Source organism: Netta rufina (genome assembly GCF_964035555.1).
Source record: "Netta rufina genome assembly, chromosome: 3".
Taxonomy (NCBI): Eukaryota; Metazoa; Chordata; class Aves; order Anseriformes; family Anatidae; genus Netta; species Netta rufina.
The window spans coordinates 71,854,498-71,998,676 of NC_140125.1; the positions used below are offsets into that span (position 1 = coordinate 71,854,498).

The 144,179-nt window shown below is 39.0% G+C and overlaps 1 protein-coding gene across 1 annotated transcript; it reads right to left on the reverse strand.

Moving 5' to 3' along the window:
* Positions 1 to 20,757: 20,757 nt before the first annotated feature.
* On the reverse strand, positions 20,758 to 99,502 carry ATG5 (autophagy related 5). The gene is made up of 8 exons (XM_084284118.1): positions 99,442 to 99,502; positions 98,935 to 99,096; positions 92,933 to 93,060; positions 87,187 to 87,265; positions 80,886 to 81,048; positions 67,976 to 68,070; positions 48,920 to 49,037; positions 20,758 to 23,066 (listed from the first exon to the last, which is right to left on the reverse strand). Exons 2-8 carry the CDS (start codon positions 99,040 to 99,042, stop codon positions 22,930 to 22,932), a joined length of 828 nt encoding a protein of 275 aa, XP_084140244.1. The 5' UTR covers positions 99,043 to 99,096; positions 99,442 to 99,502; the 3' UTR covers positions 20,758 to 22,929.
* Between the last annotated feature and the right edge of the window lie 44,677 nt (positions 99,503 to 144,179).

The following is a 144,179-nucleotide window of genomic DNA, read 5'->3' on the forward strand; positions in this document are numbered from 1 at the left end:
CCCTGAACACAACAAAAACTCTCTCTGCCCCAAGGAGCTTACAAACTAAGCACTATTAAAAACCCGAAAACCACAGTGGCTAGGTGCAGAGCTTAAATTTCCATTTTCTCTCAGCATTTTCCCACGAGGGGATCGCATGTGAGAGCACACAACACAGAGTCAGATCACGCCTGGTTCAGTTGCTCTGGCATGCCATTTGGCAATACAAGAATGACATAAATTAAAGTGAAACCTCTTCACCTCAGCCGAAGTGAAAATGTGAAGAACGAGGGGGGTGAGGAGGAAGGGGGGATATTGATCTGTATCTACTCAACAGTCAGACCAGTGGTGTGGCAGCAACAAAACACATGCATTTGCTTTTTCAGTAACTAATAATCTATAGAGAACCATTTCCTTTTCTGCTGTTAAGATAACACATTTGCCACCTCAGCTGCATGCAAATAATTCATGTCTCTGCTTAACTAATTTACCTCTTCGGTAAGGCAGAAGGGGAGAAACCTCCCGCCAGCCTTGGCTGACATGCACACCGAAAACGAGCCACCTCGCCCAGAACTTTCTAAAATGCTTGCACAGTCAAAGGACAAGTGTCCCAAACTTGCTGCAGGGGGGACAAGGTTTCCTGAGGTTCAGGGGCAATTTTTGTTGGTCCTTGGTCCTGCCTCTGACCCACATGTGGGTTGCAGGCTGGAACTGACATTACCCGCAGAGAAGCATTTGGTATCTCCTCGCACAGCCCACAGCTGGTCAGCAACTTATCCCAGATTTAAGCACAATATATGAGCTCTCATCTGCTGCCAGGAATATTACACATGATTAAAAGCCTGGGCCCCCAGAAGTGTGCTGAAACTGAGTGGGCCTTCTCTTCACATCATCTGGAAATGAATGGGTATTGGGTTGGACATCTGTCTGCATCTGATGGAAACCTTGCTCTAATCAAAGCACTAATGCTACTTTCACTCACTCGCACACGCATACCCCCTCTCCACACATTAAAACAATGTATGGTTGCAGTTGTAGAACCATCCTGGTTGGAAAAGACCTTCAAGATCACAAAGCCCAGCCATCAACCTGACCTACAAAGTTCCATCCCTAAATCACATCCCTTAGTGCCATGTCCACACATCTCTTAAATACCTCCAGCAATTGGCACCCCACCACTGCCATGGGCAGCCCCTTCCAATCTTTGACCACCATTTCCATGAAGAAGTTATTTCTAATATCCAGTCTAAACATCTCCTGGTACAACCTGAGACAGTTGACTTGCACTACCACTTGCCATCTGAGGAAAAAGACCAACACCCACATTGCAACAACCTCCTTTCAGGTAGTTGTAGAGAGCAATGAGGTCTCCCCTCAGCCTCCTCTTCTCCAGACTAAACAACCCCAGTTCCTTCAGTTGCTGCTCATAATCCATTTTCTAGTCCCTTTACCAGCTCTGTTGCTCTTCTCTGCAGATGCTGAAGCAACTCAATATCCTTCTTGTAGTGAGGGGCCCAAAACCGAATACAATATTCAACACACAGTCTCACCAGTGCCTATACAAGGGGGCAACCACTTCCCTAGCCCTGCTAGCCACACTATTTCTGACAGTCAAATATCCTTGGAAGTTCTTCTTCCTGGAAGTCAAATATTTTTTTGGATGCCCAGACTTCTCAGGGTGGTTTTTCCCCCCAAAAAAGAGTTATCTGAGTATAGCAGAGCTCACCCTAACTTCAGGAGTCACTGGGTATGCTCAACACTTTCAAACTGGACACCTAAAATGAGGGACCACCAAATTTAATGGCCTGTGAAAATGTGGGTTTGCCAACTTGCTCTGTGTGATGCACGGCAGCTTTGACCCCGGCCAGTGAAAAATGTGTTTCTGACAGGCAGCGCCCAGCTCCCCGCCTGAGGTGGCCCCTCTGTTCACCCCACCCCTTGCCATAGAGACAACCACAAAGATGTGGTTTTTACAAATTAGAGCCTCCTTTGGTTTCTGACGGCAAAGGTGGCGGGGAATAGGTAGCACTCGTCCTGTGAAGACCACATCATTACACACATCCATGAGGGTCTGACTCAGCCCTAATTCTGGCTTTTCTCAACCTCCGAGTGGCCAAGCCTGAGGCCTCTGTGCTATTCTAACAGCCTCTTTGGGCAGGCCAACAAAACGCTCTGTGGCTGTCCCGGGGGACGTCAGTGAAACGCAGCAGGATTTGAGATTTTCTTTGAATCAAGCAGCCACCGTGTCCCTTTGATGTCCCCAGCCATGGCCTGGCAGAGGGAGGTGGTGAAATGTTACCTTTTCCTTGGAAAAGGTTCTGAGCAAGGGGACCCACGCGACTGAGGGCAAGGGTGAGATGAAACAATACGAGAAAAAAAAAAAAAAAGACAGGTCTCTTCACAGTCTGTAGATGCAAAATGAAACTATTTTGATAGATTCAGCTCTCCCACTTTGAAAGGCCCAGAGTTTCTCATCTCTGATTTTACTCTTAGGCAAGAAATTTCACCCATGACTTGACAAACAATACCATCCACAATGCACTGTGGCTCCTCAGAAGTCTGCTGCCACCCTGCCAAAGCTCACCTGCAGGTTTTTGCTGGGTTGATGTTGCCAAATTACTCCCTTTTTCAGGGCTTTCCTTATTTTGATGTATCGATCTTGCATTTCCAATACTTCCCATGTGGAGCTCATGCTCTTGTTAGCACCTTGACATCCCTATAGCAGGCTGCAGGCAGCCAGGGAAGAAAATGACTGGGCCCACACCAGTAAAGCATCCCCTTTACTGACAAGTGATCAGCACCAGCTGTCCCATGGATGCTGAGAAAAATGTTAAGCTGCTAATGTAGGCAAGGGTGTTATGCCTTCAGCCTCCTCACAGGGATTCACCTAGGCCAGCACAGGGCAGGTCTTGCTTGGCAGCCTGATTTTGGGCAGTCTTCACCTACAACCTGTGTAGTGGACATATAAATCAAGATTATTTTACACAGAAGCATTTTAAATGAAGAAAACTGTGTTTAAGCCTGACCTAATGAAAGTGCCACCATGTGCTAGGCTTACCAAAGTTAGGTCAAAGGGTTAATAATTCTATGTACCGCCTTTGAAGAGATGTAGTGGTTTTGCTCTGCTTTAGCAAGAGAGTGATGTGGCCACAGAGACAAAGGAACTGGTAAATGTTTTAGTCTGGCCTGAGCATCTTTCAAGAGGCAGTAGTCTATCTTGATGAAGTTGCAGAGGGCTTCAAAGGAGTGGATGACACTCAGCAGCGTGTATCATACGAGGAAACAACCAAGGATTAAAAATCTATTATTCTGTGATTACTGAATGAATTTTCTTCCTAGTATTATGAATGGTTTCTGCTTCCCTGTTGACAAATTATCTACTAAAATGTTGTCCAAATATGTAGCACTTGATCCACTCACTGTCACCATCGTCGCACCCTTTGATTCAGTGGAGATAATAAGATAGGTCAAAAAAGAAGCAGCAGGTGACTGTACCACCTGGGAAATATTTACACGTAATGCATTGTTTGCTGGAGTTGCTGCTCAGAGACTTAACTTGTGTTTTCTTCTTACTTCTCCTTCTCCCTTGAAACAATTTCTTCTTTATCATTTTGATAACATCTTTGTCAGCTAGTGCATTTATATGTGTAGGAGCACATACACTGTCTGTCTTGCTTCAGCAATAACTAACATACCTCTCTAGAATTATTAAAAAATAAACAGGAATGGGGAAGAAGAAAAACAAAAAAATAAGTCCAATGGTTTGGAGACCTTTTGTTCTGGTACACAAACAAATTAAATTGTGTTTGTCTCCTCCCCTTGCTCTAAACACAGAGGCTGGTTTAATAATGCAGAGCACTTCTCTTTTCAAGCTCTCTTGCAGCTTTTAAAACATAGAGAGCAAATGGCAAACTTACCTTTCATCTCCTTTTGAAACTGAAGTTAGGCCTTATTGGTAACAAGTGAAATTAAACTGGTTGTTGCTGTTTAACTTCTCTGTGCTATTTCCTCACATGAATTAGTCATGATCAAATCTACTTGGCAGTTGTCCTTACAAAAAACAGAACAGAAAGAAGGGTTAAGCCCTCCCATACAATTTACTCAATAAATTTGTCATACCCCTTATATAGAGTTGTCCCTCCAGTTCTGCCTGTTCCCTAACATATCTGGCAGTTTGAACAATGTTGGCAATATTTGAGCAATTAGGCATTCCAAGTGGAAAGGTTAATAGACGTTACCCTCAAACGCAGGGTGTGTTTTGCCTTGTGCCTTCAACCATCCCTGATGAGTGCTGGTTGCACAACAGCCGTGAGGTAGGAAGGTCTTCCTTCAATTACAAGACGGCCTGGATTGTTTTGGTTTAGCAAAAGGCCAACGCGCCAATGACTAGGAGGGGACCGACGCGCCCTGAGTTGCATGCTATCGAGGCAGTTAAGGAGATCACAAAGAGGGAATTTCATTGCTATTAACACTTTCTGAATGCTAAAGCCTTTGGGCACACTGGCAGTGGTGCAAAACCAGGCAAAATAAGACTCATAAAAGACAGCCCCAATGGTGTTAGGCGTTGTATTGATTGAGATGTGAGGTTTGTTGATCATTGCCCTCTTCTTTAGGTCAAGCAGTGTTGGGATCTCAATTTCTTTTTTGGCCAGTTCTTGGAGGCAGCTCTTTGTCTGCAGGTCTGAAGGCAAGCTTTGGGCAGGGACAGGCAGGGCTGGAGAATTCCCTCAGCCTCCTGACTGGTGGGAATTGCATGACCACAGTCCACCAGAACAGGGATGAAGAGGTCTCCCAGTCCAACCAGCACAGGGGATGACATCCTCAGCCCAAACTGTGGCTGAGGTTGGAGATCAAGTGCGAGCTGCAGATGACATCCCTGCTGAGGAGCACCACAGGTCGTGAGGAGGCCAGCAGCCACGGGACCAGCTGCTACAGGCCTCCTCCACCAGCAGGGCACGCCCCACAGGCAGCCTGCCTGCCCTGCCCAGCAGGGATGCTTGGCTGCATAGTCAGGACCCAGATTAAGCCAGGAAAAAAAAAATCTAAGCAGAAGAGAAGGAGGTTTTGCAGGCCACAGCCACCACCACCCTGGCCTTCACAGGAGGTCAGGAGCACTGTTGGATGAGGGAGATCAGGTCTGAGATGCTCAGCTGCCTCCTCCTGTGGCACCTGAACAGGTCTCCATGTCCCAAATGACCTGGCCTGTGCTCAGGTGTTCCTGCGGGGCCCAGAACATCTCAATGGGGTCTCTCACTTGGCAGCCCCATCTTGGTAAAAACTGCTGCGAATTGGGCACTCGGCCTCTCCACTTGTGGCTGGCGGTATTTCCCTGGCTGGGTGATGTTGACGTTCATAATGAAGCTTTGGCAGAGAAACAGAGACATGCTGTAACCATTAGCAGACTTTGCATTTAGGATTTATCTCCAAAAAGGACAAAGGATATCTCAGCTTGATTGTTGTTTTTGTGCAAGTTCAGGTCTACACTTTCCATTGTAATACCAGTCTTGGTCTTCACCATTGTCTTCCTCTGACCCAGAAAAACTTGATCATGAAAACAATGTTAGTTAGAAAATAATGGAACTGATAAGTCATTGCAGGCACATGTGTGTCTCATTATACATCAGTTCGGTTTCACTATATATTTTACACTATGTAACATAAATTTCACTATGCACCACAAGTATTTCAATATGTGATAGTCAGAAAGTGGCAGTTTACACTAAAAGTTTCAGTATGTGGTAGGATATTTCAAATACTATAAATTCTCATTTTAAACGAAATGCATTGTGTAGATTAGTAAGAAATGCAGTTGTTTTAGTTTACTCAATGTGGTTTTCTTTCAGAACAGTATTTAGTACTGCACCACTCAATTGCCATATTTATTTTTAATGGTTGATTAAGTTAAAATTTATTAAATCTACACTGTATAGTACTCAGGCAATTCGAGTTCCTTTTCATAGATCTTTTATCTCTACTCATTTCATACCATATTAACAAACACACTAAATTTACTAATGAACTAAATTTATTAGTGAATAAAATAAGCTTCCTCTGTGATGCTTGTTATCTTCTTGCATTTTTTTTTTAATGAATTTTCTGATCATGTAAAATTTGAGGGACCTAAAAGTCTTTGTAAGGGTGAATTGTTTTAGCACAACTTTAACAAGTTCACCATTAAACTCCCATTTATTGTAGTTGATCATCATTTCAATAGCAAATGCCTTCCCCACTGGTAAAAAGGGGCATTCACCATGATACCTCTACACCAAAAAGCTCTGTCAAATGTTACAGTTACCAGGTCGTCATGTTTTCACATGTGGTGTCCTTCAGCACCAGAGTACAGACAGCTTCTGAAAAATAGTTGCCATGAACCAAGAGCATATCAAAAACTATCATGTGGCTGAGCAGGCCAAAGCATATCTACAGCAAGGACCTTCTCCTGCAGCCTCCATCAAAGCCATGCTAACACTTTCCAGACTGGTGAAGCAAAGCAACTCCCCACATCCAGAAACTACCATCAGCATGTGCATGAAGAATTTAAACATAGGTCAGTGTTGAATTCTGGCCCATGAGAAACACAGTTACCTCTGCTCTAGCCTCTGCCCCTCAGTTATAACCTCACAGATAATTTTCCAGCAGTTTTCAATGGATAGTTGCAAGATGGTAGTGGTCCATACTGAGCTTCAGTGTTCATCTCCCCCTCCCTGCACTCAGAAGATACAGTGACCCTGAGCAAGACACCTAAATAGCTACAAGGCCCTGGATTAATTAGAAACTAGGTCTTTTAATGTAACTCCTTGCCCCACTCCAGGCCCAGCAGACCTCGTTGGCTCCCTGCCAAATAGTTCAAGCACCTATTAGCCAAGGAAAAGGTAAAGAGCTTGGGAAGTAACGTGTTGGATTTCAGCCCAACAGTTTCAAATCTCCTAACCCACAAGAGCAGCTTATCTATGTTTGGAGGTCAAAGACCTCAGTAAAACCCTTTTAACAGGTGCTCGCTGGCACAAAATCAAACGTCTGGCTCTTCAGATTAGAGTGATTCTCTGGTTTCTTACAAGTGGGGCAAAAAGGGCCATACAAGAGGACAGTGACACATTTCGGCCTGACCTGAGTCTGTTTATGTTATTTTTTTTGGCAAAACACATCACCACGAGTGCTTCCTTAGCTCACAGGAGGTGGAACTGAATGTTTAAAGTATATAACTTGGCTATCCTATGCTGTCTTCCAAAATTTAAAATCAAGACCCCCAGAAATTTCTTATTTATAGCCCATGTCTATCATTAGGAAAAAATTCTGCCCCAGACTCACCACAAAGCAAAGCTCATGAGCTACATCAGATGTTTTTTGGTGACAAGGCTGAAAGAAAATGGTTGGCATGGTTGTATCAGATGTGAGGTACAATGGGAGTCCAGGGAGCAATGATCACCGCTTGTGTCCCAACCAGGGGCTAGGTGCAAGGGGAAAGCCTGAAACCTTGAACCAAGAAGTTTCCCCTGGTGCCTCTTCAGAGGCAGCCCAAAAATGGACCTGCTGCCTGACAGAGGTTGCCAGCAAAAACATGTGTCTATCTCTCCATTCAATAGGATATTTGAGATTAAAAAGGCAGTGTTTTTAAGTGTCTGGTTTGCAGCATGACCAAACCTGAGCTATTTCTGCTGTTGTTTAAGAAAAGAAGAGACAACAGTGCAAGCTTTTCCATATTCTCTTGCTCCCATGTTAGATCTGGGCTGAGATACATACAAAGCAATGTATTTATGCCCCAGATTCTACTGGCGATACTGCCAACAAAAGCTAAATTACAAGGATTTTCCTGTAGCCAGGTTGCTAGTTGGACAAGTTTTGGAATGAAGGAAATATATTACACATATCCTCCAAGTCCCCTCCTAAGCAGTGTCAGGCTGTAATTTTAGCTTACTCTTGTTACCGATCATGTATAATTGCTGTTGAGCCATCCTTTTGCCATCATGAAAGTTACATTATCTAAGCTGTTGCATTACTTTCACTAACTTACTTAATCCAAAGACTTTAGTGTTTCTTGACTGAAAAGGCAGAACAGCAACAAAAGATCATAAGCACATATACCAACTCATTTATCAAATCCAAACCTTCCCACTTGACAAAATTAAGTTTCACTTGTAACCTAAAACGCATGAATTCCGGAAAAGAAATTGCAGCACAGCTTGATTCTCTGTCATGATTTCAGAAGCAGTTGGCATTGGCTTGAGCAGCATAGTTTCATGTGTACTAATAACATTTAACAAAGGACTTTTTCATCTTAGCTGACTGAAGAAGTAGGACCATCTGTAGCGTATAATTAAGCTGTTGAGTTTCCGTTGTTTTGAATTTGACCTACCTTTTTCCTCTTTACTCAGCTATGGCTGAAGCTAATCTCTTTTCATCAAAATCCTTCTGTTTTGAATCAATGTGCCTCCATCTATGCAAATGTGAGAGAAGTGCTCACAACTCCAGCCCTATCCCTGCTACCTCCAGTGGAACATCTCCACCACCTTCACCTCTGTTATTTGAAGTCAACTTCACGCAAACTTTTCACCCAAAAAAACTTAGATCAGCCTCACTTCCTCCAAATTTAGCAGCAAAACATTACCATCAGCATTTAATGGGCAATAACCTTTCAAAGTGACACCTTAAAAAAAAAAAAAAAAAAAAAAAGAGAGAGAGAGAGAGAGAGAGAAATGCTTGATTAAAAGGTTGTCCTGGCATGGGGTTAAAATTTTCCACATCAGCAGCTTCCTGCATTCTTTTCCACTGATTTTCTTCAGATCAGCCTTTCTTTCCTCTTACAAAGAGAAGACATCTTGGTACTTCTTTTAGTTCTGATTCATAACAACTGAAGATTTCAAAAACATACTGTGGCAAATAATATTCTGCTGATCTTATGGAAGGAAAAAGACCAGCTAGACCAAATCTCATTCGTTCATTGCTGCAGGCAAGTCCTTGCTTCTCCCTGATGTTCTCTTCAGGACAGGGGAAGCAGCTTTGCCTCACTGGTGAGATTGCTTAAGAGTTTTGATTGAAAAAAGGCCTCTCCTCAGTGTTTGTGCTGTGACTTTTATGCTGCAAGACACAAAACAACTGCTAAATCCAGCATCTGTTCAATTCAGCTTGTGTGGACAGGGAGACATTTTCCTGTCCTGGAACTGGTATTTGCAATGCCACTTAAAAGCATGGCCAAACCCTCAGCTTTTGTTAGCAAAACACTCCACAAATACAGAGCAAATCCATGGAGGAGACTCCGTGGTCACTCGTATCTTAAGCAAGTTTTCCTAATGAAAATAAGCAGCTTGTTGATTTAAAGGAACAACGTGAAAACTCCTCTGCAGTAACACAGTGCATTTTACGTTCTGGACAACTGCACAAAATTAACAAATCACTTGCTTAATACCAGATTTCTATACCTAGATGTCTGTGAGTTCCCATTTCCCATAAGCATAGGAAAATAGTGAGACAGTCAAATTTCACTGTCCCATCAGCAGAACTCAGCAGTCAACAAGAGGGCAGCACAGAGAGGTGTACTGCAACCAGTAGCATACCTAATCATTTGCATATCTAATCACTTCCTCACATTGACTTTTTTTTTTTTTTTTTTAATTTTAATGTTCCATTATTTCCACAGAGATTGCAGATCCAAAGAGTTGGAGAGGAATAGACCAAAGCCAAATAACTTCTTACAAGCTTCAGAGGATGCTGCAGTCCCAAAACGGGTTCAGGAAACACAAGAGCTGAGGAAGGTTTCTGCTGCATGGTACTTGTGCCTGGGATTAGGCACTGAGGTACAACCTTTGGAAAGGACATTGCTCAAACAGCTTAAACCAACACTGTTCCCAGAGGCAGAAGGGATCCACACTGCTCAAGACATAGCAAACCAAGCACATAAGATTAAAAAGTAACAGTGCCCTGAATTCATTTTCAATGAGTGCCATCACCAAATTGATTCATACCTTCCCTGGAAATTTGCATTCATCCCTCAACTCCTTCTGTAGAAATAGTAATAATAATAATAATAAACAAACAAAAACCTTCAAAATGAAACTCAGGAATCAACTCAGCTCTGCACCCCAGCTAGGCATGCCCTATAACCTGGGGGGCAGGAGAGAGAAGCAGCGCTGTCTCTTCTGTGTTCAGATAGCAGTACCCCAGAGCATATTAAAAGCAATTATTTCCATCTGCCCCACAGCCTAGAAACCTGAAAATTGTTCTGCTGGAGAAAATCTAATACATCAGTGAGTAAACAGAAGCAGCCTACTGCTTTCTTACATGAATGATCACAATATTCTGGAGATGCCACATGTGCACTTCTGCACATTCGCCTACGCCTGGTAGGGTGGATGTTGGTTACTGGGCTCCAGACTGGCTGTGTGTCAAGAAGAAGGTGGAACGGTACAGGAAGACATAAAATGCTGATCCACTGCAGAAATTACTTTTTCTTTTTGGTCTTCATTCAAAAAGTATTAGACTAGTCATTTTTTCCTCTTCTTTTGAGAACAAACGCCTAGCACCAGTTAAGTACTTGCAGGAAGATAACCACTTAGAGATGGTGAAGTTCTCCATGAAAACAGCCCCCATATGTAATAAAAATAATTTCAGTATACATGTGAAGGACTTGACCAAGTTGCAAACCTCAATTTTAGTTCTGCAGATGCCACAGTTCAGTCCATAAAACCCCCAGCTATTTAGCTGGTTGTTGACAGACTGATCATTGGTCACTGTGGATGAGAGCAGAGGTGTGAGCTCCGTGAGTGCACCTCTGCCTCCCCCTCCAACACCTCTGACCTTTAAGCCATCCTCCTTTCCACTAAGAGCACAGCACTGGGTGGGGAGAAGGGAAAGGGAAACCAGCTGCCAGAATCATTTCTGTAGCTGTTTAAGCTCTATTTGTTAAAACAAGGACTAGTCCAATTGCTTAGTGATCACTTTATGCAAAACGCTCCAGAAAAAACAAAGCTTTGTTATCTGAAGGCACAACTTAAAATTTGAACCCTGTGACAACATTCTTCTCAACCATGAGTACAGGATGATGTAGACCAGTTTCTCTGTCTTTCATGGCTTGGTGAATAGCAATGACATGGAAGCCCAGTGCCCGTCTCTCTACATGCAGGCATAGACTCTGGGTGCACCCAGAGCGCCAGTCACACAAGCTAGGTGGTGTGACCAGCTAACCCTCAGCCGGTGAGACAGCCCCATGCACAGAGGATGACCTCAGATCGAGGTATCTAGCAAAGGATGAGTTGCTGGTTTAGCAGGACAAGCAGAATTTTAAATAAAAGATGACATCATGCGCTTATTTTTTAAACAAAAGAATCTCTATGAGTAGCAAATGCATGAAGAGGAGCTCTCATGTTTGCTGGAAAAGAGATCCTAACTGATGAAAAATCTGCAGTTACTGAGCTTGTCACAGTGTTCACCATACATTTCTCAACTAATGAGCAGTGGATTGGCCAGAAGCAGGCAGGCTAGGCAACCACTCTCCCATTGTTAAAATAATTGGGATGTCTCAAGATTTCCAATTAAGATAACAAAGTAACTATTGTGGTCTGATCTTGTTGAAATATTTTGGGTATTATCTGTTTCTGACGGTCCAAGGAATTCTGTTATTTGGTTCAACAAGAGGCAAAAACAGTAGGTCTGCATGATGAATCCTCGCATAGTCACCCTCTCTGAGTGAGATCACGGAGAAGCTCTGTCTCAGACTGCTCATCCTCCCCTTCTGATTTATTTGGAACTGTATTTGCCAGACACAATGTTTTCCAGAAGGGGAAGTACGGTCCAGAATCTAGAAGAGTAGGAATGCCACCTCCCCCTTACTCTGTGTACCCACCTTATCGAAACAGTCAAGAAACTCCGAGGCTGCTGCATTGCATTTGTTCAAATTAAACAAGCCAAGAGATTTTTTTTTAAATTTTATTTATGAGATGTGAAAAACTTGCCTTCAACTCTCCAAACCATAGTGCTAAATACCAAAGACACTGTGAAAGGGGCGCCTCTATTATTCAAGAAATATTTGTGTGCTTTTGGTAGATTAATTGCATTTAGCATTTTGGTTAAACACACAAACAAGCACAGCTTTTTGTTGTTGCTTCAAATGAGGCCAGAAAAAGAACAAAAGGCATTCAACTGAACCAATTTAGGTTTATAAACATATTAATTTTAAGAGCGCTATGTGTACACTTACAATGAATTTAAAGCAGTCAACCTTTGCAGTATGATGCCCAGTTTCCCTGTATCCAAATAATCCATAAATCCAGATGCAAGTTGTCACAGACGCTTCTTTGGAGAGCTCGCAAAGTTAAAAGTCCATGTTTCCTATTAATTAATAATTGTTTTCAGCTGTTTTGGCAAGCGATTAAAACAAAGCGTCTGCCTTTAATGTTACAATATAAAAGTTTTCTTCTTTAGAGGCCTAAGCGCCAAGTGGGAATTACCTCATTTGCAGAAAGGTGTCAAACTTGATTGCTTGGAACATTTGTGAGCAAATAAGATGAACTGATAGTGTACCTGCCATTGCAAGGATTTCCGCACAGCGCCCATTAAAATTACCCATTGAGCACTTTCAGAGGAACATCAGCTGAGGTGATTAAAATGATACTTTTAATGCTAATGGTGGACCATGCTATGGAAGTGTTGTCCCATAAATAAACTGCCCAGGCTGTGCATCCTTTAGCAGACTATGCCATCTTGTGAATTTAGTATCGCATGCCCTTTGCGCTACAGGATTTTTTGATTTCTGCATTAAGCCTGATGAAGTGGGCTGAACCTCCCTTGGCTTCCAGCCCGTCTTTAAAGACCAATTTATGAATTTAATTTCACGTGCCCAAGAAAATATTAGTAATAAGAGCGAAATTTCACACATGTACCACTAGATCTGCCAGGCTTCTCTGGGACAATACGGTCTCAAAAGTTGGGCGGGGGACAAAACAGTCTCCTTTTAACCTCACCATCTTTTATCAATCTTCCAGAAGACAAAACAAAACAAAGCACCTTTTGTTATAAGTATCGGTCCATCTTTAGAAGAGGCAGCAAATGCTTCAAGCTTTGAGAAGGACCTTCTGCCGTAAGTAGTGTTTCAGCATCATCTTTTATTCCCAGACTTTTACCAGTTTATTTCCCCAATGAAACTGGTATCACAGTTCTCCTGGAAGCTGAATTTCCACATCCCTGCAGAGGAAGGACAGCAGATTTCACGGCACAAGCTGACAAATTCTGCTTGCAAAATGGAAGGTACTCACATCACAGACCTTACAGCTGCTTATCTTAGTATCCTCCCAAACACTGGGCAACTTGTTGAGAAATCTGCCTCTTCTGCAGCATCAAGAAGGTTGTGAAAGTGACTGAAAGTGCAGGACTTGATCTCTTCTCTTTTTGATACACTATGGGAGTTACAGCTAGCTCCTGCTAGCACAGGTGTTGAGAACTTTTAAGATGTTCTTTTGTTGAGGTAGGATTTATTTATTTATTTTGACTAAATAGCACACAATATATCTTTCCCTGCAAGGTAATTAATCCAGATAAAGCCGCAGGCTGTGCTGAGCAAGCACCAACACAGCCACGCTCAGGAAGCTAAATGGCTGGGAGCGTGTTAGTGACAGGACTTCAGAGGAAGCAGAACCAGGCTTAGGTCAGCTCCTAGTCTGGGGAAGGAGATCTTTCCACTGGTGCAACACCATTTCTACATGACCTGAATAGCTGAGGGATACTTCAGCACTCCTGGCAAACAGTGAACACCAAAACACCGAGCAAAAGGACAAAACCTGTCACACCGTCTTGTTTCTGTGACCATATTCGCCATCGCAAAGTAAACTCGAATCATTCTCATGAAATATCCAGCCACATCATTTACAATGAATTGTGGCTCGCTGAATGTTGAAATTAAATAAAAATCCCAGCCACCGACTTGCTTCATGTAATTAGCACCAGTGCTAGTCAAGGAAAAGATCCCTGTCCTAAGGTTACTTCAAATCACACCGAGAAGCCTGCTTTGTGTAAATAACTCAGAAGAAATCCTGAAGGCAAAGGCAAAGGCTCAAAGTCATTACTGCAGGGCTACAGAGCACCCAGCAAACCCTCCCTGCCTGGTGCCGGGGGAAGCACCCTGCCCTGGCAGAGCCGCGAGCGACCTGTTAGTCCCGGGAGGGCAGGAGGTAAAAGTGACCCATCTGGGGGCAGCTCTGCAGGGCTGACGCCCTTGTTTATTATGTGGCAACCGTGGCGCACGCCCATCCGTCCATGTGTTAAGGATCTACTCCTCTGATGATGGTACCCACATCCATTCCGGCCTCACAACACGATGGGATCAAAGCTGAACACCCAAATCTGTTACAGTGCATTCTAATCAAGTATTATAATAAAGATTAGGAGCTTGTTTTTGTCCTGCACAGACGATACCTTGCAGCAAAGATGTACCTGCTGATGTTGCAAACTCGATGCCTTTGATTATTTCAGCATCTTCCAGCGATGAATAAACACCTTTTAAAAAATGAACGTATTTTTTTCTTGCACTCTCAAGCCTCCTGATACCATCAAATGGTGTTCTGGAATAGCAGCCGCGTGTGGTTTTGAAGCACTGTTAATTGCCTGCAGTGACACAAGCAGGGACCGACTTGGGCGCGGGCAGGGGGTGGGGAGCTGAGCAATGCTTTTGTTGGCCTCTTCCATACGCCACCACATCAGCTCGATGAGGTTTTCTTTTCTGAACGTTTACAGAGGGCTGATTACACAAAGACAGCAAAACAAGAGTGAATGGAGGCAGGCAAAAAACTCTGTGGATACTTCCATTTACTTTAGAGACAGTTTTTAAAGCAAATTGGATTTATACCTTGCATTATCTTGCTGGAAGCTCATGTGGTTACCCTGACCAAGCCTCTGTTAGAGGCGCGGCTCAAAAACTTGACAGACCTACATTTCAGAAAACCCTGAAAGATAGCTCAAGAATTAATCTCTATGCCCAGTAGCTACAGTTCACCTGCTTTGTTGCTCAAAGCAACAACAAAAAAGGACTGCATTATGAAAAATGTGGCATCTCATTTGTCGAGGGGGCAAGAATGCAAGTAGTAGGCTTTAGGGGACCAAAATATTTTCCCCCACACCCACTTCCAAAAGATGCTGAACCCAGTGTGATTTATAGAGGCCAGAGGGATGAGTCCTGCTGTGCCTCCCAGGGGAAGCGAGTCACAGCAGAGTCCTTGGGGGCATCCAAGCTTCAGTAAGGGATGAAACGAAGACCGAGCAGTTCCTCTTATTGGCATGTCAAGAAACACAGACACTATATTTCAAGGAAATTTTAAGCTGACCCATTATGTTCTCGCCTGTCTTACCACTGAAATAATTGAATGCATGACCAGAAGTGGGGCATTGCTAATTTCACTAAGAACTGACACTACGATTTCTTAGTGAAGGACAGCAGAGCAATAAATTAAGCTGATTCTTTAATTGCCATTATGGCTCTTCTTCCACAGTGATTTCCTCAACAGCTGTCAAATGTGAATTTATACGCATTAAAACAAGACTGGCCCATTTCCATAAGGGACCAGATCCCCCAGATTGGCAGAGAAACTGCCTGGGTGGTTCAGCAAAAACACGCCTCGGCAGAAAGGTAAAAGTCCTTGTGTGTTTTCCTGTTTAGAGGTGTCAAAATGTAGAGAACAGAAGTGCTAACGATTAAAAGCAGCGTGTCCTCTTTCTGCTGCTTGCATAGCCGGATTATGAATATGACATCTTTCTCTACAACTAATCCCAATATAATGGAACCTCACTGACTGGCAAATTAAACAAAAAATGGCTTGTGACCCGAACCGGTTCTGATAATTTATTACACACATTGAAAATTCGTTCTGCTACTATGTGTGAAATATTCATAAAAGTGTGAAGTGAAGCTTCAGAAGCACGAAAATGGGTGCTTTCGTGGCACCGAGCTCCACCAATGACTCCACCATCCATCCCCTGAACCAAGAAGCACCACCAATGTGCTGGGGAACACTGAGCCAATGTCTTAGGGAGCAATGACCAGAAGCATTCATGTGAAACTAGGTCTACCCTTTGGGCACCATCTCCTGCTGCCTGGCAGCTGAACGTGTCCCAGGTCTACGGCCTGCAGCAGAGGAAGCAGCTCTGAAGGACTTTTTGTAAACGAAGGCCTTCTTAAGCAACAGGCCAAAAGAAGGAGGTCAAACACCTCCTCAGCTGCATTGCTCAGCCCCGGGAGCAAGGCGTGAAAGACAATGACACTGCAGGTGCCAGACACCGTGCTTCACACATGAAAGCCAGAAGGCCGCGCTCATGGAAAGGAAGGGGCATGGTGGAAGCTGTAAGGTTATGAGTGAGCGAGAACTCTTGGGCGAGACGAAGAATCCAGCCCTGTCATTTCTCTCCCCACCGATGATTTTTCTCTTGAGCCCCACCTTCACTGGTTTTTAATTCTTGTTTCCCTCTCCCCTCCTCCGCAGGTTTCTTTCGCTGTTTTCCTGCGGGGCTACTCAGTTTGTGGTAACCACCAGCAGAAACCAAGTCATGCCTCAGGTGTAGGAGAAGCCGTGAAAGAATGGTCACAGAGTGCTCCAGAGATCGGGGTTTTAGTCACGCTTGCTTTTACAGTTATCGATAACAAACACCGAAGGGAGAAAAGAAAACCTGAGAGCAAGGGGTAAGCTCGAGCTAACCTCTATTCAGCTGAGGTCATGGATTAACTGGAAAAGAAAAAAATAAAAAAAGAAAAAAAAGAAAGAAAAAAGAAAAAAAAAGAAAAAAGAGAACCTGCAAATTAAGAAAACAGTGCTTGCAAGCAAGGGACAAAACCCGTATAATAAAATTGTCACAGTGGAAAAGATGAACAACCTGCATATAACTTCCTGGGTCACAGCAGCACTTGAGGGCTCAAAGGGCCACTCCCACCGTCTGATCTCGGCCTCTCATTTGCCTTGTACAGGCACGGATAAGCTGCAAAACGAAGGAACACCAGCTTATTTCGCTAATTTTGAAGTGTGGAAAAAATCCAGTGAGGGTGTGTGCACACATGACTGATGGAAATCAAACCTCTGAAGTGCAGATTATTTTAATTAAAGCTAGAAGAACATGTAAGATGCAAGTTTCAGCCAGGCAGTTTCCATTCTGATCTTTAATGCTGTAGTGATGAAAATACGTTTGAGTGCCTCTATTTAGCTCCCACACTGAAAGAATTACAAATTGTCCTTTTTTTTTTTTTTTTTTTTAAATGGCAGTTGGGACACTACTGACCCTAAGCAACAAAACCCCAATTATACACAAAAAGAACATAATGCAAAATAGTACTTGGCTTCTATATACTGTTTTTCACTTGCAAAACCCTCAAGATATCCCCTAAAGACTTAAAAAAAAAAAAAGTGACCAGCAGCTTCATTACTGGGAATCCAGCCCACATCCCTGCTCTCACCCCGGTCTCCTATTCACTGAGCCACACCAGACCCAAAATATCCTACGGCACGCATGCACTAAGCCACCAGCAGCTTTGCATTAGGTACACGAGCACTTTCTCTGCCTGCCTTGTGCTTGCAAGGCACCCACGGAAGGCTTCATTCACATCAAAGCGGGTGCAAAAATCCTGCAGCAGGTTTTGCGTTTTCATAACGAATTGCAAAGCAAACAAGAATGCTATTTCTCTCTCAAAATCACCTCATGTGTATGACAAGGGCAACTAAACAGGGTGTATGGGGGTGGACAGAGAGGTTTAGCAAACAATACTATTGATTTTATTTTTTTTTCCCTCAGCACAGCTCCGTTTTCTTTGAAGATCGAACTTCTAGTAGCGGTTACGACGCACGTGTGAACTTGCAAAACACAGCCCTACAAGCGATCCTCCAAATTCTGGGAGGTACAAAATACATCACGTAGCAGTTTTACCCTTTCCACCTTACAATACTCAAAATTACTATGAAGACTAAGAATATAACGTGTGTTAGTAACTAGATCACACGTTTGTTCCCACGACGTATTCATTTTATTATATCTGTTGACCTATATTAGTGAAATGATGCAAGGATTAAGGCTTTAAACATCTTTGATGGAAAGTGCTATTTTAAAATCTGACGCATTTTGGCAGTTTCAAGAGCAGTAAAGTAGAGCTCCGCCAACCTCCAGCTTTATCACGACTACCTCTCTTCTACCTCAGCATTTTCATCCAGTATTATTAAAACTATGTGGAAAAACTTCATAGAACTGCTGTCTTATACCCATAAACACCTAAACTACACAAAACTTATCTCCATTTATCTGTCTACATACCTGTATTTGAAAAAAAGTTTTGTATTCTCATGTGTTCTTCAATCTACCATTTAGAGAAGCTGTTGTTTCGTTTCACAGTTAAATTCATTACTCAAATCTTGGAGACGTGAACAGTGAGGGAAAGAAAGAAAACATCTCACTTTAAACTCCTCTTCCACAAGCAAATTTGATGGTATGACTTAGAAGTACAGAGATCCGAAATCTGCTTCTGAGCACTTGAAACTTCACATCTTTTTTACCTCTCTAAAGAGATATTAGTCAGGGTTAGCATGACATTTTGAAATGTCACCCTCCCTGCCTCAAAACCAGAAATTTTAGCACACAACAGATGCCTACCTGCTTTAACGCAGAAATGCATTCTGTATGTGACACCATGTTCTAAAAGCCTCTGTGCAGGAATCTCTTTCCCATCCAAATAAGCAGGGACTGCTAAAACAGATCTGAATAACGTTATTTTCTCAGTAACCACCTTACAAAGTAATTTTGGTTTTGCTTGAAGACTCCGCACCTGATCTGTTTGCAACACCAGAACAACAGCGCTCTCAGGAGCCCTCCCAACCACCCTCTCTAGCACCAACTGATTGCATCAATATTAGTATTGGGCTGATGTCGATGTTCAGACTGGTTGCATAATTGCATGGAGTACCCCATGAGTAAATGCATTCTCTAAGCTACTGCTGAATTTGCAGGCAAACAACTAGATAGCTTCAAGAATTTAAAATCATTATCGCATATAACATTCAATCTGGAAAGCACCCACAAAAGGGATTCATCTGTTCTTTTCTTATCAAGCCCCTTGATTTGCCAAACTACCACTGGCAAGCTGTGATATTTGCTTAAAACACTCCCTAAAGTGCAGGGTGGCTTTTTAGCCCTACAAGTCTTCAAGGAGGGTGCTAATGCACTCGTGCAGCTGACGTGCGTTTTCTAAAACATGGAAATCAAAAAAAGAAAACACTAGCACAAGTTACCATCACTGCCACAGACATGGATTTTCACTCGGATGTCACTCACCATGAAAGGAAAAGAAAAAATGCCATAATTGTGCAACATACAAACAATACTGGAAGCGATGATCAAGAGTCTTCATCAGCTGATAGATATCTGGCTGTCACGACACAGAACTGAAAGGATTTTCTCAGTCACCGAGTCTCTTGCCATTTTCGTAATTAACCTCACATTGGCTTGTTCCGCCGCTCCTAAAACCCATGGTGGTGAAGTAACTGGAAGGAGCTCAGTAGTTTTCCTTTCCACAGGTTTGTTAATGGGTGATTCCTAGTGCACGTTCCTTTGTCTTATCTGTCCTCGAGACTTATTATTTCTTCATATTCCTGCAAGATTCCCTAATCACACCACTACATATTCCCAGCAGTATTTGCTTTCTGCCACTAAAGCAGCACTGTCCCTGTTCCAGTCTGAATTTCTCCTTCTTGCACACGGGAGCTCAGAACTGCACACAATATCCCACTAGAGAACTCCTGCAGACAAATAATTTTCCCCCCTTTTCTGATTTTTTTTGTGCTTAATGTGAAGCCAGAATTACATGTGCAGCATAACACACCATTACATGATTACCTAGGTCTTTCTACCCCTTTTCCAGCAGAAATCCTTTATTTGTCCCTAAGCACAGTCTGCATATTCAATTCTCCACCTTTCCTAATTCTTCATTTTTCACAGTTACCCATCCTTCAAACACCAAGTACGATTTCTTCCCAGTAGGGACAAGGTCCTCGGATTTTTCTTTTTTTTCACCTGTACAAATTTATTTTCTGTGCTTCCCCCCCCCCCCAATGAATTCATGAAAAATGACTTAAAAGTAAAATAACCAATTTCTAGCTTTTAATAAAAAGGCATGGCTTTGTGTGCTGATTGACAGCGTGCTGAGTGACAGTCGGTGGTATCAAAGATCAAAGAGCACTGGAAAATTCACTCTTTCTTCATCGAATATTCAAAAACCAAAGTAGCCATTGCCAAACATGAAATACAGTGAAAACTCTGCCTTTTGCTCTAAAATTGTGCTTTAACCGGCTCACTGGATGCGCTTAAATTCTCAAGGTAGAGGAATGTATGCATGTGTGTATATGTATGTGTGTGTACCTGGCACTTTTTATTAGCATTGAAATAAGTTTAGTGAGCAGTATTTTAGTTTCTGAACAATTTAGACCAGATCTATTTTTGTTTTGTTTTTGAAGTTGCAGCATTTCAAAGTAAAGTATTTAATTAGGCCACAATGCCCCTCCTGTTGCTATTGTTATTCACCCACTAAGCAGCAGAAAGTATAGAAATGTGATTAGAATCAGGTAGCAAAGACTCCAGTTCATTTTTGTGATGTAGTCCTTTTGTTTAGACGCATCACCTAACCAGCTCTTTAAGCAGCTTTTGCTTCTTAAGTATTAATTAAATGCTTTGTCACCCCATGACAAGAATCCTTATTTAGCTGGAAATAAGGACAGACTCAAACTTTGTTCTATTTTTTTTTTTTAATAAAGTTTAAATAATTTAATAGGAACGAGTATGTTTTAAAGCCAGGCTATTTGTTTGTTTCACGCTAGGCCTTTAAAGTTGGATTTACTAGCAAATAAGGGCCATGAGAAGAGCACTCTCTACTTAAACTGCTGGTGTAATGTGCATTAAAATAGCCAGCGACTTACCTTCAAATGAAGGAAACAACCTTTACACTTTTTAATGTACTGCCTCTTATAACAACGTCATCCTGATTAATGGAAAAATTAATTCTACAAAAGACTTTTTTTCCCCTCAATATGAAGACTACAAAATATTTGCTTTACCCACTGGCAGGACTTTGAAATTCTCCAGAATATTTAGATGTGTCTGCCTACGAAAGTTTATAAATGCCAATCCAGCACTGTACCAGAAATTCCAAACAGAACTGGAAATTAGAATAATTCAACCAAATCACCCCCCATACGAATATTGTATTACAATTCTGCATAAACACAGATCAGCATGTTTCATTTCTTTTAAAAGATTCTTCATGACCTGCAGAATACAGCTTATGCTTATTTCCCTATTACCTTTTTTTTCCTTCCTTTTCCTTAATGCCATTTCCTCATTTACATTTAAAACACTATCTGATCTGTTCTATTGACATTTTTCTGCCCTTTGGGCTTTTCCAGCCTCGGTTCTATCCTCACCCAGAGAGATCCCTCCCCCATGCCTCTAAAAGAGTTTTTGTTTGTTTGATTGATTTCCATTTTGTTGTTTTTCAGCTGCAGGTAAGCATCCTCCCATAAAGGGAGGACAGAAAGAAAGCAGAATGAGAGTAACAGCGGCAGTTATCGTGACATTTGCAAGCTAAAATTTTAAGTAGGAACTTCAACAGCTACTCTTTTTGATAGAAAAATGTCATGCTTTCTTCATATTTGATAATATTTGACATACTTGATAACATGGCTACTATAAACACAGCCTCGTGCCACAAACAACCAGAAACTGTAGAGAAAGCAACACTGCACAGTTTGATGAATTCAACATAACACAAAAAATGGTAGGGTCCTAGTAGCAGCTGTAATGGTAAGAAACGTTTAGAAAACAAAGCAACCCAGTAACCTAAAAATACATCTGCTAAATAAAGTAAAAATCTGTGCAATGAGATTCTAACCTTTCAAATTTCAGATTGATTGCCCAGGGACCACAGTAGAAAACTAAACTCAGATGCAGGGAAGTATTAGCTTGGAAAAGCCTCAGCTTTCCAAAACTCAAAATTATTAAAAAGCAATACATCTGTTCATCATTCTATGATTTAACTGTTTTCTGCTCTATGGGAATAAACAGCAGGATACAATAGTTTGCAACATCCGTTTACTTTTTTTTTTTTTTTTTTTTTTTTAACTTTTTAAACTAATGTAAGAAAATATTCTCACAGAAAAAAAATAGATGAAAACAAAGAAATGCCATGACAAATCCTGAGACAAATTATCCCACATCATTGCTAGTCTATGAAAACTGGTTGGAATAATAAACATACTGGAGTATTCAGTGACAGCATACAAATCAAAAGTATTTGTAAATTATTAAGTTGTGCATGTTTTTAAATGACAAAACATGCCATGGGTTTACTTTTAAAATCTCTCACTGCTTGTTATCAAAGTTAAAAGATCATTTGCATACGAATACACATACTGTAAACATGAAATTCTCATTAAGGAAAGATGGGTTTACAGTAATTTGATCTTTTACAAAAAGCTATTGGTAACTAAATCTCTCAGTGTCTAACTTTCTAGAAAATTAAACCAATGTTTCCACTCTCAAAGTTGAAACACTACCGCTTTAGGAAATAGCCCTGTTTATTTGTTAATCAGAAATACAATCGAGTGGCATATTTCCATTTGCTCGTCGGCTGACAGTTTCAGCTTCATTATATTTTACAAGAAAACAGCAGACTTGCAGAGGTCCTGTAAATTCTTTCATATCGCAACTGAAGTTTAATTACAGCGGTGAAGAAAAGCAGCGGTGATGCAAAATAAGATCAGCCCAATTGCCCTTATCTGATGATAGGATCTCTCTTCCTGTTTGGCTTGCAGCAGTGAGGACTTCTTGTTTTGTTTCTTTTTCTTTTCTTTTCTGGTCAGGCTGCCTCTCTCAAGACTGACTGAAGCAAGAAGTTAACGTGTCCTTATAATTCCAGCTCGAGAATGATCCTCATACCAATATAGCCAAGGTTCAATCGGTAGGTCGGGGAATGATACTAATGTGAAGAAAATTATCTGGATAGCTCATATGTTCGCTTAGCCACTGTATTGGTGTTTCCAGCATCGGCTCAATTCCATGAATCATGATTTGGGTCTTCTTCTCTCCATCTAATTCAAAGAAAAAGAGAAACCACTAGTATACCACTCAAAATGCACAGAAATATTAAACATTTACCTATACTTAATTTACAGTAGATTGAGTTGGTGTTACAGAGTTCAACCTTAAACAGGACAAAAAGCAGGAAATATTGGTATGGAGAAAGCTGAGATTTGTATGATCTAAAACAGAAACTTTACATTTAAATAATTCCAAGAAAAAGCTGGGTAAAAATGAAACTTAACGAAAGCACCTCTCTTCTTCACTAGTTGCAAGTTTTTTCCAATGGCGATTGCAGCTGGGTGTCAACACAGTTCAGGCATACCCATCTCTCCCAGACAGAAGCCATACAAATTTTATGCAGACCATACTTGAGATATTAGGCTTCTTAAAACTTACCAGGGAAGTTGTATTTTTAATATTGTACATGCTTTCTGCTGAAAAAGCCGGACTACATGTATTATGTCATATACATAATATATGTAATATTGCTGAAGAAATTTTGTTTACTAGGAATAATTTACTAAAGTCTCTAGCAATAGTACAGAGAGTTACTCAGAAGACTGAGTTGGCACCAGCTTTTTCTCACTTAGTTTCATCTCTCGGAAAAGCTATGTTGGTAAATGATTCCCAGTATGACAAGAATATATTCTAAGAATATTTCAATTCTTTTTATTTATATTTGTCCCGGAGGATGCAAGTACTTTGATCCTTTGGTTCAAATGATGGGAACCAGCTAAAGCAGCTGACACAACTGTCACAAAATGTGAACTAAAAAAAAAAATAAATTAAAATTTATTTCAGAGTCATGATATGAGAAGAGCATTTAGAATATGCTCCAAATAATGGCTGGGGGGGGAGAAAAGAAAAGCAGTGACCTTTTTCTGTTTTTATACCATACTCTGGCATTCTCACATGGACCTACCACAGTCAGTGCTCAGAAATATCACTGCCTTCTCTAACTGGCATTTTATCCCCTTGCCATCTACAGGACAGAACAAAGCACTGTGCTGCCCAAGAGTTGCATGGAAAAGCAGAACCTACAAAGTAGAAGTACCATTACTGGCTCTGTCATTCAGCTCCCCCAGTTATAGAGCAATTCCTATTTGGTAACAGAGGTAAAATCTTATTTGTGTTTGGTAGCCAAAATGATTTGACAGCTGCCTGAAAAAGTATTTGTATTTTAGCTGGCTACCGATGCCAGCACAGCCTACATTATTCTAGGAACAACCATCCCTGAATATACTGTTGGCTTTATACCAGTAATAACTTCTACTGCAGAAGCTGACAGTTGTGTGCCTAAAATACAGCATTATACATTAGTTACAGTCTACCTACATATAGTACCATATTCTGTACAAATTCTTGATTAAACATAGAAAGCTTGATTCTCTAGATGGCACAGTTATATATGTTATCATGCTAAATTAAGCATAAACAATTGCTGGCTTCTGGTTTTATTGTGGACGGGACAGAAATCACAGCACATCATGTAAAATAAACATCTGGCATTTCCAACCAAACCAGGTATTTATTGGGCTGAAAAAACTACCAATCAGGAGTTTAAATGCCAAAAGGAAAGATCTCAGTAAGCAAGTTTTTATGCTGAGAAGCTGGCAACATCCAAATAATATCAATATGAAGTAATTGCCAAAAATATATATTTAACACTTTCAAAATAAAATCAAATTTTGGTTTTCCATAAGTTGGCCACAGAGTTGATAACAGGTATTTGCATTTCATAACATCAGTTAATTGCCAGAAAGAACTAATTTGCATACAGAGATGGCAGAAAAAACGGTATTAGTTTCCAGATTTCTTTTACAGCGACTTTGCCATTGTAAAATGGGGGAAAAACCTGCTGAGCTCTGGAGAAAACTTTAACAAGAGTTAAATTATAATCACAGGGCATAGAATTTCGTGTTACATGCCAATATAAGGGATGCATTACTGCAAAATTTGATCATACACCTTATATTAAAACAATTTAAATGTTACTCTGCATATTCTTAAAAACAATTATATTTTCCACTTCCTCCAGATCTGAATCCTGTCCTTAAATACAACTTGTAGTTATTCATACAACTCTTTCATCTGTAAATTTAGTAAGAATGCTCTTATTAATGGGCTGAATGATGGAAACATTAAGAGTATGGTCAAGACAGTCCTCAGTTTTCTTCCTTTTCAACAGTGAATCATTTGCAATCACTCTGCACATAGACATTATCTGGTCAATTTAGTACCTCTAAAGTTTCACCAAAAAATGTCTTCTTTACTACTTTCAAAGATGCACTATGATCTAATGCGAGGCTTTTTACAAATTAAAAGAAGATTAAGAGAAAACAAAAGATTAATTTGAAACTATTCTGCTCATGAAGAATGCATATTGGCTATTACACGTCCTTGTTAACTACTCCACGTGTATGAACAGTTTAACCTTAGTCTAGATTGTGTTAGCCACTTATACGTACCTGACTGTTTTCAGCAAAAACTTGCACCACAATGGATTAAAAACTTTATAATTTGACTATCGTTTTCTTCCTACTGTACAAAAAGCTTATGAACTCTTTCCTTGACTACTTTTACTATGCAACAGAATATTTTTGGATCCTTGTGCATATGTGCGCTAACTTGATGCCTCTTGCTTTAAAATGAAATGCAGATCATCTGGGTGCCCCCGTACACCTTTCCCTACCTAGCTGCCCCTTTCTCATACAAATCTTTTATTCTGTTCCTCAGCAAACTGAGAAAGTCTGAGGTCAATGAAGAATTTATGGTGTAATTAGAGTCTACATCTCTGCATTAGCGTTGTTTGTGCCTTAGTATTGTCTCTGAGAAAGCATCACTTCTTAATTCTTTTTTTCCCCTTGAGGCTTGGCTAAAGAGATCTTATCTACCAATTCTGTATTCATTGTAGCCTTCTTCCACAAAATCTATTGTTTCTACTTCAGCATCTCCCCTCCTTGGACCATAAACTCTCACTTAAGTTGCATTTACCAAACTTTCTTCAACTTCCACGTTGTGAATAACTTCCCCATTTTGAATCACAACCAGAGAGCTTCTCCTATTGATGGCTCCTCCACCTTACATGTATGTAACAGAAAAAAAAATGCTAATGGCAAATACATTTTAAAAATTGCCTCAAATACTCATTTTCTCAACAGCCGCCTGCCTAATTAGCACTGACCATTACCAGTCTGATCTGGGTTCTGGTTGACTTGTTAGCTTCTCATGAAAGCTTCATCCACCTGGTTTGTATCTGCAACAGATCTGCATCATATTTTTATTTCCATTACTGTTTGTAGGCTTTTAGGAGTTGCAGATCGCTTTGTATGCATCTTGACATACAAAGGATTGTCCTCTGCTTCCCTACCCCATATACCAGTTGCTAAACACAAAATATATTTAAATGAGTAGCATAAGATTTAAACAACTTAATTACATAGAAGATTAACGCCATGCCATCGGACCAGGCCTATAAAAATTAGAGCTAATAGCTTCGCTCATCTGTATTGCATGGGATTCAGACCTGGTAGGATCATAACTGTCAGTACTCATTTCACAATATGCTGTAATGTAATAGAAGAAAAAACAGAATATTCTTAAAAGAAGTGAATTAAAATCTTCTAGTCATCCCACTGACTTTTCTCTTTTTATGTCAAGATAGAACTGGGTTACGTGTTAGGTATCAAATGACCTACAGATGGTTTCTTTTATCTTGTTGCAAATTAAGGAAGAAGATGAAGTGAAAATATCAGAAAAATGAAAGCACAGCAATAAATATTTCATAGAAAATTTTACAGTGTATGTACACAGTAACTATTTACTTTTAGATCAGAATGTTTTTTAGATTACTGAACTGATGTACATGGGATAAATGTTTTAGCATTTATAGAAAAGCTTCAAGACAAATTAAGTCACATTCTACCAGAGTGACTGTCAAAGGACTAAGTGATTTTCCTTGGCTTTCCCTGTGAAAATTCATGAATTCAAAAGCCACTACGAGCCCCTGAAAGTCACCAGTGGCCAATGATAAGCAGAGATTGTAAGGCTTGTTGGTAAAACTTCGCCATGTTCCATCTGCAGAAGGCACACAGGCACCTAACTGTGGTTACCTGCTGTGTACCAACATGTGCTTGGGACATTTCAGATCACTTAATTTAGATGCCCTAACTCAAGTGTTGCAACACAAAGTAGGTACCTGACCAAGGCTAATAAAGCATGCCATGTCAGAAGTTTTCCAACTCTGTACAGAACACAGAGAAATTGGCAGCTGAGATACAATGGAGAGAAATAGATGTCTGCCTAAGCACTCCTGATCAGGAAACCACCCTGATCCAGCCAGAGAAAGCACTGGTACAGGACTCTTGCAGATAGGCATCTGCTGGAAGGAAACAGGAGATGGCGGCTGTTGCATTTCAAAAGAGTCCTTGAGAGAGAGGCTCGAAGCACTCCTCCATCCTGAGGAAGCTTTAAGTCCCCTCTCCCTTCTTTAAGGACAAAGCCCTACTGCAATATTTGCTCTCGCTGATCCCAAGCTTCCTCTAAAAACCCTTAGGGTTCAATAATGATGGGGAGAGGGAAGGAGGGAGGAAGGGAGATGAAGAATAGAAAATATGCAATCTTCAGAGAAGGTAGGAAGATGTGTAATGTCACGGTAACAAACAGAGGGTAAGGTTTTCTATTTCCTTTAACCACATAAATTATCACTTGCAAACTAAAACACTCAAAATTAGAACACGAGAATTAGCTTATTCAGCATCAATTCAGATTGTCGTATGTACCCCTGATGCAATCTAAATACACTTTTTCTACTGAATCGTCTTTCTATTTAGAAAGGAAGAAATAAAGACGATGGAGGGAAGGAAAAAAGATTGCTTCCAAGATTCAAGTGCCCAGGAACAGAACGGTGAGAAGGAACTATTTCTGCAAAGGTGCGCATTTCAGCCTTTTTTCCACCCATATTAACACCATAACACCTATCAACGCTGCAGCTAGAAACTCCCTTTCACCTACCCCAAATCCCTTAAAATTCCACTTAAAATTCCTTAATGGCATGAAACGCTTCTGTTCGGACTTGTGGCCTCTTAGCAAGCACCTGTCAGGGCAATTTATCTGGCTTAAATTCTTTCACTGATAGACATTACAAAATATTCTGGATTCAGCAAGAATTTCCCTGGAGTGCTTCAGATAGAACCCTCTGTGTGCAAGGACCTCTGCATAGCAAGTCCCAGAACCTGCCTGCAGTCATCAAAATGGACAATGCAGAACCCCCACCTTCTTATTCAGGCCTGCACCATTTTCTAAATTGGCTTTAGAAGCCCTAAAAGAGAAAACAGTACCCTGTACTAAAAACTAGAAATTCAAATAACATGCTTCTTGCATGATACTTGGCCACAGGAATACATTGGACAGGACTATACTGAAAAGTATAGGGATTAAGAATAAACAAAGAAAATGTCACGTAGTAGCAGCCCTAGAAATAATGTAACAGAATTAGTTCCCAGCATTTTCTGCTGTGAAATGGGCATAAACATTTGCTTGTTTATCTTCAAAACACATCATAGGTTCTGGATTACATGATACTAAAGGTATTCCCACTAATGGGTTATACCACACAGTAGAAAAACTCATCTTGTGTTTGTGTTACAAGAAGCAGAGTTCTCCTTTTGTGGCTGTGCTATGGCACTTTCCTTTTCACCTCTCCTGCTCCTCAGATCACCAAGCAGCAGCACAGACCTTTAGGTGCAGGTACTTTGGGCAGCCAGAACACTCCTTGACCATGTGTGCTCGAAGCTGGTGCCTCAGACACCTCAGAATCTGAAGAGACAGACCGACATCTTCATGGGGAAAGACTTTAACCTCTTTAGCATCTCCTAGGAAAATATTTACAGACAGAGAACCTTCAGTAGTTTTTTTCACACACAGCGGCAACTACTAAATCCATCACTGACAGATATTATTGACTATTTTTAAAACCTAAAGCCGAAACTGAAGGTAAGTCCCTGGCAGGCAAAGGTGAAAATTTCCTTCTGACCACTAGATGTTTGGTTTAGCACAAAGGACTGCATATGAAACTGTGCACAATGATTTCCAAAAGACTACTCTGTTCAGCAAGCAAATAAATCCAAAGCTTCTATGTTTTAATCTGCAATCCCAGGTGGTAAGAAAGAACTAGAGAGTGGTTGGAGTCATCCCTCCCCTCTCCAAGATGGTTACTTTAGGATATGCAGAGAAGAGGCAGCCCCAGACAGGCCTTGTGGTCTAAAGACCTGAAGTACTCCAGTGGCTTGTGCATCAGAAGTAGAATATAAATAAACAAGCATTTGTTTTGTGTTTTACTTTGTGTGGTTTTAAGTAGGTAGCACCTCTTTAAAAACAAACGAAAAAACACCCAAAACTGCAATACTGGCAGCAAGGGTTCAATTCGATACAGGGACCTTTCAACTATTAGCACTGAAACTAATGAACAGCATTTAGCTCCTCAACAATAACCTGTTCAAAACTGAAAATAATTCCAACAGCTGAAATTTGAAGTGCCAACGATTAGATACCATTTACAGGAAAGCAATTGCTTTCATTGCATGTGCTACAAAAATCACATATGCTCATTAAAATATCTGTAAACTTAAAAAATAATCTGAGTATTTATTAACATTTTCACATTACTTTTAATTACAGTTCCTTTAGCCAGATATTGTATCTTTTTTTCCTTTATAGCAGCCTATTTCTTTGCTCAGCCAGCAAACCTAGATATGGAATGAATTCAACCCGTCTATAAATCAACTATTCATGCTTTGCTTTTCCTAAGTACCTTTTAAAAATAAATTAGTAGTTAAAACCTTATTTCAACTTTGTCCAATTATAAACTCAAATCATTTTGGAACACTTCTGCAATCCATTTCTAACAAGTGCATTTGTAAAAGCAACCGAAGTACAGAAATATGGTGAGATGTTCAGACTGTACAGCTGCAATGACCTCAAAATAAACGTCTCAAATACAGAAACTTATGTTTTAAACAAATCTTACCTTCTCAACTAACAGATACTCAATACCTATGCAATTTTATGGGGTGAAGACAAAAAAAAAAAAAAAAAAGTTGAGGTTGGTCTCAGGGCCAAACAATCATTGCTCTTTTGAATGAGCTCAGCACAAGTACTTCAGGCAGGGAACACTAAAGGTTTCTTCAGTGATATGAAATATTTAAGCAGCGATAACTTTAAGGTCTAAAGTCACTATACACATTCTGTTGAGCAGGAGTTTTTACTTTTAAAATTGTTTAACTAGGAATACGTTTTTTTTAATCAATAAAATCTTTTCATCAATTTTCAGGAGCTTCACTCTAGTCTATTTCAACCACCACATCAAAGGCTCTTCTTACTTCCCTGCGAATGACTTTAATGCAGAAAGGACCCTGCTATTCACAGTAGTGGGTACCATTGCCATAACTGACTCACTCCCACAGCAATCTCAACATACTTTCCACTTTGCCTTAATCGTGAATAAGCTAACAAAACCCTTATTCCCTTCCCCTCTCCTAATTTTGTGGTGTCATTATCAGTTTAAATAGAAATACAGATGATATGTTGGGCCACAACTGCCAAGATATGCTTTTCAGTATACTCTGACCAAGAATGAGAAAACGCAAAAAAATCTGAGAAGCCACCTCTAAAATAGCCTAGCCACAACAAAAGGTTCCTTCTGACCTCAAAAATGTAGAGGCTGATGTGTGACACAATGGCACAGCACTTGTCATTCCTGCTAACAAATCCTGCCAGCACTGGGGAAAGCCACTGATGCTGATTCAGGTGAAGAACTCACACACAAAACACACGTTCAACACATTGGTCAGAACAAGTCTTCTTCCTCAAAATTACTACGTATCAGGAATAAATGTTTTTCCAAACACAAGAAGCATTTTGAAGAATTTCAGTTCCTGGATGTAATCCAACTTCCCAGTACGAGTATAGATTAACAGCCGGGTAGATCTTGTTAACCGGCAGCAATCTCTCTCTCATTTTAACCATTGGTAGCAACATGAGTTCAGTTGCTCAAATTGAAGGTCACAGTCTTCCTAAATACATTCACAGCTCTGGGTATTTTACACAAATAAACCAGACTTCTTTTAACTACAGCAAGTTCCTGGCCTCGAGGACAATTAATGGTAAATAAAATCCAATACTGTGTATTATACTTTTTAAAAAATATCTCTTTTTAAAGGAACATTAAATTTTAATGGACTTGAACAACCCCATGCAGATAATTTCTAACTCATTATTTTTATTTTGTTCTGCTCCAATATAAACAGTTCAATATCAATCTCTCTCCACCAAGGATTGTTTTGTCATTCACATCATCTGGCTCAATATCAACCTTCATGCCTTGATCTTACCAGAGCTCCCCATAAGAGCTACAGCGTCTTAGGTCCAGTTCTATCCTTTTGGACTATGTTAACTTCAAAGAAAGCAGTTTTGCTTACTACCTGACTATAAAAGAGTAACTGTGCAAAACATCTTAAGTATTCCTCCATTGTGACACTGCCATGAAGTCCACAATCACTGATCTAGAGCTTTAAATGTTTTGAACAGTGTTATTTCTTTACATAGTTTCAACACAGGCCAGTTGGTTTATCTCTACATGATCTTCTTGGGGCATAAACATCTCCTGTTGGAGTTTAGACGTTTGTAGGTTAAAGGAGAGGAAAGAGTTTCCTTGTCACTGTTATTTAGTATGATCACATTCCCTGGATTATATTCTAGCAGTCCTATCTTTCTCTATCCTCAAAATGAAATTAATCACATATACAACATTATCATCTACATTAAGTATCATCAAATACTCTGAACAAACCAAATATTGGGCATCACCCCTATTCATCATTTTCTTCATGCAATTTTTCCTCTCAATTTCCTGCCATCTTCTACCTCAAGTCAAAACCCAGGTTAGATAGCCACAGTTCTGAAACATAACAATGTGGATTAAGTTAGTCACCCCACACAAATGTTTATCATGCTTTACAGCAGTTATGAAACAACTTTAGAAGCAGTTATAAAGCAATTATTTGAAGCATAACACAAGTTATGCTTCAAATATCATAGCAGCCACATAGTATGCAAACATTTTTCTATTCCATTAAAACAGAATTAGAGAATAAATTATCCTCAAATACCAGTAAGTTCAAGTTGCACGTGCAGACTTTTTTTTTATTATTATTTTTCAAGTATTCTCCATGCAGTCCAAAACAGTAACAATAATACCATCTAATTCAGTCAAGGGGATCTTTCATTCTATAGAAGTCCATGCAGTGGAATGGAAAAGCAGTTAGAGTATGGAATTGAAAGCTTAACTTTAATAAAAATAATAATTAAAAAATCTTGTGTATATCATAGAAGCTTTTAATGGGGTTGTTGCAAGTATTTCCAAGCTAATCTATGACAACCCAAAAACGGTTCTCTTGAACCACTAACATGTTAGCATATAAAAGGTTTTAGAAGACCTTACAGTGACTGAGCCTGAGATGCTTCTCAAACACCTAAGCCCCAGGAAGGGGGAGATATTTTATAAGCAAACCACTGGAAAATATTCTTACGTCTTACATTCTTCCTAAGAATGAATCCCACCCTCAGCATCCATGCCTCAGCCTTAATACACTCAAGTTCAAAACTGAAACTTGATTTCTTTTTTTTTTCCTGCAATATGCTTAAGTTTGGCTATGCAGATGTGAACAAAGAAGCAAAGTTCAACATAAATTGTGTTACCGTCCATTTACCGTACAAAACATTTCTATATACAGGGAACAAACAAGGTGTGCGTTAAGAGACAAGCATTTGAATGCATGACAAATTGAGCCCAAGTCATCCATAATGTTTCCCACTGCTGAGAGAAAGCCAAACCACTTTTAGGAGTTGTGCAGCTTTTTAAACTGCAGACACATTGACTTATGAGTTAACCCTTACATGTACCATGCCCTTAATTGAGTTTGAGGTTTCCCTTCCCTCTAAACTTTCTACAGCTGACCTTCAGAAATTAAAGCTAGTTCCGTACACAGATGGGGAGCTAAATGTAACCAAGATGGTTCTTGAAAAATTGAAATGGCTGATAAAGATTTTTTTTTCTCTTTAAAGATTGTTACAAATCAATTTGCTGTAAAAAGACTTCTTGTTGCTAATAGTTCATGAGGATTTTTATAATGTCATTGTTTTCAATCATATGGTTTTCCCAAACAATTAACTATTAAATTCTCTATACAATCACATTATATATTCCCTATGCATATGCACATGCATATACTTTTAAAGGTTTTTAATGGCATTCTTGAACTTTCAACCTCTATGTTACTACAAGTTACTATAATTCACATCATGCCTGCAAATATTCTTCAATTGTAGCGATCGTCCATCTTTTATAATGAACTTTTCGGCTACTCAAATGATAAACTATTCCTAGCAAGACAAAGCAAAGGATTGCTGTTGCTGTAAAACAACAGTCAATACAGAAAAGTCCAGCAAGTTCACTTGTTTTCATCAAGCCACGATGATAATTGTTAGTTTGTCTGCCCAGTTTAATAAATCAACCTCAGAAGTGGACGTTCAGACATAATTATAGTTTAAAAACATTTGCCTGAGAAGTGATAGGAGATGCACACAGATCAGAGATCTAATGGTTGCTATTTTATGTTTTGCACCTTTCACTATTTAACTGGAGAAAAATAAACTGTTTTTGCCTTTTTAATGCTACTTCCAGCAATATTATTATGATGTTTAACAAAGTAAACTTCACAGGCAAAGTAAACATGAAAATGTAGATGAGCTTTCATCCAATTAACCCAGAAGTATGGACAATTTTGTTCCATGTCTGACAAATTCTTCAACCTCTGCTAAGCTGATCAGTAAAAACCCAGCTAATTGAATCCATCGATGTGAAAAACCACAGGCTCAAGTCTGTACTGCATACATCAAGCTGAAGGATTTCTGCTTCAGCCATGGCGGTAATAGTCAGTGGGGTCAGGTCAAAGAGGGTTAAAGTGAGTCAGGATATAGCCAAAGGAATACATCAAACACTGATTTTAAAAGGGCAATTAATCTTAGACAGAAATGCTTCCTGGGGAATGAGATCTCAATCTTAAGAGCACACTACATGATGTAGCAGTAAAAATGTACATATACAAGCTTACAGAGCTTTCATCCTGTGATCACAAACAGAAGGGGAGTGCTGTTTATCAGAGAAATACAAACCCTTGCTAAAATACTTACATTAGCTTCTTCCGGGCCCTTACTCATTGAAAAATAAATTCTGTAATGAGCAGGCAATATAGTTTGCACACATGAAATATCTTTTTCTGTACACATATTAAAGTTCTTTTGAACAGATAGTAGATTAAAGTATTTAGAGATCGCTACTACAATACAATTAAAGAATTTAGTCTTGAAAAATTTAGGAAGAGTTGATAAAATAGTAATGGAATACCTGTAGGGCTCTTTACACTGAACAGTAACTTTTTAAATAAAGTCACAGAATAGCTACCTGTTCAGAGTTTTGATGAAAATTCATTTGTAATAGTTCATTTTAATTTTTCCATAACTGAATACCAGAAAAGTTAGCTTCACAGATGATCGACTGTCATATTCTCTTCCTTTCTAGAGAGAGTTTGTCCGGTAACCTAATCTTTTCTTTATAATCAATAAATTAAATAAAACATTATATATAATGTTTTTCTTTAGAATCCAGAAAGTTTTTCCATTTTAAAGCAAAAAACTAGTTCCATAAAACACATACATGCAGCATTTGCAAACAGAATTTACTAAGTTAATATCATTAGTAATATTACCGGGAATCATTAGCTATGCGGACAAAAGACTGCAGCACACAACTCTGAAATGAGTTACAGCTCACTAGTTTGTGATTTTAGAGAGCTGGCTCTGCAACTACGCTTCCATCTGAGGATACTGATCCCCAACATCAAGAGTGGCAGAATAGGATCTAATAGGATCTATTTGCTTATCTGGTACACAGGTAGCTTCTTTGCTTTAATTGCCAGTGAATATCAGTTTGCATTACGATACTGGACTCAGTGACACTTCCCCAAGTGTAGACACCCACAGCATTTTGCCATGGTAAGTGTGGTGATGATGCCCACCAGGGGAAGAAGGGCAAGGGGCACAAGAGGCATTCACATCTTCAACGATTACAGCACCTCTACCCACATACCAAGCCACCACACAAAACTTTCGCTCTGATACAAGAACAAGCTTGACCTTTATTCTCTTACAAATATTCTCCAAATCACAAATAAGATGGAAAATACAATTTATCCATTGAATGTAAAGTTCCCAACATCTCTGATTAAAATGAGCTATTCAAGAAAGGGGCAAGCACTATTAACAAGTGCTGCTGAATCCTCATATAAGACCGTAAGACAGAGTAAATACAATGTTTATTAGTGGATTACTCATTTTACATTATTGGCATGGCTACTACCGTTCTCCTCATTTTTTGTAGGTCTTTTAGTTTTGCAGGTTTTCTGTTCTCCAGCCCCTTAAGATGTTTATCTCCTGTGAAAATCAGGTCATACGTATACGCACAAAGGCAGAATATATAAAGACCGCAAAAGGGAATCAAGGAAGACAGGAATAATTGTACTCAGCCCCTCCTCATAAGGCTACAGTACACAGATCTAACTTAAAGGTATAGATGTAGCTCATGAAATGGACCAGGACACATTCTCTCAACCTTAGCGCAAGTGTTCAGAGAAACAGCTCATGTCTAATCAGCTAAATTATCTCCCTGTCCACAGCAGGAAGGACACAAGGAGTATAGCGATAGGAAAAGGGGGAATGGCTTTATGCTAAAAGAGGGAAGATTTAGATTTGAAATTCGGAAGAAATTCTCCCCTCAGAGGGTGAGGAGGCACCAGCACAGGTCACCCAGAGAAGCTGTGGATGCCCTCAGAGTGTTCAAGGCCAGGCTGCATGGGGCTTTGGGCAACCTGGTCTGGCGGGAGGTGTCCCTGCCCATGGCAGGGGGGTTGGAAATAGATGGCCTGTAAGGTCCCTTCCAACCCAACCCATTCCATTATCTATATAGCTTACTAAGAGTAGGTGCCAGGCTGCTAAACCATGAACACTGATAATTATTTTTTATTTTTTTTTCTGGGAGAGCATTAACTGGCCTAGAGCATAATCATGCCAAAGAACTGCTAACAGTCATACAGCACAAACACCACATGTTCTGGCCCTCTTTTGTTTACTAGAATAAATAAAATTTCAACACCCCAATGACAAAATCCTGTTGTCACTGTAGTATCCTGGTTGAGAACTTCATGTTGTAAACCTTCAGAGGCTGACTACTACCTTCTAAAAGCTCTGGTAGACTCACTGAAGTTTTCAGTTACATTTTCACCAGTTGTAACTGGTTGTGCACTAAAGGCAGCATGCATTACACATCAAATCAACCTTACCAGGATTATGCCCCTACTGAAAAAGAGTAATTTTGAACATTCTCACATTTTCTATGAAGTTTACTGTAATAAAAATAATACAAAAACTCATAAGCATATATACATGTACTTTGTGTACTTTAGTTGTTGCTAGCATGCTTGTTTCTGAAAGCAAGAAAACATGAGAAGCTATGAGAAAGCTTTAGTTTCCTCTGTGAAGTTTTTGATGCCTTAGTCTCTCATACCAAGTGAACTGTGAACTTGCTCTGTGATCTCCTTTGGGCAAGACAGACTGATTTAGATTAGGATTCAAAAAAAATCCAGTTCTTAACTCTGCTACTGACCTCTGTGACCAGGCGCAAGCCACATCCCCTCTCTGTGCCTCTAATTTCTCCTTCCTTTTTGTCTCTTCACTCATCTTTTGTCTAAGTGATAAATTCTGTGGGAACACACTGAAATGTCCATACAGTGCATAAAGAACCTGAGGGCTGCTCCTAAAACACAAAAAATATTCCTTTTAAAACTGGAAATGCACGACAACCAAAACATTTTGTCAAGATACTTTTGATTCCAGCAGATTTCCTACTAGAACCCAAATGTGTGGCAGACTACAGACAAAAAACTTGCCTCGTTTCTAGTCATTTTCCCAATCCCAACTGCCTAGATTTTGAGATCCATAGCTATTCCACCAGGAATTTGGGGTAGGACCTCCAAGCTTCCAGGAAGCATAGCTCTAACGCAGCCCTCAAAGCAGGCTGCTCTGCAGTGATACCACCACTCTTCTGCAGAGAATTCCAGCAGTGCTGGCTTGTAGCTTCCAAAGAGAATAAACTCAATTTTGAAAAAAATATTATTCTGCTCTGCCGAGGATTTTACTTTCTCCATTTCATACTACTACTGTTAATAATAGACTTATAAAACTTTGTTGTGCCTGAATAAAGTCATTGGCTTTCTGACAAATTTAAAGAGAATAGTCTGGAGTCTGATACTAATAAAACTTATTGGGTGGCCGACAGAATAAATTTAGCTGAAGCTTAACAAATTTCCAGAGGCTGGTCCGAGAAACGGGATTATTTCCCTATTTGCTGTACCTCTTCCTGCATTCTACTCTTTTGAATGTGCATGCAAGTGCATGCCCAGAAACCACTTCTAAGTCACTCTGAACAAGCATATTATTCTTGAGATATTAGAAAAGTTGCTAGATGGAAGAGAAAAGACTAGGAAAGGGGCTGAGGACACGCAAGTTACCAAGCAGATAATCCTTGTATGGTTGATTGAGGTACAGTTGGATCCAACCTTAAAACAAAATTATGCTGTTTTTGCAGCAAAGTTTTTGCTGTTCCATGCAAAAGACCACAACCAGCTCCAGGCCCCCCACTTTTTTTTGAGGGCAAGAACATCATGAATACAGAAGCCCTCCCCAAATATAAGAAGCCACATAAAGAGCAGAGCTGCCACAGCGCTAACCCTTAGATTATTTGCACCTTTATACGTAGTCATGACTAATAGCTATTAGCTCTATAACCTCAAGCCAACCTCAGGGCTTCCATCCCCTTTGAATCGAAAAGGCCTACTAAATCAAAAGTATGCAATTTTAACACAGAAGAAAGCCACAAATCTTTCCGCTTGAACTTTAAAAAAAAAAAAAAAACACAACAACCGGGCCTGATAGGTATGGGGAGGTTGTGAGGGAGAGGGGTAAAAAAAATAAATTAAAAATCGAAACAAAAGAGGAAATCAGACAGTTGAAAGGCAGATACAGATGGATACTCTAAACTGATGGCCTGGCTGGGGAGAGAAAACAGGAACAAACAGTGATTCACACCAAGAAGGAGATAGATATGGTGACCTCTAACATGGAGAGCACCATTTTCCACCATTTTCAAGGATGCTTGGAGGTGGATTGGTTTAAATAGTGGTCTGGATTTCAGCTCTGACCTACTGACTCTCACAGCAGAAAAGGCAGTGGACTGGAAGCTGATGGCGAGACAAAAATGGATTAGCAGTAATAAGATTGGGAGCTTCTAAACACCTTTCAGTATGTCTGCACACTACAAGGCCTCTGTGCCTTCACAACACTGTCATACCCACGTGGGGAAAAAGTGTAGCCATTAAACTGCCTAAGACTGAGCAGGACTAGTTATATTTCTATATTTAGGTGGCCTGGAAAAGTACCTCAACACTGCCACCTCAACTGCACTGCAAAGCAGAAACCAGGCTGCAAAGAGCACAAGCACCCAGCCTTATTAGCTAGACATGTGGAGCAAAAACTTCCTACGTCGGTTCCCAAGAAGCAGCCAGGATCAGGATGCTGCTGTACTGCTCTCCTTGCGTTGCAGCTCCCATGGTCCTGCTAATTCTGACCTCAGACGCTTACTTCACTTCAAATGAGAGGCATTCACACTGCATCTGTTTAACTCCTCTATTACACTGTTTGTCACTTGCTTCAAAATTAAGAGCTCACACGGCAAATCTAATCGCAATTCAATTTTCTGTTTGGCTAATTTACTGGAAGTCGGTGCTTAGAAAACTGGGGGGAGAACAAAAACAATTAATATGTAGTCTCTCATACAAAATGCATTAAAAAAAGCTGAGACTTAATTGGAAACAGTCGATCACTAATTTTACAATATCATTCAGTACAGCAAGTCTTAAGAGAAAAATCCTGGAAGTCTTTTTGATCCTTGTTTTATTTCTGAAGGAACTAATGACACTGCTGTAGAAAGAGGTCAGTTCACACAGCTTTTCTGAATGAACAACAATGCTGTGAAAACTGGGATTGATTGATAGCCTACTGTTTGCGTCATTATGTCCAAATGTTTACCATTTGGGTCTTCAAGGAAGCATGAGACAAAAATCAAAACAACCCTTACGAAGACTTCAACAACACTGGCAAATTAAAATTGTATCCAGAATTGTTTAGACATGATAGTAATGGAAGAAAACAGTTTCCTTCTGCATTATACAATTTTTTATCTTCACATCATGTACGATGTCTAAAGTTTCTGGTGGGGAAGAGGAAAGAGGCTTTCCCTCCCCCAGATTCATTCTGTTTGCTATCATTTTAACCCTTTGCATACTCAAGGCATTCCACTCAATGCTGTCTCCTCTTGCAGTTGTCCTGTAGTTAAGATCACACCCTGTACATCCCCTTCCCCTAAGAAGATGAGACAACTTTTAACTTAACCCTTGGGAATAGTTTTATAGGAACCTTGTAAACATGCACTTTTTTTTTGATTGCTATGAGTTATTCACATGCTTCTTTTTGTTTTTTTTTTTTCCCTCAAATTTGATAAACCCTGTAGTACAGAACTTCATGTCATTATTTCTGAAAACAAAGGTCCCTTAATCAGCAGCTGGAACACCTATCACCAGGTGCAAAAAAAAAAAACAAAAAAACAAAACAAATAGGTAACAATTATATTTATCCATTATAAATGACATTGACACTGTAAACATGGTAGTCTAATCTACCTAACCTCAGTAAAACAGCGGTAAATTAAGGAAAAAGAAAGACAGTAGGGAAAAATAGCCATGGTTTAATCTCCCTTTAGACATAGAACTAATTTTGTCTTTCTTTTTTTTTTTTGAATACCTATAAGTAAAATGCTCCATCATATCAACTGCATGATCTTATGCCATATTTGTAGGCAATAACACGGTCTTTAACATCATCTCTTCCTTTCCTGTATACCAACTATAACTAACCAGTCTAAGAGATCCCAGGCAACATAAAGCTTCATCTAAGCCTCCATAATATATCAAATTTTGTTACGAACAGTAGTAACATTAAAAAAAAAGAAAAAAGAAAGACTGCCTTTCTAGAACTGAAATTGCTGCTGACAGCTCCAGTTAACTTCACAAGGACTGTCCAATTAATACAACCACTTTTGTCTGTGCAGGTGGCATCCAGAAGTACAGGAAAAGAAATGAGAAAAATTTACAAGCTGTGGCATGACTAATCAAAATAATCTGATTCTAACCCTGGAGTTTTCATGAATACCCATTCCAAGTGAGTATTCATGAAAACCAAGCTGAACTAGAAAAGACATCTGTTATGGGCTTAGATTCAGAAAGACATGGTACACAGTCAAGAGAAGTAAAACTAGGAAGTTTTTGACTGCTGTCTGGAAAGGATCTTCATGAAATTTTTGGATTATGAAATAGTGGAAGAAAGGGGGACAACTGGAGTATTTTGTTCCGGACTACCCTATGTAGCTAGGATATTTGATTTCTTGGAAGAAGCTGAAAAAAAAAAAAACAAACAAGAAATCTGAACTGGGAAATAGAAGAATGCAGATAGACAGTCCCTAAGTAAACATTTCAGGTTTTCATATCCAATAGCACAGAAAATTTTTGGAAAACTCTACGAAACTGAAATATAGATAATCAAACACCACAGGACAGAAGGATGGAAAGCAAGAAGAAAGAAACAAAGCAGAACTGACAATAACTACTTCATTGAAATATCTGGATCTATTTTCACTACATGAACAACGAGGTAGAAACAAAGGCAAAACCAGAAACAAAGAATCCCCCACACTAATAAGAGACTAACATGACTGAGAACTAAACACAAACTGTTTAATATGCTCAAATTGCAGAAATTGTGAACATTTACCTCGAAAGACTTGACAATGAAGTTAAATCGCTTACTTTCTGGTAAGGTTTCCTAGTAAGTTCTAGGGAGTCATGAATCAGTAGTGCAGGAAGAGCAACTTAGCACATTTAAATATTACCTAGACAACCTTTAAATATTACCTAGACAACCAAAGACCTCCCCAGGTTTGATCTCAATTGAACTGAGACTTTAGATGAATTTAAGTAAGCAGTATTTATGAAATTCAGTAACAATGCAATGTAATGATACAGAGCACAGAGTAGCCATAGCATAATTTCAGACTGAAATGTCTTCCTTTTATGACCTGGCAACATCACTGATAAACTACAGCTTGTAATTACAATAGCTAAAAAACAGAAAATGAAGTGTCTTAGATATATTACAGTAAGCTGCAATGGGGAGGAAGAAGAGATTAGCTAATTAGTTTGGGGGATGGGAACCTTAATGTTAGTATTTCTTAAACATGACAAGTAGGACTTCATTGCTTCCCAAACTTGTTGTCAACACAGGAGGATCAGAATGACAAAGAAAAAAAGAAAAATTTGAACTAACCAGGATGCATCAATATTAACGGCAAGGTGATCAATCAACATTTTTGTATAACCAAGGAGCTAAACAGCTGGCAACAGCAGAAGAGACCTTCCTTAGTCAGTTAGCAGCTGTCAGACAGCCACCAAAGAACATGGACATTAAAAACTCAAACTGAAACTTGGGGATGGCCTCAGGCAAGATGTTTTCGGAAGCAACAGCGCATTAACGCCATTGTACAGATGCATGAGTGAGAAGTGATGAACCATTCTGATAACCCACGTTTAATACAAATGCTGACTAGAACAGAATAGAAGGTGGCTCTAAAAAAATAACTTACTGGAAGAGGGCTAGTGTGTGGTCTGACACTACGTCAATCTCAGTGTAAGAACAGGATGCCAGTCCCAAACTTTCTTCTACCTGATGACTTGGTCTTACTGTTTCTGCTGCCCCACAACTGCAACTGCTGCCTGTGAACCTGCTAAATATGCACCAAGGAAAAAGAAAGACTACTCAACTAATAAGAAAATAACTGATTTAATGTATTTACTATCTACATACTTAGGTAGAAGAATAGAAAGTGTTGTTAGATCAGTTCTAACCTAGTTTTCCAGGAGAAAGGACTGTCCTCCTACTGCTGTACTGTGAGGTTAAAGAAGCATCTTCTCCAAAGGTCTTCTCCACATTGTATTATTTTTAAAGACATCTACTACCTTGACTGGTAGCAATTCTTTTTCTAGAGGTAAGAGGTATTCTTCAAAGCAGTCTCCTAACATCACCCACCCTGCTTCCTAGCTATTCAGTGTTCTTTTCTCAGCAGCAGAGCTCTGTGGGATGCAGCCTGCTATGAAATAATTGGACAGCTTTCACAAACGAGCATAAGCCATAGAGAAAAATAAGTGTTTTTTTTTTTTTTTTTTTTTTTTTCTATTTTCAACAGAGTGGAAAATATTCATATTCGTTAAATTGCCAAATTTTAAGTTTTCACACCATACTGTTAGGACACTGTTCATCTTTAGGATACCATATGACTACTTGCTCACGATATAATTTTGTCTTATTCAACTTACCTATACAGCTTCTATGAAAATTAGTCAGCTGACATAAAATGTGTCATCTTTAATGTAAGAAATTGCATTATATTTGCCTCAAGATCTGGGTTGAAGGAAGTGACTTGATTATACCTTCAGGAAAAAAATTATGACTGAAAGATAATTAATCTCCTGGAAAATGTAAATATGTTTTGGAGTCTCAAGTTGAAAGTTAAAACAAATCCATCTATACTTGAATCAGGATGTTCAGAGGAGAAAAATAAAAAAAACACACCAGGGTCAAGCTATTTTACCTGTCCTCCACCTGACAGAGATAAAATGAATAGGATTTTTTCATTGACCTCAAAAACGTGCATATCTAACCTCATTACATTCAGAGAAACTGCAGGTAACTACAGTCAACTTAAGGTCATTTCAGAAAGTTTTAAGAAACGCACTGGCTTCTTGGTGCTTGTTCTAATTCAAAGTACTGCTTTTCTTCCCACTTTCTCAGCATTTCTAGTAATGTGTAAATTGCTTGATAGTGTTTTGACAAATGGGTTGCAAACTGCTGTGCTCTCCATGACAGAGATTAAGCTATTTAGCAACCCAGAGAGGTGTGCACCATACAGCATTAATTAAGTGGGGTAATATACACATAATTGAATAAAGGACCAGCTTGAGGAGAAACAGGGAAGTATGGGTTGCGGATAATAACTGCTCAAGTTTTTTTTTTTTATTTTTTAGACAACTTCAATATACAATAAAAGCCTTGAATAAATAGTTTCATAAGCTAATTTAAATAAAATGCAGTATTTAAACAATTACCCACAGCCTGTAACAGTCCAAAGCAATACTGACACGGTATTTTACAAGGAACGTTTTAACTATGAGTGTTTTAGTGTCACCATGCAACCTGTTCTACTCCTGACAACGTCCTTAACATAATGTTTTCAACAGTTGCTAATCAATGTATATATTAAATCCACATACAAATAAATACGTTATTTTCATTGAAATATTTTTTCTCAGCACAGTTGAAAGGGAGACTTAATTACATCCATGTTTCCTAAAGCAAAGACATATAGACACCATGGGTGGTTCTTGAAACCATTCCCTTCCTCTTCTTGTGGTGGTCCTTAAGTATCTGGCAGCAGGAACAGCTCACATACATGGCTACAAACGCTGAGTCTGAAAATCATATATTCTGTGTTCCCACGGCACAAAGCTCAGTTACGGATGTCACCATAGACAGGCCATCACCACAATTACCATGAAGCTTCCAGTTGAATGAGAAGTCATTGGAAAAGACAAAACCATAGAGGAAAAAGGGAGAAAAAAAGTACAACAGATGGAGGAAAATGGAAAGAAGCAATCTCACACAGACTGTACTGCAGTGACAAGAAGATGCAGCTAATGTCACTGATGCACTGATTTACTAAAGAAGCGGGGGGGAGGGGTGAAAAAAAAGAATCAAAAATTATCCAAGTTACTTTTTGAAAATAAGAGTGAGAAAGGTTGAAAAATTGCTCTGCCAATACCTACTGTCTTCAAGACTATCTTTGATTAGATATTACTATATTTTCTTTGTTCACAAAAACCAGGTAGATTCTGAACTTTGATAATTCTGAAAAAAGTCTGAAGATCCTAATGTGGAAAAAAGTTTGCCATCATTTTTTAACATACACTTAACAGTGTATGTTATTTTATCACATAAATGCCTCAACTGGAATAAATTTAAATTATAAATAAAGACAAAACATGTTTACAAGATCAATAATTAGAAAATATCAAAAAAGGTCCAAGAAGGACATTTAAATTGTCAATTTAAACAATCTTGAACAGAGGCTATTTTTCTTTCAGAAACTTTCAGAAAGATTTTCTTGTGGCAAGAGATGGTATTATCTTTTTATACATGACATATTAGACCAAAAAAGACAGAAGCATACATATTTTTTTTTTTTGAGGAAGAGCAGAAAAGTGATGAGAAGCCTGGAACTTGACTGCAGAGATTGCCTGGCATTTGTACAGTCAAAGCCCCAGAGCTCTCACTGATTCCAAGTACAAATGATCAAGCTGTTCAGTAGCACTCAAGTTATTCACTACTTTCCTGGTGCTCCCATCTGTAAAATGGGTGGTTTCATAACTCAGCTTGCCTAGCATCACGTAAGAATGAATTCATTAGGGGAGAACTGAATCCAACTCCCAAGGGCAGTATTCAGCTGCCTTAATCATAATGCTTCCTGAAGTACATTAATTCTCCATCCATCATTGCAACAATCAGGAAAATGATTTTTCACTGCACAACCTAGACAGTCAGATGTGCCTAGACAAAATTCTCACAAAAAAATAGGTGAGGTGCTAGAGAATAATTACAAATTGTATAATGATCAGTGGGCACGTATACAGATATTAAGATCGGACAGGCAGTCCACAATATTGACAACTCCCAAATTTCAAGGATTCAACTTCAAATGTAGTTACATTCATTTGAAAGAAAACACCTGTGCATAGCAACCCTGGTTTCCAAAAATGTTTGCAAAATAAATTCTCATATATCCATGAAGCAGTCAGAAGCCACTCAGCCCTACAATCTCCTCTGCATTTTGAGCTGATGGGGCATGTATTGACAGATGTAGCCTGTTAACCTCTCAGTGTATCAGAGGGGAAATGAGTTGACTGAGTGGAATTCATGGAGACTGCAGCAGCACACACATGCTGAGGTTCAGCAGCCTCAGGAGTCTGTTCCACCTGCTGGAAAACGGAGAATTTCATCCAAGTTACAGGCACTAACATTTCTTCAGGCAAAATGCAAAAGTGACACTATGCAGTCTGGTGAGTTAGTGGTTTGAGTGTTTTTTTCTTTTTATTTAATAGCTCAGTGCTGTAGTACAGCATGAGCATTTAAGAAGGTACACATCACATAAGAATAGTGAATGAGATGGGTAGATTAAGCCAAAAGAACAATCAAAGCTCTTTCTCATATTCCGAGAATGGAAAGACATTAATGGTGACTGGCATATCAGGAGAGAATCCTTAGAAACTGAGGAGATACTGCATGAAGGCAAGCACTATGAATATTTTTAGCAGAATGAATTTTAAGATGAGCAGACTGAACGGGACATACTAAAAGAACTGTGCCGAGCTAAGTCTAAAGGGTGTAAGAGAACAGCAAGAAGCAAGAGTAAGGCCAAGGCTAAAAAAGCCTTAAAGAAATACGTAAGATTTACATCAGTGAGGATGAATGTCATTCTGGGAGTAGCACTGGGAGAGTCATTGGAGACAGTGTATTACTGGAACACAGTAAAAGTAGAAGAAAGTTGTAGAGATGATTATCAGAAGTCAGATGAGCCAGATCAGACTGAACCAAGGTGCATGTAGGAAAAGGAAGCTGCTGACTAGACAGAAAACATCACTCAGATGAGTCAGCCTTTTCTGTTCTTTCCCTTCTTTTTGAATTCATCATCTACCTTTTCTCAGTGGGCTAAAATAAGCAGATTGCTGATTATCTCTTAGGTCCTCTCCCTCATTTATTGGCCAAGTTGAATCTCCAGTGAGCAGTGTATAATAGACTGGAGCAGTCAATCACAAACCAGTGCTGCTCTTCACACCTCTTTTGTGCACTTCCCTGTGCATGTTCCTCAGCAGTAAGAATCACATGCACCATCACTAAGTTGTCACAGGCATCCAACTTTTCAGGTAATTTTCCATAACTGATCCTTTCTCTATCATCCCTCAATTTTGCATAGTTCCACTGTTTGATATCTGACTGCCTATGCACCCTTATCTTCTTGTCTGGCCAGCACAGGACACTCTTCTCAGCTCTGAATTCAACTTGGTTCTCCAAACAGTTCTCTGGGCCACGTGAATCACGTCACCAGCAAGGCCTCCAGCCCCATTCTTTCACAAACGCCTTATTCCATCTCAAGTACACGATCCACTTGAAATGTGCTTCTTTTCCTCCCTCATCCTTTTATCATCTCATATCCCACTTACTCTGTCCAGGTGTTCACAGTTATTATGTCATGTTCTGGCTTTTGCCCCAATCTCTTTCATCCTACCACATTGTTTATAGTTGCCCTCCCCACCACAGTTAATGACTCCCAGATCTGTCATTTTTTCCCAGACTACTTGTTTAGTCAGTCTGCCTCTCCCTCCACAGCCTCCTTGTATCAGTCCACCTCTGTACAGTATTCACGTTACTTTCTGCACTTAGCTCAGACAACTTTCCTTCTGCTAGCTCCTAGGCAGGAACACTCGGAGTGTGAGAGGAACAATCAAATGCAACACCACAAGGCTGTGCTGCAGGAGAAGTTCTGCTGAATCCCAGATAGCTCACGCCTGTGTGAAGAATCAAAAGTTACTAAACCCTTCAGTTTGCACATTGCACAGTAGAATCTTAAGGATCAAAGTAAGCCAAAACTAAGCAGATTTATACAGAAACAGGTACATTCCAATACAAATTTCAAGTCCCCCCTCTTAAGTGTAGGAATCATATCTGTTTTAGTTTCTTTTCTACCAAGTAATCATCAGTTTTTGCTCCCGCTGAGTGAACAGTACAGTTTTTATTTTATCCTGTAACGAAAATGAAACACAGCAAATTTCTATCCTGACATTAAAGGTTGGTGCATTTGTCAACTTCTGCAAAAAAGGCCTACTAATGGGAAGCGTCATGTAACTGGTACTCTTATAAAGTCACATTACACTTATTCTTTGAATGACGTCAGCAATTAGCACTCAGTGATGCCATTTCTAAGCTGTAAATTACACATTCCCCACCTGAAGGTTTAGCAAATCCACATAAAAAAGACTATTCATTATAACCTGGAATAATTTCCATACACATGCTTATTGAGTTTCTTTCATTTAATTTGTGTTCTTGACTGTCTTCCAAATCAACATGCATTGTCTCTTACCCATATATTTAAATTCACCTTGTGTGTTTTCACTAGTGTTTGTAGGATCCTGAAACTTGAGTACTTAAAGATGGTTAAACTTGCTTGTGCCAACATTCAAGTATCTATCTGTATCTCGCTTTATCATTTGGACAGTTAGTTGAAAGTATTACCTAAAATAATGCTCTAAAATTGTTGTTTCAGAAAAAAAGGGACACATGGTAGCAACATTCCACATTTTTCTTACCTTTTGTTATTTTTGGAAATTGTTTCCACGTGTTAACAAGTATTAAGCAGGAGTTAAAACATACTTTGATGTTCTAATAGATTTCTGAGGTCACCACATTTCTTAAAGAAATCCATGACAACTATTTGACCTTGAAATATGCTTGCATACAACATTTCATAGATTTTTACAGTGTTTTCAAATTTAGTGCTGTACTGTGAAAAGGTGCTGATACTACACCAATAAATTCTGTACCACAATCTTCTCTATAGTACCATACATTTCTCAAAATGAATTGTGATTTACTGACTGAGAATTCACCCATTTATAGAGACTGGTAAGACACGACAGCAAGAACAAGATGGAAAATGCTTTATATGAAACAATTTAGATGACAGTTTACAGAGTACACTGCTTCCAAATTTATCCCACCTAAAAACATGAATCAGTGTTCCAACAGCTGTAATCTCTGAGGCTAATATAAAACCCTCATAGCAATGTTTATCTGAATAAGTGCTGATCAACAAATGCTATTCTATGAAATGGTATGATGCTGTGATGAAATGATTTGCATCTTGGCACACAATACTTCTCAGTAACCATACATAAATCTCTTTTCTAGTACATTTTTAAAGGTCAGACCTCAACGGGAAAAAAGTTTTCTCAAAATATCTTCAATTTAAACTCATTTTAGAGTTAGCCTTATGAAAAGTTCATGCAACATAAAATTAAACAAAACTTAAAATAAAACTTCTGTTGACTTTGCTTTAAAAATATTTGTTAAAACTGCAGAAGATAAAATATGTATGTTTTTATTAATATTAGCATGATGGCAATGGTACACATGCGTTTTAAAGTAAAATTTCCTCAGATTAAATTTTCATGAGTGCCTAAGCACTCAGTTTTATCCTCACTGCAGGTGATATATAATTGGCAATATAATGGACTAAGGAGGAGTAAAATCTGAAACTCTGGTACTGAAACAGAGTTCTGCTTCCAAAAAAAATATTTTGAAATAATATATAACATTTATTCTTATTTTATATATAGTATGTATTTACATATAACATATATAAATAATAAATATATATAGATATTTTATTGGACAAAAGTTGTTTCTACAGTACCTTCAGGGGTGATAGCACTAGGACACACATCTTTTAGCAGATCTCCCAAAGTATGCAATTGTCCTCCTGAAGCAATTGGTCGAAACAGCTTCTGTATAAAAGGTCTCTCTGTTGTTGCCTGTTTTAATAACAAAATTAGCAAAACCAACAATTTAAAGACCATGCAAATATCTAGTATCATTATCTGAGACAGGCATAATGTAGGACAGAACAAGAGGTTGCAGCAGAAGCAACATCTGGCTTTTTTTTTTTTTTTTTTTTTTTTTTTTGCATTCCATTCATATGCGGAGGGAGTTTGTTAACAATTTCAAGGAAGTTGACACTCCAGGAAACTGTGGAAATCATTTATAAACAGTGTCCTGGAGATGTAAAAGTGTTAAATTATTTATTAAACACTTCTGTTATGGGAACAGAATCTGCTTGAACAAAGCATTTAAGCATTCTTAATTTGAGTAAATGCGCAGTGAACACAAACTTCAGAGATCAGCATATGTCAGTGTTTTCCCAAGTCAAATCAATACTGTACCAAACATCCAATACCTTCTCCAACAGTTTATCTTACTTCAGGAATACATTAAGCACTTTGAATGGCAAACATTCAAAGTCCATTCCTTCATTCATACCTTTACAGCTCAAAATAGGTGATTTTTTTCCAGATTTGTTGAAAATTTCAAGTTATTACAAACCCAAGAGACAGAGCATAAATTTTAAAAATTGGTGTTGTGTTTTGACAGATGCAGTTATTTAAGAACTGCGGTTATGTTAGGGTAGTCTCTTCTCCGTGCATCTGTGTACACAACTTCAGGGCCAACAAGGATCTGGTATTGAAAGTACAGGAAAAGTTATTTCCTGATAACCTGATCTCTCCTCCCAAACTTGGCACCTCAGCTAGAAAACAGGATTTTAAAACACCATATTCAAGCAAACCCAGAATTATTGCTGACAAATTTCTACTAGAAAGCAGCTGATGTGGCTGGCATCACAGGTGGCTGGCCTCCCGTAAGCTGTACTTTCGTCACAGACAGTTTTAAAGGGAAAAAAAGCAAGGCAAGTCAGCGCCCATCTCCAAATTTAATTTCTTACCACTCAAAAAGTTGTTCCTGACCAATTACACTGTGGTAATTCAACAATATAAATAAACACACAATTAACATTAAAAGTGTTTTATCTTGTGGTAGAGCTTTGGGGGAAAAAAGTAAATATATTAATAAATTTGAAAATTAAAAAGACTTCAACAGAAGTTTTAATGTGGTCTGTGTCACTTATCTACATGAAAAGTCAGAAATAGCAGACTAACGATAACTTAATTGTCGTTCACCTCTCTGAAACAGCAAGGAAAGGAGTCTTTTTGTAATAGTGGTAAACTACATCAAAGTAATCGCAGGGCAGTACAACAGAGAGCTGCTGACACACAGCTACTTGCTGCTTCTTGCCAGCAGTCTCCATAAATGGATAAATAATCTTTTTTTTCCAGTTTTCCTTATAAAGACCGATCAGATGGAGCTGCCTAGCTGCTGGAGTCAATTCTCCGTCCTCAGGGTAGCAGAGGACGGACATACACAGCGCTAATGAACCATCCGAACACTTGAGAAATGATGGCAGGCGCACAGCTGGCAGCATGCACCTCACACATGAGTTTCTATCAAATTAATTTTTCACACAAGTCTAATCACAGCTCCCAAGTGTCTACCATTTGAAGTAACAGAAGTGGAAATAAGCACCAGAAGAAGGCAGCAAGCAGAGGTGGCTATCAGCAGCAGATGCTTAAGGTATGAATTTCCCAGGTGCTTATTCCATTTTTTTTTAAATAAATTACAATTTTTTCCTACTTATAATAATTTAATGCTATATTACAGCAAGAGGGAAAAGTCCAAAAGGTATTTTCTAAAGGATCTCCCACATAGCTGATGACTGCTGCAAAGTAATACTCCTCAGCTGTTATATTGAAGCATTATAGAAAATGAATTCAATTTTAGATTTTAAAGTGTTGAGCAATGCAGATGTGGTAACGTAAATAAAAATCACTGGTCTCCATCAATGTTAAAATGATAAAAGTAACTGCATGTTAATTGTTTATACAAAGATTGTGGTTCGCATATAATTCTACAGGAAGAATATTACCCCAGCATGCTTACATTTCTTCCCTCCCATATAGCGGATGCTTCATGCATTCAAAGAGTCAAAAGAAAAGTCCCATCCTACAATCTAGGGTGTTTATAGGAGAACTTCTCAAAGTGCCTTAGTCATTCAGCAGCATAACTCAACCTCAGAAAAAAATCTTCCTGTCAATCCTTTTGAAGTGTAGTAGCTAGTAATACAAACCCAACCTGACTACAGCTTTCTACTCTAGTATTTACTGCAACAACGCAGCCAACATGAGTAAGCGCTTACATAATGTTATATTCTGTACAATATTTGCTTAATCAATCATGCAAAACAGTCTGTAACCTAACCCACAGACACCACTGCGTTAACTGTCGTAATCTACATCAGGTCTAAAGTGTGTTATTTCTACAGCATCCATTGTTGTTTTTTTTTTTTTCCAAGTAGGATTTTTATAGCTTCAACAGAACACAGCGCTTTTTGTATTTTACAGCCCCAACTTATCTGGGAGCTGTTCAAAAGATGCTGGGTGCTTTCGCAGGGTACTACAGGTGAGTAAATCAGTACTTATTAATGATAAATCTGCAAGGTAAATGCCCTCAAGCATGTAAACATTCTAAGATAATCACCTGGCCCAAAATTTGCAATGCATTTTACACGGATCACATCCATAATTTAGTAACAAATCAAATGTTGATGAAAGCAAATATTCAATTCTTAACACACCTCCTAAGAAGCTGGACTTGTGCAACTGAAACCAATCATTCTTCTATACTACCTACACTGCCCCACAAATCTTGTTCTTTACAGAACAAATGACTTTTTTTTTTTTTTTTTTAAAGAAAGATTAAAAAAGATTAAAGTGTAACAGTGATAGAAAAGTGGCAGTGAAAACCAAAATTACACCACAGTGAGAAGAAATACATTAAAACTACTTCTGGGGGAATAGTCGCATTGAGAAGAGTTATAGGTGAAGTAAAGTTTTAAGAGGACCTTTAAGGCAGTGTAAAACCCCACAAGATCAGAGACAAGCTATATAGTTACATATTGTGTTAGCAATTATAACTTTCTTCACTATCTTCCTGCCAAAAAGAGTATTCAGCTTGCCTGGTCCTTTTCAGAATCAACAGAAGATCAAACACTGCATGAAATCCACAATTTAATTAGTCAGACATTTTATACAGGATGCATCTGAAAATGAAAAACATAACTCGTGAACTGCTGGGTTTTAATCTGGAAAACTCACAGAGTTACCGCTATTTCCAACTGCAGGAATAGATGTAGTTTTCCTGACTAAATATTCTGCTGCTACTCTAATTGTATTCAAACAAATAAAAGCTACCATACATATTGAAGCCACACAATAAAAAAATTCCTTATAATTCCCACATGCACATAACTTGGCAGCCTAAAACCATAAAACTTGACTTTCTTACACACTCTGTATTTTCAGAAATTGGCCAAGTTCACAGGCTGTACTGCTTTGTAATGAACCACTTTCCACTAAAAAAGATCTGACAGAGTTTATCATTTTGTTTAAATCAATTTGAAGTCTACCAAGCTTTCAAAGGAGCAGTAAGAGTTTGTACAGGGATTCAAGTTACTTTATGTAAAAGGGAAAGTACAGGCACATTTACTACTCCCTGAAAATAAAATTAATTTTAACAACTTTTATTTTTCAGTCAAAAATCCATTTTAGATGTATAAGAGAATTACATCTTCTACTTTGTAGAAACGTTTCCAATTAAAAATCTTAATACACAGCGCAGAAGCGACTAATTTAAAAGATGACAAATTGTTGTAGCCACAGAGCTATCCCGTACAGTGTCTGTCTGAACGCAAGATGCTGCAAAGGCCCATTTCAAATACTGCTCTTTCACTGGTGCTGAAACAGTTTTTTTCTGCTGGTATTTCTGGGTCTGTTTTTTGGCTCCTTTTTGCTAGAAGTGCTAGTTCAGAATGATTTTTTTTTTCTTTCTAGTGTTAGACTAGAATGATTGATCCTTCCACTGTGGAAAAGGCAAGATGAATATTCATTTAAAACAAACAAAAAACCACCCCAACCAAACAGAAAAACCCACACTTACTTTCTGGAAGCTATCCAGGCATGTTATCAGACTGAAAGATTAAATGGAAATGGCATTAAGCTCAGGTAACACAGAGTATGTGTCAGAATCTGAAAGAAGTAGTTGTGTGTGTGTAAAAATGTAAGACCTGAAGACATAGCCTAAGGTGGTGCTCCTGAATTTGCTGTGCCTCCTTTCCCAGGTTTTCTGATTTTAGTAATGTCATCTGTAGTTGCTTCATCTGCTACATATTTTGACTTTCATTCAGAAACTAGTCATGGTTTACGAGATGTTACCTAACCTAACTCAAACTCATTTCATGTATGCTGATACCTGTGGAATAAGGCCAATAAAAATATTTGACAGGCTTCTGGAAATAAATAATATAAAATAAATTGTTAAAGATATATACCGGAGACCTTTCACGTGCATAAACAGACAACGTTTCGTGGCCAAAAGAAGCCAGCAAGTCAGTCTCTGCAACAAACAGCATCGGTGAGGTAGGAAGGAGAAGAACATTTGAACAGCGAGGCAAATGTTGACCGTGATCATCCAGGAAACACAAGCAGGTGACTGACTACTCAATAAACAAATCTCACAGTAGATTTAGCCCAACTCTTGGTTATTATTCTGCATTACTGGAATGCCTGTAGGCCACGCAAGCTGGTGATCATAGCAGAAAGCAATGATGCTTGCTTTATAAGCAGAACTGCTTGTGTGCCTAGACCTCTAACTTACCCTCAACTTTCAGTGATGCTATTCTATACTTTCTATCTCTAGTCATGCTCCTTCCTAAGTAAAAGCAAACATTCAAAACCAACCATTCGCTTTTGCAATGACCAGTGTAACTCAGATTTAATCACTCTTACAAGTTAGATTACACGCTGCAAAATATTTCTGTATAAATAACATGTCAATAGCCATAGCAGTCTTTTTTTTTCTCCCCAGTTTCCTGTATATTTATTGTTCATTTTATAATTTATGTTTTATCCCCCATTGCATCTTAAACTTACACTAGGGAGTCATAATAATCTAGTGATACTCATTTGTATTGCCCCCACAACAGAGTAAAGGGAAACATGTCACTAAAAATATCAATATTGCTTAACTGATAATTGTGCTTCTTATTTCATCATTCACTTAATAAAAGCTTACAAGAAGAGCTAAGCAAATGTGCTGAAGCTAAGATTATCTTAGGCACAGACTTGTTATGTTAAACTACAAATTCTTCATTTCAGTTTCATTTGTAATTTCAAACTAAAAACACAGGAGACACCATATTATTTAATGATTTTTTTTTTTTCCTGTGGTCTGATGTTACAAACTCATGTTTTTAACCTTAAAATATTTCCAAATTCACAACTGCTGCTATTTCCCAACATACCTTCTAGTTTATGCTTCTAATTAAACAGATTATGAAAAATCTGTGTGTCAGCTGGAGTCTCCATAATTTTGCTTCAAAAATTATTTCCAAAAATGATTATACACCTTCAACTATTTTATAAGCAATCATTTTGTGCTTCAGTGAGCATAAACTTAAAAACCTTTATTTTCAAAATATTCTAAGAAATATACTTCATGAAAACTAGAGACTCAAGCTACAGCATAACGTGAAATTCATTACTTAAATGGCAAAACATCAAGGAACTTCATTTTCACTACTACATCATAGTATAATATAGCTATATACAAATACTATATTCTAGTAAGCAGCTGCAAACTTTTTTTTAATTATGTAAAATAATCCATGCTTGTTACTTACAAATAATATTAAAGCTGTGTCCAATTCCTAAAGAACGTCATTTATTAATTTCAAATGGCAGAAGTATTTTCTTAATAAGCTACCACTCCTCGAGGTGCTGAGAAGCAGCAGAAACAAAAACAGAATCTTCTTTGATACTAGAGACATCTAAACTAAAAAAAAATACCTGTTTGATTCTCACATCCTCATTAGGTTTTTGGAGAAGTTTGTAAAGTTTGTTTCTTACCACTTCACAGCTTCTATGACAGTCAAATGATCAAGAGCAAAAAATGATTACTATGCCAGGCAAAACAACAATACTTTTTTAATCACCCAAAACAACTACTTTGTCTTTTGAAAATCTGAGTTACGCTTAGATTTTTACAGATTTTTTTTTATACAGAAAACTAAATTTCCTCAGATACATCTATTAAAGCAACTCAAAGCAAGTTACCTGCCAGAAGCAAAAGGCAAGATCACCTATATGAAAATTCTGATACAAATCGATCTCTGAAACAGTCACATGAAGACTTCTCCAATGGAATCAAATTGTTATTACAAAGATTTCCAAAGGAAGAAAGTTTTAGTCACTGTAAGTGTAATCCGAGTACAAACCATGTTAACTGTTCCTTCCAGGGATTCTGTATAAACTTTTAAACTGCAGGCATGCAAATAAGCAAAGCTGTTCTATCACTTACCTCCAAAGGCTTAAGATGAACCAATTCTAGCATGAAAACCAAAAGACTTTCACCAAGTTTGTAGCTTTCTTTTTGGCTTTGTCTATGAGAAGACCCCAAAGTAACCATTTTCTACTAGCTTACAACATTCAAGACTACACGACGCTCCAGACTAACCCTTTAAGAGTATGCTCGCAAATCACTACTCTGATGGCAACAGATACACAAAAAGGAAGAAATTTAAATGTTGATAACATTTATCCCACGAGAGTGCTGAAACAAGACATTTCTACAAGCCTGTCCCACTTACAAGAAATGGGAAAACATCTTTTCTAAACTCAAGTCTAATTTACAACTTCAGCTTACGGTTGCCTCTGCCATTCCAGAGCACAGAATTTCATGCTACGAGCTATTTTCTGATGACAAAATGTACCTTACCTTCAAAGAAACTCAGTGCTCAACCAGGATCAAAATGCAACATATTAAAGGCCTCTCTCCTAGTTATTCATTAAAAATGACTTTAATGTTATGTTGTTGCTAGAACATATATTTTATCTTTGCCAGTTTCTTTGACAAATGAATGAATGTATCATTCGCATTGGAAGCATATTAGTACAGTTTGGATTAAAGACATTCTCACAATAAATAGACATCACAAACTGATTACTCAGTTTCAGGAAGATTTAACCTTCCTTTCCTGGACCAGCTGAGAAATTTACACAAACTTAGCTGCAAATGAATACCTACTCTCCTCCATTTGCTTCAGCTAGCCCTCATTCTCAACATTTAAGTGGTAGCTTGCAACAGGCATCCACAGAGCCCCTGTAAAACATACTAAATGAGAGGTACAACTCTTTTCCTCCAAAATAAAAGCAAAAAATAATAAAAAAAAAAAAAAAAAACAAGTCCTACCATAAGCAGTCAATGATTATATGAAAAACAGGCTGAAGTTAAACTCAGTAAGAAATATCCATACACACATGCATATATAAGCACACTGCAAGCAGCCTCAAAGAACTTGCTCTTCCTGAATCATCTATTAAACTCCATCAATGTACTTTCTTTCCTAAAGCAGCAGGCTGACCCTTGCTTTTTAGCTCAACAAACCAAAGTATGCACAGGAAAAAAAAAAAAAAAAAAAAAAAAAAAAGAAAAAGGAAATGACCTATTGTTTTATCTGCTTGAAAATTGTCACGTTTCAAATTTCATCAGCATTTTTTCTGAGCTTGTATTATGACACAAGACAATGACATGATTTATCTTTACACTATAATCATACCTCCCCTGTCCTGCAACCCAGATCTTCCAAGCTATACAGGACATACCCCAAACACCTTGCTGCTTTGTTGTGTACTTTTCCACTTCACTTGCTCTCTAAGTTATTAGGACTGGAACACCACCCACAACAAAACCAAAAGACTATTTCTAGTATTTCTTTAAGTACTCTCTGCAAAAAGCAAACTTCAACTAATACATTTCCTATTTATGGTGCTGGTTTTATTATTTTTGCTTTGAATCAGGCTCATTCTGCTTTGTTAGATTTCAGAATTTTGTCCTGCTAACCTGCAATGTCACGTCACAGTTTCAAGTGTAACATACATCACATTACAAAATACAGCTAATCAAGATTCTTTGAATTCAAGAGCTAAGTAATGGTTTTCTATGTCCACAACTAAAAACCGTAAGATGAAAGGAAGGAGTGTAAACGTGCTCAACATACGTCTATCTAGAATTACCAGAAAAACTGACTCACTGACAGGATGTGATAGGGGTTGCAGGACTAGTTGTAAAGTTGACACACAGAATAAATCAAATTACTCGTCCCGTCCCTAATATATTTTTAACAAATTACATATTTTCAGTGGCTGTAGAAATTACAGTATATTCCTGATTACAATCTATAGGAAAAATACATCATTTATTTTTTTTCCCCCTCAAGTTTGTATTAGGATTTCAGCAGTTAAATGGTGAAAAGAAAGCTTTGGTTTCCCTCATGACATTTTTATGGTGATGAGCAGGAACTTTATACTCCCTAAAATTTTTAAGACTTATGCAACAAAATCAAAAGATTAAACATTTGGGATACGCTTTGTATATACAATTCACACTAATAGTCATGGTAGCGCAGAAACTCATCACTAGATTGAAGCTAAAGATAATTCTATGAATACCTGTATGTACACTTTGATATAGTTCTGAAAAACATATTTGGATACAACCTTAAAACTTCTTATTCCTCAGTCTATATGTAAAATTATGAAAATAACATAACCTATTAAAAGAATGCATACCATGTAGGACACACAAACTTACTCAGTGGATCAACATTTTTCCCCTATAAAAGCATGTGTCCAAATTAACCTCCAAATTGATTTTCTTACTTTTGCGTAATTTAAATGATCAAGAAAATATAAACTTGCAGTTAAAATTATGACCTGCAATAATCTCAATAAACCTTTTGAAAATTTTATTATCCTTAAGAACACTCAAAGTATTTACAATTTGTGTAATACCTCTAGTTTTTGAATATTAATGATCATGGTTTTAAAAGCAAGAGCAATTATACAGTGAGTTCCTTTGGTGGAAGTTGAAACTTGTTATGGTCTGTTATGTGGCAAATGTTATGACAGGAATTGTTACAAGTAATAATTATGTCAAAACTAACTAGTATCTTAGCTGAGACTGTAGTTAAATTAAAGCCACAAGTAGAATCATAAACACATCTGAAATAAAGTCAAAATTTTACGTCGTAGGGCATATTACAGTTATGCCTAGAAAACAATATTGAACAGGTTTTGGTCAAGGAACAGGTTAAGGACTATTCTCCTAATAATATGTGGGCAACAATTCATACCTTTCTTGAAGCCTTTCATTGAGCAAAGCACACGGCATGAAGCAACCGCAGTTCTACCCTAACTTCCTACACAATTAACAATAATTTAGCATTATTACAAACCTACAGAGAAATATGGCAACTATTTAGGTTAATTTTCCCCACACGCATTGTTGAGGTCCTTTACTGGCTCATCATTCCAAAAGATGAAAGAATCATTTAAAATACCTCTCTTTTCCATATTATTTAAATTGGCAGCATGCTTCCTTACAAATCCTTTAGAAAAAACTTTACGTAAGAGCAACAAAATCAGTTATTACAACCAAGAAAACCATTTGAAAGCTCGACTCCTTTCACATGTTCTCCTAATCGGAAAAAGAGATGCCTACTTAGAAGATACCTTTTACCAAACTCAAGTGATACAAAATTTAATGTATTTGCTTAATTCTAACACCTCAGGTTAGAAGGCTTAGTTTCCATTTCTATAACACTTTCTAAAGATGCATCATCTTGTTTATACTGATTGTGTCCATTCCACCACATCTCACTATGCAGAAGAGATGCCCCATTTCCTCAGTCGTCCTAGCGGCCCTTTGTTGGACTCTCTCCAGCAGCAGCAGCTCCATGTTTCTCTTGCACCAAGGAATCCGCTACTCCACGTGTGGCCTCACCAGAGCAGAAGGGAAGGATCACCTCCCCGACCTGCTGGCAACGCTCCTCCTCATGCAGTCCAGGACGCCACCCAGCCTTCCTTGTTGCAAGGGCCCATTGCTGAGCTTCCTGCATTCTTTGAATTTACAGGTTATCTAGGGGAACCTTTCCATGCGAAGTAACAGAATCTTGCAAGATGTTCAGTGATTATATTATTTTCCAACTCAAGCAGGTATTCTCTAAAGAGTTCTCATCGTAGGACCTCAGTCCCACAGGATACACTTGAGTCTACCTGGTGTAAGAGTGGTTGCAAACTGTGTAAGTTAGGAAAGGCCCTGACAGCACCACTTCATTTTAAAACTGTTATTTCCAAGCAAGTCTGCAGCTGGTTGGTTCCTGTTCCATTGCTGCTGGAAAATATGGATTATTTAACAGTATTTCTTCCTTGAAATATGTTCCATGTCCATAGAAAATCTTTTTGCAAACTGCCAAGTTACCTATGGAAGAACAAATTTACTCTTTCTTTCAGTAATATAGCAATAATTAACAAGTGTGAAGAGGCTCCTGTAAGTCTGCAAGATATTCCCTAATAAGTAAAGAGCTGAAGGAGACTCAACCCTTATCAATACTCATTTGTATCCTGAACAACTCAGAAAAGATTTGTAACTGACTATGCTGTTAAAAACCCTGTTTTGAAGTGGCCAGCCCTCTGTTTTTTGTTCTGCTGAACAGATGAAGAACTCTCCCCAAGGACGCTCCCCAATCAATGTCAAAAGATAAAGACCACAATAAAACAAAATATGCAGCAAAGATTTGATCTGGGATGCATTCAGTTACAAACCAGACTCTGACAATGCAGTATGTTGTGTACTGACCTGAGAAAACCCTAAGCATTTAGGATTGTCCGAAACCTGGTCTTATTCTTACAGGCAGCAACATAAAAAGGACTGGCTGTAAGAGCTTGCATAGTCCAAACTTTTTGGTTTAAAGCACTGCTTGGAACATTAGTAATAGCTAATAACTAGTTCTAAAGGGCCTTCCTCACACAGACCCTAAGAACAGATTCATTCATTCCACAGACCTCCAGAGAGGAAACCTCTCTCTTACCAAAGTGAAAGGACCAAGATCTCTAAGCCACCTAACTGTAGCAAAGTAAATGAAAAACCCTGAAAAATTCATCTGCAGACACAGTAAATATATCCAACTAAATGAACCTTGCCAGAGGGGGTAGAAAACCTCTAGAACTAAAAGGGGCACATGCTGTAGTCCAAAATATTCTTACCTAGAGACAGCAGCTTTGCTTCACAATGATCTAAAACCCCAAACTGCTTCGTGTTTTATGGGCACTTTATTGTCATCTGCACTACAATATTTCTGACAGGGAAAGAGCACATCTGTAATGCTATAAAAACTATGCAGCACGTGCTGGAAGAAAAAGGGAACAAAGGTTTGAAAAATGATGTTCATCCAGCTGCTTTACAAGAAGGGTTTAAGAAAAAGAGACACAGTTTGGGATACTGAAATCACAGTGCAGAATGTCCTTAAAATCAGTGTGGTTTTTTTTGTTTGTTTGTTTGTTGTTTTTTTAAAGGACAAGCACTATCTAAAGCATATGTGCTGTTACACCTTGTAGGTCATTTTTAATAAGTGTATATGTATTACCATAAGTTCCATTACCAGTCCCATACAATAAGTTACAAGAAGTGCCACTCACATTCATGTCAGGATGCCGAATAAGCACGGTTAAATACCATTCTGTCTGTAGCTTGGTCCTTCAAACGATCCATAAAATCTGTTTGTGCAGCTCTACATTATCTAAACAAATGAATTTGTAGTATTTAACCTTAAGTAAATTGCACTGTTCCTAGAAGGAGGAGAAAGTCAAGACTCAAGAGGGTGATTTCACATACAACAGCCAGCAGGCGACAGTCGATAAGGTCAGAGAGCAACAGAAAGGAAACAGTAGAAGCAGCTCCAAGATACGGGTTTGTTGAGTGCTGAGCAGACAGAGCTCTACAATGAAGCATGGCCTTGAAGTATTAAATCTCCTGCCCAGAAAAGGGCTCATATTTGCAATTAGTAAAATATCTGCAGCACAAAAGTTGAATGATAGTGCTTTTCACAGCTGCAGCCCTGTGATTTCACATATCCAGAGCTAAGCCTCACATAGAAGTAAGCAACTGAGTATCGACTAGCTGTGAAGCAAACAACTCTGGAAATGGATTCACATGCACAAAAGCCAATGTTAGATTGTTTGCTTAAGAGCACTGAATAGTACAATACTTCACACAATACTGTCAATCTACTTCCAGCATTAAAATCAACAATTCTCCTCAATTTTCCACAATAACTATCAACTAGAAGCAATTCTTCATCAAGCATAGCAAGATCTCAGACACTTCTACTTTTTGAAGTAGAAAGTGAACACTTTCTGTATTTCCTGATCCTTAATTCTGTGCAAAAGTTAACCTGCCTTTAAAAAAAAAAAAAGTAAATTCTACTTTTTTTTTCTTTAAATGGTAAAAAAAAAAAAAAAAAGATGGCATACTGACACTGACAAATGCAGAGTTAACTTTTTGCATCATCATTAGGCTCTTAGCTTTATTCCTATGCAATAGGTACAGCATACACTGCACAGCCACAAAAATACTCCTTGAAGATTATGTTCTTCATCCCTCTGAACCATACATGCTTTTCCCATTTTCCGAATGCAAAGCAGTTCAGATTTTTTTTCCCTGGTATTACTTCATAGTACAAGTGACAATCATAAAGGAGTGTGGCTACAGATCACAAATTTCAGGAGATAAAGTTTCCTCCTTATAAAATAAGAACGACCACATAAATGATCAGAATTAATGATCATTAAAAAGCAGTAATATACTAAAAAGCATTGCATTTAAATGCCAATCCAACAGTAACTCTAGACAGACCTAATTCAACTGCATTACTGCTTCACTTATTGTCTTCATAGCAACCTCTCAATATATTCTATTTTCAAGAATAATTACTCAAAGTTAAGGTGAAGCGCAACTTTTTTTTTTTTTTTTTTAAAAACTGCATGCATCGTTTAACTTTCATTACAAATTTAGGATGATACATAAATATACAAGCACTCTATTTTAATAAAACAGTTTAGGGAAATAGAGCCACAACAATTCAAACCTCGTAGTTTAAATTAGCAGCACGATCATTTACATAAACTTCTTTATTTATGAATTCATTATCATAAACCAACTCTGAGAAAAGACGACAAATTAAGTTTTATGCAAAACCAGTTTGTTGAAAAAGTAACCTACCGATTTATGATTAGTAAGTGCATAAGACATTTTGGAAAGATTAAGGCATTTTCAAATCAGAAATAGACATTTTTTCCCCTACCAAAAATGTTAATTATCGCACCACAACTAAAAATGTTATTTTAGTTATGTTCTACTAACAACAAAATCTATATAATTATTTATTTAAACAAAGTGAATTTGTCATTTTTGGGATACTTCTGATCTCCAACACACCTAGATTCCTCTAAAACCTAAGAATATCTGATAAGAGACTTAAATACTGTCCATTTTTCCCCAATACGAATAACATATTCCTAATTCCTAAATATTGGTTAAACTAGTTATCTAATTCAGGACCTCAAAAAGCTATTTTTCACACAAGCAAAGCTTCTTTAGTCTTCATATACAAACTAAATCTACATTCAGCTCAGAAGTATTACTGTAGCTCCTCCTGACAAGCCTGAGCTAGGTTAAAACTATCCAACTTGGTAACAGTTGAGCCATGGCTCAGGGCAACTGCCCAGGCTCAGATTTTACAGCCTCCTCTTCTGCATCTCCCTCCTTATGCTCTACACAACTTCTACAATAGCTCTGAACTAGTCAGGTTGACAGTTTTACAGACAACTCAGGCACATGTACGTAAACTTTATGCACATATCTGAAAACAAATGATGTTTCTAATCTCAGATTTTTTTTTTTTACTCTGATTGACAGCTCCCATGCCACACAGATTATTAAATACACAAGGTTGATCCATCAAAGCTTTAAAACTTTCTCATTCTTAGAGCTTTAATTTTGGAAGAAGTTTAAAACTGGTGAAAATATGATACTGTTTCTTCAGTGCTGCACCAGCTATTAAAATAAGTCACTCCGTGTACTCAGTTGTTGATGAACCAGTGTTTCTTTTCAGCACAGAAATTTTGTCAAGCACAGCCCTGTTACACAAATCAGCCATCGTTTCACATTATTTTCCTATTTATTCAACATTCATCTCTGCAAAAGAAAATTTTTGAAGAAATAGATTGATCTATTTTCATCAGGTTCTTTATAAAAAGAACCTTACTACTTAACATTACTTTTAAGATATAAAGCTCAATAAGGTATTACACAGAAGTCTATTCAAGAGACTTTTGTATTAGCCAACGAGATGCTGAAACCTGCTGTGTTGTGTTGCCCTCTTCAGGTTGACAGCAGTTACATTTTCTACTTCTGCTTGACTAGACATTGCAATTTCACCTCCTGTCATAATTTCTTTTCAGATTTGCAATTTCAAGTAGCAACTAACTTTATCCTACCAACACTTGAAGTGCTTTTGACCTAAAATTCTGCAGAAATAAACTTTACATATGGCCTCTGCTTCTCCCTAACTTCAAAACCAATCTTGAGGATTATCATAATACTAGCTAGTGTTTAAAAAGACTGTAAAACTTCAGCACTGGTAAGCGATCTCTGATGACAGGTTAGAGAGCTCCACTGATTCACCTTATCAAAGGAAACTGAAGCTACTCAAATTGCTCCTAAGTTAGTGAACTCAGAGGTTAGAAAGTCAGAAGGCTTTAAAGTGGTGGAAGGCAAAGCAAAATCTAGAAACTGGTGTTGAAGTCAGAAATTCAACCTTGAAATGCAATGAGGTTTTTCACTCAAAAGGAAAAAAAGTTTAAATAATTAGTATAGAAGGACAGGTTCATTTTTGCTCAACTTGAAAACTTTACAGGTGGATCCAATATTCTTCCAAAATAATGGTTTTGATCAGTTTTTGGGTGCTTGTCATTACAGAAGCCAAACTGTGATATTGATTTGTATAATTACTGGCTTTGAATTGATCATTTGAGCTATGCAATTTATGTGGAAATAGTAATAAAAAGTTTTTCCTTGTTTGGGAAAGGGCCATGCTTGGGCTTCCAATTCATTTATAGAGCCAGGTATTAATAAAGTCTTAAAGTATTTAATTCCCCCCTCACATCTACCATGTCCTCCTTTAGAGGACGTGGTAGACATTTAAATCTATTTAGACATCTCAGAGATGCAATTTTGACATAAAGAGCAACATGTTTGATTTAACCAGTGTATTACTAAGTATGGCAAATTTCAGGCACATTACTAAAGTGCTTACATATCATAACAATTCATCACTGCAAAGTTTAATCACACCACCTTATGGGACTTAAGATCGGAAAAATCTGTTCAAAGATTAAGCCTACTGTTCAATTAGGCAATAAAAATGAATAACCTAACCAAAATCCTTAGAAAACAGAGGCAAAGGAAAAGGTCATTTCAATACCATAGCATGTTCCAGTACCCAAATAAAGGAACAATCAGGCAATCCCAGATTTCCTTTTGGGCTGGCGAACAGCCAGTAACTATCCTGCCTTAAGCCAAGTGACAGTCTAGAAAAGCTCAGAAGAACTTGTCGTAGTTATTTCATTTTCTTCCATACTTCTCTGATTTTACTCTTGAGAATGAAATGCTATTTCAACTTTACATCCTATACACTTGAAGGATAGACTCCAGAGAAAGAGAGATTGACAAGAAGCAAAAGGGAGAGAACAACCAGGAACAAGTGGATGAGCATGACTTGGGGAGAGTGCGGGCAGGCTGCCGTGACAGAGAGATCAAAACTCAGGTATGAGTACAAACCAGGCACAAAACACCGACACGAGAGACTGAGAGCACTCCCATCTGCAGCATTAGATAGCACACCGTGGTTTACCAGAGTAGTCTCCATCAGCACGTAGAGACTCCTCTCCAGTGCCTGACTAATATGCTCCAGTGCCTGGAGTCAGAGGTCCAACTGCAGGGCAGTGAAAACTTCCTGCTACCTACCGGCACATCTCTTGTCCAATTACACAGTGCAAAACCAACCAGTCTTAAGCACAGGGAAGAAGTCCTCAGGTCAAACTACCTATAATACTGCACAAGAAAAGCAGCACTCAAATGCATAACATACAGAAAACATTAAAAGAGAGAATAAAAGAATAATGTATAATAAAAGAAAATAATAGTAAAGAACAAGTAGAAAAGGCACTTCATTCAATAGCACTATCAGATAAAAGAGCTTTTGTGCAAACTCATTTGAAGACAGCAGCTTATACCTCTGAAGTGATGTGGGGCACTTTTTTTTTTTTTTTAAACACCTTGAAGTAAGAGTGTCACAAAAAAAAAAAATAAAAATCACTATTTCTATGCCATCCCTGGTAGAAAAAAATTCCTCCTATGTCAAAGCTTCATCTGGTGCAAGTTCCTTTAGACTACGATAACTGGTAATAAAGTCTTCAAAATCTCACAGCTAAGTTAAAACTGCATTTGAACTGATAGTTAGTGACACAGTCTTTTTCTTCATCTTTTACGGTAGATGCAAGGATTCCAGTCCAATCTTAGCTTCTGCTCTTAAAAAAAAAAAAGAGGTGCTGGACATAGGCTTAAAATTACCTGTGGTTAGTTTAGTTCTGACTTACTCAAGTATTATGTTCGTATTTTTGCCACCTCTTTCTCCCCCACATACCATCAGATTTGGATACCACACGAGGTATGATTCATATTATTCTTTAGAAATGTATTTTAATGCACAAGCTTTACAAATGAAAGAGCCTTTGAGTTTTGAAAATATCAGGCCTTCACTGAAAAGCATGTCAGATCATTTTATTGCATGCATTTTCAGCATGTCTTTTTTAACTGCTGCAAAAACTCATTTTTCTTAGACACTGTTATCTAAGCACATTTCTTTGAAGGAAAACAAACTCATCTGCCTCACACAGCCAAGAAACACAATGCAGGCAGTTCCTTTCACAGATTCTTCTTCTAATATTTTTGGGATAATAGAAGGTGTGGAGAATAAGAGGAGGAACTCTCCCCCCATTGAAGGCAAGGTCTACTAAATTCCTGCCACCCACCCACATAGGTTTACTTATCTACAAAAATGTGATGTAAAAATACATAAGGAATGAAAGCCTAATTATTACAAATCCAGGCTAACCCGATCTTTGGGTATTTATGTAGGAATATGCAAGCAACCAACTAGAATGCAAAGCTGATTTTTGCCACCATTAAAATAACGTAAATGCTGTCAGGGTGGGGGTTAAATGTATCTTAAGAGTATTTTGATTCAGTTATTTCCACACATGCAAGTCTGTCACTAAGTACTGTAAATTTGTTAAAACTATAGAAATTACCTCCTTGTTTGGAGTCAAATTATAATTTAATTGTTCTCAGAGCTTTCTGAAATTTTCTCTGAATTTTTCACTTTTTCACTTTTATGATAAGCAGTAACCAGTGCACAAAGCAACAAAAGATGCTAGAAACACCTGCATCCACCTTTAAAAAAAAAGGGAACATCACTGAAAATATTTAGAAATGTTAAGAACAGTAACACTGAAAATAATATACAGCAACCTTCTCAAAGGTCGTCTCAGCACCATCTCTATTTATGTTTGAGCTTCTGATCTTAATTAGGCATTTAGAGTTTAAATTATAGCAAGTAAGGGTTTCCGATAGAAAAGGCAACGTGAATAAAGATAAGTACTACTGACTAAAGGCACGGATATTACTGGTTTTTTAATATTTAAGTAAACTTTATTAGTACGAAATCATGTGATATCACAGAAAATTTCTCCCATGGCTTAGAAGTTCCTACCTTATTCAAACAACAAAATTCCACTTTGCATGCCCATGTATGTGTTTTTTATAAACAGACTTTAAAAAAAAAAAAAAGCTATCGGAGAATAAACAACTTAGTTGTCAAGCAAACAAAATGCTGTGAGTGAACTGCTTTTCCAGATACATCTTTTGATACTTGCACTAACCTTGCCATCTGCTATGATCTCTGACAGAATAACTGACTTCCGTTCTCAATCTAAAGTTTCACTATGACAGTAAATATCTTATATCTAACATTAAAAATTATTTCAGTCCCACAGTAAGACTATATAGCTTTATATATTTTAATGAGTCATTAAACCTGTTATAAAGCAGTATCACACCACTTAATGCTATGAATAGGAGACTTTTTTACAGTGACAGTTGCAAAACTCAAGTGTAAATAGATGATAATGTTTCAAAAGACAGATCAGAGAAGAATTGTTTAATTGATATTCTGTACATGCTTCTAAACATGCTTAGTTCTAAACCTCATCATGACCATAATGCTATAAAAACTAAAAGGACATCAAAACATTTTAAGGTTTCCAAGGAATGTGCCCCCCAAAAGACTATTAAGAAAATAGCACTGGTGTATTAAATTGGAAAAAATATTCAAAGCTAGTTTGGTATTTTAAAGTATACAGTTAAAAGACAAAGGTAAGAATCAGACACAAGACCCATGCAGTATCTTTTGCCTTGTAATGCCAACAAGAAAAGCAACCTACACAGTGGTTAAGGGAAAAACTTGCTCTTCAAATGTTTGAGTTAGGCTTTTCAAAGTGCATTTTGCATTCAAAGTCTCCATATTTAGCAGTTACTTCTAATGACAATTTGCGTTTTTTATAAATCTTCTAACCAGCTTTATCACATTTTCATGTATCACACACTTATGACACAATGAATAGTAATTACCTATTAGAATAAATACAGTCCATCTTGTCCTTACTAATTCATACAAACTTTTACCATATGTTGGAAAAGGGATTGTGTAAGTCTGAAAAGCCAAGACAATGATATTTGACACCTTAGTAAAACAATTCGGTAAAATTGGTTTTATTTCATTGTGTCCTACCTGATAAATTCTAAATGGGATGTATCGAAATCCATTATCTTCTGGAGGATACTCCATGAGCTTTCGATTTATAGCCCAAAATTGCTCAAATTTATCTGTGAAGGTAAAAGCAGACTTTGTTAATACTAATAACATATATAATTCTTCAGCTACAAGAGGTAAGTGAGGCATGATTAAAACAACATGCAAATGCAAACTTCTTACAAGAATTTGGCCTGTATGAATTTTCTTTTCCCCACACTTCTCTACCCTATTTAGTCTCAAGGCAGAAGTAAGCCATCTGCATTCTCCTACGAAAACAGTGATATGGTGACTTACTGAACTGAAAGAGAAAGCAACTTGAAGTCATGGCACATCTCCCCCACTAAAGAATTAACAGGCCATGAATTATGGACTGCATTACCTCAATTAACAGTGCATTCTTCTACCCTCTCTGCTATTACTGGTCCACATCGCCTCACAGCTTGTTAAAAACATCTACAACATCTAACTAGCCATAACTATCGGTGAGCAATAGGTACAAAGAATAGATGAACTAGAAAGCAGTGGAAAAAGTTCTTGGAGAGTTTGTATTTCGATATGTAAACCTTAAAATAATCTGCAGTCATGTATGATCTAATCTGAAAGTATACTGCCACTTTCATGACATAGCCTGAAAATAAAAGTTTGTTTGAAAAACTGTTTTGTATTATCCAAGTAACTAGGTTTGGTAAAACAGCCCAAGGCAGCACACAATTTCATCCTGTTCAGGCAATACAAGAACTAAATGGAATATTGTGCTTAAAATGTATTAAGGACAACCTAGGCCCAAAGGAGTAAATCCTTTTACAGAAGTAAATGAATTATTCAAATCAAGAAAACAATAGAAAAAATGACAAAGGAATACGAAGAGCTATGATAAATAAAACTTCAGGACAAATTGCAGCGGATGGCTCTTCAGAAAGAGCACAGACTCTGACTCTCTTTCCTCAGAGCAACGTTCAGGTGAGTCTCAGAGCGACTGACGGTGTAACTGGTACAGAATTCAGTCACTGTGAAGCAAGGTCAAGTTGAGAAATGTGTTCACTGAATAAAGATAACAATGCAAATGCCAAAAATTAAAAGAATCAGATTTGCTTCACTTGAGCATAGAGCACAGATGCCTGTCAGCGTGCTAAAGGACACGGTTAACACTTAGGGCAGCTCGTAAGACGATGTTTTTCCTGACCAAATATGACACACAGCAGAATTTCACAGGAACTGTAAACAAACTTCTGCCAGGTATTCTGCAGCAGCATTTCCTGACGTTTATCTCGAAGTATTTCCACACCCTTTTTTCCTGATTAGCAGCAAGCTTCTCTGGACAAGTATTTACCTGAACCACAGTGAGCACTGCATGGCACTCGCTGCACATGGGTGCTACCCTCGGGCTCACCAGCTGCAGATCTCAGCCAGGGGCAGTGACAACAATGGCCCTGGAGCTGGCTGTACCCAAACAAACCTGCATTTGGGAACCCTAGCCGACACAGCCAGATGTTTACTTAAAGTGTTTGTCACAAAAAAAAACTGCATCCTCCTCATGAGCTCTGTAAGAGGAAGGTAAGATCTAGCACACTTCCCTCAGAGTTGGGGACAGTGTTCAGAGAGTGGCTTACAGATGTCAGTTCAGATCCTACCTTGATAAAAATAGATGTTAATTTACTTGTTCAACCCTCACATTACAGTAACTAGGAAAGCTGAATTCACAGCTTAACAGCTTATCTTCAAAATTCAACAGGGATGATCAACACATCTTATAGATTAGAAGAAATTCTGAGCAAGCAACGGACTTATGGTAAGAACTCAAACATATTGTCCCTTGGGGCATATATTGCAAACAAGCACATCTTTAAAGGACAAAAAATTGTCCGTAGGCCATACACAGCCTACTTCTCTTCTTCATTCCAGCCTCTTTACCTCAGAGGAAACCATGCAGATGGTGATGCATAAATACAATAAACTACCTGAAGATTGGGGTGTTAGAAGGTCCTAAAAGGCGTCATAGTGCTTCAAGTTCAGTATGTAAATATGGGGGTTCTCGTTTTTTTTTATTTTTAAGAAAATCAGTAAGTATCAGACATCACTATTTAAATAATCATCCCAGAAATGTTCTCTATCCTTTCTCATTTCAAGCTTGAAAAAAAGTAACAGCACTGCAGCTACAGACAAGGAGAGGCTGAGAGCTCTGTTGGGCCCGTTTAGCTCGGAGAAGAGAAGAAAGAGGGGATCTTATCAACGTGTGTAAGTATCTGAAGGAAGGATGTCAAGAGGATGAGGCCAGACTCTTTTTCAGATCTGCCCAGCAACAGAACAAGATGCAACAAACTGAAACCCAGGAAGTTCCAGCTGAATACAAGAAAACACCTCTTTGCTGTGAGGGTGACAGAGCACTGGCACAGGCTGCCCAGGAACGCTGTGAAGTCTCCTACTCTGGAGATGTTCAAAACTTGCCTGGATGCCATCCTGCGCAACATGCTTAAGGTGCCCTGCTGGGCAGGGGGGTTGGACCAGGTGATCTCCAGAGGTCCCTTCCAACCATTACAAGTCTACATGTAATTCAGAAAGTTATGTAACATTTCACCTACTTTCTCTAACATAAAAGTGTTAAGTGCCAGAATCCACAAACACTTCCTCCTCCCTCTATTCCCCCAGCCAGCTGCTGATCATCTTATTTAAGGCAGTCAATTTATCTATTTACGTTTATCATATTCTTCTCTGAACACTTGGACCGTGGTCAAGACAAGCTCATTTTACCAAAATGTTTCAATTTCTAATAGCTTCTATAGTTTCTAAATGTAAGAGCAACAAGTCTATAGCAGTTGAACGATGAACTTGTTGCATTTTATAATGAAGTATGCTTTGCCAATGTACCTGATATCCAGGATGACGAAAAAACCTCTTAGCAAATTAGCTAGATACAATGGAGCCAGACATCTTAAGACACATCTCTCCATGAAGACATCCAAGATAATTTATCCTCATAGCCTTCTACTGCTGTCCTCCAAACAACCTTCTATATATGCAATATTTTTAATGCAGGAAAATGAGTTGGGTGTAAGAAATGATTACAAAGTTTTAAAGAAATCAAGGAAAGGCTATCAAGTTTACAGACAGACACACAGGACCTGGCAAGAGCTTTTATTAGCATCAGCTGAATGCTGGAATTCTAAAGATTCAAAATCCAGATTAGATGCTTCAGCAGAAAACTTAAGATTCAAAGCTTAAAAACAAAAAAATCCACGATGTTAAAAAAACCTCCTCCAAAATCCTCTTGAAAGCATGAGTGAAAGGATTCATTCTCCCATTTTTGCGTGTCAGTACCTCCTATTTATAGGAAAGAGACTTAAGGAAGCTGTTAACACTACTAAAGCAATAAGAAAGACTTGAAGACAGAAATTTACTGGCTTACTGGCCGCAAGTTTAACAATCAAAACCAAACTGATTTTTCAAGTCTGTGAACAAGGAAGAGTTCCGTACCTATCAGCAAAAGCACTTTGCACACTCATCTCCCTCCCTTCTGAAAAGGTTGTGCAGTCTGTGTGATATCTACACTCCCATAATAGTCAAGTATGATTACTTTTGCTTTCCATGATCTGTTTTCAAGAAAGTGCTTGACCAATGTGTTACAGAGTTTCTGTATTAGCAAAAAAAACAGTACTCGCAAAAGGCAGATGTTCGTATCCGAAAAACAGTATTTAACTTAAAGGCAATCAGATCCGAATAGAAATATGGCATTAGTGATAGTTGGATAGATGACTCTAATCATATTTCTTAAACAAGAGCTTTATACACCTTTGCCTGAAGTTATATACAAAAACTCCTCATGGAGTTTTTTGTGAAAGATCAGAAAGTTAATAGCCAAATAATGGAAAAGAGATCCAGTTGAAAAATCTCAACTACCACTGGTATTTATAAATATTAATTTATTAGAAAAGCAGTCAGTGCACGTCTAAACACCAGATATTAGTCTTCGGTATTAAAGAGATGTACAGAATCTATAAAAAGCTTTGAAAATATGTATTTACATATATAGAAATAAGAGGTGACAAAACTGAAAGAACAATGTTATCCATAACAGTCTCAGTACACAAGCCCACTTAGCAACAAATTAAAGAGAACTCAAAAACTTACAAATAGAGCAAGCTACATATACATTTAGTGTTCAGAAATCTATCACTGAAATTGTTCATGCCTTTAAAAGTTCTCTTTAAAATAGTTTAAGACAGTTACAGGAAAATACTTTGAGACCTGCAGTTTCCTTCATTAAGCAAAATGGGAGATGCTTTAAAAGTCATTGAAATTAATCTAAATATGTAACAGTTGCATTAAAAAGCTGTCTGTAACTCCAGTCATAGCTTAAAATACCTTTGTTGTTGTTAACAGACAGTAGCTGTTAGATCTAATATTATTAAGCAACTTTAAGTAAGGAATAATACAGACTGAAATTTCCAAGGATGAGCTTCTTTCTCAGGCTGAGACGTGGGTGCAATGTTCTTCAGACAATCAGGAAAAAAAGTCTTCATTCATGTTAGTGTCTTACAGTCATTCCTTGAAACTCAACCGCTGCCATGCTTCAAACGACAACTTGAACATGGGTAATTATCACAGAACAACAAATTATATCTAGAGTAACTTCCAGTAAATCAGTGGTCGTAGTATATGGCCAGTCAAAAGAACAAAAAACCTTTTAAACTTATCAGAAGAAAAAATATTAATAATTAGGAATTAATTTGTGTATGTATTCAATATTGATGCAACTGTTATCAGGATACTGACTCCAGAACTGCATATTTTTCAAAAAGACAGTGGAGGTTTATTTAAATACCAAAAAGAATTAAATGCAGAAATGAAGGAAAGATCATTCTTTAAATTCAGAAAGGAAATAATAATTCTGGGCTTTTTTCTTCCAATATTGTTTTTTAAAAATCAAAAAATTGAACAGGTAGGTGCAGTCCTCAGGTTAGCATATATGCATGACTTTTTTCTGTACTATTCAGGGCTGCTTATTAAAGTCATCTAGTTGTACAATTTAAAAAATGCTCAGAATGGAGCTGTAGCTCTAATTCCATGCAAACAATACCAATTTGCAGCTTGCATAAAAGTGTCCAATCCTGGAGTCCAAAAAAAAACCCAACACTTTTCTATTCTCAGTGGTTCACCACTGTCGAATAACCGTATGAACCACAGAAATGATGTGCAGCTAGATGCACTTGGGCAGAACCAACCATAACAGTAACAAAGATTCCAACTGATGCACCAGAATCATAGGAATAATTAGATTGGAAGTGCCTTTGGAGACTGAGCTTTGGAATAGAAGCTCCTGTCTAAAATAAAGCTGCCTAAACAAAGCTGAGTTTGCTCAAGGCCTTATACAGTCAAGTTTTGACTGTCTCCAAGGTCAGATTGCTCTCTGGGCAATGGGTTCACATTTTTACCGCTTTCACTCCCCCCACTTACATCCCATCAGAACTCTTCCTGTGGCAACTCAAAACCATCCCTTCTACTTGCCCAACTCCACTGCTAATGGAGGCATGCCTAACAGGAGTCAGACTCCATCTTCTCTAAAATTCCTTCCTTTAGGTACTGGAAAGCTGCTATTAGATCCATCTTCAGCCCCCTCTTCAGGCTAAACAACACGGTCTCTTCTAATACAATACGCTCCAGCCCCTAGTCACCTTAGCAGCATCTCTGGACTCTCTTCTGTCTGCCAGCATCTCTTTTCTCCATGGGTTGCACGGTGGACACAGCATTCCCACTGCATTTTTGCTAGTGCTGAGCCAAAGGGAATAATTACTTCACCTTCTGGCTATATTCTGCAGGAGGATGATGGCTAAAGCAGCTCACTGTTTAATCTTCATTTCTGCAACAGCATGCTACAGACTAAGCGTATTTTCTATTGACTTGTGCTCTTACAAACACTATGTTTAACTGCTAAGGCTAGAAAGGAGTCCTTTCTAAATGTAGCATTAATTTAATTTCTGTATGGTTTCCGGAAAGGCCTAGGCTCCATGTACATACATGTATGTAATTCTGATATCTGATGAGCAATTTTAACCAATTTTATAAAAGGTTTTGTGCAATATGCCTCAACTATGAAGCAGTTTTGTTGATATTTTAAACGCTCCAAAACCATCTGCACTATCTAAAAACATTACGTACAGCTCGTTATTGTCATTTCTCAGATATTTAAAGACCTCACGCTAAATGACTTTTGGCCATCTAATAAACTCATTGTTTTTACTCATACAATAAAAACAGATAATCGAGACCATCAAGGAGACCCAGCTACACATCAGGCTTCTGTTGACAACCACAGTTCAGTGCCAGCCCTTCGAGAACACAATTTGGAGTAGTGATATAGCATCACTAAAACTTAAGATGTTTTCCTTGTTTTCAATTTTACACATTGCCACCACCCAGTTAAAAAAATACACTCAATTTTAGACTTTCAGGTTACTTGCATATTTTGACAGATCATGCCATATAATATAAATCCACCACTGAAGAGGGCAAACAAGCTTGTGTGCCCTTTCAGGCTGTCTTCAGACAAGAGTAACTATCAGATACAGAGAGAGAGGAAGTAGGTGACTGCTCTGCTTAACGTGACAAAAGCTAGCTACAGAAATGTGAAAATATTCTTCACATCAGAGAAGTAACAACACTGAACATGAACTTACACATCTAAAGTAGTCACAATTTTGCTGTACAACTGCACAACAGTCATGACTCGAAAAAGTTTCTCCATAGGATGAGTTGCCCAGAAATCTTACGCATCCTCCGAATTCTCATTCAGTTGGCACTTTACTATATAACTCCACAGGAAAGTAGTAAAGATTGTAAAATTTGAAAGTAAACAGCAGTAATAGTAAAATACAGTGGAGTATGAGATGCAGGGTTGACTACTTGGGTCTGTACATTCAGACTAATTCACCCCACCTTGCCTGCATGCACTACAGCACCAGTGTTTACAAGCACAGAACAATCAGGAGAAACTTCCCCATTTACTGGTAGCTGTAAATTCTAGTTACAAAAACACCAAATTTATAAGCCACATTATAAACCGAGATATGGATTAAATCCAAGAAAAAAAAGGGGGGGGGATCTCCACCCTAATATTACACAGTTAGGTTGGAGATTTAGATCTGATATCAATGTATTTAATGCATATACTCTTATGCTGTATTTTTGCATGAGTTTTCAAAGCAGTGTTCTAAAGTTAAAGACTCAAAGCACATCACATAAGTTTTGCAGGTTTTTTTTTATTATTTTTGAAAGCTGTATGACAAAGCAGCATTTCATACTTCAGGTTATCTATCAGACCCCAAAAGGCATTTCCTCCCCCTTTTATTTTCCACAAAGGAACCACACCTTGCCACCATTCTTTTCACTTATTAAACATCCTCCCTAAAAAGAAGTTTCACTTTAAGTGCACTATTTCCTCAACACTACCTCCCCTCATTTCTAGGTCATCGATTTATCTGGAAAAAGTTCAGGGGAAGAAAAACAAGAGGGACTACTTTCTTTCCATTATTCAGATGTGAAAAAGCACGCTTCCTACTTAAATTAAGCCTTCCGTGCAGCCTACAAGCAGGAGATCTCAGTAGGTATTGTGACTTAAATTAAAAAGAAAGCACTGATCATTATTAAACAAAAAGTCTTACCCATTTCTGAAACACATCTCACAGACTGTGCAAAAACAGAGCAGAAGGGCTTATTACAGACTTCCCTGAGTTAGTCAAAGGGAAAATCACTCCTGACAATTTTACGTATCTTCAGCCCTCTGCTCCAAATCCAGACAGCCTGAATACTTTACACAGGATACTCAAGAGCAAAGAAGGTATTATATACAAGAAAATGGAATGCCATAATCTCTGTATAGCTCTCTAAACTGCTTTGTTTCCCCCCACATTATTTTTTTTTTCCCCTGAAATACAGCTTTTCTTGTTAGGGAACCTTATATTAAGGTGTCTGTCACAAAAACCCATGAGTTTACCAGCAGGAAGTAACTCCGAATGATTTCACACTGTAAAGCAAAAAACCCTCAACAACTAAAGACAATTCTTTCCCGAAATGAAGTCTGCTTTTTAGAGATGGTCTACTCAGACATTTAGATATACCTTGTGCATCCTTCAGCATACCTCAGGAAATGGCATCCTTTGAAGGGGGAGTGCTACGAAGAAAGCAGGAGGCATTAAAAAAAAAGTTCTACATTACTGGCATCTAAGTAAAACAGCATTTTCATGGGTGTTTTTGGGTATTTTGGGTGTGTTAGAATCAGAGTATGGCACCCTTATCTGGGTACATCGTTGGGTTAGTCATTTCTGCTGAAAGGGTAACAAACCAGTAAACACTACAGAACTAATGCTGAAGACTGTCACAAGCCACTATCAGAACAAGCAAAACACATCACCTCCTCCCAGAAATTCCAGGGAAAACCTGGGATTCATTCTGCCAGTCCAGCCTGACTGAACCCAACCATGTTTATTAGCCCTGCTGAGCACCAAAGCAGACTTGGGCAGATTTTTCACAGAGCTCTCTGAACACATTTATCCAGCTCTCACCAGCTTGCATAACATGAACACCTTCACCATTTCAGGTATGTCACGCTCCCTTAACTCCAAAATAAGTAGGTATTGACAATAATTCTAAGAAGAAAAAAAAAGATGCAGACCAAGAAAATGTTAATGACCAGCTCAGGAAGGTAATGACTTTTTCAAAAATCCTCTTAACCAACGCTCACATTTTAAAAGCTCAACAGAATCATTTCATCTTTCTTCAGTTAGACAAATCTCTGCAAACATAATAAGGACAGATATTCCTGTTTTGGTAGAGATAAAGGGAAGAAGAAAAAAAGATGGCTTTGTGATTTAAAAACTGGTGGCTTGTTCATTCATTCTCTTGTTAAATTCCTGAAGATTTTCTAAGTACACATTGCCTAATTTAAGTTTCAAATGACCAGTTAGGATGACAAATTTGTTCTGTTACCAATGCACGTGTATCTTGTATTGAGGTAAAGAACAGCATTGGTACCACCAGTTCCCTACAAAGAGGACAAACATGCATATCAAACCTGACTGGGTCATGCAGCACAAAAAAAAAAAAAAAAAAAAAGAAGATATTGATAATGTATGACAGTATCACTCCTTGGGAGCTCAAACATTTCTAAACAGGAATGTGATAACCCAGAAAAACATGATTTCTACACCTAAAAAGTACAGGACTTAAATATGAGATTGAGAAAGAAATGAAAGAAAACACAGGCCTCATCCTGTCACTAAGGTGAGAAAAAGATCACGAATTAAAAGACTAAATATTGCATATTCTGAATGTTTATAGGATTTTTCTCCTTTAATAAGAACAGTTCAATATGGCCATTTAAATTTTGGTAAGCCTACAGTATGAGTAAGCATTACATTCTTTTTCCATAATATTTGCAGTAAAGTAATGACTTCATTATATTTTATAATACATAAAGAAGCCTTAAAAGTGGTCATGAGTTTTTACTGTTTATTTCCTCCACTCATGTATCTGAAATACCAAATCTAGTCTTCACCAGATATAAAGGACGCTTGTGAAAACTTCAGGGTATAGTTGCTTGTCTCTCCACATCTGATGAAAAGCAGCTGTGCTGAACCTAAAAACCTTCCTTTATCAGAACTATTATATGCTGAAGTTATAGACATTAATTCTTTGAACCATGCAAAAAATACAGCTCTCCCTCTAAAACAAGAGGAAATTTCATGTTTGATCCTGAGTCATCACTAGGCCTAGTCTTAATGTTTCAAAGCAGAGAGACTTTATTCTTCCACCACAAAAGGCAAGAAGAAAAAACCACCCACTTGAAAATCCTCTTTATCCACGATAGAAACAGCCATAACACTATTATAGCAAGAACAGTAGTAACATTTTCCATCAGTTCATCAGACCAAAGAATTTTAACAATTCTTACAAAGGAGCAGAGGACAGTATAGCTCCATACCCTGCTTTATTGCTTCCCTACCACATTCAGGCATCCACAATGCTGATGAAAATTAGGAGAGCACAGATGTACCCATCCCAAAGAAGTGATCTGGCTATGAAATAGGTATTTTATGGACAGAAATCAACTAACAACACTAGAGCAACCTAGTCTAGTGGGAGGTGTCCCTGCCCATGGCATGGGGGTTGGAACTAGATGGTCTTTAAGGTCCCTTCCAGCCCCAACCATTCTGTGATTCTGTGAACTGTAGTTTGAGGAACAAGCAAAACCACAGCACAACCAACAGGCAGAAAAGTATGTTTATATGCCTGATTTCACAGCAGATCAATACAAAACCAGAAACAGTGAGAGGAGGGATATAAGGGGTTTTATGAATACATATCAGCTGTTACCAGCACAAGATTTTTCCTCAAATTCACTATCACAGCCCTTCCCCTATAAGGCATCTATAGGCAACTGAAAAGCTTTTCACGCTACCTGCTCAAGTACTTCCTTCTCCTCAGAGGTATTTCTATCAAATTATACTTGCAATTAGTAGTTACATTTCTCCAAACAAGCAAAAATGTATTTTTCCCCCAAAACGAGTTTAATACTGAAGTAACACGAAGAATGGTTTGAATTGGAAGGGACTTTAAGGATCAGCCAGTTCCAACCCCATAAGTATTACCATAATTCATTAAACTGAAAAAACACTTCCTTTATTTGAGAACTGAAGAAAATTGTTTGAAGTTTGAGAGGAAAAAAAAAAGCCTGCAGATGTATCGTTACTTACAAAGCAGTTATCGCAAATGCTACTTTCTTTTCTTTTTTGTGGTCATTCATTCTTGTTTCACAAAGAGCTTTAAAATTATTACATCTCAAACGAAAGCCTATAAAAACATACTGAAAGATACAACGTGCTTAAAAAGAATTTTCTTGGTTTCACAAGCTTTTCTTGTTTCTCTTTTATGAAGAGCTGAGAAATTAAAATTAGCATTTGAAAGTATTCAAAAGATTGTTTAAACTTCACATTTAGGTGTCAGATTCCACAGGTGCGATTTCTCATTAAATACAGTGAAACCTTCCTGAACTCAGCCATGTCAGGCAGCCTCTGTTGGTAACCAAAAATTCTGTTTGCCTAGAACCGAAGACAAACAATCAGCTAAAAGATAGAGCCTAAGATGAGTACAGAAAGAACACGTTACAGACCTGTTCTCTTACCTAATATATTAAGGGTATGCATTAGAGGTTCTATAACTTCTGCATAAGAAAAAAAAAACCTTAACTCATACCATTTCTTTGTGTAGTCATCTGGTTCTGCCGCCAACATAATTCACTCACACATTAGAGGTCTTGCAGCTTTAATTGTCAAAAACATTAATAAATAGAGCACATGCAGTGCACTCCTGGAAACAGGAATATCAGGACTAAGGGGCAGGGCTTCATTTCCCAATAAAGCTAATTATTCGTGATATAGAAAACAAAATGATGCTGACACAGCAATTTGCTTCTCTCAAACTAAACTGCTTACAGGACTAACACTATTACAGAACAGTGTTTTCTTTCAAAATTACTGAAAACACAGTTTCAATTGATTTGTAACAATGTAAGTTTTAGGGAAACATCTCCATTTACAAGGATTCTGGCTCCTGGCGGACCAGAACTCCTTTATTTACTGTTTATTCACAAGAGTGGATATATTGTCAGTTTGCTGACTAATAATCCATACAAAACAATCCCTCAAGCAGTCAAAGTAAGTATTTTGAACTGAACCAGAAAAAACACAAATTTGTATCCAGTAAATTTTGTACATAATCACTGCACCCCCCCTCCAGATCTTACCAGTCAAATATCAAATAAAGATAAACCCTCAATTTATAATTCTCCCCCAATTACGTCAATTAGAAACCAGAGTTTCTAATAAACACTCAGACTTCAAAATTATTACAGGAGTAATAATTCATTACCATTAAAGGCAGTACTGCTTAACAACAAAAAATAAACAGAAAACCCACATATTCATTAAATAAGCACACTAAACCCAAACTCATGTGACATCTCATGCCTCAAGTCTTCTTGCATTCAGAGCTTCTCCTGTTCTGTTTAATTTTCCTTATAAACACATGGGAAGAGTTTAATTTTAACTGTTTTGTATCTCAACACAGTTAAACATGCGTATAGCTTCCATAAGATAAAACTACCAGTAATAATACAACAACTCAGGAGATCAGGAAACCACATTTTCATATGTTACCACCCCTTCCAGCTAGCAGTTTCTGAAATATTTACATAGCTTTTCAACTTACATGCCGCTAAGAACTATGACAAGTACAAACAGACAGGGAAAACAAAAAAAGGTTATGTTTTGCATTACGGTGCCCTCTGTTCAATGGAAGAACATTTTAACATGCTGTTCTGAATTATATCGCTGATTTTTTCCAATTCAATTCTGATCTATGCAAGATCTTTGCAAAAGCAACAGTAATATCAGGAATAAAAAATTAAATTTGGCGTGGGTGGAGGGAGTAAAGTTATTAATCTACTAGGCAAATTTTGAAAGTGTGGGCATTGCCTACCAGTGACAACCTTTAAACATAGAGGAGACGACACTTTTTTCTTTTAGGGGCTAGGATAGTTCATAGTGAACACCACTTACACCTCAGGTGTCTACCACATAAAGACTACTAGTTGCATGGAAGTGCAGAAAACACTTTGTTTCGTTGCTTCTTTTGTTTTGTTAAAACAGAGTCATGACCTAATTCAAGAAAACTGAATATCTCAAGCTACATTTGGATTATCACATTACTGATTTATTTTTTTTTTTAGTTTTCAATAAAAGAGCTCTTTACCATGACATTACTTAAACCGGTATCATGACAAAAATTATTAGCATGCTAGTCCTAAATATAATTACTATTTGATGCAGTGTATTACCATTCTGTAACCCCATCCACAGTTGCTTATGATCCTTTTTTTGCATCTCATTGATGACTTGACTTTTGTGCTTTAAAGCATCTGCTTCTTTTATGCAAGCCATAAAATGGGCTTCAATCACATCCTTAGAATGGCAGTGTAGAAGATCCTTTTCTGGAAAATTCTACAAAGAGAAAGATCAAGAGAAATAAATATATCATGGACCTTAGAAGATGAGGAATAAAAGATTATTTTAATCTGGTTTATATTTATACAACAGAAGCACACGGGGATCTTCTACTTATTAAAGATAACATCCATTCTCTCATGGATGAAAAGAAATGTTTTGCAGTGAAAAATGTTCCAAAAAAAACAAAGTTGAACAATTTTCTATAAAACCAGAAATCACTCTAAATCACTCAACCTCAATTCGATGAATATGTTTAAATACATCAGTGGGTATATTCAGGCCCTTACCTCTCAAATTCAGGAAATGAAGCGTTTTAACGTGCTTTCAAGTGCACGTTCTACTCTCTAGCAATTCCTATAAACTGTCACTGAAAGTTTAACACATTTTTTATTCAGGTCTTCAAAAAACGTTTCCTCCGATTATCATCCACATACAAGAATTATAGCATATAGGCCATTTACAAATATTTTTCTTCAAAAATGCTGGAAATCCTTGTCAATTCCAGTTTTACCCAATACATGTCTATTGCTACATCATGTGATGTGACTCCATATCCATTTTATTTCGTTACAATTGGTGCACTACAGTCAACGTCGCAGATGTTGAATTAGTGTTCCTAAGGCAGCTTTTTTTTTCCCCTCAGTAAATGTTAACTACCTTTCCTAATTCAATTATTAAGAAACTATAGTACTACATCTTGTTCAGGTCCCTTTGGATATTAACTAATATCTTGGTGTAGATATACAGTAGGGTTGTTCTTTCCCTAATTTTTCTTTTATTGACAGTATCAATTGCCATCCTATAATACAAGCATTCAGTAACACAAATTCATCGTCTTTAGTTCTCAAGTGTCTAAAAACCCGTCTTGTTTCATCCCTTCCTTATTCATCCCCTTTTCATAGCTGCTTATGACTGTGCTGAACAGCTCAACCCCCCAAATCAAATCAGAGTGGCATCATTAGTACTCCCCTTTGTAACATGGGCTTGCCACATACTTTTATACTTTATTTCTCATCTGTTATTGCACAAGAGAACCTTTTCTCCTAACCCAGTACAAATTGGCTATTTTGAAAAGTTTTTTCTGAGGCCTATCAAAACCTTTTTGGAAATACATGTAATGGGGCATTTTTCAAAGGCTTTTACAACACAGTTAACAAGTCGCAATAGGAGCGATATATTGCTGGAGAAACCCATACCTTCCCTCCTCCACACAAATCAGGAAAAAAAACACACAAACTGCTTCAGACTGTGGGAACTCAAAATATCTAAGAACTAGTAACAGCTGGCAATATGAAAGCGTTGGGAATGGCCTTACTTGAAGGGTATTCTGAAGGACAAGAACAATAGTTGCCCCTTCATTAGGTTATTGAATAGAGTTAGGAATTAAAGAATGGCATTTCATAATCACAAGATCATTCACATAATCATAAGATTGGAAGGGATCTCTCCATCTGGTCCAACCCCCTGCTCAAGCAGGGACACCCAGAGCTGCTTGCCCAAGACCAGTTCTGTAGCTCTCCACAACCTCTCTGGGCAACCTGCTCCAGTGCTGTCACCCTTCACAACAAAGAATTGTTTCCTGATGTTCAGAGCGAACCCCTTGGGTTCCAGTTTGTGCCCTTTGCTTCTTGCCCTGGCACTGGGCACCACTGACAAGAACACGGCTCCATCCTCTTTGCATTTACAAGCACTGATAAGATTCCCTCCCACCCAAGTCTTCTCTTGGCTAAACATTTCATACAGTGGCTCCTCTCTGTGTTAACCAACCCAGACTCTGGAATCAAAAGGATGAATTATCTTGCAAAAACAGGAATGTAATGGGAAGAGAAGATTGCCAATACCTTCTTCCTTGGAAGTATACACAGGCTGGTGCCTGACTTGCAAAAGGAGTGCTATTGTTACCTAAGACTAATGGGCACAGTTGACTAGAAATCTAAGGATGTAGATAAAGCTTGTTTCTTATATGAGGATGACACACAAAGACATTAAAGAGGACAGAAAAGAAAGGAAAGCTCTTTCCAAGCACAGCTCACTCCCTTTCTCTCCTACAAAGCTGAGTATATTGGGTTCCAAGATGAATGGAACACATTACTGGGTCTGTTAGTTGCCAGCTGACATCTGTAAAAGCCTGTAAAATACTTTTAGAAGTTTAACTAACTTGCTCAAATAAAGTAAATTCTGGTAACAAATCCAGAAAAAAAAAAAAAAAAGAATCAGAAATAGTACACTTTAAGATCAAAAAAATTCTTTACGTGGTAAAATTTAAAGCAAGACACTGGCATCCCTCAAAAAAGATAAAACAATGAATGTACCTAAAGCCCAGTAATACAGGAACATAGAAACTGCCTTTCAGTTTAAAGCTTAAAGTTCAGCTAACTTTGAGAAAACAACAAATACAAGAACTACTTTGTTACATGCGTCTAAGTGTTGAACTGCAGGTTTATTTTTTTAAATATACGAGTTTTTCTATCAACATGCTGACTTTCCTCCAACAAATTTCAAATGACAGAGAATGTCACTCCTTGGGGATGTGTTCCAGAGAACAGACACAGTGTGGTCCGCAGAACAGCAAGGAGATACCTGAAACTTATCACAACTAGCTAAGCTACAGGAAAGTAGTACAAAGGTATAGGATGATTCCTTTTCCCAGCTTCTAAAGGATAACCCACTAGAAGACTGGAAAGCATTCTTATGATCTCAGTGCTGTCTCTTTCCTGTAGAGGAAAAATACCGGCACATTTCTATTCAGTTTTATGAGTAGAAGCTGAAAAAATTGAGCGTAAAAAACGCAACTCAGAAAACACTGCTACATCTATTTAGGGACATAGCAAACAATTTCACCCATATGAGACTACCAACAAAAAATATGGCATCCCCACTGATATGAAGTAGGACACAGGAAAAAAAAAAACAAAAAAACATTTAAATATGTAACACTTTTTTTTTTTAAATTCTACTTGCCTATTTGGGAAATAGAAGTGAAATGTCAACAACTTGACTCAGCTCCCTGAAGAAAGAGACAACTGTAAGCAAGGTGGTAGCCACCTCTGGCTATACAAGGATGAGATCTATGAGATCTGCAAAAAGTTTTAACAGACCCCATAGGCAGCTTTAATTCAAGTATTCTCATTACTGATGTCCTACTCCCTCCATGGTCAATATCTTTAAAAGAAAAGTTACTAAGGGTTGACTGGGATTTTCTTAGAAAGCTGAAGTGGTTTTGCTTCACGTATCAGCAGACATTTACAGCATAAATTTAGTCATAAAGAAGAAAGTATCATCTGTACAGACGGGAGCACTATGTAACTTCTCACGTAAAACTGTTCCAAAAACATAGCAGGTAATTTCAACAGTCTGGTTTCATAACTCCATTCCACCCAAACTTACGTATCAGTTCTAGTTCACAAAACACCTGCTTATACTGTGACAGTAAGCATTAGGGTCACTTTACAGAAAGTTACACCAATAACATGGTATTAAAGACCATAAGAAACATATCCAGCAGCAGGGGAAGCATCCGTGTGTTTGTGTTTAGTTACCCTTCAGTATTCTTTTCTTAAAAAAAAAAAACAAAAAACAATGTATACTCTACAATGTATGTAATGCATGGAAAAGCACTTACTTCCTTTTCACTCCACCTGACCCTACTGTGAACTAAGAAAACCAAGAAAGGAAGACAGCTGATGTACAAAACCAGATGGGAGTTTCTTGTCCTCTGCATCAGGTCACGCACAGAGAAGCGGGGGTCAGCAGGTAAGGATTTCAGCAGAGGAAAAATGTTAGCCTTTCACCTGGCATATCTGATTTCCCTCCTCCTGTAGCACTAGCATTTCCAGGGCAGTTCATCACCTCCTGCCAATTGCCCAAAATCTGGAGAGCTGGGTAGCCTGCTGAGAACAGGAACAGTGCTAAGCATGCTGCGGGGTTCCATGAGATTAATTTAACAGGAAGGGATAAAGTTTCCCTCTTTCCCATAAAGCCACACCTGGGTAACAAAAGCAACTTCCCAGGCTACGTCTTCTCACGATTCTCATGAATCTTAGCACTCTGATCAAGTTCATTCATCTATGACTATTTAAGGCAACTACATTTCAACTTCATACTAGAGATATAAATGAATGCTGTTTTGTACAAATGAATGTTTGATTGCATACCAGAGTAGGTATGAATAAATTGCTTCCTAAATACAAACAATAATTGCGTTCTTTATTTGGACTGCATATCAAACACAGGAGGAAAGTCATAGATTTGCCAACTTTCAAAACTCTGCTGAACAAAAAAAAGTGTCATCTTTTCTTGTCATGTCTTTAACTTCAAACAAATAAAGTTGATAGGAAAGCAAAAAGTTAAAAAACTCTTTACTAAAGTTTTTGAGCTCTCTGTTCTTGACTGTATACTTTTATAAAAGAAAGGAGAAAGCAATGACAGCAAAAATTAAAGCCTACAAAAATCTAATACTATTTATTAAAGTTAAATAAAATATGTGGCTCTTTAAAGAGTAACTACACAAATGAAAAGATAATCTAGATAGAAATCCCATGCCTAAACTATTTAAACTGTAAGGAATTATAACACATGAAAATGTCTTCAACATTTTGATATACTTTGATACATTTCAGTTATGCTTTCATTTTAAGCATTAAGGTGGGTTAATTTAAATAAACTTTCAAATTACATCAAAAACAGGAAGAGAGATTAAGCAGGTGCTTAGTCCAAGGTGTTACATGTTTTTAAAAACTAAATTACATCAGTTTTTAAAATAACACTTCCTTAGAGGTAAACTATTTCTGTTGATCTTTAACATACACCTTTGAGACAAACTTAAATTAGCTGATGTCTTGGCAAACAGAAATATAGGGACATTTAAGGTCAGTTTACATTACTACATGAAACTGAAAATCACTGTGGTGGTGCAAGTTATTTCTCAAGACAGCTCTGCTTTGGGATGGCAACATCTTCTCCTTGTCGCAGTTAATCTTCCAGAGCTCCCAGAATGTGCAACAATCTGTGAAACTAGCCACCCTGCAGTTTCTTCAAAACAGTTTGGAAGTTTCTTCATCTCACCTCTTTGGCATATATCAGAAGTCTAGTAATTATAATGGTTGCAAAAACATCCCCGTCTTCAGATTCATTAACTCACTCACTTTTAAGTTTCAACACATGGAAGTATATATTACAAGAACACATACTTCCAAAAAGAATCAGACTACTCCTGCTTGCAAGATCTTTCCTGAAACACCTTCAATAGAGGAATAGTTTGAACAAGAACATTCAGCGTTAACTGCTTCCCAGTATGCTTTTCATTTCATCTCAAATCACACAGAGTAAAGCTTGTTAACCTAGTGTTTTCTTTTGGATCAGTTTTCCTATTGCTTTTTCTCTATAGTACAACAAAAAGAATAATGTTTCACAGTTAGATACTGTGATTTCTGCTTGTGGTTTTGACTTCAAAACATACCTGACATCACCTTCTCAATGCATGTCAGAGAAAGAATACCGCACCAGATCTAACCCTGCACAAGTACTCTTCTGAGCAAAGATCAGTAGTGCTATTAAGTCATACCTAATGGTTTTACAATGTGTAATCAAAGCAATGTCTCCCCTGTGACTAAACTGTCACACGACCAAAAATTTCACTCAGTTCTCTAAAGGGGACACACATGAAGTACAACTTCAAAGAGCGATAGCACTCACTGACTTCAAGGATTTCTGCAGTATCTCATATCTATGCTAATGTGCCTAAAGGGATGAGCACTTCTCAATCTCCTGAATCTTGAGTCAACTTGAGATGATTGAATTAAAAACATTATGGCAAGTTCTTCCCTTTTATCAACTCAACTGCACCGACAATCTCATAACTTATCTTGAAAAACTATTCTGGATTTTCAGATCATAATAGAATCATTTTCAAAAGAAGGCTTATTTGAAAGCACATACAGTCTCAGGGAAAATAGGTGGAGATTTACAAAAAATTTTAGATGATTCCTAAAGAATGATCACTCTCCTCTTCAAAAAGTCCTACCTTCTACTTCCTTGTAAAATAAGAATAATTATGAAACTTTTTCCTAGCTTTCAATTCTCATGTAATCTTACGCTCAATTAATCTTAACCTAAGGTGTATTTCAATTTTACCTTGAAGTGCACTGTGATGTTCCAAGGAAGGGCTGTATTTGATGCATGGAGATCAAAGAGCAAACCAATCGGGTAATGCCTAGAAAATGAAAAGGTATTAAATTAAATGCACAGCTTTTATATTTATTCTACATATAACAGTTTGCTTGCCTGCATTTACAAAATGGAATTAGCTGTTTTCCTCCTAGACTTAACATGTACTATTATTCAGAAAAAATATACAGGCAGGTATTACTGACTTACAGTTTACAGCAGAATCAAGCCTGGAATTCACAGATTAAGTATCTAAACCAGTGATCTCTAAGCTGTGCCCACAAAACACTGTCAGCTTTGCAACAGCACAACCAGCCTACAGCTGCTCTGCAGAATCCTTCAAAATCGTATTTTGATCATAATGCTCAACAAGAGCGGGACTAGTTGGTCTGACAGAGAAGCTGATATGTTCAGACACTGTAGAGACAAGAGAAGTTTATACCATACTGACTTTTAACTATTCCTCCCTCTCCCACCTGCCTGATGTCATCATAGAGGATAAGCATTAGAATTTTAAAATGACATATTTGCAGAAGGGCTAAACAGAGGATAGATCAAGATGATCTCTTCACCTTCACTAACCTATCAAACTAAGGGGAGGAAAAACATTAATTACAGTTTGCTCAGTTTTATTTTTTCCTATTTCAGTGGTATTCTGAACTAAAAGAACAAATACAAAGAAGCTGCTCCCTCCAAATGTAAACTCTTATCTTCTAATGAATTTCAAGTGGATAGAGTCTTCAGCAATGTAAGTCACATGTATTACATAGACAAAGCTTCCAAAGGCATTTTAAAAAGTTCTATTATCTTTCAAAAAGTCTCAAACTGAAAAGGGCTTCTTAGCTTTTTGATCCTACAAAGAGATAAGCACACACTTAGCTGTAAACTCAGTTGGTCCACTGAATTAAATAGGACTGAACACAGAACACAAAGCCAAGCAAGAATATAAGAATCAGAAATCCATAAAAACAGTAACAGAGGGTATTGCTCTGAAAGCACCTGTGTCGAGCCGATTTCCTGAGCCGCTAAACCCTCACACAAATAGTGCTTTAATACCCTCTACTGGTGAGACCAAGAACTACGACGAAGACACTTAACAGCAAAATTAAAAAAAATAACGACATGATTCTTGCACTTATTCATTCAGAACTTTTTAAGAGAATAGGAGAGTATATCAGAAAAGGATCTAGCACTGTCTTCCCCTTACAATGGGCAAAAGAATCCAGACAACGCATATCCACGTTTATCCAGACTCAGTGCTAGTGCTCAAGGACATTTTACTACTAACAGTCAATCCTGTCTTAAGTTCTTCCACAGGGTTTCACCTGGGGTGGTTTTCCAGGTGAACTATTTAACAAAAGTCAGATTTTCTTTGACAGTTAGATTTACAAGAAAATGACTTTTTGTTCTATTTATCAATGACTGTTTGTTCAATTTATCCAACAAAATAGGTACAAAAGGACACCAAAACATTCTTGGCCTACATCTGTACCTTCCACCCAGCAGATTACAAAATAAAGTTAATGTACTTAAGCTTTCCTCAGTAAAATGCTTGTGTTTTGCACAGCTGATAGTTTTTTTTTTTTATTATTTTGAAAGAGGCCAGTGCTAAATTCTCTTTGCACCACAGCTGAACACATGAGATTCATGATGACAGTAGGCCAGGAGAGAAATCACTTTCTATTCAGAAGTGTGGCCTTCCATTAGGTGTAAGGTTCACAGCAGGAGCAAAGCAGTCCTGACAGGTAAGACTTCCCCATACAGAACTCCAGTTCACACTGGCATTTAATCTGAAGCCAAGAGAAGCCTTAAATAATGCCTTACTATATGCAATGCTATATTTCTCTTACTTTTGATATATAGTTACAAGCATTTTTTAAGAGTCCGGAAACAATAGCACTCCATATAATACCAAAGCTATTTTTTTTATATATCCTTCATAATAAAATCTGTTTTCTTAACTGGAATAGAGGATTAAGAGAAGCACAAAAAGGGAAACTGGGAATAGAAGAGACTTTTCTATTTGTAGATGCGATGAAAAAGAGCAACATTTCCTCACCCCATTCTTAAGAGCCTATCTACCTTGTGCCAAGGGCCAGTATTCCCTCATTAAAAGTCTTGCTTCCAGTGGCACTACTTCAATGCTGTTTCTGAACTTTTATTTGAAAAATATTCACTGCAATTCAAGAAACATGCAAACGCTTTCTAGAAACTACAATAACCAAGACAATTTAAAAATAATAATCCACAAACCCAGGCCTTTAAAGACTTGCCTCTCCCAAAGAAAACAGAAAATAAACACGACACCAGCTAAAGGAAACATCCAGCCCACAAAGGTAATATTATAAAAACAAACAACCCAACCAACTAAACTATTGAAATCAAACTGGTTACTGTCTGTAACTTTCTCAAAGGGGGTGTCTAAAGAGACCACAGGTCTTTGACAAAGGTCAAAGAGAGTGTCTAGGAGACCACAAGTCTTGTTTAAAGAAAAAAATTGATGGAATAATGATCGGTTCTGCAAAGTATTCAATCTATAAATGCATAACAGCACTGACTCCCAGCCACTGTCAATTTATTACTGCTTTTGTTATTACACAGAAGGCGGTTTCAAGGTGTGAGAGGTGCCCTGGAAAACACAGCTTCAAGAATACAAAAAACTTTTTGAAAGTGACAGAGGGGTAGTAAGGACAATGAATGACTACTTCTCTAAAAACTTCTTTCTGGACCCAGGACAATATTACAGGAATACAGAGCATGACAGCATCAGTTGGCAGGTGGTTGTCATATCAGAATAATTTTTAGAGGTAATTCAGGAAGATTTGCATCACACAAACCGATAAAATCCAGGACAAAACCAAAAAACAGACATCCTGTGCTCCAGAAGTGGGGTATTATAAGTATCAAGAGCCCTGCATCTTGTGTTTGGGTATTTCTGTGAACTAACTTGTGTTATTGAGGGAAACAATGGCTGCGTAGAAAAATAAATATTCTCACCTTGTTCTTTAGTATTCAGTAAGAAACACACACTTCTTCTAAGCAAACTCTACCATTTTCAAACAATACGCCAGCTACTCCTAATCAAATGGTGCTTTGGCCTCCTGTCTTCTGGCAATTCCTGACCAGGTAGAGTTAAGCACCCATTCAGTTGGTACTAGAGAGACACCCCTGCAACTGCCAAGCCTAAAGCACAATTCACACACAGAAAGGATGACAGACGTTCTGCTGAAGTCAGAAGACAAGAGCTCAAGGATAGTAATAAAGTACAGAATGCCCTCCCCCAGCACCCACTCTCGGAGGTAATCATCAAAGGCCTGTGACCTCTTGCAAAAAAAAATCCAGACTCCTTTTCCACCTGCTGTTGCAGACATGGGGCTAGAAGCTCCAAAGGATGGATCAGTGACCTGAACAGCACATCCACACCAAAAGGAAGCAGTGCTAGTATTTAGAGACTCCCTCCTACAGTGTATGGAGCCCCGCCTCCATCCGCCAACCTCACTTGCTGCTTGTCTGAGGAGGTTTATCTGAAACTTTTTGGCAAGCAGCGCCTAGCCCTTTCCCATCTTGGTTTAATCTCTTGTAACTGCATCATGTCTGAGAAGATTTGATCCATTTTGGTTTTGTAATCTCTGCTGCTATGCTGCAGTCTGCTGACCACTTCTTGCAACTCCTTAAGCTGGTGACACAGACCCTGCATCAGCGCACACATGTTGCAGGCAAGGAACCCATCTTCCCCTACCCCTAACAACCTTGGTGCGAGGTCCCAGGCACCCCCTGTGACTCTGGGCCTGGAGAGCTACACCCTCTTCCAGAAGACTGTTCTGAGTGCTACAGAGAATGAAGTTGAAACTGTTTCAGACTTATTCCAGACTCCCTGCAAAACAGAAGAGCTGCAGATAGAAAGACATGCACTATATCCCAACCAGGTATGAAACAGCACAGATTGCAAGAAACGTGACCATATGGTGTAAACTACGTAATTAGAATAAGACTGTTACAAGTTCTGTTTGAATCTGTTTGCACAAGTTAAAGAAATCAAGCATTCTGCTATTCTTTCTCTACAAACTACTAACTCTATCTTATTCTCTGTTCCGCTATCTCCATCTTCCACGGAATAAACTTCAGCTACTCATGGGATTACCATATTCTAAAAGAACAGTTCGCAGATAAAATTTTCCTTAGGAAAGCAACTCCACAGAAATCAGTGGAGCTATTCCTGGCAGCATATGTTTACTTTTAAACGATCACAGCGTAGGAGATAATTACATTATTTTCACTTCAACATTCCTTCAGTTTACTATCAAATTCTAAAATTATCAATTATATTCTTATTCTATAATTATGTTCTGTAACTGCAATTATTATTTGTTTTTGAATTAAATTATCCTGGTATCTGAAAACACAGAGCTAATTTTGGCCGAAATAAAAAGCCTTTCTTTCCTGTTGCAGACAGCTTCAGTGGAAATTTTTAAGGTTACCTGTCACTACCTACCTAAGATTATGAATGCATTGGGACCAACTTGGTACCTTGCTGTTAGGCAGTAACCATCACAACTCAAGATTACTACAGAACCCGAATAAACCAATTATTGTTAAATTCCAGACATTTTACATAGATGTCTAAAGCTGGTTTTACCAGCCAGATATGAAAAAGTGAAAAAAGCTAGTTTTTACGTTTTTCTGAGAACAAAACACATTTTCAAGGTTTACTGTAGTTCAGTTTCAAAGAAACAAAAGACTAGAAAGAAATTCCCGCACCACCAAGTTAAACGTACTCAATGATGTAATAATGCTTGCTAATCACCAGTCACACTAAATTCACGTAAAAATTTAAAAAAAAAAAATCAGTGTTAATCTTTTCTACCCAACTCCAAGAAGCTGGAACAGTCACTGTTAGTTCTCTTTCCTGTTATGATACAGGAAATGAGAAGAGATTCAAAATATTAAGCACTTGCTGGAGAACTGACACTCTGTATACATAGCCTAGCCAACATTGCAGCTCTCAGAATGTTTTCTTTAGAACTTGTAGCAGAAATAGGAAAAAAAAAATCAACACACAGTACTTATAAAAACTAATTACATTAAACAGTGGCAGTCTGGTTTTCCAGCCCTTCAGAAAGAGACATATTTCTTGTAGACCACACAACAGAGCAAAAATAGGATTAACAGCAATTATTTCAATAAAGCTAAACAGAACGTGACAAGAGCTTGTGCGTCAGCATTATTTTATCTGTTTTAAAGGACAAGCACTTATCACACCAGTGAAAAGGGAAGCTCACACATTTCATCTGTAAGCAGAAAATCCTATTTGTATTCAGACTCCAGAAATAATACGTTTGTGTTAGCATGTATCTTAAGAATGCAGATTAAGCTAAACAAAGATTTATTTGTGATTCTATAGGAAGAAACAGTAAAGCCAAAAAAGCAGCTGTTTCATGTTACAGTAACAACCAGAACAAAATCTAAAATCAATGGGTCCAGCAACCCACTCTGTCTTTTACATATACAGTTAAGTACAAGCAGAATAATTAAAAGTATGTTTACGGAAAAAAAAATGAAGAATGTTTAATGTTGAACGTTTTTCCTACCCCTCTCCTCTTTTGCTTTCTTTGACACCCATTGAAGTGGTTAGCTCAGGAAAAGTACTGACACTGTGCTAAACTTGGTATCTCTTTACAAAATAAATTGAGTAAAGGTACGAAGTTAAACTCACCACTTCAGCGGTGTACCTTCATATTCAAACCATATTTCATTGATTTCTTCTTGTCTCATAACTTTCTGAAAGTGTTTCTTCACTTTGTCTGTTACCAGTGTCAAGTAGCTTATTCTTGGCAAAAGCAACTAAAAGAAAAAAAACACAGGTACTTTAAGTATACATAAAATTTACTAAATTAATAAATCTGTAACAAGTACTTATTTCCATAACCAAAATTCAGTCAGCATTTTCCATTTTCAAGAAGTTTGCTGTACATATTACCATCATTATATCACTTTTACTTTCTTTCAAAATAATCTAATGCAGCAAATTAATAGAACACAGCATTCAGGTTTAAAATTTTTAATTTTATAAACCTTTATAAATACAGTGAAGTCATTTACACACACATGAGAATTGTTCAGTTCCTCAAGGACCTGAATGACAATAGTCTTATACTTTATTAAGTTAATTCTATAGATCTACAGCGATAGTTCCTGACGCAACATAATCCAGGCAACTGTGATCACAACCAAGTATTTTTGCTAATAAGTCCGTATTTCTGGGATATATTTGCAGTTAAAGTAATACTGATATATTCTGATGAGACCCATTTGGACTGCTACAAAACCAGGTTTTCAGCATGCTGCAGGTGGCACAGCCATACGGGAATGGATAAATCCATTATTAAAACATCAGTGAGTGCAATAGTATTTGACATAAGCCTTCAAACTACATAGCCAACTTCCTTTGTAAAATATTTAAATCCTGTCTGAAGCGTGGAAGAACAACTTGGTTTCTATTTCAACATAATCAGAGATCACAAACAGTAATTAAACAGCATTTCATTGAATCTAACAGAACACTGCCAACGTTCCCAATGTGCCTACTTGAAGCACAAAACCCAAGTTAATTGGATTAAAAGGGACCACTTGTTTTTCAGAGATGCTGAGCATTTGTTGCCAAGCTGTGGATGCCCCGTCCCTGGAGGTGTTCAAGGCCAGGCTGGAGGAGGCCTTGGCCAACCTGATCTAGTGGGTGGCATCCCTGCCTACAGCAGGGGGTTTGGAGTTAGATGTATCTTTAAGGTCCCCTCCAACCTAAGACATTCTGTAATTCTATGATTTGCAGCACCTTCTGAACTCTCGGTGCCCCTGCTAAAGGGGTATACTGTTAATATTTAGATCAGTACTTAAATACTCTCAACATTATCTAAACAGTGCATTTTTGTCCATCTTTTTAAATCACATGCCTAATTTATATCAACTGGAAGTAATATAGCTAGCAATTTTTAGTGCCAATCATCACGAGATTTCATAGTCTTCTCAAATGACAAATATCCCTTTGCAGCTTAAGTCTTCAGAATGGTATTCTTTGGGGGGCCTTTTTGGTCTTCCCACCTCTTCTACTTTAGTCTTCCCCTTCCATAGAAGATGACAGAACTGGATTCTTTCACATTTTTCTAGCTTTAATTATCCTAGAGATTTAAAAGCATATTAAATCAGTTTAAAAAAAAAAAAACACAAACAAACAAACTTTAAAACCATGAATTAATTTAAAGACATCTTCATTTTGTTACCCTTTTTAGTATCCCTTTGCCACCAGTTGTGGCAGTTTTTACCAGTATGGACTTGGTAAGACATCAGTGGACACGAAACATTTTTCTTCAAAATCCTGTAATCTTTAAAGGCAATTACTGAGTATTTCCAGAGGAAAGATACTAAAAATATTTAGGAAAAAAACTTGATATATGTAACGACAGGCTGGACTTTAGTCAACCTCTCCAACAGCCAGATCACATTAAATCCTTTACGGAGGCCTCTATATAGAAACTGGAATTCTACATAACAGTTTACTTCCTATATTATTAAAGCATTTCCAACACTTCAGCCACATGACAGGAGCCTTCCTTTCAGGCAAAGTCACGTTCACCAGAATGACATCCCTTCCACAAGTTCTCTTGCTGCTCCCCCATGGACTCCTAAACCAGTCCATGCAGGTCAATGAGCCTATACCCCTTCACCCTTTGATTACACCACAGCAATATTTCTGGATGCTGGGAATGAATGGCCATGGGTCAGTGATAAGGTAAATCTCAGCTTAGGGCTGTAAAACCTAATGCATTAAAAACAACATGTGATCTCATGACAAATTCTAATTCAAATTAAGCTTGCTCCACTAGGTCGGATTTGCTTAATTGCTTTTTTAGCATTTGTGTGACGAACAGCCTTGCATGAGAAGACTTCCTGCTAAAGGCTAGAATAATGCTGTGAAAACCAAACACAACCAACTCACATCACATCGCAAGAAACGTAACAACTGCAATTTGAACGTGAGACTGATACATCACTACATAATACACTCAAAGACAGGATGCTCAGAGTAAATTAAGTGACCTATAGTACTGCATAGACAAATATGCAGACAAGGGAGCATCAAAATAAAGTTTCTAATGAAAAGACTGTTTGCAGGTTTAGCATAGAGATTCAGTAGTCAGCAACTTAAATAGAAAACATCTAATAGGATAATGCTTGATAACACATAGGGAATTAAACAGAAGAAAATCCTTGTTCTGATTCAAGTCGTCTAGCAATCGATCCTACCTTCCTGCCTGCTGATCAGTAGCAGACTGGTATAATGCTTGCCACTCACTGTGCTGCGGAACGCACATAAATGGAAAACCCTGCTTCCAGTTGAGCTTTGTGGCTCAGAGGGTCAAAAATGTCTTGTCCTGTAGAAGGGATAGACTTTTAAGAAGCCTGAAGAGAAGTCTAAAGTAGCGGGTAAATTCCTTAAGTGTGAGTAAGGATTCCCAAGATGTCAGGTGAGGCTGGGTGCCTTACCCTCCTTGCAAGTTTTCTCCTACTTGGTATAAAAACAAAAAGCTGGTGTAAACTTCTCTGAATAGATGTTCATGACCTGACAAGATCAGACTGAGCATTGCAACAGTAATGAAGACTGAATAAAAAGATCACTCCATGTCAACAACTAAAAAGTTAGCATTTGAGAACATGAAAAAACAAATTCATACTCACACCTTAATTCAAAAGTCAGTGGCCCTCACCAATAGAATTATTTAGTGCCTTTTAAAGTAGACAATAAATTACTAGATCTTGATTACAACCAAGACACAACAATAATCAGTTGCTTTTGATTATGATTTCTAACCTTATTTCTGAAAGGAGTTGTGAAAAACATGCATGTAATTTATATACACCCAGCTTAAATCCAAGTAATAAGCAAAACCGTTGAGAAAAAAAAAAGCAAACTGAAATAATAAGATGAGAACTCATCATCTTAAGAAAAGAAAAATCTTCAAAAACGTTGACAAGACAGAATGAAACCCACTAGTTTACTACGTGCTCTCTCAAATTTTACAAACTGCAACACCTTCCTTTTGCACACTAGGTATTGCTACAGCATTTAATCATAATTGCAGGAATATTGTCTATAGAAGTTAAATAAAATGCAAGGAATTCTAATGCCTAAGTAAATGCCTGGAAAATGTTCTTCATGTAAAAATAGTACCACCCTAACTATCTTCTTGGGTTTTGCTGCAGAAGGGAACACTTGTTTTGCATGCAAAACACTAAAAATCACAATTCCAGTATAACAAGAACTGGACTGGTTTGATCAACAATGCATGCAGGATAAAAGAAATAAAGCACGCTAGCCCAGAATGGCTTCATATTGCTCTGTTACAGACTTCTTAATAAAACAATTCTTTTACCACTGGGAAAGAGTAAAGAGTAACCCAGCAGAGGCTGTCCCTGAGTCCCGGAGTACCATTACTGCCTTCTGTGGTAATTTCATTTGTTACACCTGATCAATCGCAGCCAATTTCTTTATTTCTTGCACAAGCAAAGAACTCCCTGCAGATACCTACCTGGCAGAAACAGCAGTGTTTGATTTGAGCTGCTTAGTCTTGATGTCATTACTTTCCAAAATGGCTAAGATCATTTTAAATGAGCTCTGCTATCCCTATGCAGTTCCCTATTGTGTTGTAAGCACGTTTCATTCCTGTGCTGTGCTAATGTATCTAGCAGCCAAGGGTCTCCTACCACACAACTCAAACTGAAGTTGATCACACAGATTCTAGTTTATTTTTCTAACCTCTCTCCCTCTGTCTTCCTTTGCCTTCACAAAGCAAGTTTCTCAGAACAGAAGTTTTCTTCCTCTTAACTTCATGATGCCAACATTTCCTCCCTGTTCATGGAAGGCAGCCCGGAACACGGTGGTTTTATCTACTTCAATAATTACTGATAAGAAGAGATGTATAAAGTAGAACAACTGGTGTCAAGGGCTGGGAACATTCACTACATACGCTTTTTGTTTGTTTTTCATTTCAGTTCAACTCCAATTTGATTCCATACACTGACCACCCATTAGCAGCTGGAACACATTGATCTCAGGCCCAAACTACATCATCTACTTCAGCCGCACAGGAAAAAGACTCAGCTCCAAGACAGATGTGTGATACAAACCTTGGCAGAATAAGTGGAAATAACAAAGGCTTGCTTCAAAAAACACACTCCAGATCCAAACTAGAACATTAATGCAGATGCACACAAACTACGAGAACTCAATCCAGATATAAAACATTGATTGTTATTCAACCTTTTACTATTATTCATCTTTGGTCCCTTCAAGCAGCAAAACTTCAACTATCAGCTCCAACATGACCTGCAAGAGGGAAAAATCTAACATTCAAGGATTCCGACCTATTAATAACCAGGTTTTGCAAAAAGAGAGAATTAAGCCTTGATATTTTCTGTGCAGACTGTAAGAGGAGCAAGTAAAAGAAACACTACCATCTTAAAGCTATCTTCTAGGCTTCAAAAGTTGGCCTCACTGTGCAGATAACGTGGCTTCAGGGTTTTCATGACGATGTTAAACAGATTAAGATTGCATATCTCTGAACTCAGGCTTGTGCCTTTTATGTAACTCTTACATGCTATGCACATATGTATTTTGAAATATATATATTTTACAGAAGTTTGATCAGAGACTTCTAGACAGTTCAGAAGCATCAGGCAATAGGCCAAGCGCAACAATGTAGAAGTACTTCTGTTTCACCAGTGGTGAAATTAAGGCAGAGAAAGCTGAACACTATCACCACTGAACGAAAAGCATTAATGCTTTATTAGGTTACTAAAAACCACACAAGGCACACAGGGAAATCAGAAACCAATGACAAAGATGCTATTAATTGAACACTACTCTACCCAGTAATAGCTTCCAAAAAGCACAAGATGAAGTATGACAAAATTTAAGGATTTCAGAATCACTTAAATTCATAGTGTAAGATTCTTCCTCTCACATACCTGGTACTTATTAAACTTAAGTTTCTCTGAAACAGCCAATATTGTCTATCAACCAAACATCTGTAAGGTGCAGAAAGGATGAAAACTGCAGAGCATGCTATAAACTAACATCCACATGATTACAGAAAGCACTTCAATTTACATCTCAAATCCACCCATCACCCTTGTCTGTATCATCAGCTTACCAAGCACTGTACTGCTACGACATCAGAGCTGCCTTTCCTAGTACATCTCTCACAGCTGCTGGCATTTAAAGAAAAGAAAATGAGTAGAAGTCATCCACAAGCAGAGGAAATTGATAAAGAATACTGGCTGTAGTATTTACGCTACATGCCACATCAATTTTAGTGTATACAGGCAACATACAGGCTCTATCCCTTCTTCTGGAGAATCTCTAAGATGCAAACTCACCACGAGTGTACACACAGCCTCTGCTTTTGGTTTATTTGTTGACTTTTTCGTAAGGGTTTTTAAACCTTAATTATCTGTTGTAACCTAAACTCACTGGTGATACCAAGTTAAATTTTTGAACCTGCTCTGAAGCGAGGTGACTCACAGCGTGGCCATAAGGTACATCCAAAAGGTATCAGGAATAGGAAAATAGAAACCACGCACCTAGCAGCATGCATGATGAGATTAAACAAAACAAACGCACGTATGGGATTAGAGTATCCACGCTGCCGTTGTTACACTCACATAGTAAGGCTCGGCTTCCCTTTCGGTTATCTCATCCTGATACAGCGTGAAGCAGGTCGGTATTCGTCCAAACCACACATCTCGAAGCACGTCTTTGTCATCTGTCATTCTTCCAGGGAGCAGCGAAGCACATGTAGATCCACTCCGTTTCCTCAGCTGGAACTGTAACCCCGCGGAGAGAAACACGTCAAACACCCCTCGTTACAGGCTCTCCCGTAACCACGAGCTCCCGCCTCACCCCTTACACGCGTGTTTGCATGGAAAATGACCGCACACCCCCGGCTGGAAGGGATCACGCAGCCCAACCGCCGTTTTCCCACAGAACCACCCCAAAACCGATCACCCACCTCCCGCACCTGCCCTGACGGGAGGCCCTCTCCCTCCCCGTCCCCTCAGCGAGCACCCCCGCGGCCGACGGGGCCCGGAGCCGCCTCAGGGCGGCCCTCGCCCCCTTCCCCGGGAGACCCCGCGCAGCCCCGCGGCCGTTAGGAGCGGCGCGGCCGTTACCTGCGGGCCGCCCCGCGCCGGAGCTGCGGCGCCAGGCAGGAACCCAGGCGCGGCCCCGCCCGCCCGCGCATGCGCCGCCCGCCCGCGCGGCGCCGGCACGGCGCCGCTTCCGCCCGGTTGTGGGCGGCCCCCACGGCTCGGCCGGAACCCGGCGCGGGCGCTGAAGCAGAGGGGGGAGGAGGGCGGCGGAGGGTAGGGGTGTGCTGCGCTGCTGCGTGGCCGGCAGGTGTCAGGCAGCGGCTGCCTCTGGTGGAGGCGTCCCGCAGAAATAAAGCGCTTTGGTTCCCTCTGTGTGTGTGTGTGTTTTGTTTTATTTCTTAAGGACTGGCGTTTTTTTGAGTGTGTTTGATTCTGATTCATATTCTTTATTGATAAAAAATGATACCCTGAACGTGAGCCTGTGGTGGTTTTACTCAGGTGGGCAGCCGAGCTCCGCCTCAGCCGCTCTCTCACTCACCCTCACAGGGAAAGGGGGAGAAAAGAGGATGGAAAGGGCTTGAGGGTTGAGATAAGGGCAGGGAGATCGTTCAACAGTTATCATGGGCAAAGCACAGTAGGGAGATAATAAAATTTGTTGCCTATAACTAAGAGACTAGAGAAGTGAGAAAGAAAAGAAACCAAAAACACCTTCCCCCCATTCAGCCTCTTCCACCTTCGCACCGTGAGCAGTTCAGGGGAACAGGGAATGGGGACTGCAGTCAGTCCCTAACGCTTTGTCCACCACTCCTTCACAGTCACTCTCTGACCCTGCTCCCCGTGGGGTCCCTCTCACAGGATGCCGTCCTTCCCGAACTGAGCCTGAGCTGATCCCTGCTCCTGCGTGGGCTCCTCTCCAGGGGCTGCAGCTCCGGCCCAGGGCCTGCTCCTGCGGGGGCTCTCCATGGGCCGCAGCCTCCTCCAGGCCACATCCACCTGCTCCACCGGGGGCTCCTCCACAGGCTGCAGCGTGGAGATCTGCTCCATGTGGGACCCATGGGCTGCAGGGGGACAGCCCGCTCCACCAGGGGCCTCTCCACAGGAGAACTGCAGGGGAACTGCTGTTGCCTGCCTGAGCTCTGTTACAAATTATCAGAGGAGAATATAACATCACCTTTGTCAACAGCAGCTAAGCAAAATGTTTAGCCATGGTACTTCTGTGGTTTGGGAGGTACCCAGTGAAACTTTCTATACCTGTTCTATGAGGGTTCTTATGAGACCCAGACCCAGGACACATTAATTCAAAAAATGGGTAAACCCAAGGTGTAAAACTGAAGTAAACATTGTGTTTGGCATGGTCTACCCCAAAGCATAGGGAAAGGTGGCACATAGTTTGTGCTGTGTTGTAAGGGCTCTCAAGTGACAAGTCACACACAGAGCTGCCTGGCAGCAGGAGCAAGGACGGTGATGGAGACTCCCCTACACTCCGAAATACAGATAAGTTTCACTTGCCCTGGGTATGGGCTATGGACAGCGCCTCTGAAGGGCATTGCACATGCTGAGGGGACGGAAGGGCAGGAGTTTCTCCGGGAGCATTCCTCGTGCATTCAGAACAGTTCAGCTGGCATCAGTGGTGTGGAAGCAGCTGTCTTGCAGAGTTGGAATGGTGGAAGTTTCTGGATGCAGGAGGCTCCTTCCACAAAGATCTGCGCAGAACTGATCACACAGACACAAAAGCATCCCCCAAGCCTTGGCCATTGCTATGGGCTTCTCTATAGATTTCTGCAATGTCCCCCATTCTGTTGGTACTGGTCCACTGAAACCAGTCTCTTGAGGGTGCGTTGACTGACTGCAGGAGCTGCTGTGAGATCCTAACAAAAGAAAGAAAGCTTGCCCTGGTTATGAGTAATAAAAATATTTTACACATACGGATTTTCCTACAGGAAATCAAGGAGAACCACATTTAGTCTCTGCCCTTTGCTCCTCAGAGTTCATCGATATGAAAGGAATTTTTTGGTAGGGCCAAAGGGTTTGACTGATTACTGTGGCATCATCATTAAAGCTAATACCGGCTGATACTGAAAAGAAAATGGCCCCGAAACATCCACTGGCACAACCGCTCCCACTCATTTTTTCTCACGAGCAGGAAGTCTGCCCGTACTGCTATTAGCAGTAATACTGATGGCAAGCATATCCTGAGCATGTGGCCTGTGCTGCCCGTTCCTTGCACTTATCTCCTGACACCATACTTAACTTCTACTGCTACCTGCTCTTGAAGCATACCATTGGCCAGCTGGACTCCGTAATCAGCATCCTGTTGATTACTAATGACAATTACCAAATAGATTAAACATTTACTTTTGCATTATTCCCTCATGTTGAATATTAGGAACGTAGGCACCTGACTCAGGCATATGGATTCCACTCTATAGGCTGAACACTGAACACCATCAAAGTGCCCAAGTCTTTTGCTGGATCTAAGTAAAAGATAAGAAGAATGAAACACAGTAAGTCCTAAAGTGTGATAATTTGCTATTTAAAGTATCTTGCTATTTAACCTTCTTAGCAAACTGCTGATGTAGTTACCAGACACAGATGCAGCAGGAGACACTGTAAAATCCGTATGAGATTATAAAGACAGCAGTTCCATAGGCAAATGCCACTTTGCTACGGGGAAGATGAACCTGATTGTAGACAAACGCATGAGATACAGTGTAACTATTGAAAAAAAAAAAATAAAGTAAACCTTCAATGAATGCCAACTTTAAAATAATAATATGACTATAAATAATGCACATTAAAATAATAGCTAAGACGGAATGTCAAAAGAGGTACAATAAAAAAGGAATCACCTCCTTTGTCATATTGTTTCCCAGGTTATTATCTAACGCTTCACATTGCATCATCACTCAGCAGAATGGACTGGCCTGAATTGGAGGGGGAAGAGATTCCCAGAGCTCAACATATTTCCAATTCCAGAGATCCTCAAGCAGTATTCCCCTATTTTAAACTTCATCATCAGACAACACATGGTGAGTCACTGCCTAATGGCAGCTGAACCAAAACACCTGTCAGCGAGTACGTATGGAATGTGAAGATGCTCGTAAAGGGCAAGATGATAATTAAAGATGCATTAATTCTAACAAAAATAAGAGAAATGGAACAGATGCTATACATACCTGTGGGTAGTTGTGTTTTTGTGTAATGGTAGTGGAGATGAATATCTGTAAACAGAATCACCATGTAATTTAGGTTGGAAAGGATGTGTGGAGTCCTCTCCTGACCTCTAGACCAACACCCTTTCTTGAAGCAGGGCTAGCTGCAAAGTTAGATCATGCTGGGGAAGACAAGTAACACCAACATTTGGTTAATGAAAAGTTACCTGAAATAAAAGGTGAAAAAGTATTACCATGTATATTTCGTTGTAACTGGAATAACTGACATTCATTGCTTTGATCAAATTGAACGAATTTAATGTTGGTTTTATAGAATTGGTATTTTATGGCACCTACATAAACACAAAAGTAAGGATCGAGCTGGAGTCAATGATCCTTGTGGGTACTTTCCAACTCAGGATATTCTATGATCATTCATACCTCGATCATTCTATTTCTAGAATGAAGAAATCTGGCAGACTGACCAAAATTTCCTTTTATTCAGGCCTGTGTCCTCTCTGTATAACATCCTGACTCCATTAATGTCAACACTCCCAAAGATAGGTGAATTTTTATTTATTGCAGTGTTGCTGTATTAGGAACTGGTCAGCGGTTGCTGTTTTTTTTTTTTTTTTTTTTTTTTTTTGTTTGTTTGTTTTTCTTCTTTTTTTCTTCATTTCTCTAACAGTTTTTAATAGCAAGCAAAACATATTTTGTTTTCATCTCCTGGCTATTGTCTTCTGAGTATGTGAATGAAAACAGATTGTGAGAATAATTATGTGCGCCTTTTAACATGCAACAGTGAGTAAGCATCAAATGAAACTCATAATGCTGCTATTTATATCTAGCTAAATAGTTCATTGTTGCTTAGTCACAGTGAAGAATTAATTTGATTAATTACATGAGAAGCTGATTCAGTCATCCAAGACCTGTCTGAAAATATTACAAGACAGAAGTACCATGTCTAATGGCACATAATGTTTTCTAGATGATTTCAATTGATATGCTTGTGGAAGTAAAAAGTCACTCTTACCTGTATATATTTCTCCTTTCATGCCCTCTTCACCTACTAATGTTTGCCTTCTATAACATGAATATTTTTGGAAATATTCTAGACTGTTTTAAAACTCCTTTTCTAAATCACTGAACTGTGCTGACAGCTCTCTTAGCTTTACCTCACAGTAGTTAATTCTGTTTTAATTCAATTATTTCCTGTTTTAATTCTATCTTGAAATTTGTAAGTTGTATTTCAGACTATCAAGGTAATCTGTTATTGCTAAAATAAGTGATTGGATATTAGAGACTCCTAGTTCTATGTTTGCTGGTTATTATTCACCTTGAACAAAATTTCTCGTGTTTGCTGCTTTGTAGTAGCCCCATTAAGGCATCTTGGTCTTAGTGAGGAGCAGGGAAGTAAAATTTTAAAAGTTTGTACAGTGTGTATGTATGGATATTCCTTATTAGCATAGATCAGGTAAGAAACATGTGATTCCTTATTAGCATAAATCAGAAAGAAGCTTTCTTTTTTATCTATAAATAGTACCAGCAGACATTTGTTCACTTAGATTTTTACCCTTCTGGTTAACTAAGTAGTACCTATTCTGTCAAGAATTGTCACTTATCAGGAGGAGTTTCTTGTATTCAAAAGGTAATACAATGATGGTTTCTGGTGATCCCCATCTGTTTTCTACTGGGAAGACTGAAACAAATAAAGGTTAGTGGCTTTGTCGGTACTGTCTCAATATGTGACAGGATTGGCTCCATCTATGTTTGATACATAAATACAGCCATTTATGACCCAGGATCACCACTATCTTAGTGCTGAACCATAGCATGGCCAGGAAGTAAAACAAAAATTCTGGTGGATAATATAATAATGTAATAATCCTGTGCTGTCTGGCTATTTGAACAGTCTTTAGGTTGTTGTTTATTGTTAGTTTTTTGTTCTCTTGTTTGTTTGTTTGTTTTTGGAGGGGGTGGCAAGAAGATATTTCACCCTTAATTTGAATGGAAACCCGTTAATTTTGTTGCAAAGTCAGCTTCCCAGATAAAGGTGATCTGTTCATAAGTATAACAAAGACACTAGGCACCCACAAGTCATTTAGGACTCAAGAATTCCCAGGACTGATGCTAGCATTAACTGCTGCTTATCAATAGGTAATTTTATATACTTTGGTAAAACTACCTACTGTATAGCTTTATATTGAAGTCCTTCAAATAAGAATTTAATTCTTTTTCTTTGCTGCATTGCTTAATTTAAAGTATCTGAGTTAGATGCTTTTATTCACAGATATTCATTATAATCTAGTCTATTGGCTAATTCTATTCCCACTGGACCTAATGATGTGTGCTTATTACATCTGACTATAACTGCTTAGAACAGTACTTTTTTTCTTAGTTTTCTGAGAGGAAATACTGCTCATTCATACAGGATTTATCCATTCCAAACATTTTTTTTATTTTTTTTTTATGGTATGACTGGGTGATCATCAGTGGTTTTACCCAGGGAAAAATCTTCCTCAGTGATTCCAAATTCATTTTATTTCATAGTAATAAAGTTTCAAAAACTCCAGTTCTGAAGCTCTCATACATCTTTGTTTCTCCATTAATGAAGTAAATAAGATTGTTTATATTCACAAAGACTTTTAGTGAATCGAAAATCAATATTGGGTGTGAATTCTTCTCTTTTTCTCTTTGTTGTATTGACAAACCATTTGTTTTATGAGCCGGTTGTTAAATCACTCTGATTTCTCAGGAAAAACATAAGCAAACAGTAGATATAAAATAGGAGGATGGTGTTAGTGTTGATGTGGGAAAAATAAATAACCTGAAGTCTGTCAGATTCCTTAGCAAGTGTAATTACCAGTGGCCTCACCAGTGCTGTCTGGAGGGGAACAACCACTGCCCTTGACCTTGGCTGTGCCGTGCCTAATGCAGCCCAGTAAGTGTGTGGCCTTCATGGCTGCCAGGGTACACCTGTAACCCACATGCAGTTTATCGTAACCCAGACCCCTGTATGGATGAGTGGGGTTACTCTGTCCTAGGTGTCGGAGTTCACATTTGCCTCTGTTAAACTCCGTGGGTTTTCTGCTGGCTCATTCCTCTCATTTGCTGGGATCCCTGTGAACAGCTGCCCAGCCCTCCAGCATATCAGCCCCCTCCACCCTGCCACCCTGCTCAGTTCATATCTTCTGAAAATGCAACAAATTTACATTCTGGTCCGTTGTCCAGGATGACAGTGAAAATGTTAAATGGCACTGGCCCTAGTATCGATGCTGGAGGAATATCACTGGTAACCAGCTTCCAGTTAAAATTTGAACCATTAACAACTACCCTCTGAGCTCAGCAGTCCAGCCCCTTTTTCATTCATGTGGCACTAAACTCATCCAGTTCACATCTCTTCAGTTTGGCTATTAGTATACTATGAAAAGCTGAATTGAAAGTCTTCCTTCAGATAAACTACATCTGTAATTCTCCTTTCATCCACAGAGATAAGCTATTTCATCACAGAAGGCAATCAGGTCAATCAAGGTGATTTAACCTTGGTGAGTCTATGTTGGCTGATTCCAGTCATCCTTCTGTCTTTCATGTGCCTGAAATGTGGGGAAACTCATTCCATAATTCTCCCAGGAGCTGACCAGGTTTCAGTAATCCAGGTCTTCCTTCTTGGCTTTTTAAAATAATGATGTAATGATTTGCCTTTTACTGGGAACTGGGAACTTCCCCTTGCTTTGAAAGATGATTAAGAGGAGCCTTGCAAAGACATCAGCCTTCTCAACTTCTGTGAATGTATCTCATCTGGTCACCTGCCCAAAATTACTTAAATTCTCCCTAACTCAATCCTCCTATACAGTGGGTAGCAGCTCATTGCCCTCTCTGCTACTAGGCACAGAGACCTGGCCTTGCTAATAAAATGCAAGGCAAAGGAGGCATTGAGTACTTCAATTTTTTCCAGGGGTTTGTGACTAGGTCCTTCTTCTCTAGCTTGCCTGCACTACTTAGCAGCAACCTTACATTTTCTTTCATCTTTCTTTTGAGTCTGCTTAACTGTAGAAGCCCTTCTTGATGCCTTTCACACTCTCTGTTTTTAATCCCAGCCCTGTGTAGCTTTCTTAATTTGACTCTTGCATGCCTAGGTGATGCTGCTAGATTTCCGGGTACCCTGTCCCTGCTTCTACTTTCTATCTACTTCCTTCCTGTGTCTGAGCTCTGCTAAAAGTTCCCTCTTCAGCCAGCCTGTCCTCCTGCTATATCTTTCCATCTTATTGTGCAATCACAATGGACAGTTCTCAGGCTTCAAAGAGGTTTTATTTGCAGATCAGCTCTAGTGGGCTCTTTATTCTTTCAAGGCAGGCTCCCCAGAGATTCCTACCTGGCTGTTTCCTGACCAATCTGAAGTCCACTCTTCTGAAGTCCAGGTCTTTAATCTGCTGCGTAACTTCCTCACTCCCCTTAGCATCTTAAATTCAACCTGTTTCTCCACTTCTTTTTAGGCTTTGATCCCATATCCTGATGAACTTACTTAAAAGCTTTTCTCAGTAGATTAGCAAGCCTTTTAGGAAAGATGCTCTTCTCTTTCTCACACAGGTGTCATCACTCTCCAGGAGTCCTCGTTCCCCAAGTCAGTCCATGGTCATAGAAGCCAAAGGTGCTGCCTGTGACACCAGCCACATGCCCAGGCTTTGATCTGCAGGATACATCCTCTCCTCCTGAGGCCAGCTCCTTGACTGGTTGGACCAAAAAGACCACCACCGTTGTCCCGCAGCTTTACCACAGCCCCTCAAGCACAGCAGTCAGCGCTGATCTGCTCAAGGTCTCTTGTGGCAGCAATGCTTGTGCCCAGCTGGGTGAAGAGAAATTGATATTAATCCAAAGACCTCATCAATCCTTCTCCAGTGTCCCACATCTGGGCCCAAGCTCACCGTGGGTCTGATCTAAAAAAGGAGGCTTTGGCCCCTGGAGAAGGGAGCTGCAGCCACTGTTACCATTACTCTATCCTTATGGCACTGTTACAGTCAGTTTGCAATTTGTGTTGGATACCCCTAGAATTCCCCATGAACTTCTTTATTGTTACCTCTCCCCCATAACTTTCTATCCCATGTAAAGTTCACTGTGCTTCTACTTATCGTAGCTCATCAATAAATATTTTAAATAAGACCAATCTTATTGGAGATGTTTGAGGAACTCCATTGTTTGTTTGAGTTCTTATTGATTACTGAGTGATTATTCTTACTTTATATTGGTTTATGACAGTTCTTTTTTTTTTTTTCTGTCTCAACCTGTAACTATATAGTTTCATTGATAGCCTACTGGGAAGGGCATGGTTATAAAGTCTGAATAAATTTCAGCTTACTCATTCTCCTTCATCTACTTTTTTGTAGACCAGCTAGTAGATAACTCCCTAATTATTGTTTATTAATGGCAGAACTTCCCCGACCTGCATTCTCACAGTCACTCTCAGCACTTGTTTTAAATATTACATCCATATTCTCTGGGATCACAATTGATTATCATGGGAAAAGCAAACGCTGACGAGCAGCTCTGCCACTTCATCCTTCTATTCCCCGGGACTCCCGGTAGCTGGTGTGCTTCATCATGCTGTTTCAACACATGCTCTTTTTGATAACTTTAATGGGATGGTGCAAGATTTAGACTGATCTGAGAAGAGTACAGAGTTGACGGCTGATGATTTCACAAGGTCTCCATACAAATGAAAGGGTTTTTTAACATACAAGGACTGGGAGGAAGAAGTGATTGTGGCAAACATAACTATGACCAGAGAGTTTCAATTTCCTGGTAATTCTCCTGTATTATCTGTACATATATAGGAACAGTTATGCTTTTAATTACAATTGGTCAGCTTAATATTTAATTGCAGATTCTTTAGCACCTAACTAGGTTACAGAAGACTGGATAGTTCTTGGATTTGTCACACAACACTCATTTCCCTTAACAATGTAATCAGCTACGCTTACGCTTCAATCTTCAGCATTTTGGTTTTAGACTGTAAATTACTGAAGATAGGGACCTACCTTCCTGCATGTTTGCACATTTCCCAGCTCATCTGTTGGTCACTATAAATAATAATAAAAAACTGATAATTATGTATTTAATTTCCAGGGATGCTAAGAAAGTAATGTACATGGAATCTATATAAAATATTTCATTTTAAATTTAATGGTAGATTCTGCCTCACTTAAAAGCCAAAATAGAAAGATCATATCCCAACTTAAGTCATGCTGGTTAGCAGATTTCTGTGAAAAAATGAAGAAGATATGATAGAATAGCATTGCTGATTTAGTCAAATTTAAATAAAAATATTCTCTGGGGTGACAGGTTTCCAAATTATTTTGAACTTAGAGAATAGTTAAAATATGTATATGAGGATGCAAAATGAGCACACATGACCTAGCCTTGCTTTTCAGCAACCAACATAGTGTAGCAGTACTCTAATTAGGGAAAAACTAGAAAGAAAAAGAAACAGAACTACAAAACATTAACCTGGAAATACATGCATTTCAGCAAAGTTATGTCTACTCAGGAAAACATGGGCACATCTTGATATTATCCAGTAAATCAACAATTTGCTGGTATTATATTCCTAATGCCTCACTAATATGTTAATTTTGGTATTTTGTAATTGAATTGATTTACAGTCTTAGTAGCATACCATTAAATTACAGGACTACAGGAAAGCAGAGTGATAGAATGATGATGATGATGATTTATTTATTTTTAATCAAACCCTAGGGGAACCCAGGGCCCCAATGCACTGAGCAGCACGATACTGCCAATCAATGGCACCCTGCCCTCTTGCAAAGCAGCATCTCCCACCTCCCATTCAGTTTCTAAGATGAGAAAGAAAGATATAGTTTGACACAACACGGGATGTTCTTTCTTCTGAAAAACATCCACAGCATTTGTTTCAGTCTAGTTGCAGAGTTTATTTTCTCATAGCTGTTTTATCTTGGCCTGTCACAGTTTCAGGAAGGAATGACTACTTATTGAAAAACCTTAGATACCAAACAAATGCCATAGTGAATCAATGTTGACATTAAAGAAGATGGTATGAAAAACATAGCATACATACAGTGTTTTACATGTTTCACTGCTCAGCCTGAGAAAAGGCACAGAATCTCTATGTAAATTCTTTATGCAAACTGGCAAGTCCAGATATTGAAAGCTTTGAATAAAATGTGAGCTGAAAAACATACAGGAGAAAAATCAGTCTCTTACGGGGAGCAGAAGCACACAATAATTGGATACTTAGAGCAAGACTGGAGTGAGATATATGTGTTGTCTTGGCTTTATACTTGACACAGCACTTCAGTGAAATGTAGTTATCATTAAGAGAAAATAGCACTGTATTACCATTAACAGAGTGAGTAAAGCACTTAGAAAGTAACAGAAGAAAACCACTCAAAGAAATATTTTCTGTGGAACGTATTTTTCAGTGAACTGATTGGAGAAGGAATGAAAACTACTGCCACGTTTGTGTTAGCAAGAATTAATGTCCTACACCGGTAATTCCTGAACATTTCATCACTGAAATCTATTTGGCTATCTGCCTGGACTCATGGGCTGTACCTAGTTGGTATTAAAATCAGAGTACTCTCACTGTTAGGATCATTATGTGTGGAGGTAGTAACTCATGCATTAGTAGTTAACTTCTGAAGTTAAAAAAATAAAATAAAATAAAATAAAATAAAATAAAATAAAATAAAATAAAATAAAATAAAATAAAATAAAATAAAATAAAATAAAATAAAATAAAATAAAATAAAATAAAATATTTCACCACGACCAAAAACCAGGATGGCTGTGGATAGCACTGTAAAACCCCATGTTGTAGTTAAAGTTAAAGATGACAGGCTACACCCTGGCCGTGTTATAGGACAGTTCCAATGGGTAAACACTGAAGTTATCCAACCCCATGAACTACATATTGATTAATTTTGTCTCCTTCCCTTGGGTTGTAGGATTTTAATGCAAAATCCTCTTTAAAGGCCCAAGGTTGGGTTGAGTGACTCTTGTCTGAGTAGCTGAGAGGAGGTGTGTGATAGCAGGGAGGGCTATGTGACAGCTTCCATCTTAGTGAAAATACATGCAACTCAAAGGCTCAGATAAATGCTTGCATTTTACAGCACTGATAAGAACAGGAAAACATTAATGTCAAATTGAATAATTGATTATGCTAATTTTTCATTGGAAATTCTACATGCTTTTATTTGTTGTAGACCAGATTGTTTAAGGAATATATATCTTACTTTATTAGTGGGTACCAGTGGGTTTGGCAGAGCTATCCTTGAATACCTGGATTACAAATTAAATCCAAGCTATGAGAAGAATTAATATAATGGGTGAAATCTTGAACCTGTCTAAGGACCACAGGAGTTTGGGGCTTGATCTAATTAGTAACTAACAGCTAAGAAAAGGGCACTGCATGCTTCCAACAAAGGCACCGGCTCACAGATGGAGTTGAATGCCAAACATCCCAGCTTGGGCCATGAAGGGACCTAGACACCTTGAAAAGGGATTGAAACCACCCAACACACAAAGTTAAAGGACTATCTGAAGTCATCATGCAAGTAAGAAGAAATTCAAAGCATGAGGTTGTGTAACTTCATCCCCGCTCCAAAACTTCACTCAGAGCTTGAGGTGTCTCCACCTGCTTCAGCTCCAGAGCCTGTGTGCTCGCCTGTGCGCCCCCATGGCAATTCAGCCAGATGGCCACCGGGCAGAGCAGGGTAAACCATGGCAGCTGGCACAGCAACAACATTTACTGCCAGAATATTGCCCTTTGAGCCTGACAGATGTTTTGCCCCACCTACCAGGCACATAATGCAATGCCTAAAACTTTTCTTAGCTCCTAAACTTACTTCTTGCTTGAAGCTGAAATTACTTGGTCTTGCTTCCAGGTTCCCCAGTCCCTTGGTCTCTGCCTAGTATTTTTCAGAGTCCTCCCCCGTGAGATGGACTTTCTGACCTTTATGGGTTTTGTCCTTCTCTTTGTTTTAAGGGTCTCTTGGCTTCTCTGACTTCCTACCTACTGCTGTGGCTGCAGTTCTGGCTGGGCTGCCCCTGAGCTAATTGAGTTCCTAGCCTTGGCTTTCCCTGGTCATAATATTTAGTTGCATTTTCCATTTCTGGTTGCAGGCAGTCTTTAGCCACCAAGAATGATCACTCACATCCCACCATGCCTTATAATTTACCGAGGATATGTAACTATGCCTTTTCTTTCAAGCTATGAAGTGGGACTCACTCCTCTTTTCAAGTGTAGCCAGGGAACCTCTAGTCATGTTGGGCCAGAAAGAAATCATCAGTGTTAATATGACTGTGAGGTAGAACCGTGGTATGACTGTGAGGCATCCACCTTGTAGGCAGGATATTCCTGAATTAGGGCCCCTGTTTCTGCATCATACCTTGGATAGTCAGTGAACTCTTCAAAAAAAAAAAAAAAAAAAAAAAAAAAAAAAAAAAAAAAAGGAAGCTGGCATGACATTTTGTACAAAGCCTGGTGCTACTATGTGCACAAGACCTAAATTTGCAAACCACAGGGAGTTCCTGTGGAGCTTTAGGCCAAGCAATACCTGGTTTTTAGCTCCTTGTCAGACTTAGGCAAGAGGCAGCCACCAAACTCTCAGTCTTGTGAAGGCTGAGGCAGTTCTGGGCACGGGAAGAGGTGAGTCCCTAAGTACCTGGGGCGCTTTCAAGACAAACAGGGAGGCACTTTTGGAATTTAGGTGCCCTTAGGGTGAGGTGTCAAATGAATGTGGGATTTCAGGACCATAGTTTGGGGCTTGCGTGTTTTATGTGGGACCCTGGGTGCTTTATTGCTCTTTTATCTGCAGCTCCAAAGTGTGGGAAGTCAAACACACTCTTCACATATTCTGTCAGTGAGTTATCTGAATCTCAAATCTTAGCTTGCAGGTACTGTTTCTGGAGGAATTTTCAAAACTCTATTGTACTGGAAGAGAAGATAAAATATTTGGTGACAAAGTTGATGACAGTCCTTTCCTCTTAGTATCTACATATACAATATCTTAAATGTAAACTTTACGCACAAAATTGTGTTTTTCTATAATTTGCTTATGGGATTTAGATTGGTTTTGCTGTTTTGTTGTTGTTTTTTAAATATACCGTGTCATATGTTGGAACAGCTTTATATTAGAAAAATGTTTCTGCTCTGAAATAATAAAACGAGAGGAACAATGATTTGAATAAATAGCGCTATCTTAATTTGGGTGCTGTTTAGATTTTGTAACAGCTTTGCAGATTTTGAGTCTGTATTTGTCTGATTCTCATTCCAAAATTATCATCCTTGTGGTTCTTCTTGTTGTTGTTTTTTGTAAATCTCACATACTGTGTGCTGTCAAGCTAGATGGATATTGAATACGTTAAGTCTAATCTAGATATCCGATCATCTTCTTTTTCACCGTGTTGGAATGAAACCAAACAGGAGAAGGCTTGGTTGCTTAATATCTTTCTATGATATGAATTACTATGAACTGTTGCAAAACTGAGTTGGTTCAGATAAAAACTAGACTGACTTGTTCTGTTACACATGTCAAGACTGCTGACATAAACATGATCATCATTTAAAGTTTCCTAAATGGCCGGCTAATTCTAATGAATTTCTATCTTAACTAATGGTATTTAAAATGGCTTTCCTAAAAGAAGAGGTCCATATCTTCTATATGAGTCTAGGAACAAGTAGTACAAGTACTGGCCCTCCACGAATCTCTTTGCATTGAGATCAGGTGTTCTGATACTGCCACATCTAACACTCAGACTTAATTTTGGCCAGACTGAGTAAGTGTCAACCAAATCCCCTTTATCTACTTTTGTTTATTAGGATATTGTAGTTTATGTTAGCACTGGAGCACAAACGATGCAGACCTCAAAGTTGATGTTGCAGGCTTATCTCTTCCTTTTGTCACTCCAGAGGGATGCTTAACTCTGTAGGGTGGGAACAACATACTCTGTGGTGCTGATGTTGATCCTAAAACCGCTGAGACAATCTGAAAGGATTTTAAAAGATGTATGCTTTACACTCTTCTTTTTTTCTGCTCTGTGACTTAAACTGTATGTTTTCAGGTCATACGCATCTTTTTGTTGAGGAATGGAGCAGCACAAGTCTTCTGAACCCTCTGAGGGTCATCAGCTGCTGCCCACCATCGTAGGGTGGATGCTGCGTGCACTGTGTCCACCCTGGTGGATTATAATGTGCCCATCTGCAGGCTGGCTGCCTGAGCAGATCCTGCTGACTGCCTTCTCCCAGTGGGTGCAGTGGCAGAGAGAGGAGAAACCACTGCTGAATGGCACCAGATTTTTTCTCCCCAGTGCTGTTTAGCTGAAATGGCCCACCAGCACTGATGTTCACCCTTGCTCAGCAAACAAGAGCTCGTGCTTTGTTCCTAGGCATCCACTAAGGACAGCACATTATCAGCCACCAGCTCTCCTGTCTCCATCCTTGGAGATGCTTAATAAGCAGCCAGATGTGGTCCTGAGCAACTGGTCTACCCTTGCTGGAGCAGGGGGGGCTGGGCAGCATCCCTTCCCACCCCACCCATTCTGTGGTTTTGTGATGTCCCTGCGTACATAAATTGCTTTGCTAAAATGGGCAATTTTTCTCAATCCCTTATGTATTTCCCGAGGGCACAACAGTCCACCTTTCTGGTTCTGCCAATTTTGTTATGACACATAGTATATAGTATTCATCAATTTATTTTAATTTGGGGAAAAAACACTTTCTTCATATATTAGTCTGTTCAGTTAACCACTAGCCAAGTCAATTACGTGCAATTCAGGAAAATAACTGATTTTACCCCCAAAACAAGTCTATTTGCCTAAACCCGTAGAATAAGCGGGCTGCTCAGCCAAACTTTTCCTGTATTTTCTTTTCCAAGCCTTGTTCAAGGCTTGTCCAAGCTTTCTCCTCCTGCTGTGAAGATCTCAGCATTAGGTGACGGCCACCGGAGTGTACCTACTGTGGGTCAGTTATCACCCGATTATGGCCATTTCTTCACGGTGACCACAAAGCTTTCCCAGCACACGGACCCTTAACATCTCCAGCAGCTCGGGGCAGCCAGCTGTGACCTGAGCGTCCCAGCAGCTGGAAGCAAAACGGGAACGAAGGCAGGCAAAGGCGGGCTTGTCTTTTAGGGTGTAGGGCAGACTATTGGGGTGTAGGGCAGACTGTTGGGGTGTCGGGCACGCAGAGAGGAGCCTACAAATGAAGCTGGAGGTGCTCGGCAGCGGGGCAATGCCCCCCTCGGCACCCCCGGGCACGGCCGGCAGGCGGGCAGGGCCGCCCCCTTCCTGCGGGCTCGGCGGCGGCGGGGAGGGACCGGGCGGCGATCGCCTTATTACCCGCATAGCCCGAGCCGGGCGGCAGCCACCGTCCGTCCATGCCCGCGGAGAGCCCGCCGCTTCCTCCTCCTCCTCCCCCTCCTCCTCCTCCTCCTCTTCTTCCTCCTCCTCCCCCCCAACCCGCCCCGCTCTGCCCTCGGTGCCGGCGGCCGGGCCCCCCCCGGGACGCCCAGCCCGGCATGGCACGGCGCGGCCGCTTGCAGCGCCTCTTCGGCCGGGGCCAGCAGGACGAGCCCGAACCCCAACATCAACCTCAACCCCAGCCCCAAACCGAGGGGGCCGTGGCCGAGCGGCGCCCCGCGTTCCCCCCGTGGCGCCCGAGGAGGAGGAGGAGGAAGGAGCCGTCGCCGGAGCCGCCGCGGTAAGGGGGAGACCCTCAGCCGGGGGGGGAGCAGGGATGGAGCAGGCACCCTGAGCCCCAAACACGGCGGGGAGGGAAAGAGGCAAGGAGGTTTCCCAGCCCCGCAGAGCCCAGTGCCCTCCTGGCTTCCCGCAGGGGTGGACCTGCGCTGCCCTCGCTTTATTTTTCGGGAAGGGGGGAGGAAAGGGAAAAGGGCTCGCCGCCGCTTTTCGGCGGTAGCAGCGCCCGCACCGGTGTCCCCCGAGCGATGCCCGTGAGGATGGATGCAGGAGCTCCCCCGGGTGCCTGCAGCCTGCGGCGCCGCGCTGGGGCCGGGGGGGACCCGGCAGCACTGCCTGGCTTTTGGGGAAGGCACGGGCAGCTCGGGGTTTTGCCTCAAGGAAGGGCTTGGCTGCTGCCCCTCGGGTTTGAGCGGCGAGACCCAGGCGATGAGAAGGTGTCAGTGCCACCGGGACTTGGGAAAAGCACGCTGTTAAGTTATTGGCCTCTCTGGTGTTCGGTTCAGACCGGGAAGCCTCTAAGTTGCAGAAGTTCTGTGTGGGTTTTTGTTATTGTTTATGTTTATGTAGTAGTTTTACAGAAAATTACAGTATTTGCCTACAATGGACTTCACATAGATGGGCAGACTAAGCTAAAGTACAGTCTTACATTTGGTATAGAAATGTACTCTTGAGAACTGTAAACACCAACATCTTTTATGATAAAAAAAAAAAAAGTGAGTTTATGTTCACTTATGTTATGCTTTTATGTGTAGAAAAATAATGTGAAGTCTGCTTTTCAGCCAGGAAAAGATGTATCTCACAATGCCATTGAGTGGCCAAGCGCAGGGTGGTGCTGCAGGTGGCCTCAGCCAGGAACAGACCCCTCTTCTGCCTTCCAAAAGCTGGATAAGACAGAAAGCAGACTGCTCTGTTGTCATCAGAGGATCGCAGTGTAACTCAGGCTGGAAGGGAACCCTGAGCAGGGTTGGCTCTGAGTTCAGACCCAGTTTGCTCAGGACCATGTCCAGGGGGGTTCTGAAATCTTCCAGGAACGGAGGGAGGGTGGGCAGCTGCTCTGGACAAGCTGTGTCGCTGCCTACATGTGAGAAGGTTTCTCCTGGTACAAGGCTGGAATGTCTCTCCTCACAGTTTATGGCCTCTCCTGCTGCTGTGCACCACTGCAGAGCCTCATGGTTCTTTTTGGTGACCCCTCATAGTACTGGCAGGCAGCTGTTGGGTCTCCTCCAAGGTTGCCTCTCCTGAAGCTGAACCAGCCCCGCTCCCCCAGCCTCTCCTCTCACCGTAAGTGCTCCATCTTGGGCCCAATGCTGAATTCATCCCAGTTTATCAACATCTGTTTTGTGCCGTGGGGACCCAAAGCTGAACAGACTATCTAGGCGTGGTCAGATGAATGGTGAGAAAAAGGGAAAAAGTCCTTCATCTAGTTGCCAGTTCCTTGTCCTTCCAGATGTCTTGCTAGCTCTGTAGTGCTAAACCAAACCAGAAATGCTGTACAGGCTTTGGGATTCAGTTATTACACCTGAAAAAAACTGGAAGGTGTTTTTGCTGCATAGTATTATTATCAAGTTCTGTGCTTAAAACATGAGTGAAATCTATTAACTGCAAGGCTTCTGAAATGATGGGTTTGTAACTCCCATTACGAAATAACTGTTTTCCTGCTTTTTGGCCAGGGAACCAATCCTTCCATTATTGGTAACAGGTTGGGCTTGCACTTCAGCACATGAAATACATGTTTATCTTAAGATCACTACCTGCAGTTGGTCATCTTCAGGGAGTACAAACTTCCCTTGTTTGTGTAGCTTTTTAGCATCATCTTTTTTTTTTTTTTTTTTTTTACAAGTGGAATAAACAAAGCCAAAACAGCCAAAAATACACAGTCAAAAATGCTTAATGATTTTTTTTTTTTTTTTACTTCATGATGATTATGGTGACATTTTTGAAATGGCTTTATTTGAAGTATTTTATTTTTTATTATGTGAATGGTAGGGTGTAATGCATGGCTATGCAAATGCTATATAGACCAAATAAAAGTAGACTTTTAACAGTGAAGATTTTGAAAAATTGGTGTGCTTAATGGCCACCTTCTGGCAGGAGGGAGACATAGATTGTCAAATAACTAGCATGAAAGCCAGCTGTTTTAAGACACCTCTCTAAATGGTACTCCAGTTCAAGAACTATCCAATGAGCTCTTATGATTTTTTTTTAGGTAGCCAATATTTTTCTTTGCTGTTAGGTTACCTATCTTGAAGAACAGTAACCAATATGGCATAAAAATATCTTACCATAAAGCAATAAGCAAGCAGCTCAACTCCTTTCAAGTTGAGGCTACAAGTATGCATTCTTATGCCTCAGTGAAGCTTGTGGTATACTTTTCATGGATGTCTGCAGATGAAATCCCCAGGTCACTTTTTGCAGCAAAAGCTGGTAGGGTCTCCTTCCCAGAGATAATAGTTATGAACTGGAGCCTCGAAACAAAAGAAGCTGTGGTGAAAGAGAAGAATGGGAAAGAATGACAGTTGTTACCATGCCTTGGAAAACTGCAGCATATAAAGAAACCTGATTTTGCTTGGTCCCTTGGAAGTCACAAAGTTTGTGATTTCCAAACATCAGCTTACAAAGCTGTCATGTCATGGACATTGAATGATCTTCACTAAAGAGCAGCTATGAAAATGAAGACAAAGACTTAGATTTGAACTTTGAAGGAGGAAGTTGGATACAGGAGGACAAAGAAAATTGTCTATCTTTGGGGTGTGATTGTTTAGCAGCCTTTCTCACAATGCATGCTACACTAAGAACCTGGAGCTTTTGGTATTTGATGGTCGAGACCAGACATGTTACTTCAGTCCAGTGTTGGGTTGGCTAACACAGAAGTCACATAAAGCTAGATTCTTGCCAAAAACAAGTCAATGTCAAAACATTTTTGTGACTTATTACTTCCTCAGTTTGAAGAATCACTGGTAATTGTCAGCCTTGGTACTGAGAATGCTAGGACTAAGTATGTCTAATGCTGATATGTGAAGGCAAAAAAACCTCTATGACCGTTATTCTACAATGATTTGGCAGGGAGACAATAGTGAATTAGGGTTCGCTAATAGTGTAAAAAAAGCAAAGGAGAACTTGGTATTAGGCTACATCCAAGGATAGTTAGACTGTGGAATAATTAGATGTTATCTCAGAGAGGAACACACACATTCAGGAGAAGGGCAAAGAAATGTTGTGTTGCAGAAGAAAGTGGTGGTGGAACCCTATCCTTCTTTGACTTCTGTGTTAGAAGTGAGGAAATCATACTTCATAGCCCATATGTAACATGATGTTTTGCAGAAAAACTGAGAACAAATGTTTCACTCTATTCAAAACAGAGCTTGCAATGCCACAGAACATTAGTAGCTTGATTGATAGACAAAAACAAAATGTGGAAAACTGTCATACAGTCAGCTGTGATAAACAGAAAATGTACTTGATTCGAAAATGTTCTTGATTCAATGTACTTTGGCTATCTGTGTAACTTTACTTTTATGAGTTGCCTGGTTGAAAGAAAAATGCAATCGTTCACCTCTGTTCTTTGCAAGATTGAATGTGGATGTCTAGAAGGGTTGCTGGTTGCACTTTGTGGGAGATGGAAATGAAAAAGGGTAATTATGTTTGCAGTATAATTCTTGGTAATCTGTACTGTAAGCATAATGCCTTAGGTATAAAGATTTATTAGTCTTGTTTTATACAGGAAAGAAGTTCTGCTAAACTATCATGATCAAATAATAACATGCAGAATATTTTTGCTCAAAATTTTATCTGTAGTGTGACCTAATGAAGATATCATTGCTTATTAAACAAATACGTTTCCAGAAAGGTACTAAGATAAGAGGGGTGGCGTGCTGAAATGTTCACTTTTGTTTGCATTCTCAAGAAGTGAAAAATAGTGTTCTGTGAAACCCTACCGAACGACATCTGTGCCAAGGAAGTAATAATCTGACTTTCCTGCATGAGGTAACATGGGCTGCTGTTTCTGTGCCATGGATTTTGCAGTTTTGGCAGCTGTGAAAACACCACCGTGAAGAAGAATGCTCTCCTTTTCATTTTGTCACTTTAAAAACCAAACGCTAGTCTAAAAAAAATCTGAACCAGTGAGAATGCTAGTGGCTCTCTGGTCTTGGGGGTCAGTGAAAGGTTGCGTCCTGGTAGAAAAGAGTGGGATCTCATTCCTGAATTCTGTTGCAGAAGAATTGCTCACTTTTTTTATTCATGTGAAATGAGTCAATGGGCTCATGCCATTCACAAATCAAAGAATATTCCTATTTTTTTGAGCTCTTCTATGTTAGCTGCATGTATATTCTGTAGGGACAGTGTACCCTTCTGTATTCAGGTGAACCTGATCTACAGTAGTGCTGAGTACCGCTGAGGCAATGTGAGCTCTGTCCTGAAGAATTAAATGTTTATTAAAACAAGGACTGTTCTGAAAAATCAGATTCTAGCTTTCTCAAACCAGGTGCCAGTTGTGATACCTTTGGTTTCAGTGTGTCAGATGCACACTTTGAAATGGAGACAAATAAAAATAAAAAGGTGTTTTGAGAAATTATTGGTAAATTAAACACGTTTATGAAATGTTTATGAAAATGTCATATATTTATGAAAAGTCCCCAGGAAGATCCACTAAAAAAAGTTCATAATGAATGCATCTGGTTGGCACATAATAATTCATGGAATGATAAAACCACTATTAAATATCGATTGCATTCCTATTCACTGAGTATCATTTGTCTAAATGTGGAAAAAGACCACCACCAACAGTTTTCATGCTCTAGTCTTTCCTAATATTGCTGAATTATCCCCTTTTCTTCTTGTCGTGTTCCCTTGTTCCTACAACTGTCCATCCCATCTATCCCTCCCTTTCTGACCTCTTGAGATTTGCATCAAGCAATTCAGCCTTCTTTGTCTAGTGACTTCCAGCTTGCATTGAGCATTCGGAAGAGTGATAGTTTATTGTATTTGAGATGGCCTCAGGACATTTGCTGGACAACATTTGTAGATAGAAGTATTATCTGTAGATCAGCTGGTATAATCAGAAAAATTAGACAAGCTTTCTGGCACAGAAGAGCAGACCTGAAGAAATGGATTATTTTATTCTCTTAACATGCTCTTTTTGCTGAATTTATGGAAATAACACATTAGAAAGAAAAAAAAATCAGGATGCTGTAGGTAATTTCAAATGCTGCTAAATTATGCCTTTGGACAACAACAACAAAAAGAAAGGAATTAATTTATTCAGAATGTAAGAAAATCTGTTTGAAAGAGCTGTGATTGTCTTTAGATGACATTTTCCATCATTTTTGGTGATCCTAAATACCAGGGGTAAGTAAAATTAATATCTGTTATTGAAACGGTGAATATAATTAGTCTGACTTATTTCATATACAAATACAAGATGACATCCATATCCTCTAATTTCAGATATCTACATCTGAACTGGTAACTCCCTTTATAATCAGGGAGGACAAATAGGCATGTCTGGTGTGCAATTCATCTTACCCTAGGGTGAGCGTCTAAAACAGGCTAAATGAATTGCAGATTAGAAATGCCAGGTTTTCCTCATTGGCTTTAAAAGGCACCTGAAGGTCACGGCTCCAACATTTGAATTTGGACAGCTGAATGCCATCTGTGTTACTTGGTAAGGAGGAGTCCACAAACTGATAGCTCCGTGCAGGATGTTACAGTGTGGAGTCAGCCAAGAGCTTCCAAAGCTATGTTCTCATCTTTCCCATGCAACCTTAAGGGACCTTCTTTCCTTGCGAGCAATTTCCTGATGAAGATGCTTTTTCCACATAATTTCTGTGTTTTCGGTTGATTCTGGATAGGAGTTTTCGAGTGTCTTTAAGGAACTGCAGGTTGATCCCTACTTCTGCTTTGTTTCCTAGGTAAAGCTGGGCAAGTCGTGGGAAGGTTGTGGAAACAAACCTTTCACAGATGACTGTGGAAAGAGAACAGGGGAAGCAGAGAGAGGGAAGAGGAAGCTCCTTGACCCAGGGTCTAATTTGTAGAATTTTAGCCAAAATGGCAATGTTTAGGAAATGTTAAGGCTGCTGGAAATGGAACATAATGGGGAGAATGGGGAACTGTTAACACTACTTAGCTCTTCCTCTAGCAGCTTGCGTTTTAAAATAAAATAAAAACAAGAGGAGATGTTCTATGATCGGAACTTCCCATGCAAATGAAAAATCCCCTCTCTTTAGCTATCAAAGCAAACATAAAAAATGTAATGGTTTGTCTACATATCATGTAGCAGATAGCAATGTATCTTTGTACATACTACTCTTATTTTAGTCACTTCTTACACCTTGCTGACTTTCTACTGTACAGTTTTCCTTCTCATGCATGTTTGTTCATGCAGCCACATACTGTGAGCTAACTCAATCTATCATCAAATATTTCATCATTCAATGCTCCCTCAAGACAAGAAGGGAAGGACAAGCAGATTGATCAATATAGGGGAATATTCTTTTCCTGTGGTGCCATCTGAAAAAAATCATTGTGTTTAATTAATTTAAAGAAAAGAATCTATCATCTTGTACATATCTTTCATTCCCAAGTGTCTAAAATTTCTGTCGTTTTTCATTAGCCTCACTTTGGAAATTCTGAAATGAAAATGAAATGATATTAGTTCAGTAAGATAGAACTTTTGGGTAAGTGAATCCTTTAGTCATCTAGGATTTACAGTTGTAAAGTTGACCAAACTAAATTTTTAAAGAATGTCCTGAACTATGCAAATCTGTAAAACAGATGTGTTTGATGAGTTCCTCAATCTCATGTTTCAGGTAGAGCCTAATACCAGAAGCACAACTGCTATTTTGACGAGAGTCTGTTTTTCTTCAATAGTGATTCTTTATGTTAATTACAGAGTTCCTTCTACCGTTAGAGTAACTCCATAAGTACTTTGAGAATTGTAGGAGGGCTGAGGGGCCATATAACTGACCTTTTTTAGTTGCCATTTCATGTTTGTAAGTTACTATTATATTTTCTTGAGTGGACTGCTGTTGTTGCCACAACTGTAGTGAGACAAGCTGTTGAGACAAGGCTGTGCATCAGGAGTGCTGCCCAGCTCCTTGGAAATCTGTGCCCCAGCTCACAGAGCTTGATCAGGCCAAGCAGAATTAGCCAAGCAGAAAAGTTTTAAGTTGCATGACCTGGTGGAAACCATCATTTTCAATTTGTTCCTTCTTCTGTGGCCAGGAGCAGGTGCCACAACACATGCTCTCAGGCCTCATGCAAAGTCAAAGGTGACTTCTAATTAATGCTAAGAGAGGTGGAGAGAACCTCCAGTGGAAGCTTTTGTGTTACTTGTGAGGAGAGGCTGCTCTTAAGGAGGTGAGGGAGTTTGATGGTTTTTCTGGCAAGAAACTAGCAGAACACTCTCCTCATATGATAAATACAAAATAGATTGATTTCAGTTGAAGGAAACCTCTGGAGTTTGTCTTGTCCAACTCTGCTTGAAAGCAGAGCCAGCTTCAAAGTTAGCTTGTGATTTGAAGTTAGAGGGGGTTGCTCAGGGTTTTTTCTAGTCAAGTGTTGACTAGGAACAGAGACTCAATAATTTCCCTGTGAAGACTGTGAAATTTTTTCCTCAGTTCTAAACAAAATTTCTCATGGTGTACCTTATATCCATCTCCTCTTGGTCTGTCCCTGTGCACCTCCAAGGAGAAATTGCCTTCCGTTACATAGCCAGTCTCAACTTTTGCCCATGCACCTAAACATCTTGGTGGTTCTTCCCTATATTCACTCTATTTTGTCAACACTTTTCTTGTACTGGACATATGCAGGTAGGCTGCATTGTCACAAGGGCCCACTGCTGATAATGTCTGGTAGTAGAGTAATGTGAAAACTATGGAAATGCAGATACTTGGTGCTGAGAAGTACAAGAATTCCAAGTGTCATTGTAAACCTGAGGATTTTGAAGGGGGAGCGTCTAGTATCTTATTCTTTAACTCCCAGAAGAGTTTACAGATCTGCTTGTTTGGTTGGTTGGTTTCCATCATTGTAATTCCTTGAAACCATCAGTTGGAATTTCACAGTGGACATTCCACAGCAGCCAAGGAGGCACTCTGTGATGAGCAATGCTGAAATGTTTTCCTACCCTTGGCTGAGAATCTTGCCATTCACAAAGCATTTAAAAAGTAACCTGTAATTCTTTTGACAGGACGTATATTTAGAATTTCAGAAGAGTAAGGCATGTTTGGCATAAAACCAAACCATGTGAATAGTAATAAAGAAAAATCTATACCATTATAGGGCCATATTTGTCTCTAAGGACAAATTTTAATGATTCACTCATTATTACCAAGTGCAGATAAAGTACAGATAATTCATACTGCATGGTGTAGGGGAGCCACCTGTAGCTACTTGCTGAAACTTACCTGTTGTCCTCTGCTGAAGCATCTCTGTGACTTCCTTTAGCTATATGCAAAAGCTGAAGCAAATGGGGAAGAAAACAGAACTGGAAATGAAAGGAAACCTACCTACCAATGGTATACTTTTTCTGTTTGAAGAGTGTTCCTGCACTTGGCAAAGAGAAATTGTTGACTTTGTGTTTTACAGCTATGTTTGACCGTAGCAGCATAGATTCTTCAGTGGAACTGCTGAAATGGCAGCCCTTGTGCTACTTCTGTTGTAGGCTCAGTATTCTTACCTGCACAAACTAGGTTGCAGGAGGAAGTGTGGATTTATACATATGCAGTCTTTCTGGGTTAGAAGTGGCCTAGGAGTGCCCTCTGTGTGGAAGCAACACGGGTTCAACATGCATGAGGAGCGGCTGAGGTGCCTTGGTGTGTTCAGCCCAGAGTGGAGCAGGCTGAGGGGAGGCCTCATGGCGGCCTGCAGCTCCCTCACGAGGGGAGGGGAGCGGAGGGGCAGGCGCTGAGCTCTGCTCTCTGGGGACAGTGACAGGACCCGAGGGGACGGCATGGAGCTGGGAGAGGGGAGGGTGAGGCTGGGGGTTAGGGAAAGGTTCTGCACCCAGAGGGTGGTTGGGCACTGGGACAGGCTGCCCAGGCAGTTTGGACAGCGCTATCAGACACATGGGCTGGTTTTTGGGTGGTCCTGTGTAGAGCCAGGGGTTGGACCCAATGATCCTTGTGGGTTCCTTCCAACTCAGGATATTCTGTGATTATGTGATATAGGTCAGTGCTTATGTTATTACATCCTGTAAAGAGGCAGGTTGTTTATTGATCTTGGTTGCTGCTTGGTTGTTTTTTTTTTTTTTTTTTTTTTTTTGTTTGTTTTTTTTTTGAGCACTTTTTTCCAGCCCATGTATTCAGACTCCAAGAACAAGTGTGCAGGCATGGCACCACCCTTAACGAACATAGTGACATGTCTTGCAAACCAGACCTGCTTTTCACCCAGCTGTCTTAAACATGGATGTATTGAAGACATGTCTGTCTGACCCCACCTCGTAGATGGTTTCTGATTTAACCTCATGGGATTCATGTGATTTGAGGCTGGACTCCTTAAGTTATTCAATGGGAGGCAGCCTTGTCTGTCTTCAGTTTAGGTACTAAGAAATCTTTTTCTCACACCTTTTGTCTGTGTCGTTGGTTTACTGTCTGATCTCTCCCAGGCTTGGGTTGTGTGTTTATCAAGTGTCTGGAATAATGGGGTCAGATTTTGACTATGGCTTCTATATGCAAATAGTGAGTAACAGCAGAAAAGACCAAAAAACAGTTGGCACCTTTCAAAAGCTCTGAATGAATATATATCATTTGAAATTTCAGAATGGAATGCATCAGGCTTTATAGTCCTTGTATAATTTAAAGGGTGTGTTTGAGGAGAAGAGATAAAAAAGAGGCTGAGAGGCCCATAAAAGTTCCACAGGGGTGTATCTGAAACACAGTATAGGTGACAGTTCTGCAGATGGTAAGTCTGTTCTTGTGAGGTTGTCTGCCTGGTTCTCAGTGAATAGCTTGATTCCCATTCCTGTCACATTTGGCGGAAATTGAGAATAGTCAGGACTTCAGGGAGGCTCTTCCCACCTGTATTTGGGATCAAACCTGCTGATGTTGTCAGGAAAATGCTTGTCTCTAGAAAGTACTACCAAATCTGCATCATGGAGGTTGCTTTCCTGTGTTGCTCTTTTGGTACAGCAAAAATCCAAAGGCAGTCACAGCAGTGCATGGGAGTCTGCCTCACTGTTTGCACTATCTTACGCCATGTATCTGTGGCTTGGAGCAACTGGTAATTGAACTAACCAGTTCCTTAATAAGATCTAGATCATATCTTTCTTATTTGGGACAAACAAAAATTTTTATAAAACCTTTGAGGTGAGGTAGAGGTAATAGTTTTAATACTGATTTTTTAGTATTTTATGAGATATAGTAATTTTATGAGTAAGCCAAATTTTGTGGGAGACATTTCATATTTTCACTATAACGTGCTAAGGAATGAAAAAAAAAAATGGTTAGAGATAAGACAGTACTCTCTACTGGCTTGTTGAAGTTAACATAATGAAAAAAAATCTGAAGCCAAAATGCATTTTTTTTTCTGCCAAGATACTGGACTTCTCATCTCAACTTTCAAGAAGTATTTGTTAGTGCAAACATACTATGTTTGGATCAAAGCATACTTTAGAAAATGTCTAACTTTTATAAACTTCAGTTCAAAACAAGTAAGAGTCATCCCAAAGAACTTTTACATGTGTGCCAGTGTGATAAGACTGTCTTGTAAATCATAAAAAAGTAGAAAATCAGCACACAGTTCATAAAGTAACTTCTTGGTAGAAATAAATCTAGTCAGATGTCTGTCTTTTCTGTTATTCCAAAAGTCCTATTTTTTTTCCCTGTAAATACTCAATACATTGTGATAGTAAGACTTGTAATTTGAAAACATGAACAGAGTGACCTCAATTGTAAAAATGTATTAGCTTCTGAAATTGTGTAATAATTTCACCCTGAGCATTTTTAGAAGTCCTCTGCATCCTAAATTAATCTTCTTTAAATTGAACATCTTTTTTCTTCCCACTTTGTCACACTGTGCTCGGAAGCCGTGCATGAGACTGTCTGAAGCAGGCAGGGTGCTCGCACTGAGGAATGTCCCACTGGCTGCTAAACCAGTGGGGCAGCATTAGAGGGATTAATAATAGCTCCATGCAGGTATTCAAGCACTGATTGCACGTTGCACGGATGCTTGGTGTGACTGCTGGGAAGGAACTGAACAGGAAGTTTCAAAAAAAAAATTTGGCAGCTTTACATTCTCAAATTCTGTATCTAAATGAGTTCTAGCAATTTCAAATATTGAGCATAACAGTATTTCTCTGATGACAATGTAGTGTCACCTGATTAAAGCTTTGGTTTTTTGGTTTTGTTTTGTGATGGGTATACATGTTTGAGCATTATGCAAATTTCTTTTAAAGGTATGAAATACAGTTAGTCCATGAGAGGTTCTCTTTTTGATGTTGGAAAGATATTTAGATCACCTCGCACTGCCAGCTGCTGTTTGTCTGCTTTATTTTCCTAGGTTTCTTCAACAATTGTTTATTTGCAATAGTTTTCATTATTTTTATGAAATATGATCAGGGCGATTCCTTAATATCACTACAGTTGTAAGTGACTAACTTGCTGTACTCTACAGTGGGGTTTTATTGGTTTTGTTTTTTAAAGAAGAAGAAGAAGAAGAAACCTCTGTATACCTGTTTGGACATGTCTAATCTTTTTTTCTGTTAGATGAGAGTTACTTGCCAACTTCTGGCATATTTCCATGCTGTAATGGTGTTAAACAACGTCTCCCCCCCCACCATGTTGTTGCTGTTGTCTGCAGAAGTAGTTCCTTCCTTGCATCCATCTTAAAGCAAGTCCTTTACAATCTGAAGAATCCACATTTTGGTTATCCTTTGGTTTGTGGTTTACAAGATTTATCAAAGTCCAGAAATTGTCTACTCCCACTGTTCCTTATTACACTTCATGGAATTGCTTTTCTTCCAGTAATGGATTGAATGTGCTTTTCCAGTTGGATTTGAGTCCCCTAGTCATTACCCTGGGACCGCTGCCAAAACAACAAAATATTATCATGTATTCATTTCTTCCCACACTCAGAAGTATCAGCTCTGGCTTTGCTCCATAAAAATTACAGAGTTGTTTGAGTTTAACATTTTTTTTTTTCCAATTGTGCACCTCTGTAACTAAGACAGACAGATTTCTCTTTCATCGGTAAGGCTACTTACTTTTTACCAACATACAACTCCTTCAGTTCTTCTTCTGGACTGTTTCCCAGGCTGTCCACCATCTGATCTATTTTTCATAACTTTGAAGTATATTTTTGTCTACTTCCAGAAGACTTACCAATTTATAGTCTACATGTATATTGTAGCACAGGTGTACAGTAGATTTACTGAATATAAATCTATATGTGGAAATGAATTTTATATGCAGCACTATAGGCAAAAGTGTAATACTCGTGTTCATTCTAATGCATGCATTTTGGTTCAATGACTGTATTTTCTTACTAGCAAGATGTCCCTTACACTTGAAGATGATTATAAATATTTTTTGCTGCTGATTACAAATGAGATGTCCATGTCATCTAGTGAAGCAGGTGTCACCATCCATGTGTTGGTAGCAGCAGGCCATGGTGTGCATGGAAGTCATATGCTTATTTTTTTACTTTGAAAAGCAATCAGGCTGTGATTCTCCAAGGGTAGATTGTGGTGTTTGGTGCTTCTACAGGGTAGGGGAATACTGCATCTAGTGCTTGAGTAATTCCTACCTGAAGAGTTTTGAACCCTCATCCAAGTGGCATCTTACCCAGTTTATAGGAAGAACACCTATTCCTATAAAGAAGATATATAATAAAATATGAAAAAAAAGTACATCTTGAATCATGTTTTCCATATTTCTGAGGCAGTACAACGTTCAGCTCTCCTTTGACCTCTCTGTGGGCATATTCATCTCTCACATTGAATTGTAGTATTCTTGGTAGTATTAGTATATTCCTTTGCTTTAAAAATCCATTCACTTTCTATGATGGCCTGGATGCCTATTAAAAATAAAAATAAAAATCCCACACTGAGTTATTTCTTAACACTAAACTTTATTTTATAATGGAAGGAGAATGAGGGAAAATGCTGTGAGAATGCTGTGAAAGAAAGCATCTTGACTGTCATGAACTTTAATACTAAATGGATACTGAAAGGTAGACAAGCTTATTTGATTCAGCGGTTCTTATATCTTCCCTGGGTTGTCCTTCCTTTCAGTTCACTTCTCAGCCTTGGTGCTAGCCTCTTGTTGTCAGGGATTTTTTAACTTCAGTTTTCAATGATATTTATCAGCCTGGGTCCTTTGGTTTAGGTCCCTTGTGACAGATTTCACACAGCTGAAGAAGGACGCATGAATAATTTAGGTAGTGATCAGGGGCATCTGGAGGAGTAGCAGCCACCTCCCAAAACTATAACTGTGAATATTTTCCAGTGGTGCTCATGAAGCTCCTGATGTCAGTGACCTGCTTCCAAAGAACCTGGGTGAGGAAGAGGTGCTGTGGCACTGCCAGCGCCTTCTGCTTCTCTCCCAGAGCTGGATCACAGTTGAATGACAATAATGAAACAGCCTGGACACTGACCCTCACTGTGGCATCTTGTTATCAGACCCTTGTTACCAGTACCAGTGCTGGCACAACCCAAGGTGCCAGTGTATATTTGACGGAGAATGCAAGATACTTCAGGGCATCTGAGCATCTGGGAGCACTGACTCATGATCCAGGAACTTGAAACCGCTTTGCTGCTTCATTCAGGGCATTCAGTTCGCGTGATGTTCCAGCTAACTTTGGCATTAAGGCTATCACTGTGAAGGAAGGGTGTTCCCTTTTTCTATGACTCCTCACCATTTGTAGGAATCTAGGAGGACGTGATGCTTCTCATCCTGTTTCCCCAAGCTTTTATAATTAGCCATCGTACCTTGTCTCTGACGCAGTGCAGGTAGACCTTGTAAAATCGAATCAGACCGTTCCTGTCAGTAATGGAGAGCAGGCTCAGAAGAGCCATGGGGATGGCAATCTACCTTCTGTGATTTCCTGCAGGAGGGCTGTAGGGCTGGAACTACTCTCCTGTGAAGAAAGGCTGAGAAAGTCCAGTTTATGTAGCCTAGAGAAGAGAAGGTTTTTACATGACTTTATAGCAGCCTTCCGGTACCTAAAGGGGGCCTACAGGAAAGATGTGGAGGGACTCTTTGTCAGGGAGTGCAGTGATAGGACAAGGGGGAATGGCCTTAAACAAAATAAAAGGGTAGGTTTAGATTAGATATAAGGAAGGAGTTCTTTGCTAGAAAGGTGGTAAGGCCCACCCAGAGAAGCTGTGGATGCCCCATCCTGGAGGTGCTCAAGGCCAGGCTGGATGGGGCTCTGGGCAGCCTGGTCTGGTGGGAGGTGTCCCTGCCCATGGCAGGGGGTTGGGGCTGGGTGGGCTTTAAGGCCCCTTCCAACCCTAACCAGTCTGCAATTCTGTGATTCCATGAAGGTTTAGAGCTTCATCTTTTGGCAAATGTTGAAATCTGCTTTATGACTTCTCATTTCCAAGTCAGACTGTAAATATTCTCTGTCCTTGCCAAAATGAGTGGGTGCTGGAAGGAAAATATGGTTTCTGAGACAGCGTAGGGATGCAGGGCATTTGTGGTGGACAGGGTGGCGCAGTGAGGGAACCTTCAGCCTCACATGCACCCAGGAGCAGTCCCCGAGGTAAGAAGATGTTTGTAAGACAGTGACTGAGTTCACAGGTCTTAGAAATCCTGTTCCCACCTCATCCTCTCAAGATGAAGTGGTTGTCAGTAGATGACTGCCCTGCAAATGACAAGATTTTAGAGAGCTAATGTCTAAGACATGATGGAGTAGCAACATATCACCACATCAAAGAGCCAGCCAGTATTGCTGGAAGTTCAGCAAACAGCCTTGGGAATGGTGTCTGCCAGTGAACAAATGACCTCTGGATAATGGATTTGTCAAACTGACCAAGGCTGCCAGAGCTCCGGAAGTAGTGCCTCCAGCATGGTTAAAAACTGTATTTATCTTATTTAAGAGTTCCAAAGGACAGTTTTATAGTTTCACAGTCATAAAACACTACATGGTTTCTCAGGGCATCCAAAATTGGTGGTATATTCAGCAAAACAGTCCTGTAAGTCTCCCTTCTACTTTCCACCTCTGAGTTGACTGTTTATTCCTTTGTAATTATTCATTTGTGTGCCGGTGGACAATCACAAATAAAGGAAATGAATTCTTTTAGCATCTGTTATGTAGCTCTCCTAAGATAAGTTGTCCATATGCACTTTCTGCAACCATTTTTTCTACAGATAAGGCAACTTGGGCTTGCATGCTCATGAGGAAAGTGAAATTTTGGGCATGCACTGACCTTTATGACATTGGTGCAGAGAACATTCAGCTACATATGGAGAACATCAAGTGCATAGGAACTGCTACAACAAGCTCATCAAGTCTCAGCATTTATGGTGCATGCACTTGCATTGGAGTAGGCGTATGGCCATTACTGGTTTAGCTCAGGTAGCTTCTTTTTTGCTGTGTATAAGAGTCACGCAGGATGGAATTAAAACAACATTTTTGCTTTAAGTGAAAAAAATAGTACAACACGTTAGGACAGTAAATTATAAATGGATCAATGTAAGTTTATGCATGATGACTAAAAAATACTATACATTTCACAAATAGGCCTCTGAACACATGGACTGTCCTGGGGACAGATTGCTGTGAAGGAATTGTAATCGTAGCCCCACAGAAATTATTTCACTCTGTGGTGGGTTGACCGTGTCCAGCAGTTAAGCACCCACCAGCTGCTTGCTCACTACCCCCACAGCAGGATGGAGGAGAAAATTGGAAGAGCAATGGTGACAAAGAGCCTTATGGGTCAAGATAAAGATAGTTTAATAAGCAAAGGAAAAGGAAAAAAAAAACACAACAGCAAGTAATGCAGACTCCACAACACCCACAAGCATACAGATGCCCAGCCAGTCTTTGAGTAAGGACTACTTTGGGAAGACACCCCCATCACCACAAACACAGAGTTTTTATTGCTGAGCATGGCATTACATGGCATAGATTATCCCTTTGGTGAGTTGGGGTCAGCCATCCCACCTGTGTCCCCTCCCAACCTCTTGCCCAGCCCATCCTACTTGCTATGGGGGCAGAGTGAGAAGTAGAGAAAGCCTGGGTGCTGTGCAAGCTCTTTTCAGCAACAGCTAGAACATCAGGGTGTTATCAACACTGCTTTAGTAAGAAATCCAAAACACAGCACCATATGGTGCTGCAAAGAAAATTAACTCCATCTCAATCACATCCAGGATGCACTCTTAGGTGCTTATCCATAGTTAGTGATTTTTTGTCCTCTTACAAAATAAAAATAAAAAATCTTCTTCCCTATTTATTATTTGTGGATTGTCTTACTAAAGTCGTGGCTGGACTGAAAGGTTGGTGGAAGCACCAGTGATTAGATGCATGATGAGATTTATGCAAATATGTAGCTCATTAGACTGAGAAAAATAAAATAGACATAACCTGAAGATCAGAAAGGTCTCTATGAAATAACACAAGTTACCAAAAAAGGGAGGAAAACATTAATACCTTCTTTATAAATACGATAAACAATATTGTTTTATATACCTTTAAAACCCTTACAGGATCTTTAATGAAAAGGTCACCAAATTATTCAAGGAATATTATTTTATTTTATTTTATTTTATTTTATTTTATTTTATTTTATTTTATTTTATTTTATTTTATTTTATTTTATTTTAATGGAAGAATACATGACATTGTCTTTTGAGAGCTCTGGAAATGAACTGCTTGGGGTGCGCATGAGGTCAAATGCAGCAGCTTAGTTTTACAAAAGTCCTAGATAATTTCTACAAATTAGAACACTTGTAGTTAGTAAGTTTACAATGAGAAAAAATACACCTGAGACTTCAGGCTTAATAAGATAGCCTAGTAAAGACAGGAAATACTATTTTTGCCCAGTATTTACCCTGTTGAGTAATTATTTAGAGAAGATTTTCCCCTACCTCATTTACAAAATAAATTAAATATGGTCTTTATAACACTTTATTGAAATGCAGTTTTGCTCACCTAATATTATTTCACTCTCTTTAACTTTTTCTTGTGGAATTTTCCTTTGTTCCTTGCAGAGTGCAGACTTTACTTTTTGAAGATTTTATGGTATCTTTATATGTTTGTGGTTACTGATGCATGTAAACATGAATTTGATCACAAATCCATGTCTGAACAAAGAACTGGATGTGTCTTACCATTACGTGACATTGCCTGCTGTCCTGCATCATTACTTAGCTGGTAACAGAGCGCTATCATTGATACATCTGTTACTGTGGAAGTTACTGGAAATGCCATCAGGTTGGGTGCCTGTCACTATTGTCTTTGATCTTCATCCAAAAGACCATAGAGGTACATATGTTATGTTATGTCTTGGATGACTCCCAGGAGCTTGCTCACTTCCTATCAGTTGGCTTTGATGTTTGCACCTGCAGTTACCTGGTATTGATGCCACAGGTCTTCCCTGTCAGATGTTGGGTCTTGGTGGTTATAAATCTGATAACGCAGCTGCTGTTCTGAAAGTTAATGTAATTGCAGACGTTTCAGCATAATTGTGTCACCTCCCTTCCCACTTATTGGATATACCTGCTTTTTAGGACAGGACCTACCACTGTGAGACTCCAAAGATTCTCAGCATAGCTGCAGTGCAAATGATGATAGATCTTACCTTCTACACCCTTTTTTTGGTCTTTAATACAGGATTACATTGTATTGACTAATATTTGGGTCAAAGTTTTTACATGGAGTCTGCACAGCACATATGCAACAGAATAACAAATCTCAAAAGCAGTACGAGGAAATTTGTAATGTTTATACAAATTCGTTTTTCCTGAAACTACTTTCCACTTCCTCCAAGAGTAAGAAATACATGGTTAAAACATGGCTTGAGGAGACCTTCTATTCATTGTTGAAAAAGTCCTCACCCTCTTGTATTTTTCCTTTCTTAAAGTATGTTTCTCATCTCGTATACCTTCTGAAGTGTTTTACTTCTTCCGCTCTGATTTCTGTATGTCTCATATGCCTGGAACAGTCTTGTTATTTTCATCTGCTAATAATCTTCTCGTCTCCCTAAGTCTCTTTACAAATGTGCTTATTTTGGTTAGCTTTCCACCTCTTCTTTTATGCCGCTCCACTGTCCTTTAATCTAGACCAAATTACAATTTAATAATGCAGGTGAGGGTTGGGGAGGAGAGGTTTCAAAAGTTAGCTGTAAAGCAAAACCCTTCAGTCATCTTGCATCTTCTGTTATTGTGGTCTATGGTTCAGTCTGTTCAGGTTTCGCAGGGCGCTTGTTTGTGTCCTTGTGCTTGTGTACAGAGTGAGGCGCAGAAATACCGCTGTGTCCAGCTTGTGAAAACAGAGCTGGACTGAAGCTGCTCCTTAATGAGACCTCTGTGGCTTTCTGTGAGGGACGAGCAGAGCCTTTTAGCCAAAGCAGTTTTATAAGTGCCTGCCAAGGTGTCTGTAGCAAAACTACTTCTTGAACCAGCTCTTGAATATTTGCATAGCAAAGTGTTAAAAAGGAATGACCGAGGACATAGAATTAAGCTAAAACAACACAAGAGTAACATAATCAGGTTGTCCTGCCCTTCCTCTTCCCACATTTATCTGTTAGTTGAGGGCTTCAATCTTTTCTTCTGTCTTCATGACACTAACTGCTTTTATTGATTTGTGTTCTGCCAATTAACATATACAGGTGTTTGGCTATACCTTGGCTATACATTGGCTATACCTTTTATTTTAGCTGTCTGACATTGCATTTTAACATCTTATGTGACTACCGATGAAATGTCAGTACTGGGAGGATAAAAGATATTTGGGGTAATACTTAAATTATTCGGGCCTGTGTGGTAAGTAAATAAACTTTTTATGAAAGAGCTGGTGCAATAGTGAGATGGGTATGTAAAATGAAAGTTGTTAGCTCTAGATTTTTCTGCTGAAATTCATAACATTTGATTAGTGTTTATTGCCTCCATTTTCATTAGCTCTTGTGACACATCTTTAAGGGAGGAGGGTATTAGGCATGCTTGTGTAGGTTATTTTGTACAGCTGGACATTACCCAGAGACCATTCCCTGGGAATGATAGGGTCGTATTTACAGGTCCAGCCACTGCTGTTCTGAAGTTCCTAAAAATGTCATTGCACATGTTAATTAGTGAGACTGAGTTACTAAAATGATGTTGAACTAGCTTTAATTAGTGAAACCAACACCCCAGTGTCCTCTTGTTTCTGTAGCTACTGTTTTTTTCCCATTAATTAATGGAAGCATTAATAGCAAATGATGGTTCATTAACTTTTTTTTTTTTATGAGAAAGAAAGATTTGTAATTAACAGATTTACAGACCAGGATGCAATGCTGCCTTTTTATGAAAACAGGGTACAGATCAAGTCTTTTAGTAATGTCATTTCTTGATGATACTTCAGCAAAATCGTGTAATTTTTTATTTATATTTATAATTTAATGACTTACAACATGTAAACTAATAAAATGATCTCTTTATCTGGAAAATAATTTTCAAATATTCAGTAATTGCTTCTCATCCTGAGTTGCCTCCTCCTCCTGATCCTTGGCTTCTTTGAAGTATTATCTTATATGAAGACAGAAATAAATACAGTTCAGCATAATGGATAATGAATATCTCTTGACAGAGATTTCACAGCCTGTATCTTTGCAGGGAGAAGCTTTGCAGCCCCAAAGGTTTGCTGCCAGGTTAACTGTGTTTTCAAATGTGTGTTTACTGTACACAGCAGCCTGGGGCAGGCTTTCAGAATGCTTGAAGGACTCAGTTTGGAGACTTGAGCCCAAAGACTGTGAAATTGTCTTTTGTTTCATTGCATGTGTAATATGATAAAAACATGACCACTTGCTTCTTTTTTTTTTTCCCTTTCCCCCTTGCGTAACCTATTGTAGTAATCACGTTGATTACTTTAGTTGTTTCCTGTTGCTCTCTTTTGGAAGATGGATTACCCAGGGTTTTAAAATAAATCTATGGCTCCTTCAGTTGTGAGAAGGACATTTACAAAAGGAAGTGTTTATCTTACACTTTGGAAAATCATCAGGACCCTATAAAGGACTGTCCATCAGGACTGTCCCTGCGGTCTAAAACCCAGTACCAAAAATGTTTTCCTCCCAAATCCAGAGGATTTATGTGTGGGAGATGGTAATTTCTTTATCCCTTATGAAGATGTTGCCCCAACTGGGTCACAAATGACAAGATAAATGCCTTGTTAAACTGGTTCTAGACCTTAGAGGGTTGAAAGTAGGCAAATACAGAAATTAAAATAGAAGGTTTTAGCAGGTAACTACAGAGTTGCTGGCAGATGACTCTGTAGTAAGCTATTGTAAATAGGACATCCTAGATGATTTAAGTCAGTCTTTGAACTGGCTCCAGGATGACTTGTATTTCATGTATAAAGTCCAAGACTCATAATACATTTGTACCAAGTGATGCTTTAGGATAAAGTTTAATGTGTGAACTGTTTTAAAATTAAAATGTGATTGAAATTGTCATAGAATTATTTGGTGTGATTTCAGATCTTTACTTAATTACTCTTTGTACTCAACTGTCAATTAGACATCTTTTGGAGCATAAGACCTAGATCCAAACTGAGGTCCCTAAGCCTACTGAGACAGTAGGGTGGTATAAAGCCCTTATCTTCCAAAGGAACACCATAAACATTGTTGTGTGGTGCTTTTGTTTGTTTGTTTTTAAATGACTATGTGATCTTTTCAAGACTACAGGCATCAGGAGCTCACACACTGAAAGCACATAAAGCCTCAGAATCACTGAGGTAGTATGCAGGCTCACTTGAACAATACAGTTTGTCACCTAGCACCCTGCCAAAATAATTTATTTCGTGATGACAGAGAACTGAAGCATGACACTTACTGAGACACGAAAATTACTTCCTTCAGCAAACTCCGTGGAGGTTACTGCTGCTATGTGCAGACCAGGTCAGGTAGACACATTAAGAATACGTGATGGTATAAGCCGCAGGCTAGTGAGAGAGCAAGTTCACTCCCTTACGTTTTTCTTCTTAATTCAGCTTCAAGCACAATTTTAGTAATGTTATAATTTTATGGATGACATCTTTAGTCAAAGATAAGCAGGACTACTTCTAAATTTGCTTGTCACGTGGAGAGGGAGCTTTCATTAGTAGTAGACTTGACTGAATTAGAAGAGTAGGTGTGGCTGAGAGAGTTAATGCTTACGGTAGACAAATCAGACTTGTTTTCACTCAGAAATGCAAAGGTGTTGAGATAGCCACCTCTGCTCTGACTAAGAGACAAGATATGGGCATTTCTTTTATGGTGCTGTAGCCACAGATCAGTGCAGGAGATAGAAAATAATAAAAAAAAAAAAAAAATCAGCTTTGCTTCCTCAAAGTTAAAAACCAAGAGTTTTCATAGGATTTTTCTTTTGATATAGTGATCTCATTATAAGAAGACATTGTTGTCATTCAGCACAAGGAGCCTCTGCTTGCTTTCCTGTGGTCAGGACCGCTTGGCAGACTCCATCCCAGACATTTAATATAATTAACTTGAAGGTGTTTCCTGCTCAGGAGGTATTTAAGCACCCTAGGATGAACAAGCAATGAGGCTGGAGGATGAGCTGTCCGTAACCAATAGTTGAAGGTGTCATCATTTAGTTAGCTAGGAGAGAGCTGTTAATGAAGCAGTGTTAAGAGTACTGAATTGTAACAAAGTGCTCATAATTTTAAATAACAAAGATTTGCACAATATTAACTGGGCTGTCAATGTCCCGATTAAGAAAATATTCTCTCTAGATTGCCTGCACTTCCTTTCCCAGGATCTGCTTGTTCTCATTTGTCCCTCTCTTCTGTTTTTTACATCCCTTCTTTTACCTTCCCTCATTGCCTGCAAAATGACTTTTGCTAACTTTTGCGGAAAAGCGAAGGAAGTGAAAGACAGGAGTGATAAATAGGTTTGAGAAGAGGCAAAAATGCTGTCAGGAGAGAACTAGACATTCCTCAAAAGATGAAGCAAAACAAAGTCTGAAACCAAAGTCTGTGATCTTCTGACTGTAGTGTTAGGATGCAGAGATGCAGGCAGGCTGCCTTGCAGCAAGCTTGTATCCTGAAGTCTGCTGCTTCTTGCTGTATAAGTTAGTCCTTTCTAAAAAGCCAATAAAACTTCAAAGAAGCACTTGGTAATGTAAATCTGTATGATTTACAGATTTTCTGAGCTGGCAGAAAGCCTCTTCCATGTGGAGGTATGAAGAGAGCCCATCCACATCTATGTATTTATTTTGTTGTTCAACTTTTGAGAATTTAAACATATGCACTCACTTATTGCTCTTAAAAATAAAAGAATAAAGAGTTGTGATGATGATCTGTCAGGCTACACTGTACTGCAAAATGGATAGCATCTCATTTTGGTGCTGTGCTCAAGTTTGTGGCAAAACCACTTTTTATGCTGCATCTATGACCACGATTGATATGTCTTGCTTGTTCTGCATTGTTCTCCTATCTAAAGGCTTAGTAATTTCTGAGATTTCCCTAAACTACTTTGAGTAAAAGTAACTTTTTAAGTAAACTTAAAAGGGTATAGGAAATATGAAAATAGATTTTAAAAAGTTGTATCTTAAAATATGTCTGTGTTAAAGTATTTTTAAATTTTTTCCATAAATACAACTACAAGCACACATGTAACTTTCTAGACTGTGTTTTCGAAGACATGAGAGTCATAGATGTGGCCTGTTGAACCCATTCATGAATTGTGATCACAGAATCACAGAATTTCTAGGTTGGAAGAGACCTCAAGATCATCAAGTCCAACCTCTGACCTAATGCTAGCAGTCGAGTACTATCATCCGATTACCTTAAATTGCAATTCCAACTTCACTCAGTTGTCAACATAGAAATATGCAGAGAATTTGAGTGGGACCAATCAGTGGTTTCTTAAACCAAAATTTTTAAGTGTTCAGATTTATATTAAAATCTCTGCAGGTGCTTGATTTTAGGCAGATGAGAAAATTCAGATTAGTATCTTTTGCAATTAAGTTATCATTATTGAAACCTGAAATTATACAGTTCATTATTAAGTCTGGAAACAGCAAAACATCTCACATCACATGAGATGACTTACCCAAGTATGACTTTATATATGTATATTAGGTCTTTTCAAATATATCGTTTTAGTTCGACATTCCACTCCTGGCATCAATGAACAGTTGGTCAACCATTTTTCTTCCTTTCTATTTAAAGCTCAGTAAAATTTTAATGACCAAAATTCAAAGCTAAATCCCCAAGTCTAGATTCTTAACTGGCATTTCTGCTCATAGTGACACTTTAAATATATATATATATATATATATATATATATATTTTTTTTTTTTCTGTAATATGTTAGGAACTGTTTTCTAGGTTTCCTACATGTTTAGATTGCTGATATTCAGAAATGACAGAAGAAACTCTTATATCAAGGCTACTTGTAATGACAAATCCCCGTTGAATGTAAGCCCCTGTGTGTTTATCTGAGCAAAATGTGGCTCATCTCCTTGCTGCCAAAAGCCTGAGTTTCAATTAGACTTAGCATAATTGATGAGAACATAAAAGGGCTGGTCCCACACTGGTTGGTTGCCTTTGTTCTAGACAGTGGGCTAATTTCAGGTCATGAAATCAGCTTAGGAGAGTTTTAGGAGAGTTCCTTTGCTGTAATTGCAGGGTGCGGTTGATGAAGAATTTGATGAATAGATAAATTGATGAGTTTATGCAGCACTAGCCAATCCTCACTTGTCCTGCATGCATCTCGTTGGCTTTGTCCTGCTCATTGCTCTCCCGCGTGGGACAGCTGGGGGCCTGAGGGGACAGGAGAGGTTGGAGTAGGGCTGAGGCAAAGAACTGGGCTGCTCTATGGTGGGGTAATCCTCCGGGATCTCATGCAGGAATCCTGCTGGAAGGTGCAGCCCTCAGCCCAGTGCTGTGGTCGCTTCTGTGTGGCAGGATGCTGCTGTGCTGAAGGATGGTGTGTTAAGGTGTGTGCTTGCCAGGCTGTGCCTCCCTGCTTCCCCTGTACCCATCCTGCACAGGCTTTCCTGCAGCTGGCCCCTGGGAACTTGAGAGGCCTGTTGTGGTGTCTCATCCCTGCTTCATACCTTCTCGTGGGCAGAATATTTTTCTTCTAAGAATTGAAAGACTTTCCTATTTGCTGTTGCAGGGGCACTGCATTTAGAAATAAATTGGACTTTTCAAAGTGGAACTTTAGTCTGTGGCAGGTTACTAGATGCACACAACTTTCAAGAGCAAAGAGCAAAGACTTTGCTATTTTTTCTTCCAACTATCACTTTGAACCAAATGCTAATACTCGCATAAAAAAAAGCAGTGGAAAAAATGTTGCAAGTCTATGTTCAGAGTCTATGTTCAGAAGTATTTTCACATCCCAGAAATTGTAAATACTGCTCTGTATCTCTCAATGTAGTTAGAGGAAAGCAGAAAAATTACGTGGTAACATGATATTTTGGTTCATCAAGTCATGGTGAGTCAATGTGAACAAAGAAAAGCATCATGTGTTTAAAGAAATGAGTGATGCTGGCTTTCCATCTCCTCAAACAGCTTCATCTGGTTCTTTGAGCTTCTTACTATATGAAATGAGATACAACCTTTGTTTGGCAAGCGAATGTGATGATTATTGTTTATACGATGCTTTAAAGCTAGGCTAGAATATGAATATCAAGATAATCTCTGCAGTCAGTGAGACACTCTAGTGCAGCATGGTTACAAATAGTGTCTGGGGCTGAGGATGTCAGTACTGTGTATTTGTTCATTGCCACCCAACTTTGACTTTGCTGAAGGGGTTCTCTGAATGCCCCCACAATGCTTTTGACATGATTGATGTTATATTAATGCACAGCAAAAAAAGATCATTTTGTACTTTCTCTATCAAATCTGTCAGTTAAATGTCAAACATTCAAAAGTTCCCAATGCTTACACATATTCAAGGAATCAAGATTTCACCATGAGGTTACTTTATACAGTTTCATATTCCCAAAAATGGTAAGTAAAAAAAATCACAATGAAAAACTTCAGAAATATTTTGCAAAGTCAGTTTTTAATAATAAACTTTAGCAGTCTTGCAAACACGATTACGTATATGGAGCTGGTGTAATGTCAAGAGTTGGCTGTGGAATGAGAGGAGTGGTTATCACAGGCAACATGGATTTGTTGGGGCAAATCTGGCATATATGCAGAGGTGCCACCCAGTGGCCAGATGGCAATAATGAATTTTTCTAACTAATGAAGAAAAAAAAAAAAAAAAAAGTTGGTGAAGGACAGCATCTTACGATAATATTTGAAATATTTTTTTTGGACTTTTTTTTTTTTTTACACTTAATGGTTGGCACATGAACAACAGGGGTTTCAGTTTCTTGAAAAGGAGTAACTGACAAAGTTTGCTAAATAGTCGTCAAATTACAAAATAAAAAAGAGCTTTGGTTAATTCAAATAGTTTCCAATGTAATCAAATGACAAAATATGTTATGTCTTTGAAACCTCAATTTAGAAATTGTGTTAGTACATTCAAGTACTTTTGTACCAAACCAAGGTGCTATTTGTGTTGTTTTGGTTAGATTTTTTTTTTTTTTCCTATGCAAACAAGAGCTAGAAGTACAACTAAAGAAAGGTGAATGTCAGTGGTAGGTGTAAACTGAAATTTATGATGCATTTCCTTGTAGTGACGTTCATATAGAATGATAGACTGGAGAGTGGATGTAAAAAGGGAAAAAAGTAGAGTTGCTGTAAGGTATTTATGATACCAGCAAGATATAAAATGAAAGCTATTACAATGATGAAATTCCTTAGTTGAAATTGTGAGAAGACAAAAGAGTGAAACAGTGATGAGCATGTGGTACTGAGCTGATGTGGATTCATGAAGATTTTAACCAGCTATATAATGGCTGGGTTTCTGGTGTGGCTAAAAGCATTCTTCACTAAGTTTTCAGATTATCTGAAAGATAACTTTGTTATTGAGATGGAGCTATTCCCAGTCTCAAGTGTCTGTATTGGGTTTATTTCCAGTCAATAGAGGTGGAAAAGAAGATAGATACCTTTAAGCATAATAAATAACTGCAATAATTTCTGGGACAGCTGGGCTTTTTGATCTTGTAAAACAGAAAAGGGTCACCTGGAATAAGAAACTAGAAGCTGCTTGGATTTAGTGTACTAAAGATTTCGCTATAAAGCAACACTGTGTATCTATATTAGGACTCAGAAAAACATGTTTTGAAGGACTAATGAATGTAGTATTCCCAATTGCATGTTGTTTGAAGCACAAGAAAGCCAGAAGCGTGAAACCATTTCATCTCATGTGGAGTTGCTCAGAGCTTCAACAAACTGCCAAATGCAAACAAATATACTTAATAACCTGAAATTAATATATTGTACTGGGAAAACAGTAGGGCTGAAAAAACAAATACACATAGGTCTGGCAGTGGACAACAAGTATGACAAGTTTGTGGTGTTGCAGTGGCTCAGAAAAGTCTCTGTGCAGTCTTTGTGTGTGCAAATGTATCGTGGAACAAAGCAAAGAGACAGCAGACCTGCTGTTTGGGATTTTTGGTATGGCTGGAACTGGGATGTTGTGTACAGCTTTGGACACATCTTCGCCAGAGAGGTGTTGTCAGAAGGAAACAGAGAGGAGAACACAGGAATTTCTTTACAAAAGGGAAGATTATGCTAAATAATGACTGAGTGAGAGATATAGCTGAAGACTGCAAATATTTAAATGGTGTGAATTTGCCAAACAAAGAGATGAATTATTTAGGCTGTCATAATAAGGCAGAATGGAGTAACTATAACAAAGGGTACTTTTAGGTGAGGTATTAACCCTGTTATTAAGGTGTATGACAAGACACTTCTAAGTAACCCAGTGGGAATACATCTGCCGTGACAAGATGTGACCTAAGGTGGTTGAAACAGACCTTGTATCTCTACCATCAAGAAAGGTGGAGGCAGAAACGTAGAGCTTGGTTCAGCTGTGAATCTGAGATCCGGCCATTAGATGGCAGGGTTCGGGTATGAGAGGACGGGTGCCTGTCCATCTCCTGTCGGTGTCACACCTCAGGGCCACTAATCAGTCCCAGCGGCTGGAATTTGGAGGTGCTCAGTTTTTCTTTGAAAATCACACCCACACAGCTCATCGCTTATAGGACCACTGAGTCCCACGTTCCACGCATGTGTCCTGTCATGATACGTGTGTGTGAGCTCTGTTTTTTTACTGCATGCAGCCTTGTGTGAGTAGGGAGGTGCAAGAAGTGCTACATTACCCGAGTGTGACAAAACCGCTTCATACGGGAGCTGAAGTCAGCTGGAGCTCGAACAATGCTGTAGTGGAGGGTAGAGAAAAAGCTAAAACCAGGGATACAATAATGGGAATGCTGAGGCAGTGGGAAGAGATGATGTAAATACAGGAGCTTGCTACAGATTGTGGAGGAAGTCCACGTACAGGTTTTGTGGAAAAGATGACAGAAGGAACAACAAGCTTTGTATGGAAAACTTCAGCCCAGAGCAGGCTGTTTGAAATGCTCAAAATATATTAAAAGGGTAACTACAGCAACTCAAATAACGCACAATAAAAAAAAAAAAAAAAAAAAAAAAAAAAAAAAAAAAAAAACTTGTTTAAAATAGTCTGCACTGCTAAAGGATCTGCCGCAGGGAGCGATCCTTATATATGCATCCACACCTCTCCAGATTACACGCCTCTAGAGTGAACTGGCTGTGTTTGTGCTGTATAACACTTGACCTGGGCCTGATGCCCCTGTGGCTCTACGACCATAATTATATTTTTGTGGCTTCAGTTCAAAGTGTCTGAGGTAATGTGAGGGCTGCTTTGCTGCCTGCAAGACTGGTGTTTTTATAACATTATGCCGAAGGTATGCTGCATGGTGTGGGGTGTGGTGTGGGGCACACTGGGGGTGTCTGAGGGCAGGAGGCTAGCTGGGGTGGTGTAGGGCAGGAGGAGCCAAAGCTGCCATAGCCCCATCCCTGCTCTGCCATCCCTCGGGCAGTCCATCCTCAGAGCTGCGCTTGGGCTCCTCCTCGGAGGGCAGCACTTGGTTTCCTCCAGAGAGCCCAGGCACAAAGTGGTGCATGTGCAGTATGGCTGACAAGGGGACCAGGACCAGGGAGTGAACCAGGGAGGTAAATCACTTGGCAGTGTAGGTAGACCCATCATAGTCAAGAGCACGTAGATTGGTGGGTGAGCGGGGGGAAAGCCTCCTACTGCTCTTAATGCTGTTCTGTGTTGTGCAGTAAATCTTTACCACAGAGGTTTTGTTGATCAGATTGATATTTGCTGGTCCCAAAGAAAAAATTAAGTGCTGATATGGCATGGGAGGTGGGAGACTGGGCAGAGGATCTGAATAAACAAACAGAATATCTTTCTGTTTTAATCAAGTTGTTCTTGCTCATACATGCATTCTCTTTTTTAAAGCATGATCTCATCCTGTGTAAAAGTGTTGATTGAAAATGAGAACTAATATTCAAGAATCACGTACAGGGTACAGACTGAAGACTGCTCTAAAAAACAGCAGACTGTAGATGGATATCAGGGCTGAATATGATGGATGATGAGGGAAGCCAGGGCTGTAAAATTATAAGGCTGTCAGTTTAGTAAGCATTATTAATTTAAAACATATGGCAATCTCCTCTTTTCTACTTTTTGCTTGTGAGTTTTGTTTATTGTTTCTAACATGGTTTATTTGTGCATTTTTGTCTTCAGGTTAATTCCCTTCAAAATGCTTTCTACTTGTCTTAATATTTTAAGATTAATTTTTAAGACAATTAATAGAATATCATTGTGTCACTATGAAGGTCTTAGGCATGGACAAGAAAGAGCAATATGTC

Coding starts and splice junctions, on each gene's coding strand:
- ATG5 (XM_084284118.1), bottom strand. CDS start 99,042: ATGACAGATGACAAAGACGTGCTTCGAGATGTGTGGTTTGGACGAATA. Junction 93,061..98,934: donor GGGAAGCCGAGCCTTACTAT/GTGAGTGTAACA, acceptor TTTTTCTTTTAG/TTGCTTTTGCCAAGAATAAG. Junction 49,038..67,975: donor TCCCATTTAGAATTTATCAG/GTAGGACACAAT, acceptor TTATTAAAACAG/GCAACAACAGAGAGACCTTT.